This window comes from Eleutherodactylus coqui, chromosome 9 (genome assembly GCF_035609145.1).
Source record: "Eleutherodactylus coqui strain aEleCoq1 chromosome 9, aEleCoq1.hap1, whole genome shotgun sequence".
Taxonomy (NCBI): Eukaryota; Metazoa; Chordata; class Amphibia; order Anura; family Eleutherodactylidae; genus Eleutherodactylus; species Eleutherodactylus coqui.
The window spans coordinates 147,823,141-147,967,319 of record NC_089845.1 but is presented as its reverse complement, the minus strand read 5'-3'; the positions used below and the strand labels follow the sequence as shown (position 1 = coordinate 147,967,319).

Genomic DNA, 144,179 nt, shown 5'->3' with positions numbered 1-144,179 from the left:
GAATTATATGGTGCTTGCAGCGGTGAGACTGCTCAAGACTCATCCTCTGGGGGGCTTCATCCTCAGTGTTGACCAGCACTATAACATTTTGTTTCCCAGGAGTGATAATCAATGTGATAAGCGGTCGTCAATGTGATTTGCCGCTGCTTATCCCCCAATGTACATTCAACTCTGGAAGGGAAATGAGGGCTGATCTTATCTGCAACACTTCCTACTACTGTCTAGTCTCCTGGCCTCCTCTCCGAAAATGTTATGATACGGCTTCCATTAAGCAGGGCAGTGTCTTATAGCAATGGGAGTGCAGGAACTGTTTGCTCCCAAAGTTCACACATGTCCATTTATTTCCCAGCCATTAAATACAGCGCACAACAAAGAAAACTGATCTGTCACCAATCTAGTTTGTATCTCCATTATGTCGCACAGAAAATATACAATACAAAACAGGATGTTCCTCACAAAGGAAACAAGAATAATGAAGCAAGCGCACAATGGCCGCTCCAGACAGAAACCGCGACATTTCAGCAAATATGTTCCCAACTGAGGGACAACTCAGTCCTATGAAATCATCTACTATAAGATGGGAAGTACAGATTAACTCATTAATAAAGGACGCTGATCAACGTGTCACCTGGTGCTGAAAGCAAAGCCGCTGCCTAATGATTCAAGTACGTTTTCCGTTCAAACTTGGCAAGACGGTCCCACCATGCAGCGGGCTCCGTTAGTGGCAAATAACATACACTATGTGATGGTATTTCAAGATTCTTCTACTTTGCCACCTATAATATTAAAGGGGGAGTCAGACAGCACAAAGTTAAAAAAACAATTCATTATCGTCTACTTAACCCCTTAAGGGCCAAGCAGAGTAAATTTATGGCACTGGATCCTGGGCTTTAATCCCGTCCGATAGCAAAAATACGGAACGTGATTAAAGTGCCTGCCAGGTAGCAGCAGCAGGTCAGGTCCTCAGCTTTTAGTCACAGCCGAGTACCTGGAGGAGAAGGCAGGAGTGATTTTTAACCACTTTTGCCTTCTCCTTTACAGGCTACATAGAGCTCAATAAGCGCTAGACAGTACAGAGCGAAAGCAGAAGTGCTACTTTCACTATTTAACCTGGCGATCACATGACTGCTGGGTTTTCCCTGCCAAGGCAGAGCTGCAGGGTCCTAACAGACCCAAATCAGTTCTGTTGGTGACCACTCTTACTACATGGGCTATTTTCTCCTGTAACTGGGGCTACTATGAGTGTTGCTCTGATGGAAGGCGAAAAAATGTGAAATAACAATAATAAAGAAATATGGTGTGAATGACCCCCAGAGGTCTTATATGATGTCATGGGGGTCATAGACGTTAAAGAAATAGTTACAAAAATAAATTTTATTAATTTAAAGTTTAAAAAAATTACAGGATAAAAGAAAAATATAGACATAAGAAAGAAATTGACCCTCTGTCAACGCCAATCGAAAACGTCGCCGTATGCGCCCTGTAAGACTATACAAATTATATATCGAAATGTCCAAAACAACCCATTCCTGTACTTTATAGTTGTGTAAATATACAAATTTTAAAAATAAACTACTATAAATTTAAAAAACAAACAAACGTTTTTTGTTAGCTTTTTGACCCCAATAAAACTAAAAACAGCAAAAAAAAAATTAGTGAGATAAGCTATTTAAAAAATAGCTCTGTATGTCATGGGAAAAAATGCGGCAAAAATAATTTGGGTAGCTGAAGAAAAAAAAAATAGGGCAGTAAATGGGTAAAAAAAACCTAAAAAGTGTCTTTTAGGATTAAAACATCCTGGCCCTTAAGGGGTTAAAAGAGTTCTGCCAAGTTATACCCTATCCACAAGGTAGGGAATAACTTTATGATGACCAATGGGAGTCTGACCATTGGGATCCCCACTCATGCCGAGAACAGCGGCACAGTCAGACCCTGAGTGAATGGAGCGGAAGTGGCGCAGGTGCATCGCTGCTTCATTTGCTTCAATGATCGAGCCGAAGATTGCTGAGTCGAAGCACTTTGTCAACTGGGTGCGCTCCATGGATATAACACGGATTACTGTTACTGTGCTCATGGGCAGAGGCAGCAGTGGCACTAGTGTTCTGGTGCCCCTCTGTGCGTGACATTAGTGGCCAATGGGGGTCATTTACAGATGTGCCCTCTGAGAGCTCACCTACATGTATAGGGGAAGATTCTAATAACCTTTTCAATGAGGGGAATTGCTATTCATGCCCATAAATGAAATGCGACAACTGCGAACACGCACCATCTATAAAGTTATTCTCACGCCAGTCAGTCTCTCCTTAACCCGTTCCCTGCTGGAGGAGATTGCAACAAAACAGACAATGACTGCCCTTCAGCAGTTTTTTGCAGCCTTTACACAGCGCCGTCTCCCTGCGGTCCACGAAGTCGCGATTATATTACAGAGCACAGCTCCCGGCCGCAGGCTCTTGCCACCTAGGATGGGTCATTGGCGAATGATGGGAGTCAGCTCTTGTAGGCTGTAACCTTTTCACTGCTGGAGAGGAGACATGATCCTCCGCAGCAGTGAGGACAATTAATTAGGAGTTCAAGAGTTATTTAATGCAAATATTCCAGGAGCCCTGTAGCATGCATTACACATATAGCAGGGCCCTGAGGAAGGGGGGCTGTACACACGGAGCCCACTGAGGGACTTCCCGACAGACGACAGCTCGGGGGCCTTCTGTAGTGACAGGAAGAAGGCAGCACGTTGTCTGTTCTTTGTAGGTTGGTGTGGGTTTTCCACAAAGGGAAGTGCGGTCTGTAGGAACATTGTTTATTACAGTCACTCCAAGTCAGACGTTGGTAAAGACCTGTGATACGACTGGAGCGAGCGCAGAAATTCTAGGGAAAGAAACATTAAGGGCTCCTTCACACGGACGTATTTGCATGTGCAAAATTTGCGCACAATACGCAGTGAGTAGAACCCATTGATTCCAGCGGGAGGGGCTCACATGCGCAGATTTTCAGCCATGCAAAAAAATATAGAGCATGCTTTATCTATCTGAGCATGTGTGTACCAAAGGTGCCCATAGAAGTCAATGGAGTGTGCGCAAAAGCGAACACAATACGCAATTCCACTGGAAAAAAGGCACACCTGGAACTAATTAGCCATTTCAATCGGTGAGTTAGTTTGCGACGCACAAATGACCATGCCCTATGGGGAGAAACAGTACAGTAAAAAACGCTGATACGTGCGCAAAATAGCGTTGTTCATAGCACAAAAAGTTGCTCTAAGATGTGCGCAGTTGGGCTTATATTCGTGTCAAGCCAGCCCAAAGCAGTTTTCTAATTCGTAGTTAAATTGGTTAAAGTGGGGTGTGGGGGAGATGAAGCGTAAATTGAAAAAATATATCTCCCTGCTGCTGCCCCGGTTGTTCTGCTTACTTTTTCTGCAGCGGCCACGTGACCACTGCAGCCAATAGGAGACCTTCACATTGGACATCTTCAGTGATGTCCTGTCTACACTAGCCCATGTGACCTGTTTACAAGCCAGAAGACCCAGTGACACCATGGATCAGATGCCATGACTCTGGAGCACCAAAAGGACGCTCCGGCATCATAGTAAGTATATCGTCAGAATACAGTTTTGAGTCGGAGGGAGGGCTCAAACCTTAAAAAAAAAAGTGGACAGCCCCTTTAAGCCTCTTTAAGGGAGTTGTCCACGAGTGTCTTAATTCATTATAAAATTTAGTTCACAGCAGAACCATCCTATCTTACGAAGAGCTATTCTGTTCGCTCTCTGCCGTCACCAGATGCAGAATAAAAAGTTATAGGGATAAGATAAATGTAGTGAAATGAAAGGGGCTAAGCCTCTCCTCCTATCTACAAGAACAAGCCAGAAGGTTTTAGACACCATGCAAAAAGGCGAATGTTGCGCCACAGGGGGACGCAGCAATAGTAGCAACCAGCAGAGAACTTTTAAAGTGGCGGAGGCCGCTGTGCAGAGGATCGGCCAGGAGGGTGACAGCCAGGGGCCATTGTGCAGAACGTCGTCACAGTGAAGCCGAATGACACACCACGTCCTAGAAGAAGCTGATGGTGCCATGACCTGGGACGAGGAGTAAGCTATCATACCCATGAGACCAGTCTCCAGTAGCTAAGTGTGCCCACTACGGACCCAGTGACTGATGAATGAGGACTGTTGATTTTCACCTACAGTGCGTTCAGTTTGTGATGTTCATATTACTAAGCCAAGTGAGGCTGGTTAGTTACGAGTGAAATCTGAAACACGAAGGGCCTCATTTATTAAATCTGTCTCGCAGTAAGAGTGCCCTTGTTGCCCCTAGCAACCATTCACAGCTCATTTCTTAAACTGCTTTGGAAAAATTAACGCTGATTGGTTGCTAGCGGCAACAAAAACAGATTTTTCTTCTAGACAGTTTTGATAACTGAGGTCTGAAATGCCTTGTTACCCTGAAATATATAGTGCTCCCAGCTGTACCCTGCGTACGACCGCGTAATGTACTGCGCATGACTGCATACTCATGCAGGTGGCCATGCGCAGAACACCTTTTTTTCGTTTACATTTCCCACACCATCGCTTAGCAATGACGCGGATACCCACCGCCCGTACGCAATGTAATTAAATCCCCGTTTACGCAAATCACTTGTTAGATGGATAATCGTGCAGTGCGAACGCAGTGAAAGAACGACCAGAAATAAATCGCTGATTGGATCTTTTATACAGACCTACAAATCATGGTTGGTCGGTTCCCTATAAACAGGCCGTCCTTCATGTATGAACCGCGGCCCGTTTACTGTGAATGGAGGCAGACAGGCCACAACGCTCCCTGACCGCTCCACCGCTATTCAGCAGGGAAGTGATCGTCGCTGGGACGCTTCTCCGGTGTAAAAGGGGCTTAACTGATCTGTTTCACGTATCGCAAGGCTTTTATCCTCTTTCGCAACTTCTGACTTGGAATGAACGTGATAAACAATGAGGTGAAGCTCTCTACAGACAGATGACAGACAGCCTGCTGCCTTCTTCCTGTCACTTCAGGAGGCCCTGAGCGGTCGTCTGTTGGGAAATCCCTCAGTGGCCTCAGGATGTAAAGCCCCCCAGCCCTGCTATATACACTATGCCTGCTACAGGGCTCAGTGGGATGCTTACATTGCATAAGAGCCGCTCACACAGGCGTCAGCGCATTTCTTTGCATATATCCACTACGTGTTTACGATATTGAAATTCCCTTGCGGCCGCGTATTTCACCTGCTCCGTTTTGTTTTTGTATGTGCGAATACACTGCGTAAAAGCACACGCAAAAAGGAACGCAGACAAGCCCATAGATATGCTGCACAAATACGCAGTGAATATGTAGGTTTCCTGCATATTTCCGCTGGATCATTTACTACAATGAGCTCTTGCGGTGTGTAATATGCGCAAAACGAGGGCATTCTGCGCATTTTATCATGGGATTGCACATCGCGTGAAAAAATACGCTCATGTGAACAAACCCATTGAAAGCAATAGGTTCTATTGTCGCACACAAAAATCGCACGTGTAATACACGGCGCGATTACACTCATGTGAACTAGCCGTAACTCTTAGGGCTTATTACACAATTGTATTTGCGCTAACTATTAAGCGTGCAAAATTTGTGCGTGCAATATGAAAAATGGCTGCATGCCCAATTTTTGGGCGGTTCCTCCTAAGAAATCACTTATTTCCTAGGGGATCTTAAAAAAAACAATCTAACTTGCATACAAGTGCCATTTTTACCATTGAAAACTATTTTAAGCACCTTGTGATGTTTTCACGCAGGTGAAAACTGCAAGAATATACATATAAGCCTTATTAAATGTCGTCCCTGCTGTGTGACAGTTTCCAGCAGTGGAAGGGTTACAGCCATAAAATTATAAGAAGTAAGAACCCTTTCCATCTCTCACAAGCTTTTATAAGCTCGCATGATGCATGAGCGAACGATGACAAGGTTTACTGGTGCATCCTGTTTATAAATCATTCGCTCTCAGAACGTTCAGTTCACTGTATAAGTGAATGAGAACGAATGAACGATCGCTATTTAAGCCAAACGATTAGCAATTTTCATGCCTGCGTGAAATGGAACGCTTAGCGAAGGAATTATCACTGATAGTGTTTGCACTGATCGGCTGTCACTCAAATTCGAACGATCCAGCGATTTTTTTGAACGCTGATCGGTCCGTGTAAGCACGACTGAAGCATACAGCCCCACAGAGGTCTGTGACTACACAGCAGCCCTGCCTAGAGGGTCCGCTGCGGCCATCAGTAGAGGGGGACGTGCAGCGGAGACGAGGGCAGAGCAGCAGCAGTAAACGCCGAGCGGAAGGAGCCGACACTTCTCGCTGAGCCCGAGTTCCCATCACTATCACCGTCCGGACAGGACACTTTCCCACGCCCTGCGCGTGCTAACATGCCGTCCTGCAGACTCCGGCTTGGCGCAGCGCCCAGCCAATCAGCGCTGAGTGGGCGGGGCCTCTTCTGCCACTCAACGTTCTTTTTTAGAATGAAGAAGGTTCCAAGACGCTTTTTTCCCCCTGGACCGTGACGTCACAGAGCGGAGGGGCGGGGCGCCGGAGGAGGATTATTGGCTACAAGCAGATGATTGTGCTCGGGAGCAGGCGCCAGTGCGCGGCCTCCCCCCGCCCGCACCATGTAAGAGGCGAACCGTGGGAAAGAGGAGGCACACAGTGTGACAGCGCAGACATGAAGAGGACGCACGGGGACTACAGCTCCTCGGACAGCGAGCTGGACGAGAACATAGAGGTGGAGAAGGAGAGTGCGGACGAGAATGGGTAAGAAGACCCTGAGACTTCACCCTGAACCACCAATTCATCTGACCCGTTATTGGCTATGCAAGAAGTTCATATTCTATGATAAGGGGCTTCATGTCAAATTGCCCCCATATACCTCTGTAATGGAAAGTTTCCATCTGTCTGCAGCAGTTCTCTATCAGCCTGTTGAATTCTATATAGCAGAGCTGACTGAGTTTGGTGTAGCAGATCTGACTTGGTCAACTTCTGATATCTGCATTTTTCCAGTAACCTATTCACCTCTGCTACATCTCTGGCTTTGCAGAATTTCTACTGATAAACTTTTCTACAAACTTTTTGCCATATATATATAAATAAATTTTTTTTAGCTTTTTTTTAGTCTCTGCTTTTGATTTATCGCATCTCTAAAATACATATATATTTTTAATTTTAGGAATCTGAGTTCTCCTCCCGGGTCTATGTCTCCATCTACAACTTCTCAGATTTTAGCAAGAAAGAGGCGCAGAGGGGTGAGTGCCTCCTACCTCCGTGTACTGAATGCAGACAGCACTGTAGACTATGTCTTTGACTTGTCGCTAAAGCAAAACTCTTGTGTTCTCCTCCTGCAGATCATTGAGAAGCGTCGGCGGGACAGGATTAATAATAGCTTGTCTGAGCTGCGGAGACTAGTGCCCAGCGCGTTTGAGAAACAGGTAATTATATTGTATTGCTCCGACTTCTCGGCAGGAGATGGTAGTTAAGAAACCTGAGAAGCGTTAGATGTCAGGAGGGATGATTGTTTTATGCAGATGCAGCAGAGCTGGAGTTACTTAACTCTTTGATGCTGCGTTGGTGTATTATGATATCCATTCTAATCGTTTAGATTCCGGTGGATGTATTATAATATACAGGACCATTATATGGATTACTAATGACTGATCTACTTCCTCTCTTAGGCTATGTTCAGCCAGGGTGGATTTGCTGTGGAATGTCCGCAGCAGATCTGCAGCTAAAAGTCTGCATCAAAACTCGCGCCATTTGGTTTGGATTTTCGTGCCGACTACTCCTTCATTGAGGAGAGGTGGATTCTGCAGTGCAAACTGATAGAATTGACATGCTGTGGATTTAAATTCTGCACTGCGTGTCTATTTCCGCACGGGTTTAGTGCAGATTTTTTCCGCAGTACGTGGACAAGATTTTCAGAATCTCGTCCACTTTGCGGCTACTGTAAATGCTGCGGATTTTCCATGCAGAGGGGCTTAACGGTAAATCCACAAAAAACCCGTGTGAACATGTCCTAAATGTTCTGTTCATTTCTTGCAGGGTTCGGCCAAGTTAGAAAAAGCTGAGATTCTTCAGATGACGGTTGACCATCTCAAGATGCTGCACACTGCAGGGGGTAAAGGTAAGTACGTGCCCTAATATATTGTATATCAACATCCTTGTGCATATGATACACTATTGGAGGGTACAGCTGTGTTATGTGACTGTCACTTTAATGGTCCATGACACATTTTATAGTCTGTGATTTATTATGTAGGAGATCACTGCTTTACTGTATAGATGACAGGAGTGCTGCTGATCTGTGCTGTATGTAGTTCTTCTCTAGATACAGCAGAGTTGTGTTTACCTGCAGTCCTATGTAAAACCACTCATAGCACATTATAGGATGCCAAGTGACAAACTCACTTTTGCTACATATATGCAGGTTATGATAGTTTCCTTTTGTTAATGCCTAATATATCAATGTAGAATTAACCCCTTATTTCTTTCATTTCTGTTTAGGCTACTTTGATGCCCACGCCCTTGCAATGGACTATCGCAGCCTGGGCTTCCGAGAATGTCTTGCTGAAGTTGCCCGCTATTTAAGTATAATTGAAGGCTTGGACAATGCTGACCCTCTTCGGGTACGACTGGTTTCTCATCTCAACAACTATGCTTCCCAGAGAGAAGCTGCAAACAGTGCCCACACCAGCATCGGACATATACCATGGGGAGGTGCCTTTGGGCACCATCCTCATCTATCTCACCCGCTACTCCTGGCACAGACTCCACATACAAATACAAGTGGCACAACGTCTTCTTCAGAACCGCACCACCAGAGCAGACATCCCGGGTCACCACATGCCGATTCCACTACTCTGCGGGTTTCCTCCAATGGGAGCCTTACGTCAGTTCTTCCAGTGGTGACTCCTTCTAAACTCTCTCCTCCGCTGCTGTCCTCGGTGGCATCTCTCTCAGCATTCCCGTTTTCTTTTGGATCTTTCCACTTATTGTCTCCCAATGCACTGAGCCCAACGGCACCAGCACCTACAGGCAAACCCTACAGACCCTGGGGGACGGAGATCGGAGCCTTTTAGGACATTTACATGAACTGAATAGTTTTTATGCAAGGGGCAATCTGGAGGGGAGGGGGGGATCCAAGGTCCAGCTGTGCTGGGCATGTATTTACCAATCTGTGTGATACCATGGTACCATTGCAAACGATTCCCCGTTAATTACTTTTTTTTTCCCCCCAGCATTTCAGAAATGGCCTGCCACTCATACAGGTCCCGGTTGAAGATTTAATCTACTTGCTTTGTAATATTTTCAGTGCGTGCCCTGAAATCGGGGCGTTTTAACCATTAGTTTAGACCCTTTTCCTATTAAAATAAATGCATATTTTAGTCTTAATTTGTGGAAATTTCAGTTCGGCAGTAACACTGTACTTTATAAGTTTTTTTTTGTTTTTTTTTTTTTTTTGCTAATTAATATTTTTGAGTTGAGATATTCTATGAGAGATGTCCTTGATATGTAAAGTATTATTCTTTTCTATTGCCATGCGTCGACAAATCACAAGTACCAGCTTTACCACGTGCAGGCCGGGTAACGCCCATTGAGGCTACTTTGCTTTCACAGGAGTCTGGAATATCCAACCAATCCCGATCTTCTAATATATTTTCCAGTCTGCTGCACTAGAGCCTTATTTAACAGGTAGACTAATTTAAGAAGAGCGCCCGTTCCCCTGTATATACATCACTTCTGTGCATGGATGCATTTTTACTTGCCTGAAAGGTGATACATTTTTTTTTTTTTGTTGCTGTACTGGGTTTAATCACTGTTGTACTGGTCTACTGTGACTAAATAAAAGAGTCCAAGTGTGATCATTGGAATGTATGCGCTTGTGCTTTTACTAGTTGACTATCAGGCTGGTGTCAGACGAGCGTATTGTAACATGTCCATAATCCGGATCTGTATTACGGAAGTGTTCTAGATGACGTTACCGCCGCATGCCATCAGGATTTCATCACTACCAGTTCAGTGTTTGCCTTCATAGATGTCATTTTCTATAAGGCAAATACTGATCCGTATTTACCCAACACCAATATATTGGAATATGGAGGTAAAAACGGAAGAGATAGATCATGCTGCGTTTTTAAAAAGGGCCATGTGAATGGATACATAGATTTGCATTAGCTCCGCATTACGATCCCTGATACACAGACCGAGTACGGAGTTACATACAATCATCTGAGAGCGGCCTAAGATTTATAGTAAAACTAATATAATTTCATATTAACTGGGTAATCAAATAATCATAATTATTGGATGGCCATAGAAAAGTATGTAAAATTTTAGGGTAATCACTAATTAACTACTTCAGGTCTTGGGTAAGAGAATAGGGACTAACAACTGGCAGAGGAGGAGGCGCAACACTCCAAGTTAAAGCATGGAGGAAGTGATCATTGGGTGTCCATTTAAAGGAATTTCAGTTTTTGGACTTTTATTTGGAATGGGCCTCTCTTATAAAAAGTGTCTAAGAATAAAACAGTTGTTCTTGCCCATAGCAACCAATCACAGCACAGCTTTCATTTCTTAAACTGCTCTGGAAAAATGAAAGCTGAGCTCTGATTGGTTGCTGTGGGCAACAAGCACAGTCCTTGCTCTGATGAATGAGGCGCAGTATTCTTCGTGACTTAGACCTCTAAGGCCAGAGGATGGCGCTATGTAATCCGACTAATGCCATAGTCACAAATCGTACTCCTAGTGAATATAAAAGCTGCACTGGAATTTTTTATTTTTTTTGTGATCTCCTTTCCTTTTGATGGCTACTTCTCTCTTCTCAGTTATACCCAATGTGCAGTCATGGTGATTGCAAATTTCGCGTAACTAAGAGCAGTAACCATAAAGTCAGTAATTTCGGCGACACCCGGAGTGGCATTAAGTTGCACTAATTGTGTAAATCAGTATTTTATCTATGGAAGCAAGTGTCTTGTTACAGTTGTGTTGCCTCCTACGTTGTGTTTTTTTTTCACCATCTTGCCCCGGCGGTCTATGTATTTTAAAACAGACCATGTAAGTAATCATTGGGCCAAAGAATTGTGTGAAATTAACCATATAATCCATATTCACCCTTTTTTTTTTATGTAGCACTGGACAAATATAAAATAGTTGGTTCTGGTTGCACCTTTTCTATCAGTGCATGGCTGATAAAGTCGAGTTGTGCAGTAATGGCTTGTCCATGTAAAGGGTGATGTAGCAATCTCTAATACAATAGTCTTGTGCACCATATGGAGGGTAGGTCACGGAAAACTAGTCCAGCGTCACACTCTTATGAAAGCTGTCTAAAAGAAAATCTGTCTTTGCTCATAACAACCAATCACAGCACAGCTTTAATTTCTTATACTAAGGTGAGATGAAAGCTGCACTGTGATTGGCTGCTTTGGGCAACAGAGATTTTCTTTTAGACAGCTTTCAAAATATAATGGTGCTGGAGTAATTTTTATGGGCCCACCCCTTCTACTGAGATGCTACTCTTTAAAAAAAAAAAAAAGTTATAAACTTTTGTGTGATATACAAAATATATGATTTCATTCCTTTTTCTGGCTGGCATTATAGGGCACAAGTCACTCTGATCTTCCATGTTGACCTGAAAGTCATCGTTGGTCTGCCGCTATATCATTCGCTTCTAAACAGGCAGTCATTGACTGCCTATACACTGTGAATGCAGGTCGGCGGGCGGCAAAGATCTCCAGCCGCTCTGCCTCCACTCCCTGAACGAAGCATGAAAGGAGCAATTACTGCTGGGATGGCTGTCAAGTGCCTAAGCGTCTGACAGTTGTCCTATGTACAAGGGCCTTGAGGCTTTATTCACATGTGCATTTTTACGTGGTTATTTAGCCCCGTTTTCATGCCGGTAGACAATTGCGAACCTTCCGAGGCATTGAATTCCAATGCATTCGTATAAATGGCGATTTTGCGGTGCGTAAAAATGTTGCGCTGGAAAAAATAGCACATACGCAACTGAAATCGGAGAGCGAAATTCTACACTGCTGGAAAAGATAAGTCTTGCTTTATCTTTCGACTGGTATACGCTGGCGGCTCCCATAGACTACTATGGGAGCCGGAAAAAAAGTGAGGGGAGAGAGTTTAGCAGCGTCCAGCGCAGGAAAAAGCTTACAGGTGCCCCTATTTAGGCATCTGAAGTCATTCCGAGGCTTTACGGGCTGCCGCATATTTTTTCGCGAATACATCGCACCCGGCCGTGTGAATGGACAAGAAGACACTAATTAAGCTCCGGACTTGATCGTGTCTTTTCATTCACACGCTTTAACGGCACATGTGGGTGACAGTCAAAACACGTATGTCATGTGAAAGAGCCCTAAAGGTAAGTAAATAAAGCAGAGATCTTCAACCTATTCTGGCGTTGTGGGACTACAGCTCCCAGCACACTTTCAGGGCATGCTGGTTGCTCTAGTTCTACAACTATATATGTCTCAGATTGCATACTAGTAGAATGGAGTAATCCTTCTGCTATTCTCTATAGGACCAAGCCCATTTCCTCCAGATCCCAACAAGAGTGTGATTGAAGCCGCATTACTCCAGATGTCATGTTACCGTGGTCAAATGACTAGCAGTCAGGAGGCGGCTCTGTACTCTCTAGTTGACCATCAATGAGTTACTGTAGTCTCCTGATCATTTCATCTGGGGCCCTGATTATGGCCTTAAGTGACATCCAAGATTAATGATTCAATTTAAAAAAAAAAAACATAAATAATGAAATCATTTTTTTTTCTGGTAGTGCAATTGGTCAGTTCTTGCTAGGACGGACGGACTTCCTGACTACTTTGTGCACTACTTAGTAATGGCACTAGTATCTCCAACTCTCATCCATGTCCCAGTATAAACTCTCCTAAGTAATGTGATGCCCACATCTGTCTCCATGAACCATCACAATTTTTTTTTGAAGCTATGCTTTATATGATTATACAAGATCGCCATCAAGTGGCCACTTGGGGTACTACCATCGCACATTAAAAGATGTAAGCTCTACATAATACTTTGTTGAGGTTGACAAGTTAAAGTTTTATTTTAGAAATTACTTTTGCAATGCAGATAATTCCTATAATTATGTGTAATGTAGCATTGCTCACAGCTTCCTTTATAGCTACCTGTGTACATATTGTCATATTATAGGTGGGCAATTATTTGGAAGGTGAAGCAAACTAATAGCATTAATGACTATATTCATCACTACTAATAAGTGACTATACTACATAGTAACATAGTAGCATAGTAGTATAGTCACTTATTAGTGATGAATATAATAATTCTATTAGTTTGCTTCACCTGTCATATAAAATATTTTGTTAGCACATCCTGCCTATAAAATGGGTATGTAATGTCCAATCAGGGCCAAAATGACTTAACAGTTTCATCCAAGGGGGCATCCTGTAGTAAAATATGTCCTCTGCTTAATATGCTTTCCATAGACTTGATTAAAGGGGTTGTCCGAGTTGTAATACCTCGGTACAACCCCTACCCCATGCACTAACATAAAACTAGTGATATACTTGCTGCTCCCATTGTGTCCTGCGCCGATGCTCGGTCCGCCAATGTTACTCTCTATTTATACAGCAGCAGTCCCATCTGGTTTATAGGAAGCCATAGGGACTGCAGCCATTAACAGAGCTCAGCGATCGATCACTGTAGTGTAGATGTGATTCCAGCAGGTGTAAGCGATATGGACGTAACCTGTGCGTTAATGACACATTGATTTCACAGTGATGCTGTGAGATTGAAAGTCACTGTATATCCTATATTTGGGCAATTCCTTGCAAAGAATTACTCATTATTTCCTATGGGATCTTAAAAAAAAAATTGCATGTAAGTTACATGCAATGCGATTTTTACCATTGAAACCGTTTTTTTCACGTGCGTTTTTAAGAAAGACACATCATGCTTGCATCCAGAATTGCAAGTTTTGAGTAGGATATCAGTCCGAGTTTTTCAGACGGATATTGTACTTTCCCATGTGAATGCATCCCAAGAGAGAAAATCACTTACTATTAGCTGCAGCCACGTCTGTGCAAGTCTCTCTTTCTGAAACAGCTCCTCCCCTCCATAGACTACTAGGAACTGCATGAGACAAGACTTACCTCCACTTACTTTGTTCCATCTGTATCACCAACGAAGACTTCACTTGACAATAATTTTCACAGCAAATAAGAAGGAAGGGAGACCCCTAGTGGTCAGCACTAAGAGTGATCTTTCAGCACAAAAATGTTAATTTAGGTAAATAAAGAGATTTGCACTTTTGCTAGTAATCACATTGGCTGTCATATACGCACAAAGTGCAGTGTTGACCGTTTAACAAGATTTAACTGAACAACTGTTGCTTTTTTTTTATAATATCCCACATTGACTACTCTAATCCTCTCATAGTTCATCTCTTGCTCCAAAGCCCATCTCTACTACTCATCATGCCACATCTGCTTCCTGTCCATGCCAGAGCAGCACTGGCATCCTGTACTTTCCCAAGTGAATGCCAATCTCCTCTAACTTACAAAGCCATGAATCACTCCTCTCCTCCTCAGTTCATTGTTATAATCTCTTAATAAACTCCTACATGTTCGCTGTGCTTCAACAATGACCCATTGCTCTCATTCTTTCCTATAACCTTCCCACCAATGCCCTCCAGCTTTTTCCCACATCTCACTCCATTCATGGAACGCATTACCTCGCCCCATCTGACTCTCTCCCAAGTTTGCTTACTTGAAAAGCTACTCAAGAAGCACATGACCAAGCAATAAGTGTTAAATAGATTATACTTATGTGCCATATTATGCTATGATTTTATAACTTCCAATTAACTTGTACAAAAAGAGTGGTAATTACATGACAAAAGCACTGTAACTGTCTGATTCTGGACAATCAGCAACTTAGAGAAGACCCTAGAGCAGAACTCTAAACTTTATTTTTTTTTTGTTACCTGGCCTGGCTCAAGGTCGGTCAGGACCCCCTCTTCTCTGAAAAAGTTAAATAATGTGTGTCTAACTTAAAGGCTATGTTAACCTTTTTGCATAAAAAATCAATACATATATATATAACCAAGTCCCTGCAGAGAAATATGATGCACTTATCTATTTTTTTTGCATTGAGTTTTCTTTCACATGCAGTTAGAAAGCCTCATACTTGGTTTGCAGGCACTTCTACATTCAAGTTTCTGGCTCAGGGACAACACTGACCAGCTGGTCTCTCTCATGAAGGTGCACAAGATCAACTCTGCTTCCCCTCTCCACTCACTACTATACAGTATCCCTCCTAATAATATGCCATAACATTCCAAGATAGCAGTACCTCCTTAAGAAAGTATGTGTATAAGTGGTTAACACGGTATGTTGATGGCAAAGACGAACAACATATCTCTAAAAATGTGTCAAGAAGATCCAAGTATGGAGGAGCTCCCTTCAAGATCCTATTCCTCTCCAAGTTCCTGAAACTTCTTTACAGCATTATCACATGCCGGAACTCCAATCTACAAGACAGAAGTCGCCTCACAATATAGCTATATATATATGAGCATTGCAGAAACATGGAGAGATCTAATATTCTGACATAAATTGCTTCTTGGCTCCCTTTTCCTCCATCACATAGGGTTTAGGCAGCAGATAATTGAATGCGGATATCAATCGTCTTGAAATATTAGGTCCTACAAAGAGAATTTCCGTTACTTTGTATAAAGAAATGTAGTTGGAGACAATTTATAGAACAACCTTTTCCAGGCACAAGGTGTATATTGTAATACAATATTCATCTTTTCAGGCTTACATAAAGGACACATTCTTCAGTACGGCCTATTGGTTACATTTCATAGAAGCCAAGTTGGATTATATTTAGACTGAATTTCTCGAAAGTTAATGATACCATTTAACTCCTTTACAAGAGCCAGGACCTTTGTTGATTCTCCCAACATGTAGTTTAGTGTGCCAGCAGTTTAGGCTTGTGAATTGTGTTAAGGGGTTTAAATATAAAGGGTTGTTTGAGGGGATAAAAAAGCAAAACATTTAGGCTACATTCATACTAGCATTTTTTTGACTGATCCAGTTTTACTAAAAATGGAAATCACCAAAGCAGAAGTGAAGAAGAAATAAGCTGAGAACATCCCTTCCTTTATTTGGCAGATTTATAAAACAGATCTGTCAAAAACTGAAAGAATGCTTTCCGTTTATTTCCTTTTTACAGCATTGAAAACGAATCCATTTTCTTGTGCAACCTGGTAGAGATGAGAGAACCGAACAACAGTGGATGATGCCCTTCTGCATCACAGGAGGTATTTGTGCCTCCCTTACATCCCATGCATTGTGTGGGGGTTCTTCAATGAACGTGGCTCAGTGGTTAGCACTGTTGCTTTGCAGTGCTGAAGTTCTAGGTTCAAATCTAATCAAGAACAACATCTGCATGGAATTTGAAAAACACCATACATCTGTTAACCTTTTTGCATAAAAAAATCAATACACATATATAACCAAGTTTCTGCAGAGAAATATGATGCACTTATCTATTTTTTTTGCATTGAGTTTTCTTTCACATGCAGTTAGAAAGCCTCATACTTGGTTTGCAGGCACTTCTACATTCAAGTTTCTGGCTCAGGGACAACACTGATCAGCTGGTCACTGATCAGCTGTTGCCCTTGATCAGATTTGAACCAAGAACTCCAGCACTGTAAGTCAACAGTACTAATGACTGAGTCATCATACATGTTCTTCCTTCACCAAAGGAAGAGAGAAAATACAAATTCCATGCATATGTTGTCCTTGATTAAATTTGCACCTAGAACCCCAGTGCTGCAAGGCAACAATGCTAATGACTAAGCCACCATGCTTCTTCTTTCTTCTCCTCTAAAGTAGAAGGAGAATATATTCTTCGTTTTCCTCTCTTTCTCCTCCTCCTTATCTAGAGGAGGAGGAGGAGGAAGAAGGAGGAGGAGAAGGAAGAAGCATGGTGGCTCAGTCATTATCTCTGTTGTCTTGCAGCACTACCCTTCTAGGTTCATCTGCATTGAGTCCATATGTAGTGGACAGGTTCAGTTCTCTGGCTGGTAAAGATGCCGGGGTAAAACCCGATGAAGTGTCACAAGTGGCTCTACCATCTTCTCCCGGAAGATCCAAAGCGTAGTCGGCCCAGCTGCAGACAGGACCCAGTAATAGCAACCGTGCTGAATAACTTTATTACCTGTTTGTTCTCGTGACGCCAGTGCCTCTTTACAGTAAGCAAACCAACTAACAAAGTCCACAGTCAAAGGAATAGTTTTAAACCGGAGGCACACGGTTTTCTTTAACTTGTACAATTAACTTAAATTTTTCAATGACAAAGCGTTACAACAGTCTCGGGCATGACATTTTCAAGCACATTCGTTTTTTTCTTCACCTCAACAAGTTTGTATCTAGAGGTCACTCTTCTCATGCCCATCCTCTGAACATCCGCAATCTCAGTTATCTGATGGACGATCCCTGGGGGTGCTTCTGACACTTGAAGGGAATATACCACATACCCCTCCATTTTCCCATCACATCCTTTCTTTCACGGCTCCAATCACACTTAACAACTTGGTTACTCAGTCCTCATTCGCTCTCAACATGGAGGTAATTAAGCGGAGGGACTATGCATTCTCCACCGCCGACTCCAGGAAAACAAGATCTGCACTCCACGGTCCCTGGAGGGAAGATATCGCATAGGCACAGGGATAGGCCCGAGACTCGGCTCGGGTACCAGCATCTGATCTCCTGTCTCCTCCTTTACCGACTACATCTCCACTCTCTTCTCCAGTAACGCTGACTACTGCACCACTGCATCACACCTCCTCTCTCCTTCATGTCCCGTCTACCACTCACTCTCTAAGTCCTCCCCCCAACATTCCTTACCAACCACACATGTCAACAAAAAACATAGACAAACATGAATGCACCAGCAGAGAACAAACATCACAGAGAGACACTAACTCTGGCCACTACACATGCAAATGTTGTCCTTGGTGAGATTTAAACCTTGGACCTCAGCACTGCAAGGGAACTGTGCTAGCCACTGAGCCACATTGATTGAAGAACCACCACCACCAAAAACCTTCTGTGCTGCTCAGGAAACAAAAATGGAAGTAAAAAATGAATTGCGTTCCGTTTTAAGTCCATCCCCCATTGACTACAATGCAAGAAAAATGTCATGTGTTTTTATTCCATTTCTGTAACTGGAAACAAAAGTTCAGCAGTGTGAAGTTGGTCCAGTGCGAAAAATGGAATGGAGGCAGAAAATACAGAAACGGATTAAAACTTAAGGTCTTCAGTTTCAATACATTTCTATGGACTGCAAAACTCAAATGCTTTCTTTACGGTTTGCTGTTCCCACGATGGAACAGCAAAACAGGAATGAAAGGTCCTTAGTTATGGCCAAAGTGCTGAAATATTAAACTTCTCTTTATACTTACTTTTGGAATTCTTCGCCATTTCCTCTCTAATGGGGTCAATGGCCTCCTCTCTGTTTACATAGGGACAACATGAGCAGATCCACCACTCCCGGATCACTGTAGCGACTCCCCTATGGCTAATATGATTGGTTGTGATTGGCCGGCAGCAAAAGTCATATATATTTATTGCACAATGAAAGTTTTGTATCGTGCCTATACTGCAGTGGTCACAACCAAAGGGAACCTGACCCTAAATGTATTACTGATGTCTGTAACAAAAACCAGTTCAGCATCAGACTCTTGGATTTAACCCCCTAGTGACCAGTGTTTTGACTAGATACTTTTTAGCAATAGTATACACATGGTGGTTTAACAAACTGTAAAATTGTACAAATGTAGTCTCAACTAAAAGGGACAACTGTGCGGGGGTGGGGGTAGGGGGGTGTGTTAGGTTGGTGGGATGTGTTTTTTTTTTTCTTATTTTTACCTAGATAGGCAGATATAAGATGGATATTTTATATAACATGAGGTTTCTCACTTTGCCATTTTTATCTTATTTTGCAGTTTTTCACTGTAACTGGTCTTCTATAGGAGTTTTTGTAGAATACTGCCCCCTGTAGTAATAATAGTCGCTGGCAGAGCTAGTCTGGCTCATGAATAGTGTACAGTCCTGCACAGCTTAAGAGGTGGGAAGCTCATGACTACTCAAGATTGTACTCTGGACAGGATACACATAGGTATCTATGATTCTGCGCCACATATATATCAGCATTATTGACAAGATATCTGTAAACAAATGGCGCCCCCTGCAGGTCGGGTTGTTGAGATCAGTGCTTGATTGAATTATAACAGCATTTGTATTACACTGACCACATGCTTTGTTTCATTCAACATTACCAAGTTTTTACCATATACTTGAGGCATAAGTTGTATGTCTGTCCAGTTGAATACCTGTTGACTTTCAGTATACAAAACACAAGATGCTGTTTTTCGACAGGGCAGAAAACGTGGCAGGGTTACTTTTCTATTGTATTTACAGTGAAAAAAAAACTTCTATCCAGACAAATACTTAGCTTTTTTTTTGAGGGGGGGGGGGGGGGGGATGGAATTTAGTGGCAACAGAATATTAAGATAGAACTTGGATACTTGGTCATGGGCTCAACCTCTTATTTCAAGTTATAAAAGAGTCTGTTCTTGAGTTAAAGTTTTCCCTATGAAGTCTGTGTTAACAACTTTGTCGCCATTGCATAGGGCAGGCACACTGTATTGACAAGTGGAGATTTGCTTTTCATGTGGCAAAATGCAAGTCGGCGAAGTACATGCATCATTTCATATGTAAGCAGAGTTGCCCTTTAGGAATCTGGTGAAAGGCGATTGAGACGCTCCCTGGAAGAAGTAACGGTGGCATTATTGGCTGTCACCAGGCTTTTCTAGAACCAAATATAAGTAAATCAAGCTATACACAAGAGAGAAAAGTTGACTCAACACGCACATAATTAGGGAATTGACTGTCAGTCTCATGTGTCTGGGGATTGCTGACTGTTCCTCAGTGGCAGTGGTTGGGGTAAGAGGGATCGGGCATATTTGATACAACATGCCTGTTCCTGCATTGCCACGGTAGATAAGCCGCTGCCATATGGGTCTTAGCAGCTTATTCCAGTCTCCCTAAACATGTGCGCTTGGCCTTGCTGTTAGGGCATGTTCACAGTGGAGTTAGCTGACAGTAATTTTTTGACAGGACAGGTCATCAGTAGTTGATCGGCAGTGATCCGTCGCTTAGGAACTTTGGCCAGTATTTTTAATCTGGCCCTCTGTCAATGTAGACAGAGCTGGAAGCTGGCAGCTCCATCCACATTGCAGCGGCTGGGGTTTATAATGGAGGCACAACTCCTATTGAATTTAGTGGGATTCCAGATAACAGTTGATCGCAGGGAGTTCCTAGCAATGGACTCCCAAAATCAACTATTGGTGACCTATCCTGAGAAAAAACCCTTAGTTACGAAAAACCCATTTATTGCTATTACATCACCAGCAGAATAAACCCAAACAGAAGGCATATTTCTATTAAGTTTCCCAATGTTTTAATTCAGCCCCACCCACTCAACAAGGGAGAGACTGAAGCAACACCAAAAAACAACTCAACCTCAGTAACCTTATCAATAGTACCACGTTTACGAAACTCACTCCAATAATCTGCTTCTAAATGTCAGCATCCTATGTGCATGAGACTCTTGATCTGCGGGTCCTGTAATAACTTTTGAAACACTGACAGTTCATCTCTGCCAATATTAGTAAATTTTTGCAAAAGAATGAATTGGTTAAATGGGTGTTACGATCGTGTGGGCAGACAAAGCACGGGGCCCACATGATCGTGACCAAATGGGACACAGACGGGTTTCATGCAACTGGCCCTGGCTATAGGGAGGTAGACCTGGCCCTACCTAAGCGGGGACATTGCCCCGATAAGGGCAGCCCAGCGGTCTTCGGATCTGGGCCCTAGCTGATCCTAGGAGCCACACACCAGAACAGGATGCATTCACATGCCACATGACAGGGCCTGAACAATAGGATACACAGAGCCAGAATATACAGCATACAACATGCAACCACTAGTAACAGATAGGAAGCTTAATATAAATACCAGGTATTAGTTGACATGTTGTACAATATGTGGAAGCTAGCAGGCCACTTCATGGCTCCTGGTTATACTGCTAGTTCCTACACTAACCAGGAGTCCAGCAGAACCGGACAGAGTTAACACAGAACGCTGCAACAGGACACAGATAGCAGGTCACACAGCAAACTAACACCAAACTGACAGAATTTAAACGTACAAACAGACATAAACCAGGTCACACTGCAAAACTTCACCAGACAAGCATTCATGACTGCTCACCTTAGAGGCCATACAGAGACTGACCAGGAGCTGATTTATATGTGAGCACAGATCTAGGGGATTGGCTAACAGGAAGTACCACACCCAGCCAGCTCAATCATTAACCCTGAGAGTGCTGTGCTGCTGGAATCACAATAGTACAATATGTCTCAGCAGCACACGTAACAATGGGTTTTCTGGTAGTTGGATACTGATTATACTCATTGTAGGTCATCAATATCTGACTGGTGAAGTTTCACTACCTGGGACCCCACCAATCAAGGTGCTGGAGTGAGTGCCATGCCCTCCTCACTGCTTACCAGGCACAGCGCTGTACATTTTGTAGTGGCAGTGTCTAGTATAGCACTTCAATCACATTCACTTGAATAGGAATGAGCTGCTGAAAGGCCACGTGACTAATGAACGTGATGCCGCTGGCTTGAGAAGAGGACACATTGCTCTCTCTCTTGAGTGCCACAGCTTTTTCAAACATCTTATCCACGGGGGCCCCGGGTGGTAGACCCCCACTGATCAGATTTTGATGACCTATCCTGAGGATTGGGGATCAATATCTGAGCTATGGAAAACTCTTTTAATGGCGACGGCTATCTTAAGTGTTTGGTTAGGTTAAGAAATGGCTAATTAGTCTGGCAGTAACAACCAAAAGGCTGGTGATTTTTTTAGGTTTCATTTTAGATGCCCTATACAGACCAGTTTTTCTATTTCTGAGGTCTAGAAGTACATATATGGCTATGAATACTTTTTTCCTACATTGTATAATTGACACAAACTTTTCGACTTATTATAATGCATTAATGACATGTACAAGGAAACATTAAGTGCTCACAACAATGTTCCCAACCCACAGTCGATGACTACCTGTCTCTTTGAATAATCCTATGTGCTCTATGTTGGTCTGTACAGAGGAAATTATCAACAAGTAGAGGATATCCTGTACTAGTATTGAATGGCTTTTAGCTTAAAGGTACTTCCCTTCTTGTGGGAATTTTATGTAATCAGGATCAAACTACACAACGTTAGAATGATTTCATAGAGTTAGACTCTGAGACTTTATAAACATGTCTGCTCCATTGTACACAAGTGAAACACCATTGTTACCATAGAAAACACTTCCTTTTTTAGTTCAGATCTTGGATGGAAATGTTACACTTCTTAAAAAAAATTGACTTTGTTCAAAATTGTGTTACTGTTTTTCTATGGGGCTGTGAACATTTAAGATGCTTGAGATTACCGCTTCAAGATTTCTGCTATTCTTCATACAACAGTTATACTGCAATATATAGTATATCACTGTAAGAAGGCCTTTGGACTTGTATGTTACCATTTGTACAGATGTGTATTTTGAAACCTTTAGAGCCTCCACCTACCATGTGGCATTTACACTGATGTGCCAAAAGTCATGGGATAGGAAATAATATTGTGAAAAGACCCTGTGTAGAACGGTGAAGTGCAGCAACTTGACATTGCATCGATTTTACAAGTGGAGAAAAGATGTCTGGAGGGATGTTGTTGTCATATCATATGGATAGTCACTCACAGCTCTAGGGTATTTGTAGGTGCGGGATCTCAGGTGTAAATGGACCTCTCCACTGCACCCCTTAAATGCTTGATTGGGCTCAGGTTGGGCGAATAGGTTGTCAGAACTCTCCAAAATTCTCCTCGAAACAATTCTGGACAATTCGGGCCCAATGGCATGGTGCGAATGGACTCCAAGCAGGCACCAATCAGTGACATCTATTGGGAGATCAATGGACTTGACCCATGCCATGACAACACCCGCAGCCTACACAGTGCCTTGTTGACAATTGGGGTCCATAGCTTCATGCGGTCTGTGCCACACAGGAACCCTGTCATCAGCCCAAAAGAATTGGTACTGGTACTTATCAGACCATGCCATAGGTTGCCAATCCACTAAGGTCCAGTTATCAACTTCACAGCCCCAGGGGATGCATTCAATGTTGTGGTGTTAACAGAGGCACTCTGGTAGATCTGCTGCTCCTATGGAAGCTGAAGAATGTCACACGTACCTGCAGAATATGCATGAGCGGGCTGCTGCATTGACTTTGGATATGATTTCTGCCAGAGTCACTTGTCTGTTGGCAAGGAAAATTCTAGTGAGATGCCATCAGTCACGATCATTAAGGAACTGTGGATGGTCACTGTGCTGTCCACTGTGGATGGTAATGTCTTCTATGAAATTTTCCCAGTATACATGTGACACTCTGGCAGAGGCGTAACTTGAAGTTCCTGGGCCCTAATGCAAAACCTGTAACAGGGCCCCCAACTATAATGCTTTATTCATAGTACTGGGCTCCCTATATAGAGAAGAGAGCCCTTATGGGCCCCTTAAGGCTTCTGGGCCCGGGTGCAACCGCATCCCCTGCATCCCCTATAGTTATGCCAGTGCACTCTGGGTTGAGGAATGTAAAATGCCCGCACAGCTTCAGAAATGAAATGTCCCATCCATCTGGCACCACTATCACGCCTTGTTTGAACTCCAATCATTCATATCTCCTTGCCATGACCACATGACCAGTGTTCAACGTCAGTCACAGGACAACACCTCACAATTTATACAGCTGTGGGCATTCGCAAGCCGTCATCTGAGGTAACGCCACATCATAATCAATTTACATACTGCTATCCCATGACTTTTGGCACATCAGTGCGAAAAGGTAGCAAAGGTGGCACTGAATGATCCTAGAGATAGAGTGGGAAGCATAGTTCAAAGTTAAAGTAACACTGGCTACACTGTGTGGATGTGGCAGAAAGAGGAAGCTGTCACCAGATTTCTGAGAAGGCAGTGGTCAAAAACCCTTGAGCGACCGCAAAAGACCTGCAGCAAGATTTGGTGGCAGCAGGCACTGAGGTTTCTGTTTGTGCAGTAAAGCGCATACTATTGTCTGAAGGTCTTCATGCCCAAACTCCAAGTCGTATCGTACACCTCTACTGACCCAAATGCTCAAGGAAAGTTTAAGCGAAGAGAAAAGATTTCACTAACCTATAAATGATGATTGTTATTAATTGTCTTTTCTGGACAATATCCTGGCATATGTCTGGTTACCAGATGTCAGGGGCGTAACTATAGGGGATGCAGGGAATGCGGTTGCACCCGGGCCCAGGAGCCTTAGGGGGCCCATAAGGCCTCTCTTCTCCATATAGGGAGCCCAGTACTATGAATAAAGCATTATAGTTGGGGGCCACATTCCAGGTTTTGCATTGGGGCCCAGGAGCTTCAAGTTATGCCTCTGCCAGAAGTCTATGGGTACACTAAACGTATGTCTTGGGAGCACTGACCAAAGTATGTCAAAGACAGCCTCACCTTCGCCTTACAAGTTACAATTATCATTATTTGTATGGGCGTCTTATTAAAGTTAACAAAAAGTTATGGTTCTGAAGGGAGAGTGAGAAGGCTAACTGTGAACTTTCACAGCAGTTGGAAGTAGATTACACCTACGCCGAGTGATGTGATAAAAGACTAATAAAAAGGTCATGTACTGTACATGTCTGGATATAATAATGGATTCATATCTCCTACATTGAAAGAAGTCCAGCTGCTGAATTGTATGGAGAAGAAAGTAGTACAGGGGGAGGAGAGGGCTGGGGAGAAGATACAATGATGTGGGTTACAGCCAAGGGTGTGACCATCCAGAACAATTAGTCAGGACAAAGGCACCTTCCGTTCCCATATTGCTCATAACATATTAACCTTTTCATTCCTAGTGGAGCTTCCTCCAGAACTACACTGTCACTTTTGTAGACTTCTAATTAACCAATAATGAATGTTGCCAGAGTAATGCTGGTATTTATAGAAGCCGAAATACAATCATAGCGCAATAACCGATGTTTGGCGTGAGTGTCCCTTTAAGAACGGTGAAAACAAAATCTACTTCTCTCGGATAAGATTAATTCAAGTCCCTAATATTATTAACCCTCAAGTCTTTGTTGCCTATGTTTATGTAATCTGCATCTCTGTCTATGACTTTGCTTTAAAGGAGCACTCCAGTGATTTGTGTACCTTTTCTCCTTGTAGAGAGTGCCAAGTAGGCATAGGGAGACTTATAGGCCATACAATGATCCCCTGGGAAAAAAAGGTATGCAAATAAGCTCTCCTTTCAATAAGATGGAAGTTGGAAGGTAGCTTCTCTATAAGTCAATATCGGTTCTTTAACAAGGCTTTGCAACATGACTATGTAATAGAGATGAGCGAGCATGCTCGGTTAAGGAAATTACTTGAGCAAGCATCGGCATTTTCAAGTAACTGCCTGCTCGTCCGAAAAGATTCGGGAGGGGCAGGGGAGGGGGGAGATCTCTCTCTTCCCTCCGCTCCCCCCGCCTCCCCCCAAATCTTTTCGGACGAGCAGGCAGTTACTCGAAAATGCCGATGCTCGCTCAAGTAATTTCCTCAACCGAGCATGTTTGCTCATCTCGACTATGTAAATAAGTCAAACCCGAATTCATCATAAGGAAAAGACATCCATCTACACACATCTGTATCTGGGTTCTTGCATCTCTGTAAGGGGCTACCCTAAATGGTTAAATGTTGCCATGGAGATGGATTGTGACTTGTGCTAAAAATTGCTGCCTGCACCAAAATTTGCACCCGGTTTCAGCACATTGAAACTGAGCATGCTCTGTGGGACCTCTCAAGAGAGATGAGGTCAGCATTGTAAAAGGTGCTGGAGCTGCGTCACAGCTTGTAGAGCGCAAGGACAGTGACTGTGTTGCTGCTGGAACGCTGACGTGCAACAAAGTGCTATGGAGTTGCTAAAAAGGTGCGACAGCCTGCAGAGAGAGCAGAGTTGTTGCTGGAGAGCCCAAGTTCAGCTGAGAGCGCTGGTGAAGTGCAAAATAAGGACTACTGTTCTGTTGACTGAGGACACAATTGGACCCAAGGATAGGAGCTGCGTAAAGGCCAGAGGGCATAACTGTGCAGCTGAACCATGGACCAAGGCCAGGAAGGACATCAGAGTGTTTGTTTGCAACAATCCATAAGTTATGCCAGCCTCTGTAAAGTCACTAGGAGTGCACACCATTAGGAACTACTGTGTTTCCCTGAAAATAAGACCCTGTATTATATTAATTTTTGCCCCAAAACAGGCGCTAGGTATTATTTTCGGGGGATGTCTTATTATACTTACCTAGCAGACTCAGTCCAGGTACCTCCTGTTGCTCTGTAGAACTCCAACGTGCTTCTTGCAGTCCTCAGCCTCCCACAGAAAATACTTCCTGGTTTCGGGATTCATAAATCCCACCTCCAGGAAACGATGGCACTGATTGTTTCTCAAGCGCTGCTCAGCCAATCAATGCAGTGCTCGATGAATCAATGCGATGGCTCTGATTGGTTCATTGAGCACTGCATTGATTGGCTGAGCAGCGATCGAAGAACCAATCACAGCCATCACACTGTGGGGGCCAGATTTATAAACTGTGGGGGCCAGATTTATAAATTGTCTGAGTCGCAGCATTGTTTGGCCAATTCATAAATCCCGCCTCCACAATGAAATGGCTGCTCAGCCAATCAATACAGCGCTTGATGAACCAATCACAGCCATTGCTTGCTGGAGGTAGGTTTTATAAAGTAATCTTCTGTGGGCGGCCGAGGACTGAAAGAAGCATTTCGGGGCTCCGGAGAGCAGTGTGGGGGACCTGGACCGAGCCAGCTAGGTATTGAATTCCTTTTTTCATGCAATGCAGCTAGGTTTTTTTTGAGGGGGTAGGGCTTATATTTCAAGCCTCCCTGAAAATCCCCCCAAAACAAAGTAGGTCTTATTTCAGGGAAACAGGCCCTGCTGCAATAAGAGATAGGGGAACTCTAGTGAATCATGAGATACTTGTTATTTGGGCAGTTCTGGTCTTGAGTGGTCAGGAGTGGACTAATATCGAGACATTACCCAGAGTCGAGCCTGAAAATGTAAACACATTGTTATTTGAGTAATCAAATGGTGACGGTTGAGGTGTTGCTTCTTTAGACATGAACTTTGTGAGACATTACAGGAATTGTCTTTCTGTTACATGGAGTTGATCTTTAAACTATATTTTTGGTATAGCTTTGCTTGCAATTTTTCTTATTGTACACCAATCATTATTCGTCCTGCATTCATTATGCAAATCAGCTCTCCTTTGCAAAAAAAAAAATCCCTTTTCATATATAAATATTTTGATCACGTCACTCCAAATACAGGCCGCAAAAGCCAATAGATTGTTATCATTTGCTCCGACTTTTCAAGTATTCCTTATATTCTGTTTTTAGATCTCAGAATCAAAGATATTTTGATGCAGATGAAATGAGGAAAGAGGCGGCACAAGAAATCCTTGGCTCAGATCACAAACAGCTTTTGCATTTGCCTGCTGAGCAAAGATTGCAGAAAAGTGATGTATGCTTCTGCCGGAGGGAAGATTTAATCATGGGCCGTCACTGATGGCACAATATGGCTGTGATTTATTGCAAAAGCTCTTCCAATCCAGAGAGAAGTCACTTTGAGTTGGCTATTTACAATAATGAGAAGAGTTACTAAAGATATAAACAAAGAAGAAGAGAAGGCAGGATAAGGGGGGGCGCCAGGTGCTGCCTGCAATAGTGTTTCTTAGAGGACACAAGAATACAGTGCAGGACATAGGGGTCAAAAAACAATGTAGGGGTCAATCCAACTCTTACAGTAGACACTGTCAACTGATTGTGTCTCCAACAAAGATCATTCTAATAAAGGAAATGTAAACCTCTAAGGGGGCAGTTAGAATTAGAGTGACTTTTAATGAAACGCCAGAGCGATGCCAGTGCTGCAGAAGAATATTAACAGTATGGTGAGTTTTCATCTGATGCATCTAAAGAGTATTTCCCTTTAAAAAGGTCACAGTCAATAGAAGTCCTTGAGTTGCCCTCTACTGTCAAGTTCTGAAAAATTCTGTTCACAGTTAGTTATTTCCAGCGATAGACCGGCCAACCAGAGGATCCTACTACCAGTTATCCTGAGATCATAATAAACCAGGCGGTCCAGCAGAAGACAACCCTTTTATAGGTTGGAGCAGATCTCTTTGGCAATTTCAGAAATAACATTTATATCTTGTTCATACAAGTTTTTCCTCAGTGTTTTTAAACGCTTGTAGAAAAACTCAGCTATTTCAAGCATTTTAGGCCGTCTTCATTCAGGTATATATGCATAGAATAGAACCCATTGATATTAATGGGCTTGTTCACACGCACGTATTTTCCTGCGGTATTTCAGTTGTGCAAAATACAAACAAACTACAGCATGTTCTATTTTCCTGCAGCAAAATTCCCCATAGAAGTCAATGGGGACGTGCAAATGCTAGCAAAATACGCTAGGTGATACGTGAAACACTGTGTAATTGAGCAGGAAGAAGTAAACATCCTTAATAGAGATGAGCGAGCGAGCATTGCCCTTAGCGAGTACCTGCCCGCTCGAGACAAAAGGTTCGGGTGCCGGCGTGGGGGAGCGGTGAGTAGCGGCAGTCAGCAGGGGGGAGCGGGGAGGAGACAGGGAGAGAGATCTCCCCTCCGTTTCTCCCCGCTCTTACCCGCAACTCCCTGCCCACCTCCGGCACCCAAACCTTTTGTCTCGAGCTGGCAGGTACTCGCTAAGGGCAATGCTCGCTCGAGCAATTGCCCTTAGCGAGTATGCTCGCTCATCACTAATCCTCAGACTAATTAGCCATTTCAGTCTATGAGCTGGGATCACTAGGGAGTGGTTGGAGGAACACAACAAGGAATTCTCTATACTAACGTGGCCCTCAAACTCACCAGACTGTAACCCCATTGAATAGGTTTGGGATATGCTGGAAAGGGTTGTGAGATCTGCTCCCACTTATCTGTAAAATGTGCACCAACTGATGCGGCTGCTGCACAGGGCATGGGTGGAGTTGAGTATGGAGGATGTCTCCCACCTTGTAGATTCTGCTCTCTGACATCTGAAAGCCATGATCACTCAAAAAGGTGGACCAACCCGCTATTGTCTAGGTGTTCCTAATGCATTCAGTATATAGTGAATACCTAGAAGCATATCAGAGCTCACATTACTGTATTCTTAGTTCTCACACTAATGCTTCAAAACAGATTGATGATGCAGTCACATGTCTGTAACTGCATCCAAAGACTCTAATTGGGTCAGTATGTATCCAAGCAATATGCAAATTTGCCTCCTTGCTATTGTGATAATTGATTGAAATGAGGCTGTTGCGTGGCACCAGAGAGTGATGGAGTTAACGTGTACAGGTTTGTGGCACTCCAGAGAGGGGAGCCCTGGCATCACACATAGGAGGAAGAGACTTGTTTGGATCTCAGACAAAAGAGGATTTCATATTCATTAGAATTATTGTCTTTTCAGAACAAATTGATGTATTGGATGAAATCTCCATCTCAGCAGCAGATGGATTAATGCGGATTACTCTGTAATTAAGTGTTTGTTTGTCCTCCTGAAAACCTAATAACAATAACTTGTAAATTAATACAGAAGGAGATATTCAGTATTATACATATTACGATGGGGAAGGTCTGCAAGGATTTCCAGAGCGAGCAAAGGAAGTGGAGGATTCAAAAATGTAGCGTTGGACATATATTTGTAAATCAGAAATATGCACACAGGCAAATAGGTCTCCTTACAAGTTCTGAGCTCTGTTCCCCTGGACCCAGTCAGGTTGACGTTTGCATGCTATGCTGTCTTCATCCGTCAGTCTGTCTGCTAGCTCGTCACTTCAGTTGTCTGTATGTCCTATCCACCTATCTGATTGGTATTTTGATGCCCGATTAATGTTTGTTTGTACTACTCATTCATTGGTTGGCGGACGCCCGAGTCTCATCCTGTTTGTTCCCCTTCGTCTGTTGGTAGATGGATGCTAGACCCTCGTCTTGTTCATCTGTTCAGTCTATAGGTGTTTGGATGCCTCATTCCATTCCATTCCTAAGTGTGTGGACACCTAAATCTTTTGGTGTGGCAGTGTTCCCTCTCTGACCTTCTCCTAGTGTCCGGTTATTCCTTATTGCCAGCCAGAGATAGACTAGACCCAGTAGGTATGAGACGTAGGGCCGTCCTTGTCAGGAGCCCTACTATGTCCTGCTTAGTTTAAGGAAAATATTCCCAGGTTTTTATTTGTCTTGTCCATATCCATCCAGTTTTAGTCTGTCTTTGTCCCGTTTAGTCCGGTTTTAGTCGTGTCTAGTGACACCGTTTTGGGCTTTGTGTTTTTTTCCTGCAGGGACGTGACAAGTAGACGGTATAATGGCTAGTTTAATTAGAGAGGACCTCCTAGTGGTCAAAACACAGATAGCAGTGCAATAATCATTCTTTAATTAAGCTTCATGTATATGAGTGTAGATTGCAGCCCCTAATATGGTGCATAATATGGATCTCTTAATTCTATGTGAGATTCATTCCATAGGTAACGTTTCCCTCTTTAGGCACTGAAAGCCATGTCCATAATCTGTAAGACACAGCTGTATGAGAGCTTTTTCTTTGTTGTATTATTAAGGCATCGTTTTGGGGAAACATATAATGTATTATATAACTTTTATTTATTTTTCGGGGGACGATTGGAAAAAAAAAAATTCCGCCATTTTTTTTTGGATTCCATTTTTATGGTGTTCAGCATACAGAATAAGTAATGTGATAACATTCTCCGGGTCGCACGATTCTGGTGATACCAAGTTTATACAATTTTTTTTATGTTTTGATATTTTTTTTTTTACCCTAGAAACACTTTTTCCTTGAAAGTTTGCATTTGTGTCGCCGCATTCCAAGAGCCATATCGTTTTCATTTTTCCCCCAGGGGAGCTCTGCGGGAGCTTGTTTTTTGCGGGATGAGCTCTACACTTCAGTACTCTCATATTTAGAATCATATAACATTTGGGTCACTTTTTATTCCATTTTTTTTAAAGGAAAGATTAACAGAATCTGCAATTGTGTTTCATTTCTGCGGGTCGTACAATTACATCAATACCAAATTAATATAGCTTTTTTTTTTACAACATTTCACATGTATCTTTTCTATCCCTCCATTCAAGGACCCTTAAAGGGGTTGTCCCGAGAAATCAAGTGGGGTTCAGCACTTCTGTATGGCCATATTAATGCACTTTGTAATGTACATTGTGCATTAATTATGAGCCATACAGAAGTTATTCACTTACCTGCTCCGTTGCTAGCGTCCCCGTCTCCATGGTGCCGTCTAATTTCAGCGTCTAATCTCCCGATTAGACGCGCTTGCGCAGAAGGGTCTTCTCCCTTCTCTTGGGTCTCGGCACGAGCGGAGTTCTGGCTCCGCCCCCTTCTACGCATCATCGCGTAGCTCCGCCCCGTCACGTGTGCCGATTCCAGCCAATCAGGAGGCTGGAATCGGCAATGGACCACACAGAGCCCACGGTGCACCATGGGAGAAGACCCTCGGTGCATCGTGGGTGAAGATCCCGGCGGCCATCTTGCTAAGGTAAGGAAGAAGTCGCCGCAGCGCGGGGATTCGGGTAAGTACTAAACAGTTTTTTTTTTTAACACATGCATTGGGTTTGTCTCGCGCCGAACGGGGGGCCTATTGAATAAAAAAAAAAAACGTTTCGGCGCGGGACAACCCCTTTAACACGTTTTCTTCTGTCAACAGTGCTGTGTAAGGGTGACTACCCACTACAGTTTTTTTTCACTGCGAAATTCGCAGCCTTTTTTTTTCCCTGCAGGAGTCTATGAGACTTATAATGTTAAAATCGTGATTTTGCGCGATCGCGATTTTAACATTACAAGTCCCATAGACCCCTGCAGAAAAAAACGCTGCGAATTTCACAGTGAAAAAAAACTGTAGTGGGTAGTCACCCTAAGGGTGGTTTCACATGGCGGTAAAATCGTGCGATTTTCACGCGATGCGAGAGTGAGTAAAAGCGCAGAATTATGAAATCAATAATTTTCAGCAATTTCCTTTACATGTGCGATGCGTTCCCTCATGCGATGTTGCGAAAGAAAAAAAATCGTGTGGAACTAGCTGAAGGGCTCACACCCACATGCGGTTTTTTAACGCTGCGATATCGATGTGTTTTCTTAACGTGATTGTCAAGGGATCTTTCTAATGTTAAAAACGCATCGCACAAAAATTGCAAAGCACAAACCCGCAATGCGCTTTTAACATTAGAATGTCCCATTGACAATTGCGTTAAAAAAACTCAGCGATATCGCAGCGTTAAAAAAAAAATGCAAGTGGGTGTTCACCCTAAGGCCTCTTTCCCACGGGCGACAGTGATATTGCAGCGAGAAAATCGCAGCGATATTGCATCAGTGTTCTGTTCGATATCGCTGCGATATCGCTGTCACATCCAGGGGCTTCACCTTGTTGTCAATAGGGTCGGCGCTGCTGCTACATAGGGAGAAGAGCGCGCTCTTCTACCGCTGCTGTCACAGTGTTCAGTGAAAAGGGGACTCCCAGTGGGGATGAAGGAGTCCCCTGCCACAGCTGTCACAGCAGCAGCAGGAGATCGCGATCTCTTTCCCACTGCTTTCAATGGGGCCGGCGCTGCTGCCGCCGGCTCCAAAACAGCAAGGTGAAGCCCCTGGATGTGACAGCATCCAGGGGTTTCACATCCAAGGAATCCCCTGCTGCAGCTGTCACAGCCACAGCAGAGGACAGCGATCCTCTCCTATTGAATGCAATGTGACGAAGGGATTCCCCACAGTGATGTGATGCTGTTTTCACATGAAAACTCGTTGCATCCAGGGGTTCCACATGCATTGCGAGGGCGATATCGGGCCATGAATTAATTAGGGTTTTTTTTTGTTTTTTTTTGACAAGTTGTACTTTTTAATGGTAGCATTTGGTAATCCATGACTTTTCTATTGCTTTATATTCCATTTTTGTGAGGCGAGATGCCTTGATTTTTATATATTTTTTCATGGCTTGCACTGTACGGGTTAAGTAATGTAATAGCTTTTTTACTTGGGTCATTGCGAGTCTGGCATCATAAATTTATATAATACTACGGTATTGCAGTTTATTATATTGCCTGTGAGGGAGCCCCTTTTTTTGTATCCTCTTACATGCTACATCACATTGACTGTGACCAGGGCCGCTTTTAGAGTAAGTGTGGCCCTGGGCAAAATTAGAAAGGGGGCCCCAAATACTGAAATACTGCATTATTAACACAGTCATATTCAAGATATTCCGGAGGTGTTGTGCAGAGCGCTGCAGCACTGAACTCTAGTACCTCCATACTGTTTTCGAACGAGCATCAAGCTCGGCAGAGTATGTTTGCTCAACTCTAGTCTTGTCCTATCTTTTCTTTTGTGGGAATATGCTGGCCGTTCCTATAGCATGCTATGGGAGCCTAGGAGAGCCATTAGAAAAGGGAAGGGGGAGGGAGTCAAGCAGCAGCTCGCATTCCTTAAGTCCCTCCCCCTCCCCTTGCTGGCAGCTCCCATGGGCTGGGGAGGGAGGGGATGGAGTTTAGCACACCAACTCTGCTAATTTCCCGCCCCATCCTCTCCCCTTACTGGCAGCTTGCATAGGGTGGGGCGGAGAGAGGGGGAGGGAGTTTAGCACACTAGCTCTGCTAAGCTCCCGCCCCCTCCCTTTTCCAGAAAGCCGCAAGAAGCCGAGAGGGAGAGAGAAGGGGGAGGGAGTTTGGCAGAGTTGAACTCCCTCCCCGCAGCCAACGGTATTCCGGGCTGCGCGTACACATGCCGCACCCGGCCGTCTGAATGGGCGAGAAAGCGGGAGATGCAGCTCCGACTTGGTCACAGCTGCCTCTCATTTATGCAATTTTCAGCTGTGATTCGGGTGGCTGAAAATTGCAGCACCCATGTGGAAAAGCCCTCACTGCTGGTAATGAAAGACGCCTATCTGTTTAAGCTTAAGGGTTATTCAGTGTAACCATTCCATGGCCACTGAGCCCTATATCAGGTATAGCACAGATAGCAGGGCTGGGGGGAAATTATACACTGAGCCCACTAAGAGATTTTCAACAGCTTGGAGGCCTCCTGCAGTGACAGGAAGAATTCAGCACATTATTTGTTATTTGTAAGTTCATGTTAGTAATGAGGGGGGCCCTTGAGTCCTCCTAACTTACGTGCCCTGCTATTGTAACCCCTATTACTATGCCACTGTTCAGGGAGGTTGTTGCAACCTGTCTGTACATTTGCACTTTGGCAAGTTCAGTAAGTGCCTCAGATTGGGGGGCCCCTTGGGGATGGAAGCCCTGGGCAGTTTCCCAGTTTGCCTCCCCTCATGTCGGCCCTGACCGCAACAGATAAAAGAGTTAAACCACAGGGATCGGAGGTTTCTCTGGTCCTTGCTGTTCCCATCTCTCTGGCACAGGAGAACAATGCCAGGCCTCTGATGCAGCGCCGTAAAAAAAGGCACATGCCTCACAATAAAGTCCCTTAACATCTGCCATAAAAAGGCATATGGGCAGCCATTAAGGGGTCAATGAGGTGATGAAGTGAGTGTATAGCAAATACGGGAGCCATTTTGTCTATGTGTTGCTTTACAGAAAAAAAGGTTTGAGCCACTTAATGAAAAAAAAGGTTTGCAGTTTTTGATGTAACCTCTGCAAAGATATATATATATATATATATATATATATATATATATACACATATATATATATCTTGTGCTAATTAATTCCAGAAGTGTTATTTTTCCAACGGAATTCCGAGGTGTTTTGCGTCTGTCTTTGCGTATTGTGCGCACATTCATGCACCGCCCCACTGACTTCTATGGGGCATGTTCTCATTTTTTTGCGCAGCCGAAAATGTGCTTGCAAAATCCGCGCAGCATGCACTATCTTGGCACGTATTAAGCGTGCATACACACCAAAATAGTAGTGCATAAGGAGTTGCCATTACGCAGTAAGTATGCAATGCATTGCGTACTGCTGCGTGCTCCCGTGCAGGGATACGCACGGTGCGCTGCCAAAAAGCGCTTGTATGAGTGAGCCCTTTCGTAAAGCCCCTTACACAGTCTTTGTTGGGTGCTGCATCTATAGGGTTATTCTCCCCTAGAAACACTGTGGGATGTTGCAGCGTTTCTCGGCAACACATAGGTCAAGACCTATCTTTTCATGCGGCGTGAAAAATCGGCAACCAAAAACGGACGCCGATGTTCTAGTTTTGGCGGCACAATTTTTTTTACGCAGCTGAAAATTGCTCATGTGAATGAATCCATTAGAAGCCAATGCTTCACATGGTCGCGATGTTCGGCCGACGTATTTACGCTCGTGTGAATAAGGCCTTAAGTGTCTACAGGACAAGAATATCACAGATACTGAAAAACGAGAATTCCAGTAACCCTGACCATGCTAGAAAGCCATAATGAGCTGGAGAGTGGAGGCGGAGGTAATCTGCTCAATATATATGATTATTAGATCTCCATCCTCAGCGTTATTGTATTTCATGCTGATGCTTGAGTCAATACTGGTCCTCAGACCCTTCTACGCACTGAAGAACACAGGACACTGGGGACCGGGTAATATCACACAAGGCTCTGATATCTGCCTGCATGGAGCTCATGTATTGACAGACTGATCTGTAATTCCTATACTGAAGACTCTTAATTGAGATGCCTTGAGGATATAAAGCACAGTTGTTTCCGAGCTGTTAAAATTAGCTATATTTGTCCTGATTACTGCAGGATATTTCTGGTTTCGTGCATTGAGAATGTGGAATAGCACAACCCTGTATGATAGCTTTCCGTGTGATATTACTATGTTCATATCAGTTGGATATTTTCCTCAAGCACATCACTGTGGGTATGGTGGCTGTGTAAGGGGGTGGTCGTGAAGGAGTGTGCCACATTTGTTATTATCTTGATATTTTTGTCTAAGGGGTTTTCATCTGTTGACATTTCCTCTCGAGAAATAATCAGTAGTTGATGGATGGGGGTCAATCGCTTGGGATGCCTATCCATCAGTTGATTGATCGGCCCACTATCCAGTGCCGGATGTTGTCATCAGTGGAAAGGGGAGTGAGTGCCACACTGCTATTACACTTACTCAGCTAGATTGACCTGATGTTCGCTACATGGACATAAAATGTTTCAAAAGTGGTGCTTGTGAACTTCTGCATTTGCTTGGTTAGGTGATTGTTTGGAGTGTCACTCTGTATTTGGAGCAGGTCTCTCTCTGTTTATCTGTGTTTCTCTCTGTCTGTCTCTCTCTCTGTCTATTTTTCACTGTCTGTCTCTTTCTCTCCGTTTGTCTGTATCTCTCATTGTCTCTCTGTGTTTGTCTCTCTCTGTCTGCCTCTCTCTCTCTCTGTTTCTCTGTCTGTCATTCTCTCACTGTCTCTGTATTGCTCTGTCTGTTTCTTTTGTTCTCTTTATGTCTCTGTCTGTCTGTCCCTTTCTGTCTGTCTCTCTCTTGCTCTCTCTTTCTCACTCTCTCTTTCTGTCTCTATTGCTCTGTCTCTCTCTGGGTCTCTCTATGGCTATCTATTGCTTTCTCTGGGTCTGTCTATCACTCTGTCTCATTCTGTCTGTCTATCGCTCTCATTCTGTCTGTCTATCACTCTTTCTCTGTCTATTTGTCTCTCTCACTATCTGTCTCTTACATTGTCTGTCACTCTCTCTCTGTCTGTCTACCTCTCTCTCTGTCTGTCTACCTCTCTCTCTGTCTGTCTTTTTAGTTCTCTTTCTGTCTCTATTGCTCGCTCTCTCTCTGTCTCTCTATCACTTTCTCTGGGTCTCTCTATCTCTCTCACTCTGTCTGCCTATCGCTCTCATTCTGTCTGTCTGTCTATCGCTCTTTCTTTGTCTGTTTCTCTCAGTCTCTCTATTGCTATCTCTGTATTTGTCTCTCCATCACTCTCTGTCAATCACTCTCTCTGTGTTTTTCTGTCTCTATCGCTCTCTCTGTCTGTTTCTCTCTTTCTCTATCGCTATCTCTGTCTCTCTATCGTTCTCTCTTTCTGTCTGTCTCTCTATTGCTTTCTCTCTATTTCTCTATCATTCTCCCTCTGTTTTTCTATCGCTCTATCCCTGTTTCTCTATTGCTCTCTTTGTCTGTCTCTCTATCACTCTGTCTCTCTATTGCTCTTTATCTGTCTGTCTTACTATCTCTCTCTGTCTATTGCTCTCTCTCTGTCTCTCTATCGCTTTCTCTCTGTGTTTCTATTGCTCTTTCTCTCACTGTCTCTCTCTCTATCACTCTCTCACTCTGTCTCTCTATTGCTCTCTCTGTTTGTCTCTCGTCTCTTTCTATCCCTCTTTCTCTCACTGTCTCTCTCTCTATCCCTCTTTCTCTCTATTGCTCTCTATCTTTCTATCGCTCCTTCTCTCACTGTCTCTTTCTATTGCTGTTTCTGTCTCTATCGTGCTCTCACTCTGTCTCTCTGTCTTCCTCTCTCTCTCTGTCTCTCTGTCCAACAGAAAACTTCAGCATGTATTGAGGTGTTCCAATGAGGATTTCAGTGCACTGAAATAATGTATCCTGTAAATGTGGAGTTAACTGTGCCATGTTATGCCATGTTGATGTTTGTGTTAACATGCAACCATTAAAGGAATTGCACCTAGGGCCCAAAACTATATAAAAGCAATACACTGACCATGGCGCCAGGGCACCTTTTTGGTGCTCCGGCGCAGCTGTATCTCGTAGGTGACGTCACCAGGTCTTCTGCCTGCTTATGTCCTGTAAATCTGTCACATGGGCTTCTAATGTAAAACCCTGTTGGGGCCTTCTACTGCCTGCAGCGGTCATGTGGGTAAGCAACCACGTGACCACTGCCGCTATATTAAACAGTAGACTTGGAGACTGGAGTTACATAGTAACATAGTAACATAGTTCGTAAGGCTGAATGAAGACAATGGCCATCTAGTCCAGCCTGTCGAGTTGGCAGCATATAACTCATCACCCCCTGCCACCAATGTGTGCATTGATTGGAAAACCCCTTTAAGTTATGTTACAATGTTAGCTGTTCAGCACATATGACAGTTCAGCTGGATCCTTGGTTGGAGTTGGACCTGCTAAGAGGAGTAGTGACCCAGAGATCCGATGTGGCATTAACGGCTGCTGCCTACGGCGTGTATCTGGCTCTCTGGGCTGTTGTATCTGATTGGGCTTGCTGGAGTGAGTAGAGGTGGCATAGGATCACTTCCACAAACACTTGCAATGTTGTATGCCACCTTACGCTCCTTCAGATGAGCGTAAGCGCAGAAATGCTTGCACAATCACATCTTTTTGCTCTGTGAAGGTCACGCTATCCGCGTGTGTATCTGAGCTTCTTACTTTCTGTGCTGCCGTCGACTGTTCACATTGGCACGGGAACCACCCGCACTGTGATTTAAAAGGCTGCGCAGCCTAACTAGTCCCCATTATTGCGTATTTGCACTCCCCCATAGACTCCTATGTTGCCTTTGGTGCACAAATGCATACCAAAATAGCGCATGTCGTGTTTTTGCTTTTTGCCCACGCAAAAGCAAGAGTGAGAATGAACTCATTGAAAACAATGGGTGCCATTCTCTGCAAACGCGATTGTGTGAGTAAGTCCTGAGACCACTTTCAGAGAAGCGTATTTCAGCTTTGTATTTGGTCCGTGTTTTACAGACCATAGCTCTAAAGCTAATGTAAATCTGGGTCTATTCACACGGACGTATTTTTTACATGTGTTTTTTTTAATGCAGCGTGCGCTACTTTTGTCCTTTTTGCCTTTTTATTGCTATTATCTTCTATTGTGCAAATAACTATCAGTATTTGTCCAGGAGGTTGTTGTCATCTGTAACACGGATCCGTATTACAAGCATGTTACAACGCCGGCCATAGGAGGAGTGGCTGGATTAGCTTTGGAATTAACCAAATTTGATTTAATTTAGCTCAGAAAAACTGTTACATGTTGCAATCACTAATTACTTCAGAAGGGTCGGTGATCTGGGGATTATTCTGACTGCTAGATTGGACTCAGGAAGGATTTTTTTTTTTGCTTAAATGGGGAAAACTGGCTTCTACCTCATTGGGATTTTTTTTGCCTTCCTCTGGATCAACATTGGAGGTAGTAGGCAGAAGTGGATGGACATATGTCTTCTTTTGCCCTTACATACTATGTTACTATGTTCCCAGAATATGTTAGGAAGATATTAGAATTTTTACCAAAGTCTAGTTTGGGAACTGCTGGTTCATCAAGTCCAGTCCTTGTTGTGCACATTGATTTAACATAAAATAAGTGGTTATTTTCTGCTAGCGGACTGCACAGAACATCCATGCGGAGTGTCAGGGAGGCCGCGGCACCGTTTTCTTCTCTCCACAGTACATGAGAAGCCGCCTGATGGTCCAAAGAATAACCAGCCAACTGTTATTTAATTGTCAGTGTGACACAAAATAACAGAGACTCTTCCGCTTGCTTCCCGGGCAGACCATACTGCAGGCTCTTTATTATCAGAGGATCAAGCAGAAAATCGTCTCTGCGTGACGCCAAATGTGCAAAACAAGGTAATTTCAATAGAAAAACTGTAGGGAAAAAAAGCAGCGTAGCTGTAGTCACCTCCAGCACTTGTCAGGCTGCTCGTTACATGAAGCTTCAGTTGAAAGCCAATTTAAAGATTGTTTTAGATCCGTCACGTTTTTACATCCTATTGAAAAGTTTAGTTTTTTTCCAAGTTAAAGGTGAACTCCTAAACATGATGGAAAAACACGCCATGAAATCTGTAACAGCAAATTCTACAACCAAAAAAAAATAAATAAATAAATCTTGTTCTTTGTATACCACGAACATATTTTGCAGTGCTTTCATGTAATTTATTTTTATTTATTACCCCCCCACCAAGCTGGGTACTCATCTTACCGACCTAGGAAGGATGGAAGGCTGAGTCAACCTTGAGCCAACTACCTGAACCAAGCGGGTATTGGACTTGTAACCTTCAGGCCATGAGTGAGAGCTTAGGACTGCATCTCTGCTGCCTTAACACTCTACGGTACACAAAGCAAAAACACACTGATGCAGATTTTGCGCTAGCGCATGCGTTGCTGTGCATAAGCCCGTGTGAGCCTGCTCTCAGTCTGATCGGGCCCTTACAACAGGATTCCTATCCCATTTCTATTCATGTAGGAAAATCTGGATCCTGTTCTTGGGACAGAAAAAGGAGCTGTGATATTTTTGTGCCATGTTTAATCCTGTTTTAATAATAGATTTTCCGAACGAAAAATCGGTTGGGACATTTAAATGCCACTGCCAGAATTAGGTATTAGTGTATCTTGACGCCACCAGAAGCTAGGGGTTTGACAGGAGGAACGCCCCTGTCACACCCCCAGCTCCCGATAGGGTCAAGGCTGCAAGGTCATAGCAGCAGACTGTGGAGCTATGTCAGCCGGCCCTGCTGCATTAGGCAGACGGTTCGTTGTCTTCTTTGCCTTACATTATTACCTGTAAATGCTGGCATGTTAGCACAGTAAAAGGGCATCATGAGCATGTAATAATGTAAGGCAAAGAAGGCAACTTACCGTCAGCGTAAGGCAGCAGGGTCAGCTGACATAGATCAAGACACAGCAGCGTCTCACCTCTGTCTCGGGCGGCATTTCAGGCATGCATCTCACCCAGGTGCCGGCCCGACATCCCCGTCCCTGCCGCTGCTGTGAGGTCCGTCCCTGCCGCTGGCTGTATCGGTCGGCGGCTGTGAGCTCCATGCCGGGTGGAGATTATGAAATCCATTGCGGACTGCAGCTGAGAGCTGCGTTGTGGCCGGCGGCTGTCAGCTCCTTGGCGCCCGGCGGCTGTGGCTTGTGCACTGACGGGGGGTTCCACCTTCTGGTGTGCCGCCGGGGAAGCTACTTGAAGCTGTGGCTGCACCCCAGGTGGACACTCTATGCCTTTTCTTGCTTTGTTTAGTGCCCTTCAAGGACCTTGTGCCCAAGAAGCTGCACAGTCAATCAGCTACAAGGGGCTTCACCCGCTGTCAATCTTGACTCCACCAGCTATTGCTGGTGGTGTCAAGATACACTAATACCCCAGAATTTAAAAGATGGCAGTAAAAAACAGCTGGTACCCGCATTATATGGAGCAGAATCGACCTGCGATCCCCATCCATACATACCACGAACCTGCAGGACGTAACTGTATGTCCTGTAGCATTTAGGGGTTAAAAATCCAATAAGGCCCCCTTCAAACGAGCATATTTGCACACGCAATATGCATAGAAGAGAACGTATTGATTTCAATAGGTTCATTCACATAAGCAGATTTTTCCTGCGCATTTCAGAAGCGCAAAAAACCTGCAGCTTGCTCTATTTTTCTACATATTTGCGCACCCAAAATCCCCATAGAAGTCAGTGGGAATGCACAATATGCTAGGAGATGCGAAGAACACTGCGTAATTGCGCAGGAAGAAGAGCACATCTAGAACTCTTTAGACTAATTAGCCATTTCAATCAGCGCTTCTCTGTTTTCCGCGTGCAAATGAACGTCTTGCAAATGCAAATAGTACAGTAAAATACGCCAATGCTCATGGAAAAAAAGCATGGTCCATTCTGTAAATACACAGCGCTCAGGTGCGCGCAAATACGCGTATGCTTGTGTGCAGGGGCCTAAGAAAGGATATTCTTTTCAAGATAATCCCTTTCGGCGTTCCCCATTAGGGTACATGAATGTCATAGGTTAGGGATCCCCCCAGAACAGAGACATGCTAACAGAGTAGACCCAGGGATCCCATTTATGGTTTGGACGACCACTCGTTTCAATAGGCACTGTCCATGCGGCAGGTCATCACCAAGCCAGCTTCAATCTGAAAACGAACTGCCTGCATGAGACAACTCCTTCCAGTGTAGAAAAATGCCTTTTAGCACCAATTTGGGTACCATGAAAATAGCACAAACGCTGCAAAGTGTCCTGTGTGAAGGGAGTCTGTGAATAGAGGCTATCACAGCGAGACAAAGGCAGGAGGCCCGCAGTGGATTCCATCTGTGAGCCCGGCCGGTGACCCTGCGTAGGGCACTAACCTGTATTGCGGATGACCACGGAGGCTCACAGGCAGTCTTACACAGTACAGGGTTAATTGCATGTGGGCTGCGGGTCGGATGCCTCCATTGACAGCAATGGAGGCCATCTGCGTGGATTCCGCAGCAAAATAGCGCATGCTGCGATTTTTCTTCCACTCACGGAATATGTAATTTGTATCCATGAATAAGAATGAAAAAATATAACCTGCATGCCTTTCAATGCCCGTGTTTAACCTTGGAAAGTCCATGCAGACGCCGATTGCGGAACCCGCAATTCAAATCCGGTCGTGTGAGACCGGCCTAAGGGTGAACTATTTACTGTCCATTTTTGCAGCACATGGACTACAGTTGTATCCTTTATTGACGCTTACCTATTCTTTCAAACGACTGGTTGCTGAGATACTGATCGGCAGTTTACTTATGTTTGTCCAATGTATTTGTACAAATGAGATTATATATGTGGTTACTTTGATACCCTTGTTGGGGGTTGGGATCTTTTCCGTCTCTGCCATGACAAGCTGCAACTTCTGCAGTCTTCTTGGTTGTAAGCCACAAGAGATGGAGATACTGATGGTGAGTGGGCCCAGGAAGATCCTAGTCCTAATGGGGGGAAGATTTGCATTGTGAAGCCAATGTGCCTACCTGTCCTGCCGGGATGGGCAGCTGGTGGAAGGAGCAAAGAGGCTATTGGCTAGAGCGTGAATAGTCATTTTGCAGTGTCTATTTAGGCTGCTATCGTAATAACTAGTAATAATAGCAATGACTAGGCCTGGGACATATTCCACCCTAATGGAGTGTGGTGTACTCAGGGTCTGGAAAAGCTTGAACTTCTGAGCGGAAATGATTTGAAGACTTGGAAGCATGAGCTAGATCTGCCAGGGGTTACGCAGTTATCACGGGGGCAGATAGTGAGCTAAGTGAATACTTGGGAGGCTGCTAACTGTGGAGAAGGGAGGCTTGCAAGTGTACCATGCAGGCCACTGCTGAAGTGGGATAGGCTGAGATGTTGGCCGGCCTGGGTTGGGTTAGCTCTGGGAGGCGGGGTGGACTATGCTCGTACAATATTAGCCTGAATGAAGCCTTGATGGCAAAGGCTATAGTTGGGTTCTGTCAGGGCTGTGTAATGTACCAGTTTTAAAGGGAATGTAAGGAGCTTTAGGTGGGCCAGGAGCCTGGGGGCCTGAGGTTCTGTCCACTTAATTCATTGCGTGGTGTACTATAACTAAGTGAACTTGTCACTTAGGGGGAGGTGGAGAACATGAAGCTCTTAATAGTACATTAAACACTGAAATGCCACCTTAAAAAGATTAAAATAGGCACTCTGGGTCTTGATGGCATACACCCCTGGGCTCTAAGGGACTTAAGTAATATGATACACAGACCCTTGCTTCTTATATTTAAGGACTCTACAGTGACGGGGTTTGTTCCACTGGTGCCAATAATAAGGGTCAAAAAGTGAACCCTGAAACTACACAACAGTAAGAAGTACTGTAAGAAGTAAGTCTTACTTCTATCATGGGTAAAATCTTTGAGGGGTTTCTAAGAGATGCTATCCTGGAGGATCTCAAGGAAAATATCTGCAGAACTCTGTATCAGCATGGCTTTGTGAGAGATAATTCCTGTCAAACCAATCTGATCAGCTTCAACAAGGAGGTAAGTTCTAGACTGGACCGGAGGAAGTAAGTTGTAGTGATTGAATCTTTTTGGGAGGAGGTCTGCCTTGTTTTCAAAGATAAGGAGACCTCCCCCTCTTTAGTAAGTACCTCAGGTTGACATAAAAAATGAGAATGTGGGTGAATAAGGCCTCATGTCCATGGGCGTTTTGGATTCTGCAGGCAGGAGCCCACAGCAAGAGGGCATTACTTACCCGTCCGGATCATGCTGCACATGCACAGTGGAGTTTTTCTTTTTTTTTTTTAATCTCCTGCTTTCGCGCAGGATCCGCGGCCCGTCTGCAGTGTCAGCTGCAATGGAAGCTGTCCATGCGGGACCCACAGCAAAATGGAGCATGCTGTGATTTGAAAGTATGCAAGAGAAAAAGCTGGCTTAACGTGAAAAATACTTTGCCTTTATTTTAAACCGTGCCAAGATGCATCAGACTAGAACAGACCAAAAGGTCCGCAAATCAAATCCGCATGCTTATATTCTGCTGCGAGCGCCCATGATTGTCTCTGGGCGGCTTGAACTGTGGATCGTTCGCACAGATTCTGCTATTGAATTCTGCCCTGGACACTGGGCCTAACTGGCTCAGTGATAAAAAGAGAAGGGTGGCTATTAGTGGTGCATACTCTGATTGGGCACCGTTACTGGTGGGGTACCATAAGGCCCTATTCTTTTTAATATATTTATTAATGGCCCAGTAGAAGGATTATACAATAAAATCTAGTAATATCTGCAGATGATACAAAACTATGTAAAGTAATTAACACAAGAGACGACACGAGGATCTGGATAGGTTGGGGGCTGAAAAGTGCTAAATGAGATTTAACACTGAAAAATGTACGGTTCTGCACATGGGCAGGAAAATGCATGTCACCATTATACACTAAATGGGAAACCACTGGGGAACGCTGACATGGAGAAGGACTTGGGGATTTTAGTTAACTGTAAGCTTAACTGGAGCAGCCAGTGTCAGGCAGCTGCTGCCAAGGCAAATAGGATCATGGAGTGCATCAAAATAGGGTTTAGAGGCACATGTCAAGAACATTGCTCTTCTACTTTACAACTCAATGGTCAGACCACCCATGGAATATTGTGGACAGTTTTGGGCACTCAAGAAGGACATATCAGAGCTTGAGTGGGTTCAAAGACAGGCAACTAAAGTAATAAATGGAATGGGCATACTACAATACCCAGAGAGGTGAGCAAAATTGGGATTATTCAAATTAGAAAAAAGTGCAGATAATGATGTATAAATATATCAGGGGACCATATAGAGATCATCTATTTATACGCAGGACAGTCACTATCACAAGGGGACACCCTCTATGTCTAGAGGAACATAGGTTTCTACATAACATAGAGGTGGGTTCTTTACTGTAAGAGCAGTGAGACTATGGAACCCTCTGCCTGAGGTGATGGTGAATTTGATAAAAGAGGAGCCTGGATGTCTTTCTTGAGTGTAATAAGATTACTTGTTATGCTCACTAATTACTTCAGAATGGTCGCTGATCCAGAGATTATTCCGATTGCCAGATTGTAGTCAAGAAGCAATTCCTTTTTCCTTAAATGAGGAAAATTGACTTCTACCTTATTGGGTTCTGTTTGTCTTCCTCTGGATCAACATTAGGAAGGCAGGGAGTGTGTGTGTGTGTGTGTGTGTGGGGGGGGGGGGTTATAGGCTGAATTAGAACATATGCATTTTTCGTCCTAACCTACTACATTACTAAAACAGACATTTCAGAGCTTTCCCTAATTGTAAAAAAAAATGACCAGCCATTTGTAAGTTCTCAGAACCCCAGTTCTTTATTAACCACAGCTTGCTCACAATAACATACAGGAAATAGCACTAATGAAGAGTAGAATATGCAGGCAGCAACTTCCATGGGGCAGGAACAGTTTCAAAATCGCAACTATGTTTGACACTTGGTGGCTGTTAGGCAATTCCACACTTGGCACGTGCACCCTGTCTAATGATCCCTGTAGAATTACTGATAACATATTCACAAATTAGCTTTTTTTTTTGCTAGCAAAGGAGCCCCTGCTACTGCTGAACCAATGGAAACGTTCTCCAAGATTAATAATATTCTTATGGGCTCCGTACAGAATTACGCTATATAAAATAGTCCTCATTGGCCTTTACGGTATAGCCGAGCGAGTCCAGGGAGCTTAGTGCGGGGAGAACTTAGGACCACATTTGCTTACGGTAGGGTCCTTGTGCAAATCAGTTTCTTAGTTGTCTTATCTAGCGCTACAAGTGTTTGTTAACAGACCCTATGTGCCTTTCACACAGTATGTAGTGTAATTCACCAAAAACAGTGACATCTATTCCCCAGGTGGTACAAACTATCAAACTAATGGAATAGCAGTTTAGCCTACATCGGAAATCACTGTAAACGTCTTACCATGACACACAAGGAAGGAGAATTTCGTTTCTCGGACATTTAAGAATTTCTCTGGACACTGACATGTAATAACATCATCGTACTTGGGTTAGAAAGACTAAATTAAACAAAGTGGAAAGCTTACAAAATATCCAATATGGCTCAGCGATGGCAGACGTCACCACCACCGGCCTAGTTGGGGATGTATCCACCAAAGAAAAAGGCGGCGGGGAATGAAATTGGACATCGGTAGTTTGGAAAGAATCGGCAAATTCATTTTTAGAAGAAACAGACGACACCTAAAGCCTGTTACAGGACATGTAAGATTATGAAATAACTTGCATAATGCAATACTTGTAATTTTTTAACAAAAATGTAAGTATTTACAAAATAAGACCCACAATTTTTTTATTGATTTTTTTTTAACATGAAGCAAATCATTCTGCAAAGAGACCACATTTTTTTTAGTTTTTTTTTTTTCTTTGATATTTTTTGTTCATCATGAGTTCTTGTCATTTTTTTTTTCTTGGTTTAGATTTCGTGATGTCATACATATTCCATATTGTTATCGCATGATCCGTAAATATAGGCAAATAAGTGACTAATGTTGGCATCCTTTCAGCCTGACAGTTCTTCCTGGAGTTCCTGGATTTCCTTGTTCCTACGAACCTCGGCAGCATGCCTCTCCTGTAAAACAGCAAAAAGATCTCGTAGTACATGAAGTACGTTTATTTCGGTCTAGCAGCTCATTAACAGAAGTATGAACACAATGGGACCCTAAGGGTCGCCATACACATCAGATAAAGATCGTGCAAAGCTGCTGATTTTGTTGGAATGATGTAAGTGTTTAACCCTTTGCAATCCAATTTTGGATTCAGGGTTTCCTAGGCGGCTTTCTCTTTCTGCCATTATACAATGGCGCCATCTGCTGGCTAGAGCCAGTACTGCGGTATGAGACTTATTGGTGAGGCCCCTGACAACAGAGCAGCCAGTAATATACAGTAAGAATACCCTACCGGACGTCTTCCGACATCGGAGCTGTACAGCCTTCAATTTAGAATGTCTTCAGACGTCAGACAGTGGATTGGAAAGGGTTAAAGTGACTCTCTGGTTTCAGGACAGAAGGGGATATATTACCTGTAAGAAGTTGTTCTCTGCAGTCCCTTCAATCCACTGGTTTCGGCCATCCAAAACGGCTGCAGTACTCTCACTATCTAAAGCACACTGTGTGCTGCTCTCTGATTGACCAGTACTGATCACATGAGTAGCTCTGGTCAATCAGAGAGCAGGAATAATGCATTGGTAGTCTAACACTGCTAACACACTATGGGGAATTACGTAGTCTGAAGATTGTGTTGGACATGTTGGATGGCGAAAAACAGGACCTCAAAGCAGCAGATCAGAGGGACAGCAGAGAAAAACAGCTGCCGGTAATATACCCCCCTTTCCCTCCTCTGGTCCTGGGACAGAATTTTGTTTGGAGACTGGAGGGTTGGTTTAAGTACCCATGTGTGTATATATATATATATATATATATATATATATATATATATATCTATGTTTGTTATTGCTGGACTTTGTATGTGTTCCTTCTGGTACCATCAGAGAGGTCACATGACTGTGTTTTTAGTCTAATCTTGCTGCTGTAGAATAACAGAACCTGAGCTGCCCTTTGATTGTCTGATGGGCCAAGTATAAAAGGCAGGTTCTGTTTCCCATCTGTGTTGTGTCTCAGCAGTTTTTGCAGAGAGCAAAGAGCCTTGTGAGGAGTGAGCTGCCCCAGTTCTGCTGGAGAGCCAAGTATTCCTGTACCAGATTCCTAGAGTGGTGCTACCCAGCTGTTGCAGTGTGAGTGCCAGAGGGAGATCTGCCAACCGTCCAAGGAAACGTCGGCTGCAGTTACTAACTGCTTGTAAACTGTCTTAAATCCAAATAATACCGTTGTATGTTATTGTCATATAATTCGTTGTTGTAATTCAGTAAAGCGATGTTTGTTCAACTGAACTGGTGTAAAAGCTCTCCAAAACTGCTTTGCATCTTGGGGAAGTAGCGATCCTCTGCTGCAATCAATGGGCGATGCGATACGAGGGCATGCCCAAAGATAGGACATGCCGAAAGAAACTGGTCATGTCTATGACCCCATTCAAAAAAATGGGATTCATCATCGTGCGGGATTTGTGTGTCTCGCAATGCACAAATCTCACCCATGTGAAGCGGGCCTTAGAATGTGCAGCACAGACCACCTAATGTAGTGGAATGGGTATCCAATAGGCCTCATGGTACACAGCATGTAACTGCATCCTATAGTGCCCTTATTTATCTGCAACCAGGGGCGTAACTATAGAGGGTGCAAGGGATGCGGTTGCACCCGGGCCCAGGAGCCTTAGGGGGCCCATAAGGCCTCTCTTCTCCATATAGGGAGCCCAGTACTATGAATAAAGCATTATAGTTGGGGGCCCTGTTACAGATTTTGCATTGGGGTCCAGAAGCTTCAAGTTATGCCTCTATGCAGCATGGTTTAGGTATGGGTACGGGTACAGATACCAATAGAGGGAGGGGGCCCTGCTCACCTTTTGCATCAGGGCCCCTGAGCTTTTAATTACGCTCCTGTCTGCAACTATAACACTAAGTAGTCACACCCAAGTGAATGGAGTGGCTGTTCACCAGTATTTTGCACCCTACTCCATGTAACATTATGCTTTTTCTGCATGCTGCTGGGAACTGGTTTTATATACCTATCCATTGATCAGTAAGAATGGCCTTTTTCTAGGATTTTAACTTACTTTGGTGTAAATGGGCATCTGCGCACAGCATGAAAAGTGCATGTACTATAGAAGAATACTATGGGGCTCCTGGAGAGACAGGGCCAGGTACGATTGCTTGCAATCTTTATTTGAAAGGTACTTTTGGAGATGTAACCAATAATGGCCCACCCTATAGCCCCTTCATTGATTACATGGAACTGCTGTGCCTTCAACTGCATCTTGGTCATACATACAAATGTGCCTTAAAAGCCCTGGAAAACCACTTTATGGGCACGTGCTCACGGGGCGGATTGATGCAGTATTTAGTGGATGAGATTTGCAAACTCTGATCCACACACTGCGAAAAAAAAAAAATCGGCACAAAACCAGAAGTTGACATGCGGTGCGGAATCCACCTCTAAATGAGGGGGGGAATTCCGCACCAAATGGTACAAGTCTTGAGGTAGACTCTCAGCTGTAGATCTGCTGTAGAATGTCTGCAAATGTGTCCCATGTGAACATGTCCTAATGGGTTTGAGAGCCTGTGCAAGGATACAATCTCCAACCGTCCTGCAATGTTAGAAAACAAGAGTGTGGGAAATGAACCCAAGGATACGGGGCGTCTTCCATGAGCATATGCGCAAATGCACGTGACATCGCAATGCTTTTGCGCTGCGGACGTCAAGCTACCACACGCATATCTGTACTTTTTGCGCTCACCAGGACTGTTGACATGGGCGCAGGACACAGCCGTGTATAACTGAATGCAACAATTCAATTCCCTTCTATAAGAACCTTTACAGCTTTGTATTCCTTACCTTCTCCTGAAGACGTTCCATAAGGGAAGCTAAGTTGGCTTCACGGTTTTCTTTAATCTGTTCCATTTTAAATATCAGCTTCTCCTCTGCCATTCGGCTGAAGTTATTGTTTTCTTCCAGAGCCTTTTGGAGAACTTCCCTTTCATGCTCTCGTTTCTCTGCCAATTGCTTCAGGATTTGGGCTTCCTGAGACTGTGGAACAAAACAGAATATGGCACTGAGTATCCCATAACTTTCTGCTATGCTTGTGGTCAACAAAATTAGGGATATTTCTCGGTATTATTTGTTTGCATTAAATTCACTGCAATGGAAATGAGCTGCAATACCCGACACAACCTATAAACAGGCGTGGCGCTGTTTTTGGAATAAAGCAGCCATGTTTTTCTAATTATGTAAAACCCCTTTAAATACTTATATTGTGAAAACCATTCCAGTATTTGTCCACCAAGACTTGCTGTCAGAGATCTTAGTGAAATTCAAATATATTTAGACTCTCGGCCTTTGTATTACCGATTATATCATAAGAGATAATAGATTCGGCAGCATTTAATATAAATTATTTTTGTATGATATTTTGTTTTTGTATGTTTATTAAGGCTGTGTTCCCAATAGAGATGAGCGAGTATATTCGCTAAGGTACATTACTCGAGCGAGTAGTGCCTTAGCTGAGTATCTTCCCACTCGTCTCTAAAGATTCGGGGACTGGCGCGGGTGACAGGCGAGTTGCGGTGGGGAGCGGGGTGGAGCGCGGGGGAGAGAGAGATCTCCCCGCTCTCCCCCGCCGCTCCCCGCCCCCCGCCGGCCCCCGAATCTTTAGAGACGAGCAGGGAGATACTCGGCTAAGGCACTACTCGCTCGAATAAGGCACTATTCGCTCATCTCTAGTTCCCAAGATGTGCTTTTATCACCTATCCATAAGATAGGTGACAAAAGTCTAATCAGTGGGGGTCTCACCCCTGAGACCCCCACCATTTCTGAGAACGGGGGACTGTAGTGATGTCACGCTGAATGAAGAAGAAGTGGTCGTATATACATGGCAGCGCTTCTTTTATTTCAGTGGCACTGCCGCAGATACCCGAGTACAAGCACCAGGCTAACTCCATCCGCCCCACTGAAGCGGAGTTGAGGGACACCACACATGCATGACCAATGCGACATTCAATCTCCTCCACACTCCATTGGGTGCAGCAAGCCTGCAGTGAGGAGGAGGGGTTACATAGGACCATTAGACTTTTATCACCTATGCCAAATGGCGTAGGTTTGGATGGATAGATTCAGTTGCCGATCTGCTGCAGAATGTCCGCTGTGGTCATTTTCCGCAGCAAACCTGTTAGGTGTGAATATTCCAACATGGAAAATCGCGTGTTTCTGCATCAAGTAGTGACATGTCAGTGACGTTCGTCAGAACTCCACACATGGATTTTGTCGAATGACAGGAAAATATTCCATGTGCGGATCTGCACCAAAAACTGCTACAGAAAGATACAGATTCTGATGCTTCCTTTAACCCTTTCCAATCCACTGTCTGAAGTCTTCCTGCATTCTGATTGAAGCTTCTACAGCTCCAATGTCAGAAGACGTCCGATAGGGTATTCTTACCGTCTACTGCCAGCGAAGCCTCTCTGGTGCACACACACTGGCTTTAGCCAGCAGATGGCGCCGTTGTATAACAGCAAAAAAAGAAAGCCTTTTAGGGAACCCTGAATCCAAAATTGGATTGGAAAGGGTTAAGCTAAATTCACACAGAAAATTCCGCGGTGAATCCCGCTGTGTGAACTTACCCTAAGAGTTTTCTGCTTTGTGTAGAATGTCTCATATATGATATATCCCTTCTTCGGTTGTTCTTCAGGTAGATTAGTTCTCCTGCTGCTTGCAATACTAAAGTTAAGCTTACTTTCAACTAGTTGAGGAGCAATTCCTTACTCTGCAATGAAGAGGTATGACTGCTAGTTGAACCTCTACCGAAGGTCCTTTTTATGCTATTACTTCATTGTAGTGCCATGTTTTCTCAGATATTATAATTAAACTTATGAGGAAGATGACTGATCTGTTTCCAGTAAACTCTACTGTTCCCAACTCTTTGTCTCAATGTGCGTAGATGGATATCATTCGCCATTGCTGCATTTCACTGTATCCCCATTAACCCTGCATTATATGAAGACATATACTGTACATTTCCAACACAAACCTTTCTTCTCTCTTCTGCAGCTTCCAGTTTTGCCTGTATCTCTTCTAGGGAAAGATCCTTCTTCTTTGGAGAGGCCAAGGTTCGTGGAGCTTCAGAGACTGGTGATGGTGGCTTTAGTATCAGTTCAAAAGCCTGGCCAGACGCGCGCTTATTTATCTGTTTCACTTCCATATCTAATCAACAAAAAAACAATGTTGCACCATGTTAGTCTCTAAAAGCTGTAGATGTCAGATAGTTCTGGGTAAAAATGGAAAAAGTTTAGCAACTTTTCTATGTCCACAGTAGTATTGTGGCTTCTCTTTATGATAGGAGCACTCTGCTGGATCTGTTGTACCAACCCACAGACCGCACTGACTTATGATAGGGTCCTTACGGTATTGTTGTGTTTTCGATCAGTTTATGGAAAGGATAGTGCTGCACACTGATATCGAACATGAAAAGAGGCTCTGCTAGTCAAAAAATTTGGTTGGTTAGCAGACAAATGCCCCTTCATCAGGCAGGTTTACAAAGATGTCTGACCGTGATATTTACCGTCACACAACTTCCATATTCTATAGCGTTTAAAGGTTCAGTATTCTTTCCTAGAACTGCTAGATGTCAACCGCAAAATATAAGGCCGCATTTAAAATACTGTATATACTCGAGTATAAGCCGAGTCAATAAGTTTTACCACATAAAATTGGTAAAACTTCTTGACTCGAGTATAAGCCTAACTATACTCTAGTATATACTAGGTAAAGAAGAAATGCAATACTCACCTCCCAGCCGGCGCCTGTGTCCCCGGGGCGATGGTTTTCCCAACTGTGCGGCAAGCTGCTTGAGAATTCTCCCCGCTGTCATCTCCCTGTTTAGCTGTCAATTCTCCCACTATCAATGCTGTGTAGGTAAGCGCTGTAATTGGATCGAGCGCCAGCCAATCACAGCCGGCACTCGAATAAACCAATCACAGCCCTTCAGTGATATCATCCACTGAATGGCTGTGAATGATCGAGCGCCGGCTGTAATTGGCTGGCGCTCGATCCAATCACAGCGCTTACCTACACAGTGCTGACACTAGGGGAATTCAAAGCTGAGCAGGGAGATGACAGTGGGGAGAATTCTCAATCAGCTTGCCATACCGCCGGGGAGGCCATCACGCCGGAGACACAGACGCAGGCTGGGAGGTGAGTATTGCGGGTTTTTTTGTTGTCTTTTTTTTTACCTCACTCAAGTATAAGCCGAGGGTTTTTTTTTTAGCATAAAAAAATGTGCTGAAAAACTTGGCTTATACTCGAGTATATATGGTACTTTAATTCTGACACAAAACTCCTGGCACTATCCAAGCCCTGTCGGGGGCCATGTAGGAGGAGAGAGACTCAAAATCTAACCTTAAATCACTCATGAGACCAACAAAGTTTGCTGTTCAACTTACATTTGTTATAGAGGTCTAGTTACAAGACCTCATACCTCCCTTCCTCCCTCCCCAATCCTACCCCCATCCAACTGCTTTTAATTCACCCTACTCTCCCCCCCCTTTTTTTTCTTCTCTCTTTCTTTCTTCCTTTTTCCTCCCACTCCAACGTTTCCCAAAAATTCTTCCTTTATTAAGGTGCAACGGAATATGTTATAAATGTTGTTATAAACTATATTTGAATCCTCATAACCAGATATACTCGTATGTACCATAATACTTGAAAATGATTACTAAAGAATCTAGCATCCTATCGTACCTCTATCACTGTAAACATGCATCTACGCCTTACCCTACTTATGAAAAAAGTTTATCACGATCTGTTCTCAGATAATGTGCTGACCTCTCCTCTGTGCAGTAAAGGGCAATTTTGGGCATTCATGGGTAACCGTGGTGACTTGAGTGACTGACTGAGGGCAGATTGTTGGTGCTCGGAGGTGTGATACCAGTATTTCTGAAACAGTCGCACTTGTTGGCTGTTCCCGAACTGCGGTACCGAGTGTACCTGACGAAGCTGCTGACGCAGTAAAACGTGCATTGAGGCATTTATCTGTGACCTTATGTGGTATTTGCCATGTCTAAGCGTATGTATCTAGGTATATTACTAATTGCACTTTTGGGGATTTTGCTGATGCTTTGATGAATTATAGTACTATTTACACATATCCCGTCTACATTTTTTAGTTTTCTGGTATGTTTTGAATATTTACTCCCTGCATCTGTACTATGCACATTGTAGGTGGCCGATTTTTGTTCCATCTTACCGTAGAGACACTGGTTTTGTTTCTCTAGTTGAGGGGTTGTATTTTAGCTCTGTTATCTCCATTGTATATTGCATTTAAGATGTTATGATGGATATATTATATATTTAATGATCATAAAGATTGATATTTATCTACTGTGCATGGGTGTTCACTATAGGCTTTTTCACATGTGTTGATCCTAGAGGTGAGCGTTGGGTGCCATGTCTGGTATCTCACCAACAATATGTCATAGTGGACCAACTGACCCAGCAGTACAACAGGACCTTGGACAGAAGGTTGTCTGGTCTGATGAGTCGAGTACTGTTTCCTACTGTACCATACTGATGGTCGGGGCCTGCAGCTGGCGTAAAAAACATGAAGCCATATACTAGGGGTGCACTGTTGGGGTCCAACAGACTGGAGGTGGAGGTGTCATGGTCTAGTGAGCATTTTCCTGGCATGGTCTAGGACTGTTGGTCATCATACTACATCATACCACAATCCTTGAGTAGTAAATACTACATGGATCTGTTAGTGGACCATCTCCACCCATATTTACAAGAAGTCTTCCCTGACTGTGGTGCCATCTTTTAACAGGACAATGCTCCGTGTCATCGAGCTCGGATCACCAGGGATTGGTCAGTGTGTATGTAAAGATAATGCATCATTAGTGGGTCTCCCATCTTGATTTTGTGTTTGTTTGTTCTTTTTAGTATTTTTATATATTTTTTTATTTCTTGTTTACCATATCATGTGGGATAAACTCAGCTGAGCAACCTAATATAGAAACAGTTGGAGCAAGAAAGTAAAATTAATCTCACCTTGAAAAACTGCAAACAATCTATTTTGAGGCAATGTGCATGATCTGTGACTCAAACAAATCCTATATCCCTTAGTTTCCGCCTCTTAGCCCCATGCTTATCATTCTAAGCACATCTCCAAAGCAAGCCGTAGTTCTAAATCTAAGACAATTCTTTGCTCGGAGCTAGTGACACAAATGGTTCCCATTTATTGTGGTGAGAAGCTACTCTCGGCAGCAGTGAGAGCTCCTTGCAGCTCCTTGTTCACGAAGACATGTACGCCAAATAATAGTGTCAGTTCAGATTGCTCACATCGTTGAGTCTGATACACAAAATGTATTATCCATAATACTTGGTCAACCACATGAAGATACCAACAAGAGACTTCCAATCAAACAGAAGAGCCTTCATACTGTCACTGCTACAACACTGTCCATGCAAATGTGCCAAACCCAGTGTCACTATAATACAACACACCTACAGATTGAGAAGAGTTTAACCTTCTGTAACAAGTTATCTTACCTTAAACTATTGAAAAGCTATCTAATTTTAACACAAAAAATCCATTGTAAAGCAATTGCAAGAGCAAACTGTGGCATAGAAAGTTATCAAAACGCATTAAGGGCGGACACTCACTAGCGATATTTTCTCTCTTGCGCTGCGAGAGCACGAGAAAATTCTCACCTCGCAGCGCAAGAAAGACGCCGGTATAGAACTGGCATATCGCTGGTGGTTTCAATGGGGCCAGCGACGGCAGCGCTAGCCCCATTGAAAACATAGGGAGAATGCCGCGGACTTCTGCCACAGCTGTGACACGGCATTCTATTCCATTGCTTTCCAATGCTTTCTGCCAAGCCCCGCAGAATGATTATCGGGGAAGGGCTTGAAATATAAGACCTTCCCCGATAATCATCAATAAGTGGTAAAAAAAATGTAAAAAAAATTTACTCACCTTTCCGGCGCTCCCCGACATTCTGCATCTCTTTTCAATGGGGCTAGCGCTGCTGCCGCTGGCCCCATTGAAAAGACTGGTGATATGCCGGCGTCATGCCAATATCCCGGCGTCATGACGACTTTTTTCTTGCACTGCGATGCGAGACTTTAACTTTACTCTCGCATCGCAGTGGAGGAAAAAACGCCAGTCCACCCTAACAGTCAAGTTAAAGGGATTGTACTGGAATAGGATAGGTGATAAAATCACATAGCACGATGCTGCTGCTATGGTCGCATCGCGAAGGGGGAATCGAATTGCAGCATGTCCTATCTTGTGCATGCTCTTGCATCGCACAATTGGTGGTGCGATGCAAGAGCATGCACAAGATAGGACATGCTGCAATTCGATTTCCGCTTCGCATCGCGGTGCCATGCAGGAAAAAAAACATTCATGTGTATGACCCCATTCAAAAGAATGAGGTTCATATTTTTGCGAGACTTGTGCGTATTGCAATGCACAAATCTCACACCATGTTCTTGCTCTTGTAAGGCCGGCCTTACACAGCTTGCAGTGGTTTTCTGCTAACTACAAAGTCATCTGAGAAGTTACATAAAATTACACTAAAAAGTGAACCCCCCAAAAATTAATGAAAACTAAAAAGGAAACCTGAAGAAAGCAAGGGGTAGGGGACGTGTCAGTGGTGGTAGTGAAGGTGGTAGAGGAGGGGCCAAGTTGGCATTTCAAGCGGCTCCCACGGAAGTAACAGCTCCATGTTCTGCAAGAGGTGAGGCAAGCCCACTGCCATTCCTTAAGCCGCATTTAGACACAATGATCATTGCTCAAAATTTGCTCAAAAGCCATCTTTTGAGCGATAATTGTTGCGTGTAAACGTGCCCATCTTTGACTTTTCTGCCGAACAATAATTGTCAGTTCGGCATGGAATCCATAGTTCAGTAGAACAGCTAATAAGACGGACCGCATGTTCTGCCCGGAGAGCGCTGATTACATTGTCTCAGCTTTCAGCTTCATGGCTGAACAAAGGGAATTTATTCAGAGAAACTACGGATGGTCTGTTCCCTGAATACAGCTCCCAGCAGCTCACACGCTACTAATTGGTACTAATAGGCATTAGTACCAAGTAGTAGTTTTATCCAAAATGATCGCTCAAAAGCCATCTTTGTATCTAAATGCACCCTTGGGCCTTAGTCAGATGGGCGTTTTTAGCCGCGATTTGCGCATGCGTCCAGCGATTTTATAAAACCATTGCTTTTTATGCGGTCGTCCGATAAATTATAGAACAAAAAAATCGCAGATTGCACCTATCTGCGATCTGCGATTCCTGTTCTCTTCTGTATATGCGCTCTATGGGGCCGGCGGCAGCAGCGCCGACTACATTGAGAACATATAGAAGACAAATCATTCTTCTCTGCCACAGCTGTAACAGCTGTGGCAGAGAAGAACGATGTTTGCCCATTGAATTCAATGGAGCGGCAATACAGCCGCTCCATTGAAAGCAATGGGCTGCCGGCGTGCGTGGGGTGAATTGTCGGGAAGGGGTTAAATATATAAGCCCTTCCCTGCAATTCATCCTAAAATGTGTTAAAATAAAAAAAAATTGTATACTCACCTTTCCGCTGCAGCCGGAGTCCAGCCGCGGCCGCTGTCAGTTCTCCTGAACTGCTTCTCGGCACTATTCAGCCGGCGGGGCTTTAAAATCCCCGCCTGCTGAATGATCTGCCTCTGATTGGTCATAGCCCTGACCAATCAGAGGCCGGTTTGACTCACACACCCATTCATGAATTCATGAATGGGTGAGTGACTGCTGTCTCTCAGCGCTGAGCCAATCAGGGGCAGGTCTGACTCACATCCATTCATGAAATCATGAATGGGTGTGAGTGAGGCATGCCTCTGATTGGCTCAGCGCTGAGCCAATCAGGGGGCAGGTCTGACTCACACCCCCTTCACACCCACTGCAGGACGGCCGCGCGGAGCTCCGGCTGCCGGGAGAAGGTGACTATACAATTTTTTTTTATTTTAACACATTTTAGGATGAATTGCAGGGAAGGGCTTATATATTTAAGCCCTTACCGACAATTCATCCCGGGCTCGCCCGCAGCGCATTGCTTTAAATGGAGGCGGCTCTATTGCCGTCTCCATTGAATGCAATGCGCTGGACAGCTCCGGCCCGTTTCTAATGAAACGCGGCTAGGAGCAGATTTTCGGGCGATTTGCGGGCGACTTGCGCGCATCGGTCACACGATTTGCGGATGCGCATCCGTCATGCGATCCGCAAATCGCGCGAAAAAACGCCCGTCTGACTAAGGCCTTAGAAGTGGTTCTCCCCATGTGTTACATCCTCAGCCTGCGTAGCCAAAGAGCAGTTCATGGGGGTGCAGGTCCAGGCTTACATGTGGCCAACTCCACACAATCTGAAGCCAAGCAAGGTCATGTGTGACAATGGGGCCAACCTGATGGCAGCCCTTTGCCTCAGCAATCTCATACACGTACCTTGCCTTGCCCACGTGATGAACTTGGCAGTGCAGCGCTTCCTAAACATTTACCCAGGTTTACATCCAGTTCTGGAAAAGGCCAGGAAACTGTGCTCACATTTTCAGCGTTCACACCCAGCCGCCTCGCGTGTGGCGGAGGTGCAGCGGCAGTTCGGGCTACCACCCAACAAGGTGGAATTCCATGTTGCATATGTTTCAGAGGGTAAGCCACCAGCAGAGAGTGATCATGAAGTACCTGATGGTGCACGTCATTAGTAGATGCTGTATGGAGGTCGGTCACTTGACGCCTGTGGAGTGGCTGCAGACCAAAGATGTTTGTGCCACCTTAGCCTACTTTTTGGAAGTGATGAAAATGGTCGGCAGTGATGATACACTGATCAGTATGACCTGCCTGCTGAAACACATGCTACAGAGCCTCAGGTTCAATGATGTGATGTCATAGGAGGAAGAAGGGATTCCAATCTGTCAACTAGTCTGCCATTACTCAACACTGTGTTGCTACAGCTGGTGGTGGAACTTCTGCAGCTCCCCTTCTCCTACTTTCACCATGTTTCCTCCTCCTTCTTCTTCTCCCAAAACTAAACTTTTTTTAGAGCACAATCTTGGCTGTTCTGTTCACCTGCTACAATTTCTCCTTTGTAAACTTTATGACATTGCTTGTAAAACAAGCAGCACATCTGTTGTTGCCCTTGGCACTAATTTTGATCTAGGAGATCCTATGTGAGCCTTCCTTTGTTTTCAGTGACATCCTTATGCTACTATTGAGCCCTACACCACTGTACACTATTATGACCAATTTTTGGGAAGAGCACAGTGTTCCCCAGATGTGTGGCTGCATTTCCATGCAATTTGGGGGGCTGTGGCTGCATTGGGGAGCTAATGGAGGGCAAATTAGTGAACGCGATGTTTACTCCCATTGACTTTAATGGGAGTCAGAATCAACTGTCCCGATTCACAATGATTTTTGTGAAATTGGCCTGATATGACACAAACTGATTATTCCACTCATCACTGATTTAACGGATAGCAAAAAAGTTTTGCTTCCGCAGTCAGGGTGATTTTTCATACAGGAGCAATACTCATTCCGTGAATGGAGGTGGAGTGCGTCGGAGATCTCTTCTGGCCACTCGTCTCCATTCACTGCTGACAGACAGTTGTTCGAAGATGTCATATATACGGAGTGAAAAGTTGCTCAATAGTCATTCTGTTTCAGTAAGGAACAAGTAGCAAACACCGAGCGACTTCTCATTCGGTATCCTGCCCAGTGCCGTGTTTACACGGGCCAATGGCCTCCCGTGATCGCTCATTTCAGTGATTTTTCAGGAGACTCTCGGTCTGTGTAAAAGTACCTTTACTAATAAATTCACTGAAAGGCCCTAGGGAACCGAATTACACGAAAAAAGTTAACAAATACTTCTTTATTTGCACTCTCTTCTGAAAAGTTACATAGTAACATAGTTCGTAAGGCCGAATGAAGACAATGTCCATCTTGTCCAGCCTGTCTAGCCTCCTGTGTTGATCCAGAAGAAGGCAAAAAACCCCAAGAGCAGAAGCCAATTAGCCATTTTGGGGAAAAAATTCCTTCCTGACTCCCTAATGGCAATCAGGCTGATCCCTGGATCAACCCTTAATAGATCCTACCTGCCTGTAAACCCGGATTAACAATTAACCTAAGATTTATAACCTATAATATCCTCCCTCTCCAGAAAGACATCAAGTCCCCTTTTAAACTCCTCTATGGATTTGGCCATCACCACATCCTCAGGCAGAGAGTTCCACAGTCTCACTGCTCTTACAGTAAAGAACCCTTTTCTATGTTGGTGATGAAACCTGCTTTCCTCTAAACGTAACGGATGCCCTCTTGTTACCGTCGTAGTTCTGGGTGTAAACAGATCATGGGAGAGATCCAGAGGTGTAACTTGAAGCTCCTGGGCCCCAATGCAAAACCTGGAACGGGGCCCCCAACTATAATGCTTCATTCATAGTACTGGGCTTCCTATATGGAGAAGAGAGGCCTTATGGGCCCCCCAAGGCTCCTGGGCCCGGGTGCAACCGCATCCCCTGCATCCTCTTTAGTTACGCCCCTGGAGAGATCCTTGTATTGTCCCCTCATGTATTTATACATAGTTATTTGATCGCCCCTTAGCCATCTTTTTTCTAGAGTAAATAATCCCAATTTCGATAGGCTCTCTGGGTATTCCAGTCCCGTTATTCCATGTATTAGTTTAGTTGCTCTTCTTTGAGTGATTGTCAATTCTTGTGATATGCTCTAAACGGCTTAGTGTGATGCTAGCCTTGGATGAAAAGGCTAGAGAGACTGAACACAACATAGAGAGAGTCTGCAATATCCCCGTACAGGATCTTTCTGTAATGCACGCATGAGTAGAGAGAAGAGGCTTTAATCTTGCCTATCCCGGAGTAATCTACCCTCTCGTTTATAATATCTAATGCACATGAAGCCAGTCTGAGGATTGGCAGGCTGGGGGATAACACCCTGTATTGTGTGACTCAATAGGGCCTGGGTAGTACAGCAATAGGTGGGCCCTGGCAAAGACCCATTCACAGGCGTTCCCCACATAGGAAACATACAGGAGACTTATAATGGACCGTGACCATATAGCACACAGTCCAGTTTCTTGCTACAGAACCTTTAATAACTCAAACAGGACACAGGTTACTCTCACCAGTATCAGAATCACAATTTATAGGCAGCGTCAAGTAGTGCTTTCCCCAACATTTTCCTTCACTTCACTCAGTATCCTCATGTAAGTTCCGATGCCCTGTAGTTCTGCGGTACTCCGGCAGGTAGTCCTTCTGGCTGGCAATTGGTGCAGAAGATCTACAGCTTCTACTCCTTTTTCTCTTGCGCACTTTGACTTCTGCTACTACACTTCTGGTTGTTGCCTACTTCTGTCTCTCTTATCTAGACCTCCTTCTTCCCTCTAGATAAAACGCCCTCCGTTCTGCCCCAAACAATGCAAGCCATAAACTCAGTCCAACACGAAAGTCCTTACTGGGATGTGTGGGGGGTACCCTGCTGCACACAGGCCACTTACTTACCATCAAATGTGTATGCATTGATGTTTCGGGGCTCAGAATGGAAACATGAGCAGATAAGAGACAGCATAGACAGTTCCTTCATTTTTTCTTTGTAAGCTGAAAAAAAAAGAAAACATATTGAGTCAATTTAATATATAAAATGCAAAAGTTGAGTCTTATCTTACTTAGAAAATGCATTTAGAATTAGTTTTGTTGATTGCATATTACGAAAATGCTAATTTACAACGGCATGCCTGTAAAGCTAAGTTCATATCAGTGTTAGAGGACCTTGTTTGCCGATTCAGGAATTTTAGATGGAAACACTGGCGCTGCAGACAGAGCTACGAATGTAGCAATTTTCACCACTGTAGTAAATTGTAGTTAAATTATCATGATGCGTTAAATGTCAAGTTAACGTTTGTTACATCTGTATTACTCTTGCTAAAATAACGGACATTGCGGTTGAACCTGAATAGTATAATTTAAATTGATCCATATTGACCACTACTAATGTCTGCCGTCTGCCAGATCTGGAGCTGCATAGTGATTCCATTTATATTACACTCAAGTAGCATCGTGTGCCACATTACAGATGTGATGGTTATGGAAGCACCACATGGCAACATATGGAGTACCTAGGGGTATGTAACATGGACACTTGGGCTCTCTAGGCGGTGAGTTCTCCTTGAGGTGGTGAGTTCTCCTTCAATGGGATTGTTCAGACAAAGGCTGGACAGACATCTGTCTGGGTGATTTAGTGAATCCAGCACTGAGCAGGGGGTTGGACCCGATGACCCTGGGCGTCCCTTCCAACTCTACCATGATTCTATACTGGTCTGAGCACATGGCATTACCCTGTTTCCCTGAAAATAAGACATAGCATGATTTTCCAGAATTTTTGAGGATGCAAAATGATTTTTCAGGCTTTTTGAGGATGCTTGGACTATAAGCCCTACTCCAAAAGCAAGCCCTGCTAACAGTTAATTAAAAAAGTCAATTTAAATAGTGTCCAGGCAACTATACATGTAAAAAAGTTAAAGCTTTTTGAACAAAACTTAATATAAGACACTGTCTTATTTTCGGGGAAACGCGGTATGATGTTTATGTAACTTTAATGTTATTTCTTTTTGTAAAATGCAAAACACACACGTTCACTTTAAAAAACATATAAATACAATGAGGCCTCACTCAGACATCATTTCGCTGGTTGTCGCACCCAAATCGGCACCATTTTAGCATTCTATAGAATGCTATGAAAATCTGCACTGTTGTGCAAATGGCGCCGACTTTTCTACAGGAGGCTTTTTTTTTGTTGTTGTTTCATAATTGTTTATTGACGGAATAAACATACAGTTTAACGCTTTTGTAGATAACCGTATAGCAGAACACTTCTGATGGGGCGGTGGGGGACCACACTTTTCTTTTTTTACTTTACAGACCTCCGTATGAGTTTTTATAGCTCTCTTCTCCTCGTACTGCTGTTCTTTCAGATCTTTTTATTGTTAGTTTATTAATTATGCAGCTTAATTATCTATATATTTAAGCTAACTCTCCCATGTGGCCTTAAAGGCAGGTAGCCTATTTGGTCTTATTGCCAAACCTCTCGTAGGAACAGTGTTCGCTAACTAATTCAGTGACTTGATGTAGTGAGGGTACGGTGAGGGATCTCCAGCTTCTGGCCATCATTAATTTCACTGTGAGTAGAATGTGAGCTGTGAGAATTCTACCTTTCACTGGATTGACTCTATATCCAGAAGTAATATTGCTAATTGAGGATTTGGAGCCTAGTAGGTCCCTGTCAATTTATGTATTAGTTTAAACATTGGCTTCCATGTAGGTGTAATTTCTTTACATTCCCAGAAACTATGGATCAAAGAGTCTGCTACATCACAGCCCCTCCAACATATCCCTTTAGTTCCCGGGAATAGTCTAGCCCTTTGATGGTGAACCTTTTAGAGACCAAGTGCCCAAACTGCAACCCAAAACCCACTCATTTATTGCAAAGTGCCAACATGTCAGGGGGCGGGCCTTATCACAACATATGAATAAACACAAAGAGAACATTAAAACCCTTTCCAGATGTTGCCCTTGGTCAGATTTGAACATAGAACTTCATCACAAGCAACTGAGCCACCATGCTTGGTCTTCCTTCTCTGGAGGAGACAGAAAACATACCAAGTCCATGCAGATATTGTCCATGAACAAACTGGAACCTAGGACCCCAGTATGGCAAGGCAACAGTGCTAATGACTGAGCCACAATGCTTGTTCTTCCTTCCTCTCCTTCTTGTTATCTCTTCTTCCAGCAGAGAAGGAGAAGAAAACAAAAGAGGAGAAAAATGAGGATAGGAAGGAGAAGAACAATGAGAAAGGGAAGAAAGAGATGAAGAAGAATGAGATGATCCTTTTCTCCTTCAGGCCTTAGTTAGACGGGAGTTTTTTCGCGCGATTTGCGCATGCGCATGCGTCCGGCGATTTTTTAAAAACCATTGCTTTGCAATGGTATCGGACACATGAGCGCTTTTTATGCGCTCATCCGATAAATTATAGAACATAAATCGCAGATCGCACCTATCTGCGATCTGCGATTCCTGTTCTCTTCTCTATATGCGCTCAATGGGGCCGGCGGCAGCAGTGCCGACCCCATTGAGAACATATAGAAGACAAATCCTTCTTCTCTGCCACAGCTGTAACAGCTGTGGCAGAGAAGAACGATGTTTGCCCATTAAATTCAATGGAGCCGGCAATACAGCCAGCTCCATTGAAAGCAATGGGCTGCCAGCGATCGCGGGATGAATTGTTGGGAAGGGCTTAAATATATAAGCCCTTCCCTGCAATTCATCCAGAAATGTGTAAAAAATAAATAAATAAATAAATAAAAAAATAAAAAAAAAATATATATATATATATATATACTCACCTTGTCCCGGCAGACGGAGTTCAGCGCGGCCAGCCTGCAGTGGGTGTGAAGGGGGTGTGAGTCAGACCTGCCCCTGATTGGCTCAGCGCCGGCTCAGCGCCGGCTCAGCGCTGAGCCAATCAGGGGCAGGTCTGACTCACACCCCCTTCACACCCACTGCAGGCCGGCCACGCTGAACTCCTTCTGCCGGGACAAGGTGAGTATATATATTTTTTTATTTTTACACATTTCTGGATGAATTGCAGGGAAGCGCTTATATATTTAAGCCCTTCCCGACAATTCATCGCGCGCTCGCCCGCAGCGCATTGCTTTCAATGGAGCCGGCTGTATTGCCGGCTCCATTGAATTCAATGCGCTGGACAGCTCTGGCCCATTTCTAATGAAACGCGGCTAGGAGCAGATTTTTTTGGCGATTTTTTTTTTTTTGGCCCCGGTCACGCGATTTGCGGATGCGCATCCGTCATGTGATCTGCAAATCGCGCGAAAAAACGCCCGTGTGACTAAGGCCTCAGAAAGAAGAAAGGAGGAAGAAGTCAGAAGCTTGCTAGCTCAGTGGGTAACTCCGTTGCCTTGCAGCCTTGCGTTTCTTGGTTCCTGGCTGATTATGGACAACATTTGTATTGAGTTTGTATGTTCTCTTTGTGTTTATTATTTTCTATGGCACAACTCACAATACAGCCACGTGAATCAAGTCTTGGGGTGTCCATGTTCTGTATGATACGTGTTGTGCCTGAGTTTCTAGGGCACAACTCACGATACAGTTGTGTTCATTCAGACTTGGATATACACCAAAGAAAGTAGTAGGAAATGGGTTTTGTAGCCTGTGATATTGCGAGAAAAAAAATTGCGCTTTGCTGAATATGTCCGAGATTTGCGAAGTTTTGTAGCCCATGTTTCTCTATGGAGACTCCTTGTTTATTGCATTGCATAGCACGAACTTGCGATTTTGGTGTGATGCAATGCGATTTTAACATTAGAAAGTCCTATTAATTTTCTCGCTATGAAATCGCAGGTAGCAGCAACGCAATGTTATATCTTTCCCAAGAATGCTACAAAATCACGTGTACGTAGCAGCGGTATTGTAGCAATTCTGTAGCTGTCGCCCGTGTGAAACAAGCCTTAGGACCCCTTTCCACTAGCGAAGAAATCTCACTTTTTTAGTGTGATGCGAGAGTGTGAGCTCTCGCTAGAAAGTGCCACACGTGTTATTCAATGACAGCCTTTCCACTTGCGATGTTTTTGGGCAAGCTGTGATCCGAGGAATAAAAATCGCAGCAGCAGGATTGTTTCAGCATTTTGCTTGTTTATGTTGTCCATACTTGGCAATGAGAAAACAGATTTCTCGCACCACATTTTAATATTGCGATTTTCTCGCAGCGATATTGCTATCGCCAGTGGAAAGGAGCCCTTACAATACAAGTCTGGACTATCATGCAGATACCGTTTTGATTCCTGCCGAGGGGAAATGGCTATTTTAAATTGTATTTAATAGATTTTCTATCCTTAAATAAATCTATATATATAAAGACGAAAGCCCTCACTGACTCACTGACTGACTGACTCGCCCCTAATTCTCCAAATTCCCGATGTCGTAGAAACATGAAATTTGGCACAAGCATAGATTATGTCCAAAATAGGAAAAGTAAAGGGGTCCCAACTCGATTATTCAATTCTAGCACAAAAGAACTAGCATCCAAATTTTACATACGTAATCTAATTCTCTCACATCCCGATGTCATAGAAACTTGAAATTTGGCACGGGCATTGATTATATCATAAATAGGAAAAGCTAATGGATCCCAACTTGATTATTCAATTCTAAGTGCAAAAGAATTAGCGTCCAAATTTTACATACATAATCTAATTCTCTCACTTCCTGATGTCATTTTATATAAAGGAAATGTCGCATGGTTGCCTCCACGTGGTGTTTCCTGGGTAACCCAAAGAACCATGCAAAATGGTGAACATATTTTTTTCCTGGCATCTCTAAAGTAACGACGACTTCATAAGATTTTCCGTGTGAACACCAGATAACCAGTATATCAGCTAGTAATGTAATATTTTATTGCACAGGTTAGTGATAAAAGTTTATTGCAACGCGTTTCAGCCCATACAAGGCTTGAAAAAGGCCCTTTGTATGGGCTGAAACGCGTTGCAATAAACTAAGGATAAACTTTCCATATAGAGGATCTGTCTTTCCCGGGAAGAGCTTGGGTTATTTTTTCTTCTTTTGTCACTGGGTTGTACTACATTTGGGACCCCTGTACTGGGTGGACAAAAGGATCCGAGCAGCTCTCCGTTTGAGGATCGGGAAGAAGAACTATCTATATTACAGGCATCCCTGGACCAGGAGGTACTAGTGAGGTATCCCACAGTGGGACCTCACTAAGTACCAGGTAAGTCCAAACCCTTTCATCCAATTTTCATTTCCCACAATTTATGTCTGTAGGAGCGCTATTCTGATCTCAGTACATTCATCTATTATTGCACAGGTTGCTATGGATGTGGTGCTACTAATGATTTTAGGAATTTTTTTTGCTCTTTTCATTTTTTTCAATATTTAAAGCCTTGTGTACAGGGAAAATTTTTTCACATTTTCTTTCTTTAACAATGTTTAGATACAATGATCAGCAATGACTGCAGCATTTGCGGGGTGAAACTGTGTAGAGGAGTGATTAGATGAGCAAATCCTCATCATTTCACTTCTTTTCTGGGAAAAAACCCATATGTGACAATCAGAGAGCAAATATGCTTTCTGTTTGAGTGGGGGTTGATAACATGAACAAAACAGAGATATAAAGGAGAATCACAGATCTTCGCTGCTGTGCTGGTCTCCCATCCCCTCTCTTTCTCCTTTGCATACACCGAGTGAAATTACAGCAGTAAATTCAGTATTACCGTGGGGTTAAGATAGGAACTACTTTAAAATAACAATTATGTAACATTTGGAATTCCTGTAATAAGCAGAAACCAACAGAATTCTGTTTTATCCTAAATATAATCCTGATTTTGGCTAAGCAAGAAGACAGAAAAAGACTGCATATTAATAACAGTGCGGATTACTTGTTATGATCTCAGCTGCTAGTAGTAGACAGATGGAATACATATTAGTGCAGTATTTGGCAGAACGCCTTTTCTTCACATAATTAGCAATCCAAAAACTTCACTGCTCTGTGCTCCATCTGTATGGCTGCGTTGTACATGTTGCATACTGACAGATTGTTTCATCACTAATTAATCAATTCCCATCAGTCTTCACCTCATCTTCTGTACAATCTCAGTTAGTGGCATTAGAAAAAAGAAAACGGTAAGTGGTAAATGAACCAGTAGGTGGCACTACCCTGTTTCATCAAAAATAAGACCTACCCTGAAAATAAGCCCAACCCTGTTTTTTTTCGAGTTATGGGATTTATAAATCCCACCTCCAGGAAGTGATGGTTCTGATTGCTTCTCAAGCGCTACTAAGCCAATCAATGCAGCGCTCGACAGACCAATGTGATGGCTGTGATTGGTTCGCAGAGCGCTGCCAATCAATACAGCGTTTGAGAACCAATCACAACCATTGCATTGTGGAGGCAGGATTTATGAATTGGCCGATCAATGCCTTGGCTCAATTAATTAATAAATCCCACCTCCACAACGCGATTGATTGGCTGAGCAGCGCTCGAGAACCAATCACAGCCATCGCTTTCTGGAGGCAGGATTTATGAATCATATAACCAGGAAGCTTTCTTCTGTGGGCGGCCAAGGACTGCAGCACGTGAGCTGGAGCTCTGGAGACCAGCAGAAGGACCTGGACCGAGTCTGCTAGGTAAGTATAATTAGGCATCCCCCTTAAATAAGAACTAGTGCCTCTTTTTGGGCAAAAATGAATATAAGACAGGGTCTTATTTTCAGGGAATCACAATAATATTGCAGCACATTGTTTGTACTGAGCAACAAATTGACATTAAACATGAAGCCAGAATAAAAATGCATATTTTTGCAAATATTTCCCCACCCTAATCTGAATGGCTGAGATGTGGATTCGTTTTTTCATAAGACGCTGTGCTTTAGCATATTTGTCACATGTAGAGGTGGGATTTAGAGTTAAAGGGGTTGTCCCACTTCTAGCTGTTTTGCTGGGGTGGGTACTGCAGGATGAGTTCAATTCACCACAATAGAACTCAGCCTGCAGTACCAACGCAGGCCACTGTGCAGTGTACAGAGCCATTTACATCCTTTACATAATAGCTAGAAGTTCTTTTTTCCCCCTCATTTCATTTTTGGTAGACACCATTACAGATATAAGTTGGTACAAGGGAAAACACTGTAAAGAAATCATATATTACATCATCATGAGTTGGTGATTACATCAGTCACAGTTCATGGTTGTTATTCTATACGGCTAATGAAGATCAGCATTGCTTTAGGCAAATGTCTAATAGTTTATACTAAATATATACCTGTTCTTTACAAAAGCTAGCGGAAGAGTGAAACTGGATGCTAAATATAGAAATTGTAGCCCAGGGCCCTATCAAGCACATTTACAGCATACTGCACTTTCAGATGACTTTTCAGAATAGGCTGCCTTGCGTGTGTATGAGGAGTAGCACAATTTCTGGCCATTATGTATATGGGTCGTTCCTTCATTTTTCACCATTTTTGCCCTCTGCAGGCCATATCTGTTATTTTTAGTTGTCTCTGGCAACATGTCTGAGTTATTCTTCCCCTTGCTCCCCCTCTTTTCTTCTCCTGCCTACCCTCTGCTCTTTATAGACTTCAATTGTTCTCTTTACAAGTCACTGGTCAGACCACTCATGGAATATTGTGTACAGTTTTGGGCACCGGTACTCAAGAAGGATATATGAGAGCTTCAAAGATGAGCAACTAAATTAATAAATGGAATGGGAGGACTACAGTATTCAGAGAGGTTATCATAATTGGGGTTATTTTGTTTAGAAAAAAAAATGACTGAGGGGCGACCTAATAATTATGTATACCTGGGGTCAATACATAGATCTCTCCTACCTATTTATACCCAGGACTGTGACTGTAAAGGTTCATTAACACGGCCCGATGATCGCTCAAACGACAGTTTGAGTGACAGCTTTGAGCGATCATTTTGCATAAACTATTAATTAGCAACTCAGCTACTTAGTAGCAATTAAGTATGCAAATGAAACCTTCACTGAAGGCAGTTAATATCCCGAGGGCTCTTATCTGCGTTCAGATCCTTTGTTCTCCAAGGGGAAACAATGCTGTCAGCACTTCCCATGGAAAACTGCTGATAAGCCTGAATGATGATTTTTAGATAAGACTGAATTTAACGATCAGCTAGCAGTGCATGAAAAAGGCACGATAGGCATGCGTATAGACACACTAGTTATCGTTAAAACGATCGCCGATTAGCAATTTTTTAGCGATCATCGGCAGGTGTAAACGGGCCTTTACAAGGGGGCATCCTCTATGTCTAGAAGAAAGAAGGTATAGAAGGGGTTCTTTACTGTAAGAGCAGTGACACTATGGAACTCTTTGCCTGAGGATGTGGTGATGGCAAACTCTCTGAAAGAGTCCAAGAGGGGCCCGGACAGCTTTCTTGAGTGCAACAATATTACATGTTATAGTCACTGATTACTTCAGAAGGCTCAATGACCCGGGGATTATTCTGATTGCCAGATTGGAATCAGGAAGGATTTTCTTTTCTTAAGGGCGCCCACCCACTGGCGATTTTTTTTCCCTGCGAAATTCGCAGCATTTTTTTCTGTGCAGGGGCCTATGGGACTTGTAATGTTAAAATCGCGATCGCGCAAAATCGCGATTTCGCGGTAAATTGCGATTTTGCGCGATCGCGATTTTAACATTACAAGTCCCATAGACCCCTGCAGAGAAAAAAATGCTGCGAATTTCGCAGGGAAAAAAATCGCCAGTGGGTGGGCGCCCTTAGACAAAGAAAATTGGCTTCTACTTCATGCATCTGAAAGTGAAGTGATCATTCCCCCCCCCCCCAGAATTATATTAATGTACAATAATAATAAACTATTTTTATTTCTAGATAAGGTATAAAGTATATCTACTTTATGTTTCCAATCCATCATAAAATATTTAGAAGACTTTAGTTTGTTTTTCCACACTTCCTACACTTTCTTGTGTTTTATATATTTATTCCTTTCATGACTTTTGTCACAAATAGAATTTTCGTGGCTTCTTTCTGGCTTGTAAATGAATGTTATGCTTTTTTTCCCTAAAGTTTTGGGTGGATTTTTTAAATAATACATATTGTATATTTTATATGCATCTTTCTTCATGCATTTTTTCAGTAGAGTAGTCTTGGGGAAAATGGCTGAAATAAATGCAACACCTAAATTAGGGCTTATTCAGCTGGGTATTCACGCCGGCTGATATACGGTCTCTCTCTCTGCAGGGGGAGGAGGCTGGAAGAGTCGGGAGCAGTGCTCTGAGCTCCCACCCCCTCTCTGCCTCCTCTCCGCCCCCTCTCCGCCCCTCTGCACTTTTTGCAATCAGAGGGGGCGGGGCTAAGTTCTGGGAATTAGCTTCGCCCCGTCCCGGCTCCCCTCATTGCAAATAGTGCAGTGGGGCGGGGAGGGGGAGGAGAGTTGGCGGAGAGGGGACGGGAGCTCAGAGCACTGCTCCCGGCTCTTCCAGCCTCCTCCCCCTGCAGAGAGGGTCATCTGAAAAGCCCTTATACTCTGTGTTGAATAGCAAAAAATGCAACTGAGTAGAAAATGCACCAAAAGTGGAAAAAAATGCGACAAAAATGAACTTCTGTAGTGCTTTTTAGAAATATTGACTTTCAGGCTCTTTCACATGGGTGCGCTGGATAGGAGCACATAAAGCGCTTCTCTAGGAATCAATTGTTTTCTATAGAAGGGTTCAGATGCAGGAATTGTAGCCGTGTCAAGCACTTGCATGTCTCAAAGATCAGACAATCGAGTGCTCTGCGTGCCTCCAGCTCCGCGGTGCGCACAAATATAGGACTGTCTTATCTTTGTTGCATGCTTTCCATAGGCTCGTATTGGAGCTGGAAACACGCAGCTCACACCAGGGATCGTGTAAATGGGCTATTTCAAGCAGCTTAAATTAACCCATTCACGACATCTTTAGGGCAGTGTAGGCGCCAGCTATGCATGCCGCTACACTGTGGGCATACAGCGCCCGTGTGAAAGAGCCCTTAAAAGAATATCTGTCTGCAGTGTTTAATTAAAGAAAGTGCTGGGGGAAAAAAAGACCAGAAAACACAGCAAAAAAGTATTTTTTTCCCTAAAAATGCTATATGTGAAACTACTTTTAAGGGCTCATGCACATGAAAATGCCATGGCTAGACATTATGTAGTTGTAAGCACTCCTTGTGCCATTAGATGGCATTCCCACCACATTCTCCTCTATGTAAGAATATCTACACATAGATGTGGCCTTTTTTAAAGGGATTGTCTAACTTCTAGCTGTTTTGCTGCAGGAAGCTGATAGCTCCATATACTGCAGAGTGGCCTGGATTGGTACTGCAATCCCAGTCACTTCAAAGGACTCAACCTGCAGTACCAAACTGGGCCACTGCACAATTTACGGAGGTGTCTGCTTTCTGCAGCAAAACAGCAAGAAGCGGAACAACTGAGGATAGGTCATCGATAATAAAAGTCCCAGACAACCCTTTTAAGAGTCTGAAAATTGTAATGATGACTTGCACCTCATTTTTTTTTGTAAACCAAAGTTTTAAACTGAAATGAGCTTTTCTATTGGTGGAGCATGGGTGGATGTAAACTAGATGCTGTATGCTCCTGATAGCTTCTGTCCATCGTTTTCCAAGTGTGGATAATATTAAAGGGGTTGTCCAGTATTAGAAAATCATGGCCACTTTCTTCCAAAAACAGCACCATGCACGTCCACAGGTTGTGTCTGGCATCCCAGCTCCACTGAAGGGAATGGGGCTCAGCTGCAATACCACGCACAACCTGTGGACAGGTGAGTTGCTGGTTTTGGAAGACAGCAGCCATATTTGTCTAATTCTAGACAACCCTTTTAAGCTCTTCTGTTTGTAGTATTTGGCTCCCTTTTTACAGGTTTACAGTGTAACCTCTGCATCACTCATGATGGGTACAGTAGCTGATAATGGTGGCCAGGGGCGTAACTATAGTGGGTGCAGGGGATGCGGTTGCACCCGGGCCCAGGAGCCTTAGGGGGCCCATAAGACCTCACTTCTCCATATAGGGAGCCCAGTACTATGAATAAAGCATTATAGTTGGGGGCCCTGTTACAGGTTTTGCATTGGGGCCCAGAAGCTTCAAGTTATGTCTCTATGCAGCATGGTTTAGGTATGGGTACTGGTACAGAAACAGATAGAGGGGGGGCCCAGCTCACGTTTTGCATCAGGGCCCCTGAGCCTTTAGTTACGCCCCTGATGGTGGCCATCTGTCTTACTCTGAGCGTGACTAATAATACACAAGTACTGCGCAGCATAAGGTCAGCACTTTCCTCCTAGGAGCATGTGATGGGTTTTATGTTTTCCATTTTATCACATTTATTTCAGTCCAATACTCCATAAACCCATCAGCAAGTATTAAAGGTAATGCACGCCAAATGTAATAACTGTGCAGCGGACATTGGACGCATCCTACACGCGTTACTACAAGTGACATTACCCTTTAGTGAAATATATTGATATGGCATTTGCTGAAATGAATAACTCTGAAAGTCAATGAAAATGATATTAAATGTCATGCTCATTTGCTTACATTAATGTACAAAGACAAGGCTGAGGTAGTCTGCTGAGGAATGAAGGCTGGATTCTTATATCCATTGAGGAGCTTTAGTCCACTATATTTCACCAGAAGTACATATAGGGACATTGCAAAGACATCCATTTTCATCCTTTTAATGAACCTAAGCACATATTTACAAGTCTCAAAAAGTTTCTTCCTGCACAGTTGCAAGGAAAAGTAAGTGAACCCCTTCGATTTACCTGGATTTTTGCAATGGCTAGTAATAAAATGTGGCCCGGGTATTATCTAATTCATATTTATAGACAAACACAGTCTAATTAAACTAATAACACATACGGTTATATCATTCATGTTTTATTAGGCACATGAATTTTCACAGTATAGGGAGAAAAAAATAAATGAACTCTTGAATTTAATACCCTGCAGTACCCCCTCGCCACCTTTAGTAGTAATTACCTCCACCACATGTTTCCCGTAGCTGGAAATAAGATTTGCACAACATTAAAGTTAGAGATGAGCGAACGTGCTCGGCCACGCCCCTTTTTCGTCCGAATACTGCGATTTTCGAGTACTTCCGTACTCGGGCGAAAAAATTCGAGGGTCGCCGTGGCGGCGCGTGGGGTTGCAGCGGGGAGTGGGGGGGAGAGGGAGAGAGAGAGGGCTCCCCCCTGTTCCCCGCTGCTACCCCCCACGCCGCCACGCCTCTCCTCGCCCCCCGGCGCACCCGAGTACTTTTCACCCGAGTAGTGAAGTACTCGAAAATCGCGGTATTCGGGTGAAAAAGGGGCGTGGCCGAGCACGTTCGCTCATCTCTAATTAAAGTACATTTTGGACCATTTGCAAATGTGTTTCAGTTCAATAATATTTCTGGGATGCTTTGCGCATACAGCCCGCCTCAGGTCATGTCACAGCATTCTCTGTAAAGGTTAAGATCAGGATTCTGACTTGGCCATTCCAAAACCATTCTTTAGTTGATTTACTTGTATACCTTGGGTCTTGTTTAGAGATGAGCGAACGTGTTCGGCTCCGCCCCTTTTCGCCCGGACACCGAACTTCGCGAGGAATTCCGTGTTCGGGCGAAAAAAGTTCGGGGGTCGCCGTGGCAGCGCGGGGGGTGCGGCGGGGAGTGGGGGGGAGAGGGAGAGAGGGCTCCCCCCTGTTCCCCGCTGCTGCCGCCCGCGCCGCCGCGCCTCTCCCCGCCCCCCGGCGCCCCCCGAATACTTACGCGCGAACACGGAAGTCCTCGGAAAAGCCGGTGTTCGGGTGCGTAAGTGTTCGTTAAGAACACGTTCGCTCATCTCTAGTCTTGTTGCATCACCCAATGTATCTTCAGGTTGAGGTCATTGATTGCTTCTCTTCTATTCTCATTGTTTGCTCAATTAATGCAAGTTGTCCAAGCCATGAGGCAGCGAAGTGGCCCCAAACCATGATGCTTCTTCCACCATGCTTCACGACTGGGATGAGGTTTTGGTTCTGGTGTGCTCTTGTCCTTTTTTCTTAAACATAGTGTTGTGTGTTTGGGCTAAAACGCTTCACCTTTGTCTCATCTGTTCGTAAATCCCCAGAATCATTATGGAACATTCAGGAGGTCTCAGGCAAACCTGAGATGTGTTGCAATGTTTTTTTTGGACTGCAGAAGTTTCCTTCGTGGTGTCGTTCTATGAACACCATTGGCCGAATGCCCACGGACGAAATATCGCTGTGGAATTCGTGGTCAGACACCCACCACGAATTCCGCAGCAATGTCCGTCCATATACATGCTGTGTTAAATGATTCTCCCCTGCCCACAAACGGAAATCAACTGCCATTTTCCGCTCGCGGGGGAGAATTGCAGCATGTTCTATTTTGTGTGGAAAATTGCACTGATGGCTTCCAATGCAGTCAATGGAAGCTGTCCATCTCGTGATACTACCACTGAGTACTGCAGAAATAATGCGGGAATCCGCTTCACAGCCCAGCGCCAGCCCGTCATGCTCTGTACTGCACATGCACGGCGGCTGAGACACTCGTCACAGCTCCGGACAGGTGAGTATAGGGTCCCTGAGGGGCACCGGGTCTGATTCCGCTGCGAGATTTCGCAGTCAGAATCCCATCCAGCCGTGGACATGAGGCTTCTTGGTTACTGTTTTTCTAACAGACGTCACACAAACATGTTTTTGCCGATTGTGGACTCTTCTGTACGTCTTTTGGTGTTACTCTTGGGTTCTTTCTCACCTCCTTCACGATTGACTGTCGTGCTCTTGGAGGGATCTTAACAGGATGCCTACTTCTACAGAGAGCAGCAACAGTCCTGAATCTTCTCCATTTGTAGGTAACTTATCTGTGGATTGATGTACACCCAGGTCTTTAGCAATTCTTTTGTAGTCTTGTCCTGTTTCATGCATCTCTATAACGTATCTTCTGAGGTCTTCTAATAGTTCTTTGCATCGAGGTATGTTTCACAGTAACCATTTTTTCCTGAGAACAGATTTTTCAGTTACTAGACTTTGCATTCCTTTGTTTAATAGGTAAACTAGCCATGAATTCGACACATCTGAGCTCATCTCCTTAAGTAAAACGTCTTCTGCCAATTCATTAACATAGAGGAGCACTTACCTTTTCTCCCTGCACCGTGGATGATTACTCAATGTGCTCAACAAGTGAATGGTACAATGGTTTGTGTTATAAGTTACATTGTGTTTGTCCGTCTACAATTAGGATTTAGATAACAATCTGGACACATTTTATTAGTAATTGGAGATGAGCGAGCATACTCGCCAAGGGCAATTACTCGAGCGAGCATTGTCCTTAGCGAGTACCTGCCCGCTCGGAAGAAAAGATTCAGCTGCCGGCGCGGGGGAGCGGTTAGTTGCAGGAGTGAGAGAGATCTGGGGCAGCCTTACAGCCTATGATTAATATATATTCTTGGGACCCATTTAACACAAATGGATTGTCTAGAGGGGACAGTCTCAATAACAAGAAGGATAAACAGAGAATAATAGGAGAAGCAAGAATATTAACCCCTTAGGGACCAAGCCTGTTTGCACCATAATGACCAGGCCAAAGTTTGGAAATCTGACATGTATCATTTTAACATAGAATAACTCTGTAAAGGTTTTGCATATCCAAGTGATTCTCACATTGTTTTTTTGCCACATATTGTACTACATTCAGGTGGTAAAAATAGACCGATAGAATTTATGTATATATAGTAAGAGCGCCAAAATTGGGAAAATTTTGAAAAAGTTGCCATTTTTTCACATTTTCAACTGCAATATCTCAAATATGTGCAAACATACTGTACACATTTTTAATGAGATACATTTCCATCTGTTGACTTTATCCTAAAAGCACATTGGAAAAACTTCAGTTATTTTTAACCATTTAGGAGACGTACAAATTTAACATTGATTATTATTAACATTTTGAGGAACATTTTGTTTACCAGCACCAAGCCAAGATTACAAAGGCTCATAAGTGTCACAATGATAGATAACCCCGCAAATAACCCCATTTTAAAATCTACACCCCTAATGTATTCACTGAGGGGTTCATAAGTATTTTGACCCCACAGTTTATTTTCAGGAATTAATGCAATTTAGAGGAGAAAAAATTAAATTTCCTATTTTTGCAAATATGTCATTTTAAATACAGGATTTTTTTCTATAGTGAACATGAAAATGAGGATTTGCACCCGAAAATGGATACCCCCTGTTTGTCCCGTGTTCAGAGACATACCCATTGTGGCCCTGATCTTATGTCTGTATGCACAACGGGGCCCAAACCGAAGGAAGCAGGTGGTGGCTTTCAGAACAGACATTTGGCCTGAAGGTGATTTTGGCCCCATGGCCCATTTGTAGAGCCCTTGAGCAGCCGAAACCAAAGAAAGGCTCCACAAATGTTCCCATTTTTAAAACTAGACCCCTTAATGAATTTATCTAGGGTGTACTGTGTATTTTGACCCCACAGTGTTTGAATGAATCTAAGCAAAGCAGAAGAAAAAATTATGATTTTCATTTTTTTGGCAATTATGATATTTTAAAAACTGTTTTTTTTTGTATAGCACTCATATGAATAAAGACTTTCACCCCAAAATGGATGCCCCTGTTTGCCCTGTGTTCAGAAACATACCCGTTATGGCCCTAACCTTCTGTCTGTATCGACAATGGGGCCCAAACCAAAAAAAGCAGCCGGTGGCTTTTAGAACAAACATTTTGCTTGAAGGTGATTTAGGCCCCATTGCCCCTTGAGCGGCCAAAACGACAGAGAACCCCGACAAATGACCGCATTTTGAAAACTAGACCCCTTATTGAATTCATCCAGGAGTCTACTGTGTATTTTGACCACACAATTTTTGAATGAAGCTGAACAAAGCAGAAGGAAAAAAATATGATTTTTATTTTTTTGGCAATTGTGTCGTTTTTAAAACCAGTTTTTAAACAGCACACATATAAATGAAGACTTTCAATGCAAAATAGATCCCCCTGTTTGTCCCGTGTTCAGAAACATACCCATTGTGGCCCTAATGGTATGTCCGTTTACACAATACCCTGAAGCGGGGGAAAGTTCTGCGGATAAGGATCCCGTCGGAGGACATCGCCGGAGGACTTAGGTAAGTAATTTCACCTCCCCTCATGGTTCAGCTCTGTGATGGGAGGTGAAACTTTAGCTTTTTTTAACTTTTATGTGATCACTGTTATCCATTGGATAATGGCGATCACTTGACCAAGAACCGTGTACCGCAGCCCCCCATGAGGTCTCCAGGCTCTTGGCTGTGTTTAGTAGTCAGGAGCAGGGAGACTTTAAATTACCTCGTCAATCCATGGCTTTTGCACATGTGTCCGCCATTTTGGTGATAGGCGCATGCACAGAAGCCGGGGTAAGGTCCACAGAAAAATCCAAGGGCCGTAGGTAGGTAATTTCATCTCCTCTCACAGACATAATCTGTGAGGGGAAATGAAACTTAAACTTTTTTTTACACTTTTTTTTTTTAACTTTACATGATTACTGTTATCCATTGGATAACAGCGATCCTGTGACCAGGAACCATATATAGCGGTCCTCGGTGCTATCTCTCTGCTCTCGGCTACATATAGTAGCCAGAAGCAGAGAGATTTTAAATTTCCCTGGGCACTATCCCTCCCGACGAACGATATTTGGCGCAGAATCTGATGTCAGGCACGGGAAGGACCAGAACGCTGCAGGACATCGCGAAGGATGGAGGTAAGTACTTTCAGCTCCCCTCATGGATCCAATCCATGAGGGGAGCTGAAAATTTAACTTTTATTTACTTTTCATTCACTTTTTATGTGGTCATGTAACCGGGGAGGAGGGGGGGAGGGTAGATGACATCTCCAGGTTGTCTGCTGCCTTCAGTAACTGACAGTATGTTTTTACGGCTCTGGGGATTAAAGCCCACTAAAGAAAGATGTAAAAAGTCTATGTGGTGGTCACTAAGGGGTTAAAAACAAGGTTCTTGAGTGTTACATCAATACAAGGTTCAGGCATAAGAGGTTAAAAATTATTTTTATGATTAAAAAAAAAATAGCATCCACACTGTCGCAATAATGAAGGTAGCTGATGTGAAAACTCCATGTCCCAGATAACACACACAATGGGGGCTGCGAGTGACAGAAGGCGCCTACTAATCTGCTGAAGTACTTATCACAGTGTGAGCGAACACCTAGAGCCGGCCATATGCTGCTCGCTTCCGTGTACAAGGTACATTATCATCTGCTAAAATCTTCCATTATTGCTGTAGTAGCTTAACAAATCAATATGTCTCCCCTCGTCCTCCCGGTGGTAGAAGGAAATGATGGTGGAGCTCTAATTTTGTGAACCAACATCTGCGGTATAAATCTTTTCTAAATCGTTTACAGGGAATTAAATTCACTAAAATATTCTAAATTAATAGCAATTACATTAATATCTAAAAATAAGGCAATTATAGGAAATCACATGTCAGGCAGATCCCTTAAAAGCTAATGACAACTTTGGTTTTTTTTTGCTTATGACAATAATTTTTGCCTTTGGGTTTAATTAAAAATTTTGCACCATTTGTCTTCTGCAACTTCTACATATCACCGTATATAGACACTGCGGTCTACTTTCCAGTAGGAGATCCATCGGTGTACTGGACTGATGGCTGGTTTGCAGCCCTTATCTTTTCTTTCTTGCACATTGTATCAGCTAATTTAATGATAGACCCTTAAAATCAGGCATCAGTCCAGTCCAGTGACGGATCTGCTAGTGGGGCTTAAACTGCAGTTTTCATATACAGTGATATGTAGAAGCTGCAGAAGACAAATGGTGCAACATTTTTAAATTAAGCCTATTGCAAAAGTGATTGTCAGTCCTAAATTCATGCATTTAAGTGAAAAAGTGCCCCCTCCCAAAGCTATCCATACATGGTTCTATATGACATGGTGTCTCTTTGACATCTTGAGTGAGCAACGTTTATGACCATATCATGAAAAAAGAGATGCTTACTGATACAATAGAACTCTAAATATTGACACTAGTTAAAGGGGTTTTCCAGGCAGAGTACTACTGTTGACCTATCCTCAGGACAGGTCATCAGTAGTTGACTGGCTGGGGTCCGTCGCTCTGGACCCCGACCGATAAGCTGAGTGGGCGCTGTAAGCGCTGCAAATACACAGAGGTCAGAGCAGAAGGAATGGAAGTCTCTGTGCCGAGCTCTGTGTAGTGGCCAGTGCTTATAACTGCAGGCGCTGCTCTCATTGAAATCAACGTAAGCTGTGCCTGCAGTTACAAGTGCCAGCCACTACACAGAGGTAGGTGCGGAGACTTCCACTGCATCCACTCTAACCTCTGTGTATTTGCAGCACTGATAGAATGCACCCGCTCAGCGGATCGGTCAGGGTCCTGAGTGACGGACCTTAGCCAATCAACTATTGATGACCTATCCTGAGCATAGGTCATCAATAGTATTCTTCCTGGAAAACCCCTTTAACTATCTTCTGAAATGCCATAGTAACATGCCAGAATATTAAATCGGTTGGTTCCATTAGCTTGGACCTCTATCAGTTACCCAAGTTATATAGCTCCGAATTCCTTTGGCACTGTTCAATGGTTTACATCACTGGAAAACTTTCACAGAAGTATCTTAATTGTTTCAAAGGGCATTCTGTTAATCAGTGGTGGTTGAGGTTCACAACTCCTCTAATGTGAGCCTCTAACCTGTATCTATGAAATAGAATATCATTTTTGCCCATTATTTCTAAGTTTCTCAGTTTTTTGACGAATACCAATGAAAAAGGGTAAAGCACTAATATTTTCAAACAGATATGTAATTGTTTCTTGAGGTTCGCAAAACCAGAAATCTATACGCTACAATGCATAAGCATTTTCTACAGTTTTTACCATTAAAAACAATGCATTCGACCTTCCTGTAGCCTGAAATAAGCCGCCTTGTGGGAAACTATAAAAATGGAGAATACAGATCTGTTAGTGGATCTTAGGTCTTTGTTATTTAGTGCAATTTGTTCAGTTTTTACAAAAAGATATCAGTGATTTCTGCAACTTTGCAGTCAATTTGGTGACTATATGCTGATCCCATTGTTATATTTTCTGAGTCTTCCACTTGTTGATTGTCACTACCATCTTCAGACCTACAAATTAAAGGCTATGTACACTTTACACTTTTTTCTTTTAATCAATCTGTTTTTGGAAATTAAGATTTTTTGTAATTGTCTTTCATTAAAAATTTCTGATTATTTGATTTTTATGATTGGATTGTTGTTCAAAGCACTGCAGACTGGAAAACTGAAATCTTAGCTAATTCTGTCAGAGTAAACTGTCAGCTCCTCCTGTAACCTGGTCCCCTCTTGTCAATGAGCATTCACTGTTATGATGGCGTTGGGGATGGTGGAGGAGGTCATAGCAGAGAAAGCTACTATTACATAGGGCTATAATTCCCTTCAAGTGAATTTTCTGCTCTTATCAGCAGTGAGGGGGTATGGACCAGCAGCTAGCCAAAGACAGGATAAGGTAGCTGTGTAGTACTGAGTGGGTGTGGTTATGCTGCACAGCCTCTGAGAAAGGGGAGGGAGAGCTGAGCTTGTGCACCTTCATGCAAAACACCAGCTGATCAATGCTTGGAGCACCCCTGAGCCCCTGTAGGAGAGCCTCCTAAATGGAACCTCTAGTGCAGATTTGCACGTAGCCTAGCTCCTCAAGAAAATTTCACTGAGCTTAATGTGGATGGGTGATTCGGTGGAGTTAGTTATTAAATTATCCTATATATATGGGATTATATGCTGAAAGGCACTTAGGCTGGGTGCACATGACCATAACTACGAGTTGTTCCCAAGGGACTCGCATTGGACAACATACAGACGATGCATATTTTGGGGCATTACATGTTAGATTTTTCGTCCATGAAGTGGACAGAAATAAGACACTGCATGATTTTCCTTCAAGTGCAAATAAGTCAGTGTGAAAAAAAAATTAATGTGCAACCTTATTGCTACAGTGCGTTAGCTGCAATCAGGAAGTTGATGTGGCGTGATGCCATATTTCTGGCATATGTGCCCTATCATTCCACACTGAGTGCTGATGAGTACCTTCTTACTGTCAGTGCAGAAGGCCCCTAAAGTGTCGTCTATTGGAAATCCCTCAGTGGGCTCAGCACATAATGTGTCCTTCTTTACAAACTCTGCTACAGCATCTCCTGTGGTGTATTGGCTGAGAGGCGTTTCCCCTAGCCAACCAAACAGTCATAATGGAAGTGTATTTATTCCAGGCATGTCTCTACCTGGGCGCTGGTTATTGTCCTGCCTGAGGTGTTTGGTGAAGTAGTGGACTTCTGCCAGCTAAGTACCTGTGGGTATTTATTCTGTGTGTGCATTATGCTCTTCTACAAAATACTGTGTTAAATATGTTGCTCTTTCTTTCTGCATTAAACATCTCCGCTATCCTCCATCTAGGGACAAACTAGGCCCCCTAGGTTCCTGACTTGGGATCGCCCCTATCAGGGTGATCACCCTGCCTATTTTTGTCCTTTGTGGACATTAATTGCATCTTGGTCTGACATGTTGGTGACATCCATGAGGCATGTTGTATTTGCTCCGTACACAAACTAAACACTCATAGGCTATAATAGGGCTTTGGGCTATCCGTGGAATTACAAAAATATGCCCATGTGTGCCTAGCCTTAGCAAGACAAATAAATGGAAAGTAATTATTTCTTTAGAGTACACAGTGGTAGTCCTTCTTACATCTGGTAATGTAAAGAATATAAAAGTAGAGTCTTTATAATCAGAAACAGAAAACAAAATTCCAAAATAAATTGCAAAATGTTGTGCCGACTTGATCTGGAAATGCATTCTAAATTATACAACATTTGTCTTTCCTTATTAGCAGGAAAAGTAGAGCCCTTTCTGCAGCTCCCAGCTTATAATTACCCATGGGACTCAATTTTAGGGCACGTACAGTGAGAGAGAGCTCTGCCACAATCCCTCAGGTTAACCTAGATATGTCACTTACCAGACTTCATGTTTTCTAAGATCTTAAGAAAGGAGTTTGAATAGAACTGCAGAATCTCATTATTTTCACAAAGTGCTCTTGGTGATACAACATGAATCTGATTATAAATCAGGCAGCAAAAGGCGGATATTATTTCAATGTCAGCTCAGTGTTCTTAGCAGCACTAACATAATGAACTTACTGCCAGAAAATGAATGATGATGTTAAAATCAACCAATCACTAAATTAAATGAAACCTGAAGCTGGATTATACTGCAAGAAGCTCAATATGATGGGGTTCAATGCTGTATGCGGGGTAATAGGATGAGCAGTCATAGTAATTTATTATGAAGTGCTTCTTAATAGTTTCGAACAGCTGAGTGGCCCAATGGGAATGGCCAACGGATGCAATTTTATGATAATATACACTACACAATATATTACTTCATATTAAAACATCTAAATCAATACCCACTCATCGATAATCCCAAATATAAAATAGTTGTATCACTGTATAAAATGTAAATACATGTTAAGAAACAAAGAATGCAATGATTTTGAAATCTCATACAACCATATTTTATTCACAATAGAACATAGAACATACCAAAAGAGAAAGTGAGACAAAAAATTAACTCATGTAGAAATTGATGGCAGCAGCATATCTCAAAAAGTTGGGACAGGGGCATGTCTACCACAGTGTTGCTCTCCCTCTTCTTTTTATATCAGTCTGTAAATGTTTGAGCAGTGAGACCAATTGCTGGAGTTTTGGGAGAGGGATGTTGTCCCATTCTTGTCTGATGTAGGATTCCAGCTGCTCAACGGTCCGGGGTCGTCTTTGCTGGATTTTTTTTTCATAATGCGACAAATGTTTTCTGTTGATGAAAGAACTGGACGGCAGGTGGTCATTCAACACCCGGACTCTTCTGGGAAGCCCTGCTGTTGTGATGGATGCACTATGTGATTTAGCATTGTCTTGCTGCGATATGCAAGGTCTTCCCTGAAAGACCCCACACCATCAGAGATGCAGGCTTTTGAACTGTCCACTGATAACAAGCTGGATGGTCTCTCTCCTCTTGAGTCCGCAGAACATGGCCTCCATGGTTTCCAAAAGGAATTTCAGATTTTGATGCATCTGCCCACAGAACAGTTTTCCATTTTGCCTCAGTCCATTCTAAATGATCTTTGGCCCAGAGAAGACACCGTCATTTCTGGATTGTGTTGATCTATGGCTTCTTCTTTGCATGATACAGCCTTAGCTTGCATTTGTGGAGTGCTCAGTGAACTGTGTTCACAGACAATGATTGCTGGAAATATTCCTGAGCCCATGCAGTGATTTGAATTACAGAATCATGCCTGTTTTTAATGCAGTGCTGCCTGAGGGCCGGTAGATCTCAAGCATCCAATATTGACTGTCAGCCTTGTCTCTTGTGCACATGAATTTCTCCAGATTCTTTAGATTATATTATATACTGTAGATGGTAGGATATTCCAAGTCTTTGCAATTTTAAATGGGGGAACATTTTTGTGAAATTGTTCCAATTTTTAGACAGTTTTTCACAGATTGGTGAACCTCTGACCATATTTGCTTCTGAGAGACTCTGCCTCTCTAATGTGCTATTTTTATGCACAGTCATGTGACTTAGTAGAAGATTGACCTTCCAGCTGTTTTACATTCGTACCACTTATTTTTCTAGCCTTTTGTTACCCCTGTCCCAACTTTTTTGAGATGTGTTGCTGCCATCAATTTATAAATTAGTTAATTTTTTTGAATTAAATTCAATTTCCTATATGTGTTTTATTGTGAATAAAATATGGTTATTTGAGATTTTCAAATCACTGCATCCTTTATTTCTTTATATTTATTTACATTTTACAGTGTCCAAACTTTTTGGGAATTGGGGTTGTATAATTATGTGAATCCAATGTTAGCAGTGTGTCTTAAGACTGGAAATACTGTAGCTACCTAAAGAAAGCATGACATATCAGCATAGTAATTTCATCCATCTCCATCATAAACATATACACTGAGCTCAGGGAAGAAAGCACCGAGTATGTTGAAATTCTGCATGCATGATTCTACTTTACCCTGACATCTGCAGTAGGGGGGAAGTCAGGAGGCCTTAAGCATGTTAGATCTTTGGCTGATGCCATGCAATCAGAGGTCTTGACCTACATATATTCTATGAATTTACCTAAAAGTCTATTGGAAGTTCCTAAACAATAACCCTACTCCAACTGTCCACTAACAGCCTTAAGGATCACAACCACTGATTTGAAAACCTACAGAAGTAGCAACAGAAAAAGACAATAGTTGAACCCTCGTATATCTACCATTGTAAGTAACATTGCTATTCCCTTTCAGACCTTAAAGGGACTGGGAACACAGGATTCACAGGATAGGTGGTAAAAGTCTGATCGGTGGGGATCTCACTGCTACGAGCCCTATCGATCCCAAGAACGGAAATCCTGTGTCCCCCTCTCCTCCTATGCAATGAGAAGAGGCTTGTATAGAGAGAAGATTGAGTATGTGCAGTGCTACTCCAATCATCGTCAATGGGACTGCCAGATATATCAAGCTCTTGTACTTTGTTATTTCCATTAGCCCCATTGAAATGAATAGATCAAGAGGGGTGTCGTCTCTTCTTAAGGAGAGCACCAAAAAAATGTGTGGAGACACCTAGGGGGGGGGGGGGAGTGGGTCTGGGAATGGCATCATCTCTTCCCAAGGAGAGCACCCAGAAGGGGTGTGAGAAGACACCTGAAAAGTGAGTGAGGAGACTTTTAAGGCCATGCATGCTCCTCTCAGTGATTTATGTAAATAAGGAAGACGGAACAATACCTCTGCAGCACCACCTATTGGATGGCAGCATTCCTTCAAATTAATGTACGACTTTTTAACAAGCCTGTACAACAATGATTGGGAATAGAAAAACAAACCAGAATACCATACAGACAGCTGTTTCGGGGTGTTTGTCCCCATCAGTGTGCAGTAGTTTTCTGGCTTGGTATTCCCAATCATTGTTTTACGGACTTGTTAAAAAGTCATACATTGATTTGAAGAAACAAATTGAGTGACACCACACATGCTCACGCCATTCAAGCTCCTCCTCATTGCAGGAGGAGCAGTTAGCCCACAGTGAGGAGGAGAGGGGATCACAGGACCCCCATTCTCAGGATTGGTTGGCATCTCAGCAATGAGATCCACACTGATCAGATTTTTATCCCCTATCTTGCGGATAGGAGATAAAAGTCAGTCTTGAGAACAACCTTTAGGCCTTAGTCAGACGGGCGTTTTTTTTGCGCGATTTGCGCATCGCATGTCGCATGCGCATGCGCAAATCGCGTGACCGGAGGTGAAAAATCGCGGGAAAAATCTGCACCTAGCCGCGTTTATCGTCGCAGCAAAACGCCCGTCTGACCGGAGAAAAATTGCCGTGCGCATCAAAATGCGCATGAAACTTTGTCTGACCGGCGAAAAAAATGATTTTGGTGCGCACATAAAACGCAGAACGCAGATAGGCGCGATCTGCGAATCGTCGTGTCCTATAATTTTTCGCATATGCGCATAAAAAGCGGACATGTGACCGATACCATAGCGAACCATTGGTTCTATATATGCGCAAATCGCATGCGCATGCGCAAATCGCGCGAAAAAACGCCCGTCTGACTAAGGCCTTAGAGTGACCATAGAGATTCAAACACTGCTACAGATAGGTTGATGGGGTAAACAAATGTAACTGACTGTTATAAACATTACAAGACAATAGGGGTAGGGATACAAATGCATCACTCACATATATGATACCAATTCTTTATTGACCAAACTGCACACACATAGTTAAAACCACTTTAAATCACAGAAAATTACAAGGAGGATCCCCATAATAAAGAGAACCACCCAAGGGAGCATACTACATATGTGAATTAAAAAGAAAACTGAGGCATCATGTAAATGAGTCCCTTCAAATGACAAAATTGAAATGTAACAAAAAGAAAATAAAGCAGTGAACCCTAAATACAGATATCAAGACCATAAATACTAGTAGTCATTGGTATAATACAGATATCAAGACTAGAGATGAGCGAGCGTACTCGTCCGAGCTTGATACTCGTTCGAGTATTAGGGTACTCGAGATGCTCGTTACTCGAGACGAGCACCACGCGATGTTCGAGTTACTTTCATTTTCTTCCCAGAAAATTTTGCGCCCTTTTCTGGCCAATAGTAACACAGGGAAGGCATTACAACTTCCTCCTGTGAAGTTCCAGCCCTATCCCACCCCCCTGCAGTGAGTGGCTGGGGAGATCAGGTGACACCCGAGTATCTAAACTGGGGCCGCCCGCGGCTCGCCACAGATGCACGCTGAGAGACATTAGGGAAAGTTCCGTCCTGCTGTAGCTGCTATAGGGAGAGTGTTAGGCTGTTATCTTTGTCTTCAAGAACCCCAACGGTCCTTCTTAGGGCCACATCTGACCGTGTGCAGTACTGTTGAGGCTGGTTTTAGCAGTGTTGCACTTTTTTTTTTTTTGTATATCGGGCGTGCAGACCATAGCGTCCTCAGTCTGCAGTCATTTTACTGAGTATAGGGGCAGTACTGGTGAGGCAGGGACAGTGGTACAGGGAAAGCGGTATACTGGCTATATAGGCAGTGGGCTTTTTCAAAAAAATTGGAAAATAAAATCTTTGGGCTGCCTGTGACCCTCTTCAGTTTACTGCGTGTCTGCTGGGGGTAGTAGTCGCTCACTTATTACCCAGCTAAGCGTTACAGCAGGCTTGCGCATAATTGTTTCCTGGCTCTGCTGTGTCCTTTACATGATCGCCGTCATCCCGCCAGAGGGAAACAGTATACATATATACGCTGCATACGGTGTCTGTCTGGTTTCTCACCTCACCATTTAAAAAAATTGCAGCAAAATACTTAAGGCCTACCACTGGCCTTTGGCCACTTGACTGGTTCTGCCCTGTGAATTCCAGTAGCTCAGTCATACGCACCTAGGTCTCACTACAGGCTTGCACATAATTGTTTCCTGGCTCTGCTGTGCGCTCCGTAAGCGAAGTCAGCCTCCAACCACAGGCCAATAAGCGGCACATTTAATTACAGCGTTCTGTTTCTGCTCTACTCGTAATACAGCATGCTGAGGGGTAGGGGTAGGCCTAGAGGACGTGCTCCCCCTATACTGCTGCTAGTGATATGTTACTGGGGCCTGTCTTGACTGCTACTATTACTGAAATGGAACTAATACTGTGCTCCCCCTATACTGCTGCTAGTGATATGTTACTGGGCCCTGTCTTGACTGCTACTACTACTGAAATGGAACTAATACTGTGCTCCCCCTATACTGCTGCTAGTGATATGTTACTGGGGCCTGTCTCTAATGCTACCGCTGAAATGTTACTAATTCTGGGCTCTGCCTATACCGCTGCTAATGCTATGTCACTGGGGTGTGGAAACGGAGGCTTTCCAAAGACATGATGGCGGCGAGGCCATTTCCCACCAACGCGGTTACTGTTAAGGTGCATATAACCACGGACATGTGGAGAGGACACGTAGTGCCTCAAAAACATCCCCCTCCTCCTCCAACAATGAAAATATTCTTGGCAAATACCTTTGCGTTGGTCCGTCTGGTGGCAGTCCAAGAATTTCACCTTTAACGACACAACAAGAGAGCCCCCCCACCAACCCCCTGCCATGGCCTACTTAATCCTGGCCACATTCCGAAAACCAACTAAATAAAACCGCGCTACTAGGTCCGCAGTCGCGACCACATTCCCACCAATGTTACTGTTAAGGTACATATTACCAGTCTGACTGGGGCCTGCACTGTGGGCCGAAGCCCACCTGTATTGTATCTGACGTTAGCTCTGCTGAGCAGGGCACTGCAATTGGATACATTTATGTTCCGCCGGTGGGTTCCAGGGAGCCACCCATGCTGTGGGTCCACAGGGACTTCACATTAAGGATTTGTACCTGCCTGTGTCTATGTATTAAAAACCCCGGTCAGACTGGGGCATGCAGTGTGGGCCGAAGCCCACCTGCATTTAATCTGATGTTACCTCAGCTGTGCTGGGCACTGCAATGGGATTTATTTATGTAACGCCGGTGGCTTCCTGGGACCCACCCATGCTGTCGGTCCACACGGAGTTTACCTTCCTGTGTCTACTTAAAAAGAGCCCCAGTCTGACTGGGACATGCAGTGTGGGCCGAAGTGCACCTGTATTTAATCTGACGTTAGCTCTGCTGTCCAGGGCACTACTATGGGATTTGTTTATGTACCGCCGATGGGTTCCAGGGAGCCACCCATGCTTTGGGTCCACACGGACTTCACATTAGGGATTTGTACCTGCCTGTGTCTATGTATTAAAAACCCTGGTCAGACTGGGGCATGCAGTGTGGGCCGAAGACCACCTGCATTTAATCTGATGTTACCTCAGCTGTGCTGGGCAATGCAATGGGATTTATTTATGTAACGCCGGTGGCTTCCTGGGACCCAGCCATGCTGTCGGTCCACACGGAGTTGTACCTGCCTGTGTCTACTTATAAAGAACCCCGGTCTGACTGGGGCATGCAGTGTGGGCCGAAGCCCATCTGTATTTAATCTGACGTTAACTCTACTATCGGGGGCACTGCATTGGGACAAACTACAGGAGCAATACAGCGCTAATGAGACGTGCACAGCTACGCTAGCATTGGAGTCTGCTGTAGGCATGCGATTGCTGAGGGTTTGTGCAGAGGCCTATGTCCTGGGTGCAGTGAAAGTCCGCTTCCAGCCTAGGATTGCTGAATCTGTGGGCCGAGGCCTATGCTGTGGGCGCGGTGCAAGTCTGCCATGTTTGGCCACTCAGATCAATTTTTTGTTCATGTCTTGGGTTTCCTAGGACCCACCTATGCTGTTGGTGCAAACTTAGTTCCCATTGCGGTGTTTGACCTGTCTGGCACAAAGACACTGACTGACTTGGGTAGGGGGCAGAGCGCAGACGGCTTTCCCCTTGCAGTGTGGATTGAGCTATGCGACACCTTGACAGAATGAATACTGTGTGGCACATGGATTCCCCATTGCTATGCCCATGTTTGCAGCTCCTGACGGAGGTGGCACAGGATTGGAGTTCTCATTGCTTCTGTACAGCATTGTAGGCTATCGCCCCACCCCTTTTAAAGAGGGTTGCTGCCTGGCCCTGCCAACCCTCTGCAGTGTGTGCCTGCGGTTCCTCCTCATGGCAGACGCACTTATAAATAGACATGAGGGTGGTGTGACTATGAGGCCAGCGTGTGGCATGAGGGCAGCTGAAGGCTGCGCAGGGACACTTTGGTGTGCGCTGTGGAAACTGGGTCGTGCGGGGGGGTTGGGCAGCATGTAACCCAGGAGAAGTGGCAGCGGAGTGTCATGCAGGCAGTGATTGTGCTTTGTTGGAGGTAGTGTGGTGCTTAGCTAAGGTATGCCTTGCTAATGAGGGTTTTTCAGAAGTAAAAATTGTTGGGGGGGGGGCACTCTTGCCACTATTGTGGCTTAATAGTGGGACCTGTGAACTTGAGATGTAGCCCAACATGTAGCCCCTCGCCTGCCCTATCCGTTTCCGTGTCGTTCCCATCACTTTCTTGAATTTCCCAGATTTTCACAAATGAAAACCTTACAGAGCATCGGCGATATACAAAAATGCTCGAGTCGCCCATTGACTTCAATAGGGTTCGTTACTCGAAATGAACCCTCGAGTATCGCGGGAAGTTCGACTCAAGTAACGAGCACCCGAGCATTTTGGTGCTCGCTCATCTCTAATCAAGACCCTAAATACTAGTAGTCATTTGTATAATACAGTATCAAAAATCATATGATCAAAGACCAAGTACCATACACCAGGAATGGAGCCCTCCATGTATTTCAGGTAAAACACCAGCTTCCTCAGGGACACTGGGCAATTTAGGACACAGAGAATATTTCAGGCCTGAAAAGGTAATGCTGATTGGGTCCCCTATTTTTCCATGGGTTCAATAGTTTTGCATACACCATAGCTGATCTTAAAGGGATACTTATAATCACTTGTTTAGAATCAGCATTATCCAACGTACAGCAAAGACAGGATTTAGATTGGATTTTCCAATATCCATATTATGGCCTCAAAACCCAGACAGCTGCCCTTTTCCCCATCTGCTTCTACTGAATTAAATGTGGAGCGGAATGAATACTTAATAGGGTTGTACCAGAATTAACTTTTATCACCAATCCTTAGCATAGTTAATAAAAAATCGGAACGCTGAGACCCCACCGATCCCAAGTGTCGGAGACCCTTGTCCCCCCTTTTCTCATCACTATGAGGATGCTTCTCCCACTTGTAGTGACATCATACTTAATGGAGTGATGGTTGCGTATGGGTATCCACTATGCCGTCCATTTCAATGGGGCTGACAGAATAAGCCTAGTTCTGGTACTATCTCCAGCAGTCGCATTGAAAATGGATGGAGGAACACTAAGCATGCTCAGCCATTGTTCCCTTCAATCTTCTCCTCACTGTGGTATGTATGTGTGTCCAGCAAACCGGTAGTGAGGAGGACAGGGGAAATGGTACCCCCGTTCTTGGGATCGGTGGGGGTTTCAGAGATGAACCCCTACCAATCAGACTTTTATCACTTAACCTATATAGGATAGGTGCTAAAAGTTAACTCTGATACAACCCATTTAAGGGCATTCAATTCTTATTTAGTAACAGAGTAATTAAAAAACAATTAGTTGAGCCTGGTGTATTTCATTGATGTATTTTACCTGCATTGATTATATTACACTCTTTACTTATTAAGAACTAAAAAAATGAAGGTTAAGACTAGAGATGAGCGAACGTACTCGTTTAGGGCGATTTTCGCTATCGAGCACCACTTTTTTCGAGTAACTGACTACTCAGGCAAAAAGATTCGGGGGGCGCCAGGGGTGAGCGGGGGGTTGCAGATGGGAGTGGGGGGGGAGAGAGAGCTGCCCCCTGTTCCCCACTGCTACCCCCCGCTGCACCACGCCCGCGCCCCCCCGAATCTTTTCGCCCGAGTAGTCAGTTACTCGAAAAAAGCGGTGCTCGATTGCAAAATCGCCCTAAACGAGTACGTTCACTCATCTCTAGTTAAGACTAGAGTTGAGCAAACGTACTCTGCTGAGCTTGATGCTCATTCGAGTATTAGCATACTCGATGGCACTCGCTACTCGAGCGAGCATCATACCGCATTCGACCCCGCCCTAGTTTTGGCCCCTCCCCGCTGCTGATGTGTCAGATTTGACCCCTCCCCACTGCGACGCTGCGCATGTCAACTCTAGTTTGTGGAGAGAGAGAGACTGACTCCCATTAAATTCAATGGGGTTCGTTACTCGAATAGAGCTCTCGAATTTTACGAAAAGCTCGACTCGAATAAAGAGGACCCGAGCATTTTGGTGCTCGCTCATCTCTAGCTAAGACTGAACAACCTACATTACTTTCCTTTGTGTTCTTTTTCAGGTAATCCACAATTTAAAGGGAACTTCCCCAATATCCTTTCATCAATGAACTAGTGGGAAAAAACGCATCTACAAAATGCTCCAACCCCTAAATGTCAAACAAGAAACTCAAAGTAGCATTTCCCAACCCTGGTCTTCTTAAAAATAGGAAGAGCCCTGCTCCGAAGAAGACTGGAGAATTAATATACATCTCACCATCTAATTGACTCGGCAGGTAGAAAACATCATTTTCTGCATTTATTATTTCTCTATGCTGTAATAATCTGTTTATGAGAATTGACAAGCATTGTCAGCAGCTCAAAGAAGCAGGAAAATAGTGACAGCAAATTGCAGAAGCAGCAATTATATGCTTTCAGAATGCCTTACATAATACTTAGAGAATATTCAGGGGAAGACTTATCATATGCGCAGTGTTGTTGTGATTATTTGTTTGGATATGCTTATGCCTAAGATGCACCTAATTCTTCAAAATGTCGCACACAGTATGTTAAATTAGGTACAAATTTTGTAGCATGAATGTCTATTCCAAAAATACACCTCCTATGTACTAGAGGAGCCCTGCGACTTTTTATGCAACTTTTTAATAAAGGGGCAAATGATAAATCAGGTCTAAACTGCTGTGCCACCTAAATCCCACAGGATTTATTAGATCCCTTTATAAAGTGAAGTATTGCTTTAACACTATGTGGATTAAATGGATGAAATCTACATACAGTTGGCTTATCATTATACACAATGTGGCATCCAAGGCGAACAACTGATTACCCAGTTCCCACTTCTGGCTCCTCAACAAACAGTTGACTTTTCCGGGAAAACTGGCCAGCCAGGTATTTCCACTGCAGGGGAAATATTGTACTACAGGATGGACATTCAGATGATTGGTTGTCTTGTAATATTATGATGGCATAAAGTCTGCCAGAATGAGAGTCATTCCTACATAGCAGTTCTATGTTCTGTCCATAGAGAACACACAGCTCTATAAGATATTATTTATGCCTGATATATATATATATATATATATATATATATATATATTTTATATCAGGCATACATTAATGAAGGAGAAGAACTATTACTTTAATGACTTTCAGTGTTTTACACCAGTTTTAGGGGTATTGGTGAAGTTCTGGTTTGGTTCAAACTAATTCAAACTGAACTCGACTTTTTCCCCCCAAATTTTGCTAAACGGCTGATCTAAAATTTTCAAAAATTTTCGCAACACTAATCCTAAATTTAGTCCAAAGGGAATGCCTCTCATTAGCTGGTTTATGGTTTGTGATTTATAGCACGAGAAAGCCTGCCACCTACCCTATAAGCCTTGCCCCAAAAATGAGCCCTAGGCGAATTACATAAAAAACCCCAAATGGAATACTTAGCTAGCAGCTCAGTCCGGGTACTCCCGCTACTCTCCGGAGCTCTGCCATGCATCTTGCAGTCCTTGTTCGCCTACAAAAATCACTTCCTGGTTACGGGACTCATAAATCCCACTTTGAGGAAGCGATGGTTCTGATTGGTTCTTGAGGGCTGCTCAGCCATTCAATGCAGTGCTCGATGAACCAATGTGATGGCTGTGATTGGTTCTTCGACTACTGATCAGCCAATCAATGCAGTGCTCGATAAACCAATCACAGCCATCGCGTTGTGGAGTTGGGATTTATGAATTAGCCAATCAATGCCATGGCTCAGCGTGTTGGAGCTCCGGAGAGCAGTGGGAGGGACTTGGACTAAGCCTGCTAGGTAAGTATAAAAAGACATCCCCCGAAAATAAGACTTAGTGCCTCTTTTGGGGCAAAAATTAATATAATTTTAAGAGAACCTGTCACTGTGACAAACCTAAAACAAGGACATAATTATAAAAACTAAGTAGGTACAGTCCCACCTACTAAACAGACCCCCAAATTGCCAATTTGGCACAGCCGCATAAAACTTCATAGTTTCATCAGCTGTATTAATGCCTTTTATTCTGTATTTTTCCTTTGTTACATAAACTTGTTTCAGTGAAACTGTTTTGCATCTATTTTGCAATTTTAATTAATTTTTTGGCCTTCTTTTTAGAAATCACTTGGGAAGATGAACACAACTGCTAATTAATCTGTTTGTAGGAAAGTTGATGACATAGGAGCCAGAATTGTCACAGAGGGCAGGAAAATATTGTACCTCTGGTGGTGATTTACAAGGAAAGGTGCACAGAAGCACCAACCAAAAGCAGCTTATACACCATTTGCTTTCATTAGCCTAATTGGCACCAGTTCGGTCATAAAAAATTACTGATTGTTTTTTATGGGTTGCTGCACATATGAACTTTTGCACCTGTTTTCATAAGCAGACCCATCTGAGAATGAGAAGAGATGACCTATTAACATGGCTCTGTCATCAACATATCACTGCTTTCTCAAAAACACTGGCAACACACACGCATACAATATATGTATATTCATTATTGAAAATGATGATTTTCAACCCAAATGCTGCAAAGTAAGAATGCTTTCAAAAATAGAATAGTTTATTTTTAGTCAATTCAAAAAAGACAAAGTGACTGAACAAAAGAGAAATGTAAAAAGTAGAGATGAGCAAGCATACTCGCTAAGGGCAATTACTCGAGCGAGCATTGCCCTTAGCGAGTACCTGCCCGCTCGAGAGGAAAGGTTCGGGTGCCGGCGCGGGGGAGCGGTGAGTTGCGGCAGTCAGCAGGGGGGAGCGGGAGGGAGAGAGGGAGAGAGAGATCTCCCCTCCATTCCGCCCCGCTCTCCCCCGCAGCTCCCTGCCCGCTGCTGGCACCCGAAACTTTTCTCTCGAGCGGGCAGGTACTCGCTGAGGGCAATGCTCCCTCGAGCAATTGCCCTTAGCGAGTATGCTCGCTCATCACTAGTAAAAAGTCAAATCAATATCAAACAGGTGATAATGATCATCATTTTCATATATAGGTTAAATACAGTTATTCACTGAAACAGAAACTGCTGTGTAGGAGGCTTAAAACTGGGAGTGAAACAGCCAAACTGTGCTACAAAGATGAGGTTGTGGAAGACAGTTTCATGTTATACTTTGCATTTTGTTAACTGACAAAAATAAACTAATAGCACTTCTATTTTTGATAGCAGTCTTACTTTGCAGCATTTTCTCCACATCTGCCTAAAACTTGTACACAGTACTGCATGTCTCTGATTTCAAACAGAAAAACTGTGCCATGCTTCACTTTTAGAAGTATTATTACTAGGGAGGAATACTTCCATAATATGGTGGCGAATGGAAACACCGTAACATAGCACATGCAGAATGATATGGCTCCGGAGTATGGATCCATAGGGAATCAGTTGACTGTATACCCAGCTTTATGCCAACATACTATACATATGTAACTAACAGGCAGACTGTTTACTAGAAATATGATGCCTAACAACTTTCTGTATTTGGGCAATAACTACTATGTTCTACTTTGTCAGTTTCCCCATCAGTTTGGCATTGTAGTGGGCTATATGTGGATGTTCTAACATTTATCTTTTTTCATATTTATATAATATGTAAAAAGAATGTGTCAAATTCAAAATGTTGTAGCTGTTCAGTGGATCCCTTGAAACCAATCTGTCTCTAATGACTCAGCCATTCAGTTTAGAGGAATTTCTGAGACTTCAAAAAAGTGGCTATAGGCAAGGAATGGGACAAAGTAACAGTTCATGCAGTACTCACTGTATAGCCGTTCCACCGATCCACTCTGATCAATGCTGCTTTGGTCATATATGCATGAACAGCACATGGCTGCTAAGGCTAAGGCCTGTTCAGGATCAGAGCGGCTGAATTGGTCAAACATCTATCCGATGAGTGATGCATAGATTATTTTGTCTCGTTTTCTGCCCTTAGCAACTTTTTTGAAATTCTTGAAAAACCCCTTTAAGGCCTCGGTCAGATGATCTTTTTTTTGTGCACAAATAGCCACGCAAAAAAAAAAAATCACAACTCACGTGTTTACAAATAGTGTGAATTAACAGCTGCTCTGTGGAGAGAGAAGAAGCCCCGTAGGACTTTGATATTTCCCCATAGCAGGAAGAGATAGAGCGGGGCTACAGGGAATTAACCCATAGTCCGCTCTGTCTGTCCCTGCTGCAGGTTAATCACCCATAGCCTCACTCTCTTTCCCTGCTATGGGAGATTAACCCATAGCCCACTCTGTTTCTCCCTGCTGTGGGTTATTTCCCCATAGCCCCGCTCTGTCTTCCTGCTATGGGGGATTAACCTATAGCCCGCTCGCTCTGTCTCTCCCTGTTACATGGATCCCTGAGGGATATCCCCATAGCGCAGAGAGGGGCAGAGCTACGCGGTATATCACAGGGATTCCCATAGAAAAAAGTGGAGAGGAGGAGCTGGATAGGTAAGGCTAGGGGTGGATCGCTTTACCTCACCCTCACCCGTCTCACACTCTTGGCTAAAGCCCTGTAACCGCGTCTCCTCTCTCCCCACTATAGGGAAATCCCTTGGGGAGAGAGGTGGAGGGAGTCCCCTACTGCCCCTTCCCGCTGCTAGGGAATTGCCCAGCAGCGGGGCTGGAGGATATACCCCACTGCTGGGCAGCAGGATTTAAAAGTCCTTCTGTAAGTATCAGGAAATCCATTCCAAGCGCAGGAGTTTCCATTAACTCCAGCTCCCATGGGAGACAATGGAAACTCCTGTGCAGCTCGTACCAAAGATAGGACAGGTTCTATCTTTGGTGCGCACCATGGAGCTACGTGTGACCTGCAGCATGCCCTATCTTTGTAAGTTGAACACCGTTTCGCACGCCTAACATTCTCTCATGTAAGCGCTTCTATAGGAAACTATTGGTTCCTATTAGAAGCACGTTCTGCACGCAATAAAACGCTCGTCTGACCGAGGACTAAAGCTGGATTTGCAGTGTGTGGTGGAAGAGATTGGTAGCATTATAAAACGTGCCTGCTTTCTTTCAGGAACAGTGACACACTTGCCCACAGGTTGTGTCTGGTACTGCAGATCAGCCCTCATTCACTTCAATGGAGTTGATCTGCAGTACAAGACAATCTATGGACAGATGGTTCAGTGTTCCTAGAAGAAAGCGGCAATGTTTGCCTGACTCTTAACTGTTTTAACTGGCTTTATAGATATTGTAGGGCACAATACAAAATAATAGTGAGCCGTGTCATATTTAGCTCAGTGCAGAATATGAACGAGATGATTTCCAATATATTTCTATAAGTTATCAAAAACTGTCTGCATGTGTTATTTTTCATAAAAGCACTTATGAAATATTTGGAGAACTGCAGGCTTCACATAGCTAAAAGGACATCTAATGCATTATATATAAGTGCAGACTGGATTTTGTAAGTGGACATTAAGGAACTTTTATCATACACTGCAGATATAATTGCTTGTAAGTACTTCAAGTAATTGACTGTTAAACCCTTCTCTTGACTTAGCAAAATCTTGGCCCACATTTCTTCCATAAAAACTTTAAGTTAGACAGAACAATAACTGCGTATAGAAACAAAAATACATTTATGGATGTTCTCTGGTGCTTTTGTATTTGTTGGCTAATTTAGCTCAGTAGAAATGCAATCAGACAATAGAGCAACAATGTAGCCATAACATAACAAATTCTGTTATAACTGCTAAAGAGCGATTAAAGGGGCTGTCTCAGGATGAAAAACCTTGACCATATGCCCTATTAGTACATACAGATGTCATAGAAGAAGGCACTCCACTTAGCACTCGTCTTATACTGTCAAAATGGAAAGCCACTCTTTAAGAGCAGCTCCTGCCTTGGTGGACCCGCTGCATCCATGTGATTCATAGAATCATAGATTCGTGGAATCCTAGACTGGTAGAGTTGGAAGGGACCTCCAGGGTCATCGGGTCCAACCCCCCGCTCAGTGCAGGATTCACTAAATCATCCCAGGCAGATATTTGTCCAGCCTCTGTTTGAATACTTCCATTGTAGGGGAACTCACCACCTTCCATGGCAACCTGTTCCACTCATTGATCACCCTCACTGTCTAATATCTAATTTGTGTCTCCTCCCTTTCAGTTTCATCCCAATTCATGAATGTACATTTATTTCAGTGGCTGATCACTGCATTGGCTTCATTTTAGAAAGTAGCGATCCATTCTATACAAATGCTATATTTTCATTTGTCTTTATTATGAAGGTAACATGAAATATATAATCTTATGTTCATTATTTTTTACTAGAAAATTATTAATTTTTGAACAATACATTTTTGTTAGCGGGTCCGCCCAACAATAAGCTGATCATAAAGTATCCCTTTCTGGGAGATTCAGCAATCATCTGCATGAGTGACCTCAGCAGGAATCGTTCAATCCCCCTGCAGCTCCACCACAGGAGAAATGAAGTATTGCACAGTTCTCAATTAACTTAATGGGATCTCCATATAATGTTTGTAGGACCTGTTGACACATTCTTTATAGAAGCCCTCCAGTCTAGCTGATTGGAGGGCTTCTGGTGTTTTCAGCTTTGAGGTTGAAATTATTATAAGAACATGCAGAGAAAAGGACAATTGGTCATTGGATTGGGATGACAAACTGTGCTTTTGTCAGCATGTTCCATCGATAATATTCAAAGGCAGCAAACAATATGGCTGCACTTCCTGTTGTGACGTTTGCAAAACTGGCTGCCACAACAAAACTAACACTCTAATATTTGTACATATCATCTTAATCCACACAAGCGGCACCAAGCCGCCTCTCTTAATCCAACACACAAGCCTACGTCATAAAATGTACACTTTTTCACTAGTCATCTGATGAGGTTCCATGACGACGGTGTCATAAATTGTCAAAATCTTGATTTAACAAATTCCAAAATTAAGTCCTGTGAAATCATGGGACGTCCTTGAATATATAATAGCGAAGCAGAGCACCTAGAATCCCCTGTGATAGTTGCTGCTGTACATGAACCTTTACATGAGTGTGACTTCTTGTAGAGTTGAGGTTATTCTATAGCTCCCCTATGAATATTGCTCGTTCCAGCACTGGCTGAATTTATCAGTATGACTTCTCTCTGTTCCGTTGGAATTTCCATGATTTATACAGAATAGAATAATGTAAAGTTCATGTAAAAAGGATGTGTAGCCCCTCGAGAATTGACAAGCATCATGGGGCATTCTCTATAGACCCCGTGAGGACTCGATTCATCTTGACATTTGTAAACCAGGTTTCTTAAAGATACTCTTGTGAGGCAACATTACTGTATTATCACTAAGAAAATTGGCTGACCCACGCGGTCATCTCAGGAATGGACTATGTTATTCTCACCAAAGCCAGAACTTGAGTCTCACTGCAAAATCTGTAACTGGGCTTCTACATATTATATACCATTTATAATACTGGTGCTTTCTTATGTTGCAAAGGTGTCTTTGAACATAAGCCAAAGCAAGAATCTTCTCCAGAAGGAAAAGTGAATCCATGTACAGACAGACTGTTTTGGGGTGTTTTTGCCCCTTGTTAGGCCTCTCACCAAGCCATAATTCCTTGAGGAGCATGGGGGCCTAATATACTCCTCACACTTTCTATGTGCTATCCCCAAGGAGAAACTATACTTTTCTTGACCCATGTCAGAGGCCTCTTACCACTGGTGTAACTTTAGAGGAAGCAGAGTATGCAGTTGCACCTAGGCCCAGGAGCCTTATGGGGCCCATAAGGCCTCTCGTCTCCATATATGGAGCCTAAAACTATGAATAAAGCATTAAAGTTGGGAGCCTTGTTACAGGTTTTGCATTGGGGCCCAGGAGCTTCAAGTTACGCCTCTGCATTAAGGGGTTAGGAGAAGTTGGGGGGCCCCAAGATAAACTTTTGCACCCGGGCCCATGAGCCTTTATGCCCCTGCCTCTCACCAAGTCAAGCCCTTAGATGAAAGACAAAAAATCCCAAAACAGTCTGTCTGTATATGTTATCTTTTCCTTCTGGAGAAGACTCTTGCTTTGGCTTATATTCCCAGTCATTGTTCCAAGGCCTGTAAAAAGGTCTGACATTGACTTACAGGAATGAGGCCTTCTAATCGGTGGTGCTGTAGAGGTATTGTTCCATCTTCCCATTTGTGATTTTAGACAATAAGCAAGATGACTGGCATGCAAAATGCAGAGATTTCTTTGAAAGAATTAGAAACCATCACTAGAACATTGCAGCATTTCTAGGAAGTGCAATTCCTCAGTTTATTCGAGGACTGGCAGTAGTTACACTTCCCTAGCTACCGTTCATTTCACTGCCAACATCTGGCCTTGAAAATCAGTGACAAAGCAAAGATTCTCAGCAGTAAATACCTGCTCTGTGCCATACCATGAATAATCATGAATAATAGTCTAAATATTCTGCTAATTCAAGGAAAAACATCCCACGTAGACCCGTCCATGAGCAACCTTGACCATCCTGCCTCATAAATCACAATGTCTGTAGGGCCAAGACCCAGACTAATTCTTGCTGACTACAAGGATCAGATGTGTGGCACTGTGATTGTAACCTGATCTAGACATTACACTCCAGCCTCCGGGATTTGTCTTCCAGCAGACGTTAGATATCTTTATTTTCATCTCACAGTCAGTTGGGAAGATGTTGGCTTCTAGTGATGTCACCTCTACGTAATCCCAGAGGTATTACATGACATTGCCAAGTCTTTCTCTCGGGATTTATGCAGGAAGAAGTAAAAGTAGGTAACAATTAAAAAGAAGAACAGATATCTTCATGCAGTGTCTTGTATCCATGTATAGGCTATGCCTATATTCATACAAATGGAAACTGTACTATATATGACAACGACCCCAAACACCAGCCAATGTCATTAGGAACTATCTTCAGTGTAAAGAAGAACAAGGAGTCCTGGAAGTGATGGTACGGCCCCACAGAGCCCTGGTCTCATCATCATCAGAAGAGACAGAAGGATTTGAGTAAAGCTGCATCCACAGACGATCTGTGGTTAGTTCTCCAAGATGGTTGGAACAACTTCCCTGATGAGTTCCTTCAAAAACTGTGTGCAAGTGTACCTAGAAGAATTGATGCTGTTTCCAAAGCAAAGAGTGGTCACACCAAATATTGATTGGAATTATATTCCTCCTTGGTTCATTGATTAAACAAAATTACCACTTCTATTTTTGAAAGCATTTATCATCTTTATTGACCATCCTATGGGATAGAGGGGATTTTTTTGTAAAATGTAGGCTTCAGGGCCTAAATGCAACCGTAACCTCTACAGCCCCTATACATATCTCCCCGTTTTAATGCATAATTTGTGTTCCTCAATGAACAGTACTATTAAAAGACATAATAGCATCATTATGTAGCCTACATGGTCATGGCCTCATACCACCAATCCCTATCATCTGTCTGGATTTCTATGTATATTCGTCCAACCCAGAAAATAGTTGCCTACAGCATCTATAGATTGCGAAAGGCCTGTACTGACTGCATTCAAATATATAGATAATGAAAATAAATATTAAACTCTCTATGGATTGATGAACTCAGAGAAGATATAAATCTATTATATATTCTATCTACCTCATTTAAGATTATTTTTTATGTTTTTAAATTCGGAAATCAAGAAATAAATGGAAGCAAAAACATTACAAAGATACAAAATATCGAGCTTTAACTTTTGTAATCCCTTAAAAATATTTAATAAATCTCAAACCCCTAATTTTTAATTTTTTTTTAATCAGCTTGCTGTTTCTCTCCCGCACACCAGGGGGCAGCAGTTTACTGCGTTCTTTCCCTATCCTGCATATAGAAACACTCCCAAGAGGAAGAATGCAAAGCCTATTGTTTCTTTTTGGCTTTTGGAAAATCAATGAAATTAAATTCTGTTAGATCTGCTATTCTCCACAGTATTAACATGCTTATGGCTTATTATAGTTCTGTTGTACAGGAACAATGATTAGTTCTCTTATATTCTGCTGTGCAGGAACAATGATAACTTCTCATGTGTTTTGTTGCATAAGAGTATACAATGTAATAACATTTTCCATCACATTCCATATAAAGTCTTTGTGCACTTTTGCACTTGGACTGATAATATAATAATATTTCTGTACCTAAATGACTGATTCCACAATACGATGAGTAATGGAAATTAAAAAAAAAAAAACTATTTTTTTTGTCACTATGAGCCTAGATTAATTGTTCCTAGCTACAAACGTAGGAATTTATAGTCTCCCAGACGTAATCCAATTAGAAGACATACTTATCGGAACTAAATCATTAAACCTGATGGACCATTTTAATGATCTTATACATCTCCTTGATTCTCAGAGACGCTTTGATGATTGACGAGCTGTGAATCCATGTATCATACAATGACAGCAATACACATCCATAGAATTCATAAAACAGTGGCCTTCTGCAGCCATCATTCTCAATCGACTGCAAATTATCAATAATGATTACTATATTGCTGCAATAGGGAGGGGTGGCATGTTTGGTACTGCAGGGCTGGCCAGACTCCCATAGCTCCAGGTTGACCACATTTCCATATAAATCTGTAATTATGGCCTCACCCCTCCTTTGGAAACCTCTGTGGGGGTGCTAGAGAGTCACAATGACTTGGTAATTGTCATGAATGGCCATTGGTGACAATATGCTAGCACCTTTATGATTTTGCCGGTGACCTTTAGGAATGCAATGATAATCAAAAAATGAAGAAACATAACTATGTAGACCCTCTTCAGGTCCAGTCTTTATGTTGGCATGATACATAAAAATTTGGTATTGGGAATTGCATATTGAAAAACTCTGCTTTTGCATGAGTATTTACAGCAATATAATACTGATTTTTTTAATAAAATGTATCGGCAAAGGCGAATGAAAAGTATTTCTTCATTTCTGCTTTGCATCCATGTGATATATATATATATATATATATATATATATATATATATATATATATATATATATATATATATATATATATATATATATATATATATAAAAATATATAAAAATATATAAATATTTATATAAATAAAAAAATAAAATAGATACAGTATACACACACAAACACACACACACATATATATATATATATATATATATATATATATATATATATATATATATATACACATATATATGTGCTGTAACAACATGCATGTGGAATACTGAGGCTACAGAATAGCAGAAATGGAAATAAAAAATGCAGATTATATATCCCTAACAGTAATAAAAGCATAAAAAAAAAATGACAACAAGGCAGAAAACGCACATAAAATAGACTATACATAATTAGAATATGTTGATTCCACTTCAGTAAGGTTGTCTGGTAGATGATTCCCTGTGCTTTACAATAGCAAGAGGGCAGCAGAAACACATTTAGATATTGCAAAGTGCTCCACATCGAGCTGCCTGTGAACAAGAAAGGAGGCAGATGGGTGGGGTCTGTCTGCATTGTGCTATAGAGCTCGCAGTATAGAAGTGCAGGTGCCTTATATCCTTTGTATACATTATTGTCTCATCCTACGTATTGCCAGAATCAATGCTATAACAAAGTGCATATGTTATATAATCAGTGTTATAGTAAATGAAAGCAAATAGAATAAACCTAAAATCACTTTCATTATAGCTCATCCCTATAGGAACGAATGTATTGGGCGTGTCTGGTTCTGTGGTCCAAGAATAATTTCATTTTTTCATATTCTACAGATATGGTTACATATAATACTGTAGAATAAGCAACTGAATGACACTAATATTTATTTATTTACACAAGTCAAGGCACCAACATGAGTATACTGTGTGCATGTGTGTGTGTATGTGTCTAAAGACTGCACAAAGATGAAACAATAATAAAGCATCAATGTTACAATGTTTGTAATAATGTAACATTATCATAGAATAAACATGTTTCCTGGATAAGATACAACACAGTGAGAATAGTAGAGGCTCGAGTCCTTACCTATTGCTGTTTTGGCCATGTTGATGTACAAAGATGCTCAGAGGTTGTGATTGCAAGAGATCCAGCTACAGCAGTGGAGAGGGAGAAAAGACTGAATAAGGCACTGAGTCAGCACTGTGGGGCCGAGCAAAAGAAAGAGCGAGAGGCAGGAGCCCATGAATAATTAGCAGTCCTAGGCTCAAGCAGATTGGCTCCAATGCTCCCCTGATATGACTCATTTGAAGCTTCAATCTCCAAGCATTAAATATTGATCCGCCAATAGGACCGAGAAATAAAATAGAATGATGCAGCTCGACTTGAGTATTTCCAAAACACCCCCTTTTGATTTTCATAGTACATTCCATATAAATGAATCACATAAAAATGGAAATGGAAGTCAGATGCTACCGGCAAGTCTATATTATGTATGGTTTAGCAGTGCCGATATGTTTACATTGGTCTATATGATATATATATAGTGTTTGTATGTACAGATACATATAATATAGAGTCATAGAATCCATCCTTGATGTGATTTATGTCATCAGGTGGGAAATAAAAGTGTGGATTTCATCTGTAAGAATTGTCCTGAGCTGTCCACGGTGCTGAAAGGCTGCACTAATCTACATTGACTCCAATAAGGCCACAAAGAATGCGTGCGGCCTCATTGTATCTGCGAAGCAACACAGAATCACAGTCATACAGGAACTACAGGGTGTAACCAAATAGACAGATTCAGCACTATATCTCAATACTGCTGTTCTATATGGAAATAACAACTGCGTATTTGAATAGGAAGACATGAATGTGCTACATGGTGGTATGGCGCATGGGCCCCTGGAACATGGATTTCATTTTTATGTTATGGCCTGTTATGTAAGAAATGGAAAGTAAACCCCAATTGCAACGTTAAAGAATAGCATTTGAGAAGCAGAAATCCGCTTTCCGCATCTCTCTAAGTCCCTTAGGACCGCTGCTATGACTGAAGGGAAGTGTACTTGAAGTGGCCTCCTGCTATGATCCATGCATGGAACTGTTGTTGGACCTGTGTTCATTCCAGGGATTCTCAACGGGGATGGGTATCTGCAGATGACAGTGGATGACTTCCTAGATGATCTGCCTCTATCATAGCAGAAGGAGGCCACTTTGAGTAGGCTTTCCTTACATCAGTCATAGCAGCGGTCTCGCGGGACTTTAGAGAGATGTGATAAGCAGATTTCTGCTTCTCACATGCTACTCTTCAACTTTGCAGTTGGGTTTTACTCTCGCTTAACACAAGACAAAATTGAAATCCATGTTCCGGGGCTCCAGGAACCCATGCACATACCATCGTGTAGCCTTCCTATTCAAGTACACTATTGTTAGTTCAGTATAGGACACCGGTATTGAGATATAGTGTGGATCAGTCTTTCTGACTACACGCTGTAATATCATAATACTATAGATTATGCATTATATATGTAATTCTATATAGAAGTTAATGCTAAGTATCCGAATGATACTACAAGACAGAAGACAAGTCTTATTTCTAGCTTTCCAACACATTCCCAGCAGGAGACCAATTTACAATGCATTTGGCAATGCCCAGTAGCTGGTGTGGAAAGGCGTGATTAACCCTTCACCCACTTTGCGGACTGTCTCAGGAGAGAAGGCAGTAATCAAGTTTAGTCTTGTAAAGCACACATAATAGGCACATGCTTTGCAAAGACAAAAGACCCGGGCTGTTGACTGTGATGTGTAACGCTGTGCGACTGTCATCTTTCAGGGAGCTGCCAGCTTCGGCTGCTGACCACACCCTTGCACATGCTTCCCTCTCGGTCAATAAATCATGCCGTGGGCTGCACATTTAAAAAACGATAATCGAAACTAGAATATCGAGGATGACGGATGCTTTATGTTTAGATGTTTTGGGTTTTTTTTGTGTTTTTTTTCTGCAAAAAGCCAATAAATCTAATCTGAATGTGAACAAGGGCTGTCATGGGCAAATAGCCTGAAACAGCTGTAATTCTGCTGTGTCAATGTGCAAACAATTTTGATTTGCTCTTGTGATTAGTTTAGGGGATTAGCATTTACAAGACAGGAAATAGAGACAGCTAGTCGGCCGTCCCTTCCAGGATTCAGATCTGAAAGCTGGGAATCTGCATTGTTCCTTATAGTCCAAAGCTGTACCCCAAAGGATAAGCTACATTTTCCCCATGATATAATATATTGCTACACTGCATGGATCCGCTGCAGTATAATACAGTTTATGGGACACAGATTTGTATTCCAGGATGTATATAATGGCTTTTTACGGCTAATTGCATTATCTGTTTTCTTCCTCCACTCCTAGAGGATTAAGAGTAGGAAGCAATTTGTCACTAGCCCTTACTGCTTTTTACCCCCCCCCCCCCCCCAAACACACTGGTGCATTTACTTTTGTGTATTGATTTATGTAAATTATAGGGGATGTTGTTGCTTCAAATTACATGTTTTACTGTCTGAATAGTTTCTGCTTCAAACAAAGAGAACTAGGAAATAGAGAAATAAAGGGAATGTCAATGCAGAGCTCTAAATAGGGGAATAGGATAGGAGCCATTTAAATGGAGCAGTTAAAGGGCCAGTGGTAATGATAATAGGCAATAGTAACTATTATGGGCCCACAGAGATGAGATGGAAATAAGGTAAAGGTGATTAGAATTTAGGAAATTGTACAACATGAAACATTTTAAAACAAGGGACTTTTATTGGCTATCCACAGGATGGGTGATAAAGTCTGATTAGTGGAGGTCCCCTTCCGATCCTAAGAGTAGGGGTTCCGTGTCCCCCTCTTCTTGTTACTGGGGATTAAATGGAATAGTGGCCAAGCATACACAGTGCCACTCCATTCATTTTAATGGGGCTGACAGAAATAAAGGACCACAAGAACGCCGCTATCTCCAGTAGTTCTATTAAAGATGAATGCAGTGACACCGCACATGCTCAACCAAGGCTTCATTCAGTGTCCTGCCTAATGTGGGGGGTGCTTTGAGCCTACAGGAGGAAAGGGGGATACAGGATCCCTAGTCTCAGGATCAGTGAAGGTAAATCAGAGGGCGAGACCTTCACTGATCAGACTTTTATAACATGTGGATAGATGATAAAAGTCAATCTTGGGAATAACCCTATTAAAGGGATTGAGGATAAACCTAAACCCTGTTCATATGTCATATAAGTGCATATTGATATCATAATAGAGGTCCCCCTACTCAAGATCCCTCTTTAATTAGGCAGAGTGGAGAGCCACTAAGAAAGAGCAGATCCTGTTATGGAAGATATGTACTATTACATTTTGCTCATTGTTTTTAATTGCCGCCATGTAATACTACACTTTGCCTGCTTTCAGTGGTGGATTGCCATGTGGGTAGCTGCCCAGGGTCCATAACTCCTGTGGTGTTCATGCCCCCTTAAAGTGACCTTATGATAATCTGCAGCAATGGTAAGGGCATGGGACACCCGATTACCTGTCAAGATTGTATTCTGGCTCCACCCTCAATGGGCAGTACTGCAGCTGCATGTTTTTCACAGTCCAGGCTGTGTAGGGCCAGTCTTTAAGGCACGGGGGGGGGGGGGGGGGATGGGGTTCCCACTTTTTTTGAGGTGTGGATTTAGTGGTTGTATGGGCAGGCATCTTCTTGCCTTGCTACAGTAAGGATTGAGGATGTAACTGGAGGAGCCCTCAGGTTTGTGGATACTCATGTGAACCCCAATATACTGAGATTGGATTTGAGTTGTGAAGAGCCTTGGCTCCAATTTTCTCGTTGGCTTAAGGGGGTAGGTGAAGTGAACTCTATTACTGTGTATAATGAATATGGAAGAGCTACCATCATTATGAATAATGGACATATGGGGGTGGGCTTGTGTGGACCTCATTATGCTGAGGTTATCCTGGTTTGTGTGCACCACTCTCTAGGGTCTGTAGATGGTTTGGGCCTTAGTTGGGGTCTTAGTTCTCTGTAGACAACATATAAGTGAGTATTAGATCTCATGGATGGTGGTCAAAAGATGAGGGTCAATGAAGAAGGACAACACCAGCAATGTTTCCATACTAGTAGAACAAGGGCTTATTTTTTAATGAGACTTAAACTTGCTAGCCTAGAAAGGTAGTGTTGATATCATTCTGCAAGAATATAGGCCCAGCAAACACGAAGCTTGTTGCAGTTGCCGCAAAATACATGGGGGTCCTGACATGCACTGAACAGCTGACAGGAAGGGTTCACCAATTCATGCTGCTTGTGCCAATTTCTGACCCTCCTATTAGCATGGTGAAAAGGACTCTGGATGCATCTGACCCAGCAATATTTTTCCACTACTAGGAGATCCAATTTTTACGCTTATTTTCCCACTGATGTCTTGTCTTTCTAATTTTCTTAGATAGTAATAGCACTATAGCTGGTTGTCTGCTAGCATAGTTCATCCATGCTACTAATGAACGATAAGCTGTGTGTTTAGACATGTTAGCTGGAGCACCGGTGTTGTATTCAGCCGCAATTTGCTTGACCGTGCACTGCCTATTTTTCAAAATGATTCTTGACATCCTCCTCTGACCCCTTTCATTAATGAGTTATTTACATCTACAAGATCCCCTTCCGGTGGGTGTTTTTCCTCCATCGCATCCTTCTTGCTATGCTCCCAATACAGTTGTATGAGAAAACCTCACAAGGTTAGCAATTTTTTTGAAATAGTGTCCCTGGCTATTCTAGCACTGATGACCATTTGAAGTTGCTTAGATTACTTCATATTCCCATTCTAATGTGGATTCACAATAAAACTCATGGGCTCTGATATCAGAACAAGGCTGTCCCACTGAACTAACATTCCAAACCAAAGGCAACCCTATAGGTTAAAGGGGTTATCTGAAATCCTGCTTCTTTCTAACCCCCCACCTTAATAAAGAGCTCATCAAGCTCATACACAGCCCTCTCCACTCATATCTCGCCGGTGGCTTTGGGTCTCCCTGCTGATATATTGTTTACAGGCTGCAGTCATAAACATGCTGCTGCAGCCAATGACAGAGCTCATTGTAAATAATAAGTCAGCAGGGAGACCCAGAGCTGCCGGGAAGGGAATGAGTGGGGAGCAGTGAATATGAGCTCCATACTCTCTAGATTATGTTTTGCACTTGAGGAACCAGGTTTTAGAAAGAAGCAGGATCTAGAACAGCCTTTTAAAAGGGGGTTCCTAGGCAAACACTACTGATTACCTATCCTCAGGATAGGTCACCAATAGTTAATTGTCAAGGACCCACCACGGGCACCTAATTGCCTGGCCCCCTGGGCCAAACGTCATTGGGATGGGATCGGAAGTGCTATATAACGAGGTTCACTCCCATTGAAACCAATGGGAGCTGAAGCGGCTATTGCACTTTCACGTCTCACCCTGGTCGAAGGTGGAAGTGCCAGAAGTGTAATAGTCACTTCATCTCCCAATGATTGCAATGAGAATGAAGCCTGCTCTGGCACTCCTTCTCCCGCCCCTTGAGGATAGGTCATCACTAATTTTTGCCCAGAAAACCCCTTTAAGACATTTTGGGTCCAAGTATCACTACTAAAATAATTCCTAGTATGGCACAAAGCATATTTTTACATTCATATATTTGAATGCTGATTAGCTTCTGCCTGCAGTACACGGCTCATACACCATGCATTACTTCCACTGACAACATATGGAAATGCTGGACCATTTATAAAAGGCTGTGAGGTTCCTTTTTATGTTTACGGATGACTATTACCCCAACTTATAATTTGTCTTGTAGCCCGTGACCGTCCCAGTCTTGTGCAGACAGTTTACCAGCTCATTGACTAATTACCGAAGGAACGTACCTCTTACATTTCCAGTGCAGAGAATGACACGCGGGTTATCACGGTTCAAGCCAATGATTAGTGTGGATTAATGCAAGAAGTGCGCACGCTTCCATGTATTCAATACGCCATATGTGTCTTATTAGAATTATGTTCTGTCATTTCCTCGCTGTCTGGAACGTGCCTGGAGCTTGTCTCCTTTTTGTATTACCAGCAGATTATCCAACCTCTCATTAGAATATTTTAATTACCTTGTTGTTGTATATGACTGTTGCTTTTAACCCCTTCCTGCTGCAGCCATTTCTTTTTTCATTTTTCCATTCTCAACTTTCAAAAAAATGATAACTTTTTTGTTTAGCAGGTGACACATCTATCTACACGAGGGCTTGTTTTTTTTGTCAGACAGGTATTTTTTAACTGTACCATTTAACGTGCTATACAATGTATTGAAAAACCTTAAAAAATGTCTAAGTGGGGAAAAAACGCAATTGCAAACTTTTTTGGGGGGGAATGAGGGGAATTATTTTTACAGTGTTCATGGTGCAGTAAAAATGACTTATCATCTTTATTGTGTGGGTCAGTAAGATTAGCTGAAACCAAATTTATATAGTTTTTGTTTTAATGTAGCAGTGCTTAAAACAAAATAGGAGAAGGGTCGTCAGATGCGGGCAGGGAGGGATTCTGCTGCGGGCTCCTGCATGTGGAATCCAACCTGCCCATGGACATGGTGCCTTACTAGGGCTCAATTTTGGAGTAGGGCTTATATTTCAAGCATCCTCAAAAATCCTGAAAGATCATGCTAAGGCTTATTCTTGGGTTAGGTCTTATTTTCAAGAAAACAGGGTATATATATATATATATATATATATATATATATATATATAAAAGGCACAGACATGGTGTGATTAATTTATACTTTAAACAATACCAGAGCAGAGGAGTAAGCAATTAGTCCACTGATAAGAATATGAAAGTTTTATGATCTCTACATTGGTGTCAGGGGGTCACCAGGCCAGCATGTTACCTCTGCTCTAAATCCATATGGCTGGGTTTCCACAGGGTGGAATCTGTCCGGAAATCTCGCGGTTTGAGTGCAGGGAAAAAACGCTACATTTCCGCCACGAAAGCGCTGCTTCCAACCCCACGGGACTTAGCCGCTGGTTTTGGAGCAATTTGGCCGCATGCTTTTCCGTTGCAGCCGGCGTTCCCATAAAGGAGAGCGTGGCTGCAATGAAAAAAAAATTTGACATTCTGTGGCCAGGAAATCCGCGCCGCAGCGCTGGCTTCTGCCGGCTTTGCCACGATGGATTGGCCTTCCCGTGTGGACAAGATTTTTGACAAATCTCATCCCCATGGGATTAGCGGACAAAGGCGGTTCTCCCACAGCGACATTCCAGACAGAATTTCCGCGGCAAATCCGCCCAGCCTACTAATATTATAAATGCGACAGTAATCTGTCTGTCTGTCTGTTTGTTACCTTTTCACGGCTAAACAGCTGAAGAGATTTGATGGAATTTGGCAGGCAGATGGGAGGACATAGCATATGTTTTATCCCAAAAATTTACAGAGTTCTCAGGGGAGTGCGGCAAGACAGATTTATTTATGGATGTGCAGGCGCACCTCAGCACTGCGCCTTGCGGTGAGGCGGAGGGGTAGGGGGTGCACATCATTAGTTATGCTTACAGAAATAGGCAAACACATTGCCGCACGTATAAGATTATTAAGTGCAGCAGATCGGAGGGGAAGGGGGTGCACATCATAAGCTAGGCCTCCCCAAACAGGCAGACACGTGAGGACAGATGTTGCCACATGTATGCGATTATTAAGCTAGCAGGGATACCCGGTGTGGTCCAGGATTAAAGCTTGAACCAAAGACACATTAACATGGATTGAGATTTTAAAGGAAATCCGTGTTCCTCATAGCAACCAATCTCTTATGCTAGCAAAAGATGACAAGACCAAAAACATACAGAACTGTGCTGACCGCATATTGCAGTTATATCCCTTTCACTATGGCCGCCTGCACAGGGGCGGAAATCCCGCGGCGGTATTTCCCGCGGGATTTCTGCCACTGAAAGTTTGCATAGGAGTGCCTTACAATACGCACTCCTATGCAGACGGCCGCGGCATGTCCTATTTTTGAGCGGGGCACGCACTCACCCGGCCGCCGGCTCCGGTCTGCGCATGCGCCGGCTGCGCCGCAGCCGGCACATGAAAGAGCCGGGGCCGCCAGGCGCGGGTGAGTACGGGCTCGTCCCTGCAGGCTCTCGGGTCGGGTCCCGCGGCGAGAATTCTCGCTGCCGGATCCGACCCGCTCGTCTGCAGGCGGCCTATTTCATTTTTTACGTTTCAATATAGAGCAAAACAGAGATTAGATAAAAAATACAAATTCCACGTGGACGAAGTTGTGGGCAACAAGCTAGTTACTCATAAGGTCAACTCCACCATGGAATCTTTTGAAGTATTTATGCCTGTCTTGACAGCGTCAAAGTAGGTTATAAATTTGGACTCCCAAATTCTTCTATAATATTGAGATTTGAAGTTACTTTTCAATATAGTAGACATCATATGTTCTATGTTGTGTCCGTGGCTACAAAAATGCTTATCCACATGTAATTCATATTTCTTTCTTTAATTATGTGGCAATGAGTCCTCATGTTTTCATTCATACCCCTAGTCGTGGATAGTAGGTCCCTACTAGAGCTACATGATCATTTTCTTCTTTTTCTGTGTATTGGTAACATAGTATGTAAGGCCGTAAAAAGACACATGTCCATCCAGTTCAGCCTATTACCCTCCAATGTTGATCCAGAGGAAGGCAAAAAAAACCAATGAGGTAGAAGCCAATTTTCCCATATTTAAGGAAAAATATCCTTCCTGACTCTAATCTGGTAATCAGAACAATCCCTGGACCAACAACCCTTTTAAAGTTATTAATGATTATAACATATAATAATGTTGCACTCCAGAAAAGTGCCCAGGCCCCTCTTGAACTTTTTTATTGAATTTGCCATAACCACATCCTCAGGCAGAGAGTTCCATAGTCTCACTGCTCTTACAGTAAAGAACCCCCTTCTATGTCGAAAAGGAACCTTCTTTCCTCTAGACGTAGGGGGCGCCCCCTTGTTACAGTCACAGTCCTGGGTATAAACAGATGATGGGAGAGATCTCTGTATTGTCCTCTGATATATTTATACATAGTCATTAGGATGCCTCTCAGGCGTCTTTTTTATAAACTATAAAACCCCAATTTGGATTCCCTCTCAGGTTATTGTAGTCCGGCCATTCCATCTGTTACTTTAGTTGTGGCCTTTGTACCTGCCTTAGCTCTGATATGTCCTTCTTGACTACCGGTGCCAAAAACTGCATACAATATTCCATGTGTGGTCTGACCAGTGACTTGTAAAGAGGAAGAACAACGTTCTCATCATGTGCCCCATGACCTCTTTTGATGCAGCCCATGATCCTATTGGAGTAATTGGATCTGGGTGTCCTGGTGGCTCTGGTGATCTAATCATCAGTTGAGGTGAGATGGTAGCCCTGATTTAAAAATGCCCTTTTAAGATGGTATAAATGTTCCTTGTTGTCTGTTGGGTTGGAGCAGATCGGATTTTATTTGATGGACTGGCTGTAGACAATGGATTTTTGCATGTGTTTAAGGTGGAAACTATCTCATCTGAGGTATGTAGGCCGATCAATCGGTTTCCGGTATAAGGATGTCTGTATTGAGTTGTTTAAAATTTTTTATGGCGGTGTCCAAAAAGCTGATTTCTGTATATGAGTAACTCAATGTCAGGTTTATGGTGGAATGCATTGAATCTCTCATGGAATTTTATTAGTTCTTGTTCAGTGTTGGTCCAGATGATCAAGATGTCCTCAATGTAGGGGAAGTAGGCCAATGGTTTGCTGGAGCAGGAGGCCAGAAAGCCACTCTCCAGTTTTGCCATGAAAAGGTTGGTGTATTGTGGTGCCATTTTATTACCCATGGTGGTTCCGGTTAGTTGAAGGTTTATCTTGCCAAAGTAGAAATACTTGTGCGCGAGGATGAATCTTGTGAGTTGTAACTCAGATTCATAGGCGATCCCATTGGCCTCAAGGTGTATCACAAGATGGCTTTGTAGAAAAAGTATAGCTCAGCTGTTTGTCATGCCAGCCACATGGTCACTTTGTAATGAGCAATGCTCTCGCCTCGACCAAGATAGGAACAGCTCTTTAAATGTTAACCTCAAGAACTTTAGGTATATATTATAAACTGTATTAGCTTATCTGCCATTCCTGACTGCCACTGATGACAGATATCAACATGAATCCCTTCACAACACCACTAGAGATAAAATATATTACCCTCTAAACCATTTTACACCCTAGAATTATTGCTGGGTCTATCATTGACGACAACTACCATGAGCATTTTATGAGTGCATATCTAGCAGATTTGATGCATACTTTCTGCAGTGTAAAAAAATCTGCAGCAAAACTCGTCAAATTCTGCATCAAAAGCTGCACCATTTGTGTGGATTTTGACACAAATCCACAGTGGATTTCACTTTTTCAATTGAAGGTGGTGAAATCTGCTGTGGATCCACGTCAAAATCCTTATCAAAATCGGCATTCAACAGATTTCTATGGGTTTTCAAAACATGGGAAGCTTTTAGTTTGCTTCCATTCCATTATGTTTCCATTTTTTGAACAGAACAAATAGCGCGATCTGTGGTGCTGGTTGTTAAGCTTCAATTAAAAAAAACAGAATGGAAGACAAGCAAACTGATAGCTTTCCATTTTTTTGAAACCCCATAGAAATCAATGAGGAACAAAACGGAAATGTTTTAGTTGTATTTCTCTGCTTCAAAAACAGAACAGAGAAACGGAAACATGCGGGAATACAGCCTAAGCTGGGACCCCTTGGTAGTAATTAGAGATGAGCGAACGTACTCGTTTAGGGCGATTTCGCAATCGAGCACCGCTTTTTTCGAGTAACTGACTACTCGGGCGAAAAGATTCGGGGGGGCGGCGTGGTGGAGCGGGGGGTAGCAGTGGGGAACAGGGGGGAGCTCCCCCCCCCCCCACTCCCCTCTGCACCCCAGAATTTTTTCGCCCAAGTAGTCATTTACTCGAAAAAAGCGCTGCTCGATTGCGAAATCGCCGTAAATGAGTACGTTCGCTCATCTCTAGTAGTAATATGCAAGAACATGTTTAGTGAATATCGCTAGCACAGGGCTCATTGTCTTGTTTGTTTTGTTGGTAGAAGTCTCCCATTCACTAATATAGGACCCTACATGTTATCAGCCAATATCATTTATCAGATGGTTAGAGTTTATTTGGAGTGACTGCTAAGAAAAGCGCGGGGACGGCTCCTTCACAATGGTGTATGCAATTCTGTGCTATGAAAAATGCCCTGTTTTCAATGCATGTGTATGTGCATATTTGGCGCATACGTGTGTCTTTTACAGCTGTGCTGCATCCGTGTGTCATGTGTTTTTTCTGTGCACAAAAAAATGCAAGGTGGCCCAAATAATGCCAATTTTGTTACAACCCACAGAACATAGGGTGTGCATAAAAACGCAGTGAAGGCGGAGCTTAATGCATGTTTGCTGCAGGGTTTTTCCACCCGCCTATAGACTTTAATGGGTGATGAATACGGACCAAATAGGTTAGGCTGCAATTTCTTTATGCCCAATATTGGTTCATGTTAAAAAAAAACGCATGACTGAAAACACCAATTTGCTGTCAGACACGTTTAGGTTTCCCGTAATTATAGGGACACGGTTATCAGGACTATTTTTTCATTCAGCTAGAAAAACATTAGAGACTGGCGTTGGCGTTGGGTGATAAGACCTGCAATCATTCGCTACATTGTTACCATATAATGATCAATCAAAATTTCGATTCGTTAGAACTGAATGATCCAGCAGAAAAGAGGAAAAAAAAACAGCCCGGCCATTTTCATGCTTTACCAAATTAAACAGCTGCCACTACATTTTCTGACAAGCAGCGCTGGCGCCTGCCAATACCAGATTACTTCAGACTGCGCGATGGGGAAGTGGGATTTATCAGCTTAGAAATATGCTTCCATTGCTCCCAAGTCCAATCAGGGTTGGTGTCAGTTCTTGACTAAGCTTAGGAGTTGATGGGGACCGCTTCACTTTGAGGAGCTGTCAACTCCATAGATGAAGGTGCTCTTCAACCAACTGCTCAAAGTGTAATGGTGTAATTCTGTCCAGTCCTATGTTCTATACAGTCCATTGTGCTGCTGGTCATCTGCAGATATTACACGGATTAACGCGTTATTTCATGTACCTCTCATGATTATCAGCTGTCTTTCTCTGTAGTATATGTATATAAATATTTCTGGCACTTAGTTATACTTTATATGCCTAATAGGTCCAAATGCAGGTATGGGAGGGGTGACCTATGCAGTGCTTCCTAAACCAATCGCACTGTTTATGGAAAGTAAGGATACTTTAGCACGGACCGTTACGTTCGGAGTCCTGAGGATCAGCGAGAATTTGGGTGATTATCGTTCAGTGAAAATGCATGCATCAACTCAACAACAAATTATTAGATTGCTTATCATTCATCGTTCAGTTTGTGCATGCGTAAAGTCGAATGACGGATCGGCTCATGTAAACAGGCAGTCATTCATTTATGGCCGTCTGCCTGTTTACTGTGAATGGAGGCGGTGGGCTGAAATGATCTCTGGCCCGCTCCGCCTCCATTCACTGAGCGATGTTTGTTCCTGTGTGAAAGCACAGGAATGAGCATGGCTAGGACGACCTGTTGGGCATCTGCGCTCAATAGGTCATCCTGCCTAAAAAGGCCATAAAGCTGGTTTCTTCACCCAATCTATTCTCAGTTCCGCATAATCTCCATTTTTTTAAATTATGGAAGGAGGTAAGGGATTATCGCCAAATCTTTTGGCATTAGATTGTTAGAAAATGGCAGAATCTGCCAGTGAACGAAAATACACATACATCATCTATGGCGTTTTTAGGTTGATATAACCCTTTAACTACCAGACATTTTTGGGGTTTTTGATTTTCCATTCTTGGCTTTCAAGAGCCATAACTTTTTAACTTTTACGTTGACAGAACCATATGATGGCTGGTATTTTGCTGGACGAGGCGCTATTTTTAATGTACAAGATAATGTATTGGAAAACTTTTTAAAAATGTTTAAATGGGGAGAAATGAAAAAAAAATTGCACTAATTTTTTTTTTTGGGGGGGGAGGGGGTGTTGCTTTTGCAATGCTTATGATGTGGTAAAAATGATGTTAACTTTATTATAGGGGTCAGTATGAAGAGGCCCTTCAGGCAATTTATGGAAGCCTGTCTTCCCTCAGGACAGTAGCAAGGAAGTATATAGTACAGAGCATGGCAAGCGCCATGAGGGGAGGCTCCACCCTCTCTGATGTCAGCGGTGACAGGAATAGCACCGCTGTGCAGGCAGCCTCCATTCAGGGAACTCAATGGAGCTAGCCCCCACCCCCCAACTGCCCCGAAGAATGGGGAATGTTCTGGTGCCTCAGGTGCCTAGTATAATGAATTAAAGCTCCGCCACAGGAAGTAGAGCAGTGGAACAGCAGCAACGCCAGCAGCTACTAAGGGACAGGGAGAAAGCAGAGATCTGTGCAGTGGCAGAGGCTGTGGTAGAGGGTCTGTGCCACAAGGTGCAGCCATTGCCAGGGGAGTGGGTAAGAGTGGCATCATGTGTCCCAGCAGCACCAGCAGATGGAATCAAAGTAACCATGAAAGGGCCATGATGACTGGAGTCCGAAGATGGAAGGCTGACCAGATGAAGTCTGAGAGAAAGCAATGACATGGTGGCCCCAAACTAGAGGGACAGGTGGACCATTACTGTGATATGGAGTAGTGCGTGTGGTTGAGAATGACGCTTCAAATTCGTATCTCCTCCCAATAAGATGGAAGTGGGGCCTCCAACATTAGGTTGGGCACACCATTTGGGACTGGGTAGAGAGTCAGCAGGCCTGCTGTCAGGTTAGCGAGGCTATGAACATCAGTCATTTGGACAATAGTGAGTTACCAAAGGCTTGAACTATTGGCTGTATTTTGAGACATTAACTGAAATTGAGCCTGGACACTTATGGACACTGTTTGTAAAGTTTGCACAAACTGGTTCCAGAAACCACAAGTAATGGAGGGATTTGCTATTCTACAACACTGTGTTAATGTTTAAATTGTATTATGGATATGGTAAGTTTCCAGCATTCTATACTGAGTGGGAATTATTAGAAAAGATGTAAATTCGCAGCAGGATACCGGACGTAGACAGAGACGAAGAAGGAGTATAGCGCGGAAGATCTCAGTAGTACTGATGTCTACAACATCATGTGTCCAAGATGTAAGGAAATGGCCCCAATTAGTGAAAGAGATTGAGATATGGAAAATTGGTCAGATTTTCGGTCCTAGTCTGTGAAGCCAGAGTTCTGCCGGATATCTTACTACTGCTAAATATGAGAGGGATTTCAAATCCGAAGTACCCAAATGTCACCTTATTATAATGTGACCTTCAAGTACAAGTGCCTTTGTATGCAGTGAAACCATCTAACTATTGCTCTAGTTAAATAAAGTTCATTTTGTTTAAAATGTGCCGCTTCCACCTCCATCTGTCACCACCGCGCCATCATGTAACGCCATCCACCTGCTTCAGGAGTAAAATATAACTCTTTGGGATCACGTTGCTGTCCTGCGACGAGTCTTCCTGTGACTTTGGGAAATTACTGATGAGTCAGATACTGGCCAGTGTATAGTGAGGACTGGAGCTCATTAGATTGAACAGATGACTTGCCAAATTTTTATTGAATACTTAATTCCCAGAATTATTGATTCTAATGCTTTGTATAATCATGAAGAAAGCAATGCTAAGTAATCCTGTAAAAACAGTTAATTCGCCTAATAGTACAGGTGGGGGCATCCTCTGTGGCCAAGTGAGTACCCTAATAAGAGTAATAGTAAATCTCCTTGTATTACATTCTGCATTCAGTGCACTGTACAATAGTTTGTTTTACTGTATAACAAGCTTGCTGTAGATGTGTATTGGGAAGTGGCTTCCAAATTGATACAATGTTAACCCCTTAATGACGCGGCCCCTTTTTCTTTTTCCATTTTCGTTTTTTCCTCCCCCCTTCAAAAAAATCATGACTCCTCTATTTATCCATCGACGTCGCTGTATGAGGGCTTGTTTTTTGCTGGACGAGTTGTATTTTTCAGTGGTGCTATTTAAAGTACCATATAATGTAAAAGAAATCCGAGTAATCAGATTTTTAAAAATAATGCAGCATATATATTTAAAGAGGATTTGTCATGTCCTCATATCAGCAGCACCGGTTGCATAGTTTTGCGTGGCCCCGCTGGCTCCAATAATGTGTGCCTTTCATCTACACTCACTCCCATTCTCCTGTTAGGCTCTTCTTAGGATCCTTTAAAATGGAACGATTATCATTCAGATTATTACTGTCAGGACTCGGGGTCCGGGAAACTGGAGGTCCCTGAAAATACCCGCAACCCCTGTCCCTACCTACTTGCCCCCCCAGGGCTAAGCCCCAGGGCGACAACTGGGTGACGGTCCCTATACTCACTAAGGAAGGGGAACACTGGGACTAACAAACAGACAGACACTGGAACAAACAACAGCAAGGAAAGTCAGACTATCCGGGTCGGCAAGGAGAGGGTACGCGGTACAAAAGGGTCAGGCAAAGGCAACGTCAGGTCCAAAAACAGGGAGTCAACAATTCAGGAGTCACAAAGAAGTACGCTGGTGTAGCTGGAAGACTAAACTATCACTGGCACTGGAATGCAGACACAAGGAGGTTTAAATGCTGTCAGAGCTCCCTCCCCAGCAGCTGATTGGTGCGGGGAGTCTGACAGCAGCTGAGTACACCCAGCAGCACTGGGGAACCCACCCCCAGCCCTGCAGGAGGCAGGGAAGGAGACACAAGCCGGGTAACCATGATACCAAGGACGCCTAGTGGGGCAACACCCACTGCGTCCCTAGCAACCCGGCGGTGAGGAGGCGCTCGATGGCCAGGGGAGGTGACGAGGACTGGGGCTCCCCTGCGCCGCACGGCAGCAGCCCGTGTGACAGGACCAGCGGTGAGGGCACGAGAGAGCCGCGAGCCGCTGGTCCTAATAATTGCTGGATCGTGGGAATCTGAGCAATAATCATTCAGTATAAATGCTGCAAGTGACTGAATGCCGGATGATAATTTAGTTTGCTTATCAACCGTTGCCTAATTTATGTAGGCATAAAAACTGAATAATGTTTGGCCTGCTTGAAAAGCCAGTCATTCCTCTATAAACACCTGCCTGTTTACTTTGAATGGAGGTGGGTGGCCGGAAGAGATCTCTGGCCCGCTCTGCCTCAATTCATTGAGTTATCATGGCTTCTATGTGAAAGCACAGGAGGGATGATTTCTGGGATGACTGTCAGGGACTTAATGAAGACGAAGTGCGGCGTCCGCGCGGAGGCCAGCCGTTGTGGGTAAGACCACGAGGTTCTCAAGGATGGTTTCACAGGTGGTTTTTGATCTCTCCTCAGCAATGGCACATCGTGGCCCAGCTCAGTCGTACATAATGCAAAAGAACAGATAGATGTACACGATAGTACTTAGTCCCGATGGTGTTGTCACGTGACGCCAGTACCTCTTTTCAAGCATAACGGTTGCTTGATGTCCAATAAAAGAGTCCACAAAAAAGTGATAGTTTCCTAACTGTAGGTACACAGTTTGCTTTACTCACAAAATCCAGCTTTGATTTTCCAAGTATACAACAAGACGACTGTCTCAGACACAACACTTCTGGCAGTCCAAGTTATCTGTAAGACAATCCCTGGGGTATACTCCTGACACAGTGAGTTAACACACAACTCTTGCCTTTTCTTGCTGGCTAGTTACTTCTCCCGACATGTCATAGTAGGAACCATTACTCTAAGCCTCAGTCCCTGGTGAGGGGAAAACATCCCACAGTAAATGAGATAGGCCCACGGTTCTGCACAGGCAGAAGCTAAAGTAAGCTTTAACCTCCCACTGACACGTCCTCCTCCACTGACTACATCTCCACTACACACTCCCTTCTAGGCTCCGCCCCCTAACTTCTCCTCAACTACTACGCTGCCATACACATAAAACAAGTTAGGTAGGACAGACTAGCCACAACAAAGCTTGTTAATACTTACATAGAACACAAAACAAATTACACAAAACGGACTTATATCTACTATAAAGACACCCCAACTCTGGGCCACTACCGAAGAAGAGGAAGAGGGGGGAAAGGAGTATGAATATGAATAAGAAGGAAAAGGAAGAAGAGGGAAAAGCAGGAAGAAGAGGAAAAAGAAAAGGAATAAGGAGAAGAGGAAGAAGATGAAGAAGAATGAAAAGAAACAGAGGAAGAGGAAGAAGAAAAAGAAGAATACGAAGACGAAGAAGAGGAGGAAGAAGGGGAACAAAAAGAAGAAAAGGAAAAGAAGATGAAAAGAGAATAAAGGAAGAGGAAGAGAAAGGAAAGGAAGAGGAACAGGAAGAAGAAAAAGGAGAAGCCGAACAAAAATGAATACAATTGTTGTGCTGCTATAGTAGACTTTTGCTTAACCAATATCCTCTCTGTTATTATCCCAGACAAGTCACCTAAGAAGAGCCTCTGCTCTTCTACTTGTAATTCAGTATCCATACTAACAAACTACAGAGGTGAATAAAACAAAATTGCTTCACATACTCCACGCGGTGTTTGATACTGAAAACAGTAAGTAAGCTGCATACAACCTCCGTGAACTGTTGCAACTGTTTTTTTAATTACATTTTATTACATTTTTATTTTTTTCTATTATTTATAACAGTTCACAGAGATTTGATGCAGCTTGTTTCCAGTACCAAGCATCGAATGGGGCATTTTTGTTTTGCATACCTCTACAATGTACTGTATAGACGAGAGGCCTGAGGGAATACCTATTAGCTCTCCGGGAAGGACCTTCTATACAGAACATACTTTCTTGTGCCATCTTCTTAGTTACTATAAGCTATTGCTTATGGTTATAGCTGTCCTCTTATCTGCAGTGTGTGAGTCAATGACTTGTTATGGGAGTCGTGCGTCACTTATAGTACAGACATATGATGTATCACACATAGCAGGTGTCTTCACAGCATGTTCTATAGCAATACTCCAGAGATCATTTCTGAGAATATAGAGGCTTGAAATACAGTAACAGCTCCTTATATTAAAGATGATGGCAGATTGTAGTACCAGCATGTAGCTTTCACTTGCTAGTCAAAGGACATGTCTGATTTGTTTTTTATAAGAGGATATATTTTGGGGACGGAAGTACAATAATATCTGGTTTACACAATATAACTTTCCATGCAATCAAATTGAATACTAGGCATCATAAATAGGCAATTTCTTAAAGGGAATGTATCCCAAATATTTTGTTTGCTAATTAAAAGTTACTGAAAGTTGAATGATGTAGTTATATGGAGAATAAATTGTATTCGGACATTTGTATAACAGTTTTCTATAACAGAATGGTAATATGTATGTATATATATATATATATATATATATATATATATATATAACCATCCCTTTAGAAACAGGTACCTTCAATGACAGGTGTGCACTCTCAAGTGATAATGATCAATATAAGGTGCACCCTGGTCAGGGGTAGTAACACCCAGTTGTAGTACCCCAGAGTTGGGGTTCCACAGCACATTTATCACTGTTCTAGATTGAATGTTCATATCTAGGGTTTTTACGCACTAGCGATTTTTTTTTAACGCTGCGATATTGCTGCGTTTTTTATGGGACTTTCCAATGTCAAAGCGCATCGCACAAAAATCGCAAGTTTGTGCTTTTGCGATTTTTGTGCGATGCAATTTTAACATTATAAAGACCCATAGAAAAAAAAGCAGCGATATTGCAGTGTTGAAAAAAAACACTAGTGGGTAAAAGCCCTTCGGAAAAATGATTTGTGATCCATGTTTTAATTAAAAAGCAACAAGAATAATTGGTTTATTATTAGGGGTAAATTTCTAATGTTTCCATTAGCTAACTCTGCATGATTCAGCAGAATGTCAACAAGCTTGGGGATTGGACAGTTAGTTGAGCCCTCGCTCTGGATTGGGAGACACAGAGAGTATAAAAGGTAGAGAGAGGGCGGAGTTAGTGGAATCCATCTAAGTCTAGCCAGTTCAATAGAGAATGAAGGAGACTGGGAAGAAGAAGGAGCTGATCTATTCTAAACCAGTGTGGTGAGAAGAATAATGCGAAGTGTAAGTACATAAGTAAACCCAAAGGAATGATGGAAAGAAAGAGAGAGAGGTCAGAAATGAAAGGAACAGAAGTTGAATTTTGTTAAAGTGAGAACAGAGGAAAGAAATAGAAGGAGAAGAGAAAAGCGGACAAAAGAAGGGAGAAGAATCGAGTCAGTAATGTGTCTACTAAACATTAGTCAAAGCCAGGGATGAAAGCTGGAAGTGTTTTACTGCAATGTGTTGCCATAGCCCCCCTGAGAAAGTGTTTCTATGCCATGTCTACTAATGTGATTTCAAGTTCTCTATTACCACAAATCACTGTGATGCAACAGTTACTGCAAGTAAATCAGAACTCCCCTGCAATAAATAATTGAAAATTGCTTTAATCTAAAGTCTGACTGCTGGATTACTTCCCACCATCTGCAACAGCTACACTGAGGTACCACACAACCCTGCAGGAATTGCAAGGACTATTAGCCCCATTTTTCTTAGTTTTGGGTTATCCTCATTGTATTCTCTTTTTATTGTTTTTTTTTTTTTTTTGGCCAAAATGCGTCCCTACTCCCTACCCATATACAGAATGGCGTGATGAGAAGTTAACGTTTATTCCATGCTACTAATTTCTACCACTTCTGCATGTGACTCATGACTGTAACCGCGATTTCCCATGTTTGAGGGAGGTGACAGAGCCATTGTGACTACCCTATTATTGCTCCCCACTGTTTACCCATGTCGCTGGTCCGTGTTCGGTTGTGCTCACTGCACAATGTTGGTGTACTGCATTGTCTCTCATGAGACTTTAAAGGGAACTAAGTTATCTTGCTGGTAGGGGTGGTGACAGGGAGCTGTATCTGTATTTTTCCCACTCACCCACTTCCTGGTACCCGTCACTGAAGTCCACGTGCCGGCCGAAAATGTGATTCTTTTCAATGTCCCTATACAAGTCTCTAGGAGAAATTTTCCCCAATATATGGAGCAAAACAGCTAGACAACTAGAAAGTGACTGCAGCAAAATAGCTAGAAATGGGGCAACCACTTTAAGCTTTGCAGGATAGGAATGCAAGAGATCAGGTCATATGGCCTTAGGAAATGCTGCGTAATTTAGTTTATACATTTTTCATGTTGAGTATATTGCATAATCAAACCACTTAAGGATGGTTTGTATGGCATAGTTTCCAGGCATGCATCTTGTACAGGTGAAGCCCATTAAAACTATATGCTTAAGCTCTAAAAACAGTGTAACCAAAGCCATATTGCAAAACCATAGTAATGTATTTTTGTGGGACACAGCAAAGACCTGCCATGTCCCTCATGTTGTCTTCACTGCGTGCAGCATAGGTTAGTGACAGCTGCACTGATTCCTGTAGATTGTCACTTATGGGTAATATGCAGTGGTTTTTAAGAACTTACTAGCACCTGCAGTTCCTGGCAAGAGATGAGTAACACTTAGACTACGGCTATGTATCACTGTGACATTACATTGCTATTGAACTCAATGAATAGGGTGTGAATAGGGTCTAAGCCATTGACCCCAATAGCAAAGCTACACAGCGATCTTTGATTGCGCAAAACCCATTGTGGCCAAAGTCTCCATGTAGCCCTAGTCCTATTCATAAGGTGTTACTAGTCCCACTCACCTTCGTTCATTTACAGCTCTCTCACTATGCACTGTAATAGCTAGAAAACTGTCAATCAAGTAGCACTTCTTGAATTGGTGTGACCCATCTCTTGCTGAGAGTGGCAGAAACAGCATTCAGGCTGGGCTCACATGGGCGGAGTCTGGCTGTGAACCCGGCTGGCAACCCTGTGACCTGTTATTTCTGTATTGCATATGATCGCGGCGACTCACTGTCGGTCATGTACAGTACAATTTTTTTTTTCATTGTGTGTATTTCGCGCGCCTTCGCTAAGCGTTGACGCGAGTACCTGCAGCCCATGCACAGCGTTAACTGCATATGGGCTGCCGGTTGGATGATCTTCATTGACTTCAATGGACTACGGAGGCCGTCCACATGGAGTCCGAGGCAAAATAGAGCATGCTGCACTTTTTGTTTCGCTTGCGGAATACACAATTCGTATCCTCGAGTGCGAACGAAAATGTGAAAGTACATGCTGTTTAATGCCTTGTTTTGATGTGGATCCTTTGTGCGGACATCGATTACGGATTCCGCAATTAGAATTCGCCCCCGTGAGCCTGGCCATAAGTTCTTAAAAACAACTATGCATTACCTCATAAGGGACAGACAGCTGAAATCAGCATGCCTGTCACTACTTTATGCTGCCCACAGTAAGGGCAGCATTAGGCTAAGGCTACACGACAACACATGTCACGTGACAGCAAATTGCATAAAGGTCATGTGACTTGTCTGCGACTTGCTACTACACGACTGCTTCAGAGCTACAATTTGGCTGTTAAAAAACTTGACTTACATTAATGTCTATGGTAGGAAGTGTTGCACACGACCTATGACCAAGATACAACCAAGTTGATTTTTTGAGACTGCCATATTCAGTCTCACTAGGGCGCAGGTCACCATGCGATACTATTGCTAATCATTAGATGCAATGTTGCGCAAGGTACGTTGCCATAGCCTAAAGGATATGTAGGCTTCACTTTAATTGCCAAAAATATTGTCTATTAATTGTAAACTCATTTATTTCCCAGCCTTACCAAGGTTTTAGCAGTACTAACAACTGTCGAAAAATGTAAAACTGGTTCTCAGGACGTCTATTATGTTGTAAATAATTGATCAAATTGAAAAAATTTAATTACAATTTTTGACGAAACCACAATGAAAGAAAAAACTACAGTAGGCCGGATGAGTGACCTAGAGACTGTGAATATAGAGAAACTGAGACTTGATTCCGCAGAGCTGCCAAGCTGAGACAGTGTTGCTGGTAGTGAGCCAGCATTTCTAAAGTATGGAAAATTGTATTTATAATGTAAGAGGCCTGAATAGTCCATCAAAGAGGAACCAGATTTTGGCGCATATAAATAAAAAAACGTGTTTTAATTGCTCTTTTTCAGGAGACGCATTTTAAGAGTAACCATCTCCCGAAATGCTTAAATTAATATTTTACCAAATGGTACCATAGCGCTTATTCTGTGTATCAGTGGCAATTCATAGAAGTCTTCCGCACCAGGTTGTAGCATTAAAAACAGATTCAGAGGGCAGATTTTTGTTTCTCAAATTGGAAATGTGACACCGGGTGCTAACAATAGCTAATATCTTTTCCCCTAATACAGGCCATGAACTGGATGAATTGGTGCAGTTCTCCGTTGGCTCTAGTATCATATTGGGAGGGGACTTTAACCTGACCATGGACCCAAAGTGAGATGCCTCTACGGGCAAGTCCAGTGTCTCCATGGCTGCTCTGAATAGTGTACACAGAAGACTGGCTGATATGAGGCTTGTAGATCTCTGGAGGGTTCTCCACCCTGAGTCCAGTGATTATAGTTACCATTCTACTGTTCATAATAGCTAAGGGAGGTTGGATTATTTATTCTTCATGGCTTACTTGACTTTGCCCCTTGGGGCTCTATAGGCTGCCTTTTGTGGTCGGACCATGCGCCCGTTTTTGGAGCCCTTTTGGGGCAAAGCAGTACATGCGGAGCCAGTGTGTGGAGAATGAATGATAACATATTAGGGGACCCCTGTTGTTTGAGGGATGTTCGTCAAACTATCGGGAATTTCATCAAAATACACTTTAAGGACACTACCCCTCTACCTATCAGGTGAGAGGCCCTTAAATGCGTTCTTAGGGTATTATTTATTTCCGACGGAGCTAGACTTAAAAGGGCAAGGAGTGCTAGGTTGGAGGCTTAAATTGACCAACTCGAGAAAGTGGTTGGAGGCTTAATTTGATCAACTTCACAAATCAGAAGCGAGCCCCCTTCTAGAGGCCAAAATTTCCCCGCTGAATGTAACAATCTTTGCCAGACTGATTGCCTCTCAATTGAAGCCCCTGGTCCCGAACCTGGTTCATAGGAATCAGGTTGGGTTCACTATGGGGCGTGAGTCAAGAGACAATGCGATAGGAACCATATCTTTGATTGGGAGAGCTCGGACCGCAAACCTCTCCTTCTGCCTTCTCTCAGTCGGCATTTGACCAGATTAACTGGAAATTTTTGGAGGCCACCCTGCGGAAGATAGGCCTGGGGGAAAGAGTTCTGGGCTGATAATGTCACTCTATCATGGTCCTTTAGCAAATGTATGAGTGAACGGGAAATACTCAAATATATTTAATATTAGGAATGAAACTTGGCAGGGCTGTCCGCTCTCCCCAACATTATTTGTCTTAGTTATGGATTCTCTGGCAAATGCTTTATGAACAAATGAGGACATCCATGGTTTCAAAGTGGCAAGTGTGGAACATAAGGTGGCATTATACACGGATAATCTTCTGATTTATATTACAAATCCCCACCAAGTTTGAGAAATATAGTAGGGTGAGTAATTTTAAGGTCAACGTACTTAAATCAGAAGTGCTGAACATCTCGCTTCGGTCTATAGAAGTTAATCAACTTAACTCCTTAGTGACGGCCCAATAGTGCTTTTATGTCCTGCCGTTGCAGGACGTGTATGGAGGGAGATAGCGCCGCTATCTCCCTCCATACAGTGCGGGCGTCAGCTGTTTATTACAGCTGACACTCACGGGCAATATTCTGACAGCGGCATTTAAATCGGTCCCGTACGGCTTACCCCGTGGTGAGATCGGGGGAGCCGTGCAGGTGTCATGGCAGCTGGGAGCCTCTAAAAGGCCCCAGGGCTGCCTTGGGCGACTGCCTATAAAGCCATTCCCGTGGGGTGGCTTGATAGACAGCCTGTCAAAAAGCTGGTTGACGTAATGCTATAGCATTATGTCATACTGCAGGAGCGATCAAAGCATCGCTGGTTGTGGTCCTCTAGGAGGACTTAAAAAAAGTATAAAAACAAGAACAAAAAAGTTTTACTAACTATTAAAAAATAAAAGTAATAAAAGTTTAAAAAACCCTCCTTTTGCCATATTTGCAATAAAAAGATCAAAATATTAAACAAAAATACATGTTTGATATTGCTGCGTCCGTAAAAGTCTGATCTATCAAATGAATGCATTATTTTACCTGAACGGTGAACATGGTATAAAAAAAAATAAAGAATGCCAAAAATGCACTTTTTTGGTCCCCCTATCTCCAAGAAAAAATGTAATAAAAAGCGATCAAAAAGTCAATCGTTTGCAAGCATGGTACCTACGGAAACGGCAGGATGTATCGCATAAAATGAGCCCTCACTCAACTATGTTGACGGAAAAATAAAAAAGTTATTGTGCGCAGAAAATGGACACAAAAAATATTTGAAAAAATTAAATATCTTAAAAAAAAATACAAGTACTACAACAAACAAAAACTATACAAGTTTGGTATCGTAGTAATTGTACTGATGTATAGAATAAAGTTATCAGGTCATTTTTGTTGCAGTTTGTGTGCCGTAGAAAGAGGATGCACCGAAAGATGGCGGAATGTCGTTTTTTCTTCCATTTCTCTCCACTTAGAATTTTTTTACATTTTTCAGTACATTATATGGTACAATAAATAGTATCATTGAAAAATACAACTCGTTGTGCAAAAAACAAGGCCTCATACAGCGATGTCAATGGATAAATAAAGGAGTTACGATTTTTAAAAGGAGGAGGAAAAAATGAAAATGGAAAAAAGCAAAAAAGCTCCGTCACTAAGGGGGTAAAACTTCCTTCCCTCTGAAATGGAGTAAAGAGCATATTACATACTTAGGGGTAAGGTTGACCTCTGACCCAGAACAATGGTTAGATTTGAATTACAAACCCCTATGTTTCTCACTCGTGAAAGATTTAGGAAAGTGGCGCTCTGTGACTTTATCATGGTTTGGAAAAATTAATGCTATTAAAATGAACCTCCTGCCAAAATTTCTATACATGTTCCAATCCCACCATATGCTTTGTCTGGGGTGGATTTAGGCCACGTTTGAGTTATAAAATACTTACCCAGCGAAAGGAAAAATGGGGCACGGGACTCCCTGATCTCCTTCTTTATTACAGAGCAGTAATTGGTAAGACAGTAATAAACCTCCTAAACAAAACCGAGGCCTGCTCCATTTCTACCCAAAGTTTTTATTGATTGCAATCAATTAAACTTTGGGTAGAAATGGAGCAGGCCTCGGTTTTGGGTGGAATAGGGGACCTCTTTTGGCTTAGAGGGGGTAGGTGAAGAGAAAGAGGGGGGATCTCCTTTTTTAAGTCACCTCCTAAGAGTTTGGAACAGCTTTGCATATCAAAGTGGTCTGGTAATGGCCACTGGTCCTTGGCCTCCATTGGTCAGGAACACCGACTTTCCTACTTCCTGGTGTTCGTGGGGCCCTTGTGGTTAGGGCAATATGGATCACCAAATGAATCGGGTATGAATGGGTATGACTACGAGGGGTCATAACTACTCGTGATTCTCTACGGATATTGTCACTTTATGATAATGTTGATTATAACTGTCAGTATTTTATTATGCAAGTTTGTTAATGTTATTTGTAAAAATGTAATAAAAAGATATATAAAGTATGGAAAACTGCGTGACAAGTTCTAATGACTTTACTCCTAATTCAGCTGCCACGTAAAAACCGTTATTGTTTATCACAACGTGCACAGCTCTCCTACATGCATGCTTGTCACAGACATAGCTCTCATTCACATGAGCATCAAAATCATACAGACGTTAGCCGCTCAACAAAATTGCAGCTAAAACGTGTGAAAATCACGTGAATGGACGATTTTCCGCCATCAAGTCCTGAGCTTAATTAGCGGTGAAATTGCCCATTCACATGATTGCTAGCTGCAGAAAAAAGAGCTGGGGCTCTGGGAGGAGAGAGAACGATGAAGGAAAGCCCCATGGGGCTTCCCTTCGTCGCTGGGTACTCCCTCCATCTCAGCGGGGATGAAGGAATTCTCTTGCAGGGGAGTAGAAGGGATTCCCCCATTGTGGGGAGAGAGAGGTTCCCCTGCTGGGAGGTGGAGGGATTCCCCTGTAGCTGGGAGAGAGGCGTTCCCCTGCAGGGGAGAAGGAGGAATTCCTCTATAGTGAGGAGAGAGGGGTTTTCCTGCAGGGGAGAAGGAGGAATTCCCCTGTAGCTGGGAGAGAGGGGTTCCCCTGCAGGGGAGAAGGAGGAATTCCCTTATAGTGGAGTGAGGGGGATTTCCCTGCAGGGGAAATCCCTCCAGCTTGGCTGTTGGGGAAATCTTCCAGCCCTACTGTTGGGGAATTCCTCCAGCCCCGCATAGATGAAGGGAGTCACTGTTGATGAAGGGGGTTCCCCAGGGCTTCCTTTCATCGCTCTCTGTGTGCAGTGAAGGGAGGCTCTATGGAGAAGAGGTGTTTCCCTGGGGCTTTCCTTCATCGCTGTCTCTCTCTCCCTGCTGCAGTGAAATCCCTTCATCTCCCTTTGCCGTCCGGCTCGCACAGTTTCCCATAGGAGTCTATGGAGGCTTCAGCGCTTTGTGCACCAAAGATAGGTCAGGACCTATATTTTTGCGCAGCAGGGAATTTCAGTTGCTGATGTTCTATCTTTTTAGCTGCAATTTTTTTTGAGCAGCTAAAAATTCCTATGTCTGAATGTTTACATAGGAAACCATTGGTTCTAATAGTCCCGTTTTTTTTTTGCTTATGTAAGTTAGCTGCGCTAATTCCCTTGTGTGAATGAGCCCTAAATCATCTCCTGAACTCTTAAACTCAGAGGTATAATGTGGTACAGCTGACTCCAAGATGCTTCATTAGCACACACAGCATGGGCCATAGGCCACCTTTCTGCAGACAAGTGAAAGTAATGCTACAGATAATAATTACATTGTGAGAATCCGTGTATCCTCAGCTATCTGCACTTTAGGGATATTTTTAATGCCTCTTCTAAGTTACTTCTAAATAGCTATCAGCAATGAGAAATTGCTTGTTTTTGCACATGCTCCTTACTAGGGGCGTAGCTAAAGGCTCAGGGGCCCGGGTGAAAACATTTATCTTGGGGCCCCCCAACTCCTCTTAACCCCTTGACTCTGAGGTGTAACTTGAAGCTCCTGGGCCCCAAAGCAAAACGCAGCCCCCAACTATAATACTTTATTCATAGTACTGGGCTCCCTATATGGAGAAGAGAGGCCTTATGGGCCCCCTAAGGCTCCTGGGCCCGGGTGCAACTGCATCCCCTGCATCCCCTATAGTTACGCCAGTGCTCCTTACTGTATACATCTAGAAGTGAAGTTTTCTATGTAACATCATTTTATCTCCTGCATCCAATACTGTGCTCATATTAAATTCTTATCTCACAGGCAAAAATATTATACAATTGAATGATTTATTCTTTGCTCTTTTTGTTTTAAAGTCGTTTTTATACAATATTTTCCAGTATAAGAAGGAATAAAAAAAAAGAAATCAGAAGATAAAAGGGAAGGTGGTAGGAAAGGCAGCAGTGTGCCAAATGTTTTGTTGTCTTTTTTTTTATCTTTGAGTCATTGTTTCAATGGGAGCAGAGCCAAATGTACTTACAGCCACAGTAGACCTCTGCCTTCTGTATATGTCAACCAGGAAAGGGCAATTGCTTAAAGGGGTTGTCCCGCGCCGAAACGGTTTTTTTTTTTTTTCAACCCCCCCCCCCCGTTCGGCGCGAGACAACCCCGATGCAGGGGTTAAAAAAGATCACCGGACGGCGCTTGCCTGAATCCCCGCGCTCCGGTGACTTCTTACTTACCCGGTGAAGATGGCCGCCGGCATCTTCTCCCTCCGTGGACCGCAGGGCTTCTGTGCGGTCCATTGCCGATTCCAGCCTCCTGATTGGCTGGAATCGGCACGTGACGGGGTGGAGCTACACGGAGCTTCACGGAGCCCCATTGAGAAGATAAGAAGACCCGGACTGCGCAAGCGCGTCTAATTTGGCCATTAGACGGCGAAAATTAGACGGCAACCATGGAGACGAGGACGCCAGCAACGGAGCAGGTAAGTGAAAAACTTTTTATAACTTCTGTGTGGCTCATAATTAATGCACAATGTACATTACAAAGTGCATTAATATGGCCATACAGAAGTGTATACCCCCACTTGCTGCCGGGGTATACCCCTTTAAGGCAAAATTTAGATAGAAGTAATTGAACAATATGCAGATTATGAGAATGTATATGGCATTTAGGGATATTCAAAGAGGGAAGGGAAAGGCTTGCAGTAAGTCTTTGATGTGAGAAGTTCTCCGTAATGTTTTCTTCTACTTTATATAGGACTGTACAAACATTGTAAAGCTATATATAGTAAGAATAGTGGGGTACAAAATAAATATCAGTGTGATGGTAAATACTGCTTATATAAGATTGTTTAATATCACAAAGTCATATATGAATCACTTAAAGAAGACCTGGCACATCCGGACAAGTGAGACAGGTTGCATACCCTATGACTGGATTCACACGGGACAGAAATCTCGCGAAATGCATAGAAATTCCGCAAGATTTCCGCGGCGGAAAGGCTGCTTCAAAACCTGCACCATTTGGTGTGGGTTTTCAAACAGCTTTTCAGATTGTTTTCCACTATGGAAATCTCTCCGCATAGGATGAAAAGAGTCCGCAGCGGAAACGGCGCCAAAACTGACACGTTGCAGATTTAAATTTTGCGCCTCATGTGAGTTTCCGTGCCGCTTGTCCGCAGCATGTGAGCGGGGGTTTTGCAAATCTCGTCCACTTTGCTGCTTGGTCTCAGTTCTAAAAATGTATGTGGAATTTCCGTGCAGAGGGTCCACACGGAAATTCTGCAGCATTCCCGCCCCGTGTGACCCCAGTCTTACAGCCACATCCTCTCTGATTCCTCTGAAGCTTTTTTCTATCTCCCCCTAATTTTCCTGCAAACACTTTCTGAGCCCGACACTAGTCTACTGTCAAGTTGACGGTTTCCACCACCTAGTGCCTATGGATGGCACTGGGCGGTGGAGAATGCTCACTAGACAGTAGACTGGTATCAGGATCAGGAAGTAACTGGAACATTTGAGGGTGAAGAGGAAAAGGAGTGTAGAATAAAAATAGAATCTCTGAAGGAATCAGTAGGGACCCAGCTGTAAAGGTATGCAGCCCATCCTGTTGGTAAGAGGACATGACAGGTCCTCTTTAAGATGGAACTTACAGTACCAATGGTCAGAGTGTCAAGGCTCTTTTACACGCAACAATTGCTGCTCATTATTCGTCCAAGTGGCTGAAAATAAGCGATAATCGTTACATGTAAACGCGGGCATCATGCTGTTTTCATTTAAACTATTGATTTCAGTTCACTTAAAATGCATTGTTCGGCCGCTGAAAGATTGAGCAAATACATTCTATTGGAATGCATTTTGCTCATCTTTCAATTGACTGCAGGATATTCTCCCTGCGGCATGTTTACACTAGGAGAACAATGCAATCTGCTGGCAGCCTGGAGGAAAACAATGGAATGTGTGGGCAGCTGTTTACACAGCTGGGATCTGTAAACTACTCCTGGAGGTACTTTTACATGCAAATGAAGATGATAAAGTATTAATGGCCACTAATGGCCATTAACACGCTTAATGCAAATAGATCTCTAAATCTTTCAATCTTTTAGTCGTTTGAAGGTTTATCTTTGCATGTAAAAGGGTCTTAGGGCCCTAAACAATCTGTACCTATAGGCTCTTGAAATATAAAGCTACAGTATGTTCACATCAGTGTTGACATTCAGAACCTCTGGTGCAGATCCATCCAAAAATCCTGGACAAAGTAGTGCAGCATTCTGTGCCATTTCATCTGGGAAATTGTTGGAAGGGAACCCTTCGGTGCTTTCCAGCTCCCTCATAGGACAGATGTAGGTTTCCATTTTTTTATTCCTATGACAGAACAAACAAATGGAATGCAGAATGAGGATATGATCAGAGCCTTAATCGAGTGCCAGGGAAAATCTTACTAGCATTCATCATCAATATTGTGGTTGGTGTCATTTATAATCTTCAAAAAGTTTTCGAGTCTCTAATTGACAGTATTGACAGTAATTGCCCTTCTTCTATTAACCCTTTCCAACCCACTGTCTGACGTCTAAAGACATTCTGATTGAAGGCTGTACAGCTCCGATGTCGGAAGACGATCGACAGGCTATTCTTATTGTAGATTACTGGCCGCTCTGTTGTCGGGGGCCTCTCCAGCATGTCACATACCGCAGTACTGGCTCTAGCCAGCAGATGACGCCATTGTATAAGGGCAGAAAGAGAAAGCCCCCTAGGAAATCCTGAATCCAAAATTGGATTGCAAAAGGTTAAAATGTATAATCTATGTAATTTCCATAAAATGATATTTTAGCTAAATATAAACTCATGTGACTTATCATTATGTCACAGTATATATCTCTAACCATAGGTACATGCTGATGTATGCAATATACATTTATATGCCTTTCATAGGCTCTCTCCAAGAAATCCTAAATGTCCATGAGTATAGCACTTGTAATCTCATAAGAATAATAAAACTACATCCTGCATTTGTTATGTGTTGTCCAGAAGTGAGGTCAACCCAGCAACTGCTCTATCGACTAAGAGCTTGATTACCCATGAAACAGGATTGCATTTCATGCTGCTATTGCTGAACTATTTCTAGAAACGTCATTATCCTGTTGTGCTTCATTATGTATTATTTATAAGAGTGCAGTAAAATACCATAAAATCAAGCTAATATACCTCCACACAGCTGGGGGGCACTGCTGTACTTTGGCCATACATTATTATGGTACCTATTTAAAAATATAGTATAGTATAATTTATTGCTATAAGGTAATCTTATAGCTGAAGAGAAATATATCATTTCAGTTTATGTGTAAGTCTTCTTAGGAAAAAGCAGGTTTTCAATATCAAAAACATGTAGTAGGAGGGGGCGTGGCCTGGAGAGAGACCGAGACGGCTGTGCTAGCTTAGGCTCCGCTTGGTAGCGACTCTCAGCAACAAAGAAAAGCATTCGGTGGACACTTTACTTACCATCCTGCTAGGTGAAACTCCCAGGAACATGGCAGCGTCCAGGAGAAGAGCCTCCAGAGCGAACCTGACGTGGCTGGAAGAGTTCTTCATGCCACGCGGCTCTCTCCCTAAAATGGCGGCGGAGGAATCATCAGCTTCTGCAGCCGACGGTCCGGTAAGAGACCCACGCATGTCCCCTGAACTGACACCTATGAGCGGTGAGGAAGATGACAGCGCCCGAGAGGTGTTAGCGGGAACGGGACAGGAGGAGAGGGAGACAGCAGGGGAGAATTTGCTGAAGGCGGGAGGCACCACAGGGCGCAGTGCAAAAAACAAGATGGCAGCGGTAACGCTGCAGGGAGGACTGTCTGCCTCTAACAGCCCAGCCAAACAGAGACAGAGGATGTCAGATGAAGTGGAGGGAGATGCCCCTGTAAACACTGAACCCCAAGTTATGAAGGAAGGGGAAATAGATAGCCTCTCTGCATCTGACAGACCGGCCTCAGAAGTTTATATTAAAGAGGCAATATTGGCTCTAAGAAATACAATTCAAGCAGACCTGAAGAGTTTAACACACCATGTCGACACCTCAGTTCTGGAGGTAAATAATAGGCTGAATAACACGGAAAGCAAATTGGAAGAACTCGTTAAGTCACATAACGAACTCATAGATGCGCATTACGAGCTAAAAGGGACAGTCGCCAAACTACAGAATAAAATAATTGATCTAGAAGACAGGAATAGATGTAACAACGTTAAAATCCGTGGCGTCCCTGAGAAGGTCTCCAACACTGAAATCGCTGACTACGTCATCCGCCTTATCAAAAAAATCCTTCCGAATATCCCTGAACATGAACTCAAAATTGATAGGGCTCACAGGCTTCCACTTCCAAAATTCCTAAAAGAAAATAGCCCTAGGAATATTATAGTGCTTATTCACCACTACAGTACCAAAGAAGCACTCATGAATGCAGAGAGGAAAATGAAATCACTGCCGAGCCCCTATTCTGATATCCGTCTCTTCATTGACCTCTTTCAGGCTACTATGGAGGCGAGACGCAACTTTGCAAGCGTAACTTTAGCCCTGAGAGAGGCGAATATACCTTACAGATGGGGTTTCCCCACAAAGATTATTGTTACAAAAGAGAACTCACTACATGTCCTCCAAGACCCCGCCTCAGCAAAGGACACTTTAAAATCTTGGGGTATAAGGATGAAAGACCCTACCCCCGCCCGAGCTGAAACAGGGCCTGGGAAAACCCGAGATAAAAAGTCCTAAGTACTCGACCTAACTAGTGGATGGAAGAAGAAACAAGACAACCTGCATGCAGTGGTAATTTACAATATCTAAGTCCTGCCGTTACACGGAACCGCAGGTTTGAGTGTCGCGCGCACACTCCTGCGTACTTTTTCACCCCATACGAAACCGCAAGCATTTGCTTGCCATACTTTTCTCAGATAGTCATGCTGTTTTCTCTGTTCTGCAGTGTGACGCTGATATATGGTTCACTATTCTACATGTTTTCGACCTTTTGCATAACCAAAATTTGCTTTTTGTATAGTTTTGTTTTGACAGGCATCGCTTACTATTTCAGTTCTCCAGCTCCTAGCTCCAAATCGCCGACACCAGGAAAATGGCTACGAAAATAATGTCAATAAATGCCAACGGTGTGAACTCTCCACACAAGAGGGGTTCCATCTGGAAAGAGGCACTTCACGGAAACGCGGATATTGTATGTATCCAAGAGACACACCTTTTAGACATAGACAGCGCCCGCATGTCCCACAAGAAATTCCCCCAAACCATATTCGCTTGTGCCCCTAAGAAACAGGCCGGGGTTATGATTGCATTTAGCGACTCCACACCATTTACTATTGAAAAACAAGTATGTGACCCTAAGGGCCATTACATAATCCTAGTGGGTGTTTTGAGAGAAACACCGATCACATTAATAAATATCTACGCCCCAAACAAAAAACAAATACATTTCTTGAATAGGCTCATGAAAAAAATATCCCGGGTGGCGAGGGGCTCTCTGGTCCTCTGTGGTGATTTTAATTTAGCGCCGGAAAGATCCGTGGACACCACTCAACTTCCCACAATGAGGGGAGCTTTTCTTAACCACTGGCTGCGTAGAGTAGCACTTTTTGACACCTTCCGCTGTCTCAACACCTCAGTAAGGGAGTACACGTTTTACTCCTCTAGACATAAAACATTTTCTCGTATTGATCTGTGTTTGGTGGACAAGCAACTAATAACCTCAGTGACGAAGGCAGAGATAGGCACGGCCACGTGGTCGGATCATGCCCCGATATTGACGTCGTTGGCTCTGGGCAGCTTCCGACAAAAAACTAGAATGTGGAGGAATAACACTTATTTAATGAAAATCCCCGAATACAAGAAGGAAATACAAAAGAATTTGGAGGAGTTTTTCGCATTGAACGACACCCCGGGCTTAGATCCTGCTACTCTCTGGAACGCCCATAAGGCCTACATGAGAGGGGTCCTTATAAAACTAGGTGCCAGGTATAAAAAAGCAAAACTCATTAAAACAGAGTCCCTAGTGTCCGATATCCAACTCGTAGAAAAGGAATTACAAACAAATCCCTCTTTGCCCACTCATAACAAACTATTTAAGGCAAGACTAGAGCTCCGAAAAATACTACAAAGTGACTTTGATAGGAAAGTTACAGCCCACCGAACTAACATATACTCCTCACTAAACAAACCGTCAAAATGGATGGCTAACTTGGTGCAAAGAAAGACAACCAGGGCCAATATCCCCTTCGTGTGGAGCTCAAAAAACAAAGAGTTTAAAGTCACACACCCGAAGCAGATTGCAGACAAATTCCGCTCCTATTATAGCGAATTGTATAACTTAAAAAACGATCCCCACCTAGAACAACCCAATACCAGTGCGATCGATAATTTTTTGAATACACTAAATCTCCCAAAAATAAATAACTCTCAAGCCGTAGTATTAGACAAAGAGATGTCAATTCCGGAAGTCATTGACACAATCTCAACGATGAAAAACCAAAAAGCCCCGGGACCTGATGGGTTTTCAACTGAATATTATAAATTATTTTTAGAACCAATAGCTCCATATTTGTTAAAAAATTTCAATATAGCTATGCAACGCGGCTCTTTCCCAGAGGAGGCACTCCAAGCTACCATTGTAGTTTTGCCCAAACAGGGAAAGACTCCGGATGATTCATCAAATTTTAGGCCGATTTCCTTACTAAATACAGACGTAAAAATAGTCTCCAAAACTCTGGCGCTTAGACTTCTCAAAATTCTCCCCGAGATAATTCATTCCAACCAGGTCGGCTTTGTAAAGGGAAGGCAAGCCTCAGACAGCACACGTAGGATTATAAACCTGTTACACTCCTTGAAACTATCTCAATCTCCAGCGGTCATGCTAGCACTTGATGCCGAAAAGGCTTTTGACCGCGTCCACTGGGAATATGCATTTAAAACTCTGGCAAAATTTGGCCTAGGTGAGGGGGTGTTACGCGCCATTAAAGCCCTGTATTCTACACCATCGGCAAAAACGTTAGTAGACGGAACACTCTCTGAGCCCTTCAAAATAACGAATGGCACGAGACAGGGCTGCCCACTTTCCCCCATTCTATACGTTCTCACAGTAGAACCACTGGCCGAAGCTATCAGGTCGTCACTCGAGATAAAAGGAATACCCTTAAACTTCCGTCAGCATAGGATTGGCCTCTTTGCTGATGATATTATTCTTACTCTGGCTCAACCATTAAATTCCCTAAGGGCAGCCCAACAAATCTTACAAACCTTTAGCAATATTTCGCAGTACAAACTTAATATCAGCAAATCAATGATTTTGGGAATAAATGTCTCAAGAGGCCTAAAAGAAGCAATAAAAAGAGAGTTTCCCTTTGGGTGGAGAGATGGAGACCTGCCATATTTGGGAATTCATCTGTCGCCCAAAATAAGTGACCTGGAAAGAATCAACTATACTCCATTGCTGGAATCCACACAGAGGGAGATTGATCGACTAGTCGACTTGAACCTCACGTGGTACGGCAGAATAATGACCTACAAAATGAAAATCCTACCCAAAGTCCTATATTTCTTTAGAGTCCTGCTGATTTGTATTTCAAAAACTACGCTGTCCAAATTTCAAAAACAGATATCAGATTTTATATGGGGAGGTAAAAGACCCCGCCTGGCATTATCCATCTTAGCCATGTGCCGCTCTAGAGGAGGAGCAGACATCCCTAACATAGAAAAATATTTCAAAGCGTCTCTTCTGAATCAAGCTAGGGGTATGATCCACCAAGAAAACCAACTAGGTTGGGCGAGCATGGAAAGCAGTCTTGCCAAACTCCCTTCCTGCAAGCCACTTCTTTTCGCAGCGTCATTGGAAGCTATGGCAGATCGCTCAAACTTAAAAATAAACAGATTCTCTGTCCCCCCACCACGATAGCAACACTCGAGGTTTGGAAAGACCTAACTCAAAAGGTCGCTACATGCGATAACCTCAAGTCCCCTTCTCTCCCTCTTGAAATACTGAACCTATTTATACCTGACTTAGATTTAAAAGAATGGAAGAGAGGGGGCATGCAAAATATATCCGACCTGATGTCGGGAAATGTAACCAAACCCTTTAAAGATCTTGTTATCACCTACAACCTTCATCAACAAGACTTTTACAAGTATTCTAGGATCACACATTTCCTAAATAAATCTAAATTACACGAAATACAGTTACCTTCAGACATTATCAATAGAATGACTTCAAAACTCAATTTAGGAAAATCCGACACTAGGACCTTTTACGATTCCCTGACAGGTAACAACAATTTATCAAAGAGAGCCCAGATGTTAAATTGGGAAAAAGGATTGGGGACGGTTATTTCCACCGAAGCAGGAAAATCAACCAAGGGACTGGGAATACTAGAAGTACAGGTGAAAATTAACATGAGATGGTATTTTACCCCCGTTATGTTATTTGACAGATTCCGTAAGGGAGATGGTCTGTGTTGGAGGGGATGTGGTTGTAGGGGCTCTCTCTCACATATATTCTGGTCATGTCCTAAATTACGAAACTACTGGCATGAAATATTAAACCTTCTGGACAAAGTGGATCTAGATAAGTACACTCTCCCAACCAGATATCTAGTTGGACATGCTTTGATGACTGCAAAAACTTTAATTGCAAAGCATTGGAAGGGGCTTGACCCCCGCCTTTCAGAAAGTTCAAAGACCGGATGGCAGAACAGAAAGTGTTTGAGAGGTGGTTGGCATTTAGAGATAACGCTTTGGCGAAACATGAGGAGATATGGAGCACGTGGAGGGAACTTACATAACTTCGCAGTACATACATACACTGCGATGCCAAGTTTAACTGTTACTCTTTAATTTGATTTAAACCTTTCCAGGATTTTGTACTAAAATGTCTCGGTAAAAGATAATAGATCGTTGTAAGTACCTACATTTCTTAGATACAAAATAGACATGTCTTTTGTTGTTAGTCCACTTGAAAAATTTTGAAAACGTTGAGGATATAATTGTAATGCTTAACAGATCTCATATACCAAGTCATTTTGAATTCATGTCTCTGTATAATGATTATTCTTAAGACTATGTACCTTTTCTTATCCTCAATAAAAAAATTCAATGATTAAAAAAAAAAAAAAACATGTAGTAGGAGACTTTATTCCTATGATATTTCATGATGCCATGGTATTCCATAAAATGGTGGATTTTAGTAAGGGGTCTGGCAGCAGAAATGCAGTCCTAAGCTCTCGCTCATGACTTGCAGGTTGTGGGTTCAATCCCCGCATGGTTCAGGTAGCTGGCTCAAGGTTGATTCAGTCTTCCATCTTTCTGGGGTTGGTAAAAGGAGTAGCCAGCTTGCTGGGGCGTAAAAGATGACTGGGGAAGGCAATAGAAAACCAGTCTGCCAAGAAAACATCACAATGTGACGTCACCCTGGGAGTCAGTCATGACTCGGTGCTTGAACCAGGGGACTTTACCTTACCTGGTACATAAATAAGATAAAGAAGGACTGATATGGCACATAGAAGAGCTGGATATTACGTGGTAAGACCTACAAAATAGCTGGAGATGGAATGATATAGCACTTGGGGAGTGTTCTGGAGCATTGACGCATAGAAGTACTGACTCATAGGATCACTGACGCATAACAGTACTGACACATAGGTTCTCTTATTTTCTATCCTATGAAGTGTCTGTGGGATTTCTACATCCCCATTAATAATTCTCCTGCATTACCTACCTTCTATCCTTTACCATCTAATTTGCAGTTCATTTTGACTCCCTTCTGAATTGAAACACTCAGATACTTTTCACTGATTTCTCTGCTTAACAGCTTGTTTAGTACTTCAAATGCATATTCCTGCTTGCGCGGCTGTTTTTGTAACTCCTATAGAAGTGAATGGTAAGAGCTCTTTATTTATTATCTGCCTGGAGAGAACCTTATTCTCAACATTAGGCCTTATTCGCACAATCAGATATATGCAGCTATTGTAGCTGCGTCCAAAAATCGCGACCATTTGAAACATCGGATTCCAATGTGTTTATTTAGATGAGCGATTTTGGGGCATGTAAAAAAATGGTGTTGGCCAAAATAGCACAACAGCGACCGATTTTATACACAGCATCAAAAGATAGATCTTGCCCTCAACAGCCTGCATACTGATGTGAGACAACCCCCCCGAAACAGCTGTCTGTGTATGGATTCTGGCTTGGTTTTCAATCCTCAATCATTGTATAAAAGTGTCAGACATTTATTTCCAGGAATGCTGCCATCCAATAGGCGGTGCTGCAGAGGCATTGTTCCATCTTCTTTATTTGCATATTTCCCAGAGTCTCCTCTCTCACCTTCTTGGTGCTCTCATTAAGGAGTAATGATACCCCTCCTGACTCACAATCCTATGTGAGATGCTGAACGATCAGTGTATAAACTGCACTATAAGTGCACGAACCGGCGCTGATTCTTATGCTGGCTGATACTGACTGACGAACAAGAAGCGCACAATTCTCGTTCATCATTGGCTCATCTTTAAATTGAACGATTATCGATCAGTTTTGCTCGTTTGACACTTTTCTAATCATTTCGTGTAAACTCAGCATATCAGAAGAAAATAACACTTTAAAGGGGTGTTTTCATCTTAGCCAAACATATCTGTGGTGGGAACATCGCTAACTATGAGGTGACCTGGTGTTGAGTAGGACAGAAACAGCTGAGCGTGGCAGGGCTATACTCTTTTTCATATCTCCCATAGAAGTGAATGGGAGTTATGGAAATGGCATAACGCAGTGAACTACGCGGTTTCCGGGAACTGTGGAAACAGTGTAGCTCGTTGTTGTACAATGCTTCTGTAATTTCCGTTCTGTAATGTGGGCATTATGGAAACAGCATAGTGCAGCATGATTGGAAGTTTCCAAAATCCATAATTTCCATCCTCCATGTACAGCCGTGTCGAGAGTAGTAGGATCCACAATTCGAGATAGGTGACCCGCAGCTATCAGACTTTTATGGCATATCCTGTGTCAGGGGTAGACTGAGAACCCAAAGTGGCTCTGGACAAAAATCATAAAGTGGCCTTATGTTTTAGGTGGGGCAAACACAAATAGGCAGGGGTCAACAAATCACCATCTGCAGCCATGAAGGTAGTAGGAGGGGAGAAGCTTATGTGGAGTGTATGGCTTGCCGCCACAAATTATCTATGAAGCTAAGAATATGTTAGGACTAGAGATGAGCGAGCATACTCGCTAAGGACAATTGCTCGATCGAGCATTGTCCTTAGCGAGTACCTGCCCGCTAGGCAGAGAAGGTTCGGCTGCCGGCGCGGGTGACAGGTGAGTTGCGGCAGTGAGCAGGGGGGGAGAGAGGGAGAGAGAGATCTCCCCTCCGTTCCTCCTCGCTCTCCTCCGCTGCTCCCTGCCCGCCGCCGGCAGCCAAACCTTTTCTCTCGAGCGGGGAGATACTAGTTAAGGGCAATGCTCGCTCGATGCATTTTAATCACGTGTGGGAGTCTTCATACCTGATAAGGATCCCTGTACGCGGTTGAACTGCATAGTTTGATATGTTTTTGCTTTCTGACTCTCTTTCATCGGTTATCATTCCCCATCTGATGGGAAAAGTCCACTACTCTCCTCTGGAATTTGCCCTTGTTTTGATATATAAAACACCTCCTTTAGGCACAGAATGCGCCGTGGGAAAATCCTGATATGCCATTGTAAAAGTAATAGAGGATGGACAGCCAATAGGCACTTGCCTAAAGAAAATATTTCTGGTGTGTCCCAGTATATAGAAATTGCAATTCACAAGAGTGATGGATGATCTCTCGTCTATCGTTATATGTAAAATGACTATACACGAGCTAGAAGTATGCATTTTTATTACATTGGGGAGAGGAAAATAAGACCCAGCAGGTGTTGAAATCCTTCTTTTCACTGACTGTAGGTTTGCATGACTTTTATGTAATGTGTACTTCCAGCTTTAGACATGAAATTAAGCAGTGTTTCTAAAGTGGATCTGTTAGAATACTGTTTACCTACTTACAAAATTGCACTGTTGCGTTTTGCATTGCAAAGAAATGGTATTAATTAGAGATGAGCGAACGTGTTCTTCCGAGCTTGATATTCGTGCGAATATTAGGGTGTTCGGGATGTTCGTTATTCGTAACGAACACCATGCGGTGTTCTGGTTACTTTCACTTCCTTCCCTGAGACGTTAGCGCGCTTTTTTTGGCCAATTGAAAGACAGGGAAGGCATTACAACTTCCCCCTGTGACGTTCAAGCCCTATACCATCCCCCTGCTGTGAGTGGCTGGGGTGATCAGGTGTCCGCCGAATATAAAAGTCGGCCCCTCCCGCGGCTTGCCTCAGATGCCGTGTGAGTTAGATGAGGGACAGTGCTGTTTGTACCGGAGCTGCTGTAGGGAAAGAATTGGTAGTTAGTGTAGGCTTCAAGAACCCCCAAAGGTCCTTATTAGGGCCACTGATAGCTGTGTGTTGGCTGCTGTTAGCAGTGCCATTTTTTTTTCTTCTCAAAATCGGCTCTGCAGAGCATTGCACCCGGCATTAGGGACAGAAGTGCTGCATAGGCAGGGAGAGTGTTAGGAGTGAGTGTAGCCT

At 43.2% G+C, this 144,179-nt stretch overlaps 2 protein-coding genes across 2 annotated transcripts; one reads left to right on the top strand and one right to left on the bottom strand.

The window, feature by feature from the left end:
- Positions 1 to 6,624: 6,624 nt before the first annotated feature.
- HEY1 (hes related family bHLH transcription factor with YRPW motif 1) lies at positions 6,625 to 9,896 on the top strand. Its single transcript, XM_066578609.1, has 5 exons — positions 6,625 to 6,795; positions 7,208 to 7,283; positions 7,383 to 7,466; positions 8,077 to 8,158; positions 8,539 to 9,896. The coding sequence occupies exons 1-5, from the start codon at positions 6,707 to 6,709 to the stop codon at positions 9,111 to 9,113; spliced, it is 906 nt and encodes a 301-aa protein (XP_066434706.1). The 5' UTR covers positions 6,625 to 6,706; the 3' UTR covers positions 9,114 to 9,896.
- A 35,809-nt stretch (positions 9,897 to 45,705) lies between these two features.
- On the bottom strand, positions 45,706 to 104,153 carry STMN2 (stathmin 2). Its single transcript, XM_066578608.1, has 5 exons — positions 104,006 to 104,153; positions 61,558 to 61,653; positions 52,061 to 52,233; positions 49,873 to 50,064; positions 45,706 to 46,997 (listed from the first exon to the last, which is right to left on the bottom strand). The coding sequence occupies exons 1-5, from the start codon at positions 104,022 to 104,024 to the stop codon at positions 46,929 to 46,931; spliced, it is 549 nt and encodes a 182-aa protein (XP_066434705.1). The 5' UTR covers positions 104,025 to 104,153; the 3' UTR covers positions 45,706 to 46,928.
- Positions 104,154 to 144,179: the final 40,026 nt, after the last annotated feature.

Excerpts from the sequence above, each read along its gene's own strand:
- HEY1 (XM_066578609.1), top strand. The coding sequence starts at position 6,707 with ATGAAGAGGACGCACGGGGACTACAGCTCCTCGGACAGCGAGCTGGAC. Across the intron at positions 6,796-7,207 it reads GAGAGTGCGGACGAGAATGG|GAATCTGAGTTCTCCTCCCG; the intron begins GTAAGAAGACCC and ends TTTTAATTTTAG. Across the intron at positions 7,467-8,076 it reads CCAGCGCGTTTGAGAAACAG|GGTTCGGCCAAGTTAGAAAA; the intron begins GTAATTATATTG and ends CATTTCTTGCAG.
- STMN2 (XM_066578608.1), bottom strand. Across the intron at positions 52,234-61,557 it reads CAATGCATACACATTTGATG|ATATGGAAGTGAAACAGATA; the intron begins GTAAGTAAGTGG and ends TTTGTTGATTAG. Across the intron at positions 46,998-49,872 it reads TGGAACGTCTTCAGGAGAAG|GAGAGGCATGCTGCCGAGGT; the intron begins GTAAGGAATACA and ends GCTGTTTTACAG.